The sequence below is a fragment of the Anabrus simplex genome, chromosome 1 (assembly GCF_040414725.1).
Source record: "Anabrus simplex isolate iqAnaSimp1 chromosome 1, ASM4041472v1, whole genome shotgun sequence".
NCBI lineage: Eukaryota > Metazoa > Arthropoda > Insecta > Orthoptera > Tettigoniidae > Anabrus > Anabrus simplex.
Window position 1 is genome coordinate 856,361,839 of NC_090265.1, and position 144,179 is coordinate 856,506,017.

Sequence of the window (144,179 nt, forward strand, 5' to 3'; positions counted from 1 at the left end):
GTATGTATGTATGTATGTATGTATGTATGTATGTATGTATGTATGTATGTATGTATGTATGTATGTATGTATGTATGTATGTATGTATGTATGTATGTATGTATGTATGTATGTATGTATGTTCCAGCATAGCTCTTAACTAAACAGGATACACGCATGACTTACTATCTGCAGCAAAATACTTTGGAGGTAAGACACCCACAGCACCCCTACGATTGGGGTTTGGTAGGGAGTGAGATGTACATATCATCGAAAACGACCAATATTAGTGCCCAGTCAATAATTCTCGGAGTCACTGAGACTGACTGTAACACACTGGATGCCGTTTAATTTCAAGTTCAGCCTCCATCGGCAGGCGGGTCAGAAGGTGTGAGAAAGAAAATGTCCAAAATGACCGAGATTAGTGTTGAATCCCCAGTTTTCGGTTTGGCTAGGTTGATTGTTGACAGTCCTAATGACGGTTGGAATCGTGTACATCATATCTATAGCGCGACGCGTAAATACATACAGTCATCACTCATTTTTATTATTTACTAGCTGATGTACCCATGCTTCGCTACGGGATTCTCAAAAAGACTGTCTTTGTGGTTTTCCTACCTGAAGTCGTCAGGAATGTAGTGATTAAAACCAATATTGTATAAAATACTCGATCAAATTAATAAACCGCACATTTTCTCACTTTTAACGAACAGTACTACGGTGCCGATCTAACAGTCCCAAGTTCCAGTGCTGCAATGACCAGACAGCAGACAGCCGTAAACACTTCTCTGCCATTATTCCGTTAAATATGCACACTGCTCATTCCAATCAGTGCCTCAAAGTAGGAATTGAATGGCTCGAATGCTATGATGAACAAGTTTGTTACGTATCAGTAGTATCAGAAATTTATCTAACTCCCCAGCTACTTCCCGCCAATTTTCAGGCAGGCTGTTATACTCGGCACGACCGGGTGAGTTGGCTGTGCGGTTAGGGGCGCATAGCTGTGAGCTTGGATCCAGGAGATAGTGGGTTCGAACTCCACTGTCGACAGCCCTGAAAATGGTTTTCCGTGGTCTCCAATTTTCACACCAGGAAAATGCTGGGGCTATAACGTAATTAACGTAGGGGCTGCTTCCTTCCCACTCCTAGCCCTTTCGTATCCCATCGTCGCCATGAGTCATATCTGTGTCGGCGCGACGTAGAGCAAATATTTAAAAAAAACTCGGTATACAGCAGTAATCTCATCTATCGGAGATGAATGGCAACAGAGACACAAAGCAAATCACAACAAACAATGATCAATGTAATGTTATTGTTGATCAATGTTATGAGCTTTCTGTATTATAGGTCATCACATTCAGTTTTCTTTCGACTCTGTAATATAAGGCCGTCTTATAAAATTAATTATAGCGTAGATTGTAGCTCCTTATTCCCCGACTTTACATACCGATTTTCATTAAATTCTGTTTACCCATTTTCTCGTGACGGCGCTGATATGATCTTAGCAACAAAAATCCATTTTCATGAATACCTCCGTTATCATAACCGGTACGGTCAAAATGTACAAGACATAAATGATCGGAAATTTAATACTATGTAACTTTATTTATATAGTAATTGTCAATAAGACCACTAATAACACAAATATTCGAGAATTAAATTTTGGGCCTTCCCCTAAACTACCATTTCGCTCAGCGTGAATAAGATTATGTATGGCCTAGATTGCAGCGACTTATTCCCTGACTTTGTATACCGATTTTATTTACAATGGGGCAACCAATAACAAATATTTGAGAATTAAATTTTAGGCCTTCCCCTAAACTACCATTTCTCTCAGCGTGAATAAGATTATTTATGGCGAAAATAGTAGCGACTTATTCGCCAACTTTTCATACCTATTTTAATTAAGATGGGACTACTAATAACATAAATATTTGTGAATAAAATTTTACTACCATTTCTTTCAGAGTGAATAAGATTATTTATAGTTTATATTGTAGCGACTTATTTCAGAACTTTACATACCGGTTTTCATTAAGATAGAACCACTAATAACATAAACATTTGAGAATTACATTTTAGGCCTTCCCATAAACTACCATTTTTCTCAGAGTGAAAAAGATTATTCATGGCCTAGATTGTAGCGACTTATTCCCGGACTTTACATACCGATTTTCATTAAATTCTCTTCAGCCGTTTCCTCGTGATGCGTGTACATACATGCATGCATACAGACAGACAGATAGACAGACAGACAGAAATTACGGAAAATTAAAAAATGCATTTCCTTGTTACTATGGACATGACTGATACAGAAATACAAATACTTTTTAAATTTTGAGCAATGTGCAGACAAATCTCTTATTTTATATACATAGATTGTCAATAAATATTCGAGAATTAAATTTTGGGCCTTCCCCTAAACTACCATTTCGCTTAGCGTGAATAAAGTTATTTATGGCCTAGATTGTAGCGACTTATTCCCCGACTTTGTATACCGATTTTATTTACGATGGGACAACTAATAACAAATATTTGAGAATTAAATTTTAGGCCTTCCCCTAAGCTACCATTTTTCTCAGCGTGAATAAGATTATTTATGGCGTAGATTGTAGCGACTTATTCGCCGACTTTGCATACCTATTTTGATTAAGGTGGGACTACTAATAACATAAATATTTGTGAATAAAATTTTACTACCATTTCTTTCAGAGTGAATAAGATTATTTATAGTTTATATTGTAGCGACTTATTTTAGAACTTTACATACCGGTTTTTATTAAGATAGAGCCACTAATAATATAAATATTTGAGAATTACATTTTAAGCCTTCCCATAAACTACCATTTTTCTCAGCGTGAAAAAGATTATTTATGGCCTAGATTGTAGCGACTTATTCCCGGACTTTACATACCGATTTTCATTAAATTCTCTTCACCTGTTTTCTCGTGATACGTGTACAGACAGAAAGACAGAAATTACGGAAAATTAAAAAATGCATTTCCTTGTTACTATGGATATGACTGATACAGAAATACGATCCTTTTTAAATTTTGAGCAATGTAGAGACAAAACTCTTATTTTATATATATATAGATGTAAGGAAATTTTGCCTGATTTCATTGTCATACAGAATCACATTTAGGCAATTTACAGTGTCTCCTGAAAATATCATATTTTTGACATTGCTTGTTTTTGCCAGAAACGCTTCAATTATACAGGCATTTCCATTATCTCGGTAACATACAAAATTATCTCTAAGATACTACTCACGAAACTAGAATCACAGCTAGATAAAGAAATTGAAGAATACCAAGCAGGTTTCCGGAAGGACATAGCATGTATCGAACAAATACACAACCTTAAATCTATCATTATGCAGACTAAAAAACAGTATAAAAATTTCTTAATCGCATTTATTGACTTTAGAAAGCTTACGATGCTGTCGATAGAGCGGTTCTATACAATATCCCGCAAGAAATCGGGCTTGATCATAAGACATTAAACATCGTCAAGTGCACCCTAACAAACACCGTATCTAAAGTCAAGTTCAGAGGAAAATCAGTGACCCTTTTGAGATTAAAACAGGAGTAAGGCAGGGAGATGGAATCTCGCCCATATTGTTTAATTGTCTATTAGAAAAAATAATCCGAGAATGGAAGAAAACACTCCCTGAAACAGGTCTAAAAGTAATAAACATGAAGGAGATATGGGCTAGGAAGAAGGCTCTTAAGAACGTGAAACCAGTCCCTTGTTAGCTGAAAACCATTTTGGTTAACCTTCGTAGTCCATAGTTGGCTCATTCGAAGTAATAATAATAATAATAATAATAATAATAATAATAATAATAATAATAATAATACAGTAGTTTCCCATTTACACACCAGACAAATGTTGGGGCTGTACCTTAATTAAGGCCACGGCCGCTTCCTTTCCACGCTTAGGCTATTCCTAGCCCATCGTCGCCATAAGAACTATCCGTGTCGGTGCGACGTGAAGCAAATTGTTAATATTAATAATACCATTTACAAATCGCACAAATATCGATGTTGTTTCGATTCGCAAAAGGACAAATTTTTAAAAAAGTCATTTTCTGTTTCTTCATCATTTTTAAAATACAAAACAGGTAGTTCTGCTTAATTCCTTCGGGGGAACGGCATTCGCCGCAATCCTCCTCCACTACACTCTTGTACTCAACGTATGAGCGTATTATTGTTACTCTGGTGGTGGTAGCGGTAGATGATTCTTAATCCGTTTACCGTCCAGGTTTGGTTTTTTCCTCGAACTCAGCGAGGGTTCCCAACTCTACCACCCCAAGGCCGGAGCGTGAGATTTTTGGGTCGGGGGATACAACTTGGAAGGAGGATCAGTACCTCGCCTAGACGGCCTCACCTGCTATGCTGAACAGGGGCCTTGTAGGGGTATGGGAATATTGGAAGGGATTGACAAGGAAGACGGAAAGAAGCTGCCGTGGCCTTAAGTTAGGCACCATCTCGGCATTTGCCTGGAAAAGAAGTGGGAAACCACGGAATACCACTTCGAGGATGGCTGATGTGGAAATCGAACCCCCCTCTACTCATTTGACCTCCCGAGGCCGCGTGGACTCTATTCCAGCCCCTATACCACTTTTCAAATTTCGTGACAGAGCCGGAAATCGAACCTGGGCCTCCTGGGGTGGCAGGTAATCACACTAACTACTACACCACAGAAAGTTTGATTAAAGGAGAAATTAATCACATTTCTCACAGAATGACAATGTCAACTAAAGAAAGGGAAGGCCTTAGAGGTATTATTATTATTATTATTATTATTATTATTATTATTATTATTATTATTATTATTATTATTATTATTATTATTATTATTATCCTCTATGGATCAGTGGTGGAGGCTAGGCATCTGGATCTCAATATTTTGGGTTCAAATCCCGCAGAGGTAAAATAGTCGGATTTTTTAAGGGTGGAATAAAAGTCTATTCGGCATTCCATGTCGAAAGATATAAAAGACCTCTTGAAGACACATTATAGGTGTTTACCCGACAAGATTAATTAATAATCAGCCATAGATAACCTAACAGAGATCTGGTTTACAGGTGGAGTAAATCGGAACATCGAAACTGACGCACAAACAGCCTAGATGTTTTCAGATTTAAGATGCCTTGAGATGGTAGATGAGGTCATAACATTTTATCAGTATTATTAAACAATAATAATAACCCGCCTCCGTGGGGTAGTGGTTAGTGTGATTAACTCCCACCCCCGGAGACCCGGGTTCGATTCCCAGCTCTGCCACGAAATTTGAAAAGTGGTACGAGGGCTGGAACAGGGTCCATTCAGCCTAGGGAGGTTAACTGAGTAGAGGTGGGTTTGATTCCCACCTCAGCAATCCTCGAAGTGGTTTTCCGTGGTCTCCCACTTCTCCTCCAGACAAATGCCGGGATGGCACCTATCTTAAGGCCACAGCCGCTCCCTTCCCTCTTCCTTATCTATTTTTTCCAAACTTCCCATTCCCTACACCCCACCCCCAGCAGCCCCTGTTCAGCACAGCAGGTGAGGCCGACTGGGTGAGATACTATTCCTCCTTCCCAGTTGTATCCCCGACGCAAAGTCTCACGCTGCAGGACACTGGCCTTGAGGCGGCAGGAGTGTGACTCCTCGCTGAGTCCGAGGGAAAAACCAACAGATTTAGAAAGAAATGAATTAATAATGATAATAATAATAATAAATAATAATAATAGTTGTTGTTGTTATTTTACCTCAGCTAACGTACTGCAGATTTTCTGAAGTGGTTCCCAGTGACGGTGTTAGAAGGGGGCGAAGGAGGGCACTCGTCCCTGCACTTAGTGGGGAGAAAATTACATTTTTGTTCCATTATAGCCGCTTAAAACTAGGGATTATAAGAAACATGCAAACCCTCATTTGGTCCTCTAATTATTGCCTTTAAATTATTTAACCAATTTTTTGGTGAATTCCGCAATTTGTTTTCACATACGGTTAACATTTGCGCGCCCCGTCTACGGCTGTTTTAGAAGCCTCTGCTTGTTCACTCGGCAGGATAAGCCCGGGTACGATTCCCGACTCTGCCACGAAATTTGAAAAGTGGTACGAGAGCCCGGCCTCGGGAGGTCAACAGAGTAGAGGGGGGTTCGATTCCCACCTCTGCCACCCTCGAAGTGGTTTTCCGTGGTTTTCCCACTTCTCCTCCAGGCAAATGCCGGGATGGCACCTAACTTAAAGCCACGGCCGCTTCCTTCCATCTTCCTTGTCTATCCCTTCCAATCTTCCCATCCCCCCGCAAGGTCCTTGTTCAGCATAGCAGGTGAGGCCGCCTGGTCGAAGTACTGGTCACCCTCCCCAGTTGTTTCCCCTGACCCAGAGTCTGAGGCTCCAGGTCACTCCCTTGCGGCGGAAGAGGAGGGAAGCCTCGCTGAGTCCGAGAGAAAAACTGACCCTGGAGGGTAAACAGATAAAGAAGAAGAAGAAGAAGAAGAGGGTGAACAGCTTAAGAAATAAAGAAAGATAATAATAATAATAATAGTAATAATAATAATAATAATAATAATAATAATAATAATAATAATAATAATAATTGTACCGGGCGGTACACCTCCGCTCCGCTAATTCAAACTTTGCGCCAGTTGAAACTCCTCTACTGGAGGAAGCCTGAACTCTAACAACCATGTTAATTCTAAAGTTTATCAGAAGATGTCATTACTATAAATTTTGAAGTGTTCTGAACTGTGTCAGTTTCGATTCATTTTTGTTTTCTCTGTAGCAAGAAGTGTGAACATTCTCTTCTAGATGACACTACTTAAGATCTACTATTGTGCACCCTAGTGCGAGGTGAAGGAACCTTTTTCTTTTTTTGAAGAAATTTAGTATTTATAAGTTTATTCTTTATTAAATTTCTTTCAGCCATTGTTTAACTTGGCAATGTTAATCCGTTCTTTCCGCCAGTTTTGAAATTGGCCAATCGTAAATTTCTGTAATTAATTTTCCACCAATCCTGGTTTGCTTCTCCAGTTTTGACATGTAATCTTTTGGCCGTCCAATAAAAGCTTGTGGGCGGGTGTTATCATTCATGAAAGGTCTCGAATGTTCCGCGAGGGTATATAAACTGCTGATTTTCGGGTCTCCGGGCCACTTCAGTAACATCTATCATTGTGTAAATTATGTAGCAGGGGGCGGGAAGCGCCTCTTTCTTCGGGCAGCAGTTCAACCATCAGGTAATGGCCTTTTAATAACTTCTTTTCTTGCTAGCTCAGCAGTTTAACTCTCAGGGCAGGTTCGATACTTTTTACCATGTGACCTTCCTCTAAAATGTAAAACACTCTTGGTATAAATTCTGTCTCTTTAAACTACAAATTGGGATAGAGAGTGCCTAACCCTCTCGAGCTCACATTCATTTTGTTTTGAGGTGACTACGTTTTCATAACAGTTTCCCTTCTACTCGTAATGTCATAAAGTTTTCTATCGTGTCACCTCCGTAGAATGGGATTAGCCCTTGCATAAGCGGCCTAGGGCCAAATTAGGTTTTAATAAAGTGTATTAGGAGTGCAAGTACGCCTCCTCTCAAGTTGGTATTTTGGAGGCCATGTAATTGTCCTGTTTCTTTATTGAGTAGGCCTCAGTAGGTTGGGTATTTTTACCCCTGTTTTCATGTGCTTGGAGGACAGCTTGAATGTGGAGTTTGGTGTGGCCTTTGATGGGCTTGAACTTTGAGAGCGGGTTACTCTTTCTTAATGTTGGTTTATGTGTGCCTCGAGCAGGCTTTACTGAGTAATAGGGAGCAAGTGCTCCTGAGCATGATTGGGGTTTTCTGCCCCTTTGTCAAACCTGGTATTTGGCTAAAGTTGGGCTAATTGCTCAAGAATTGTGTGTCTGGGTCTCGGAGCCCAAATTCTGTAACAACTGTAATTGTACATTCTCGATATGTTGCTAGGCTACTAAGTACCTGTTATATTTGTTATTTCTTGATCTTGAAAAGAAAATATAACCTTGTTAAATTTTAAATTACCTTTAATTTCGTATATTGAGACCTATTCATCCCAGCACCTTCTTTCACCTCTGCTGATCCACCAAACCACGGTAACAATAATAATAATAATAATAATAATAATAATAATAATAATAATAATAATAATAATAATCATATGGCCTGAGCTATCGTGTGATCGTATGAAAGCAATTTAACTTGACATTATCTGGCTGCTTGCTCGTCAATTCCGACGTTCCGTTTTACTTTAAGCCTACTAGATGGCAGAGTGAACAAAATCTCTCTGGTTCGTCTATGGCTGAGTTTTAATTAAATTTGTCGGGTAAACACCAGTTGTGTCACCAGAGTTCTTTTACATGGCGACATCGTAAAGCATGAAGTGTCGAATGGGCATTTTCTTACTCCCTTCAAAAATTCGTTTACCTCTGCCGGGTTTGAACCCGCTATTTCGGAATCCAGAGGCCGACACTCTACCACTAATCCGCAGATGTAACTGTTCCACCCAGCCTGGCCATAGCTCCCCTGTGGGTGTGGGCTGTAGAATAACAACACCCACGGTTTCCCTGCCTGTCGTAAGAGGCGTCTAAATGAGGCCTCAAGGGCTCTGAACTTTGGAGCGTGGGTTGGTGATCATGTGGGCCTTAGCTGAGTCCTGGCATTGCTTCCACTTACTTGTGCCACGCTCCTCACTTTCGTCTATCCTATCCGACCTTCTTTGGCCAACTTTTGTTCTTTTCAAACCCTGACGCTATTAGGTTTCCGAGGACTAGGGCGTCTTTAATTTTCACGCCCTTCGTGGCCCCTGTCTTCCTTTCGCCGATATTTTCATTTTTCGAAGTGTCGGATCCCTTTTAATTTTTCCCTTTGATTAGTGTTATATAAAGGATGGTTGCCTAGTTATACTTCCTCTTTAAACAATAATCACCACCACCACTGGCCATACCTCCCTTACGCTGTAAGCCAAGTAAACCGAATAACTAGCAATATCCTTCCCGATCTTATTTAATAACTACCAGGAAAATAAGTGGTTTCTTAGTAACAGGGAATTCAGTGAACCATAGAACCACGCCTGATCTCTTGCATGATTACAAGTGTTAACCGACTGCATCGGAATTCGATCGCGGAATCATAAGTATATAGGCGAGCGCTGACTGCACGACACCACAGCCGGTCGATTAAAATTCCTCATTTATACCTTACCATCAGGATTATATTATATTATATTATATTATATTAAGGGATTCTTGGTATATCTGTACACTGTAAGTTTGAAAACCGCTAGTTGCTTTATGCCGCACCGACACAGATAGGTCTTATGGCGACGATGGGACAGGGAAGGGCTAGGAGTGGGAAGGAAGCGGCCGTGGCCTTAATTAAGGTACAGCCCCAGTATTTGCCTGGTGTGAAAATGTGAAAGCACGGAAAACCATCTTCAGGGCTGCCGACAGTGGGGTTCGAACCTACGATCTCCCGAATACTGGACACTGGCCGCACTTAAGCGACTGTAGCTATCGAGCTCGGTAGTTTGAAATCCACAGTGCAAGACAATGTCTGTATATATGTCTACAGGGTCAGAAAAAAGTGAAAAGGCGTGCCGGGAGTGTCCGAGGACAAGTTCGGCTCGCCAGGTGCAGGTCTTTTGATTTGACACCCGTAGGCGACCTGCGCGTCGTGATGAGAATTAAATGATGATGAAGACGACACATACACCCAGCCCCCGTGCCAGTGAAATTAACCAATGATGGTTAAAATTCAGGACCCTGCCGAGAATCGAACCTGGGACCCCCGTGACCAAACGCCAGCACGCTAACCATTTAGCCAAGGAGCCGGACACAAGGTCGGGGATGAGGTGGGATGAAACTAAATGGCGTTTCTTTTTACGGCAGGATCCCCATTCCGACGCCAACCTCAGTTGAGGCACTAATGAGGATGAAATTATTTACTTGGGAGAGAAAATGGGAAATCACAGATAACCCTTCTCAGGACAGTCGACGGTAGGGTTCGAACCCATGCGCCTCCTGAATGCAGAACTTGGCTCCATAGCCATAGCGCGTTAACCCGTGCCACCACTCCGCTCAGTGACAATAGGCTATATACTGTAGTCACAGTAAAATAATAATCTTACGCAGTACGAAATGCAGCAATAATCTAGTTTAGTTAATAGTCTAACTCATATAACAAAGAATTTATATATATTCCGCTTCCTCCAACTGGAGGCTGCTGTGTAGAAAGCATACCGAGAAAACAAGAATAAAGAAATGGAATGTTAAAATAAATTATAAATGACAAGAAAAAAATAGTTTTTCTAAACATAAAATTCCCAGGTCTGCCCTCTGTGGTGTCGTAGTTAGTATGATTAGCTGCTATCATCGGAAGCCCGGATTCGATTCCCGGCTTGGTCACGAAATTTGAAAAGTGGTACGTGGGCTAGAACGGGACCCATTCAGCTTCGGGAGGTCAACTGAGTGAAGGAGAGTTCGATTCCCACCTCAGCAATCCATGAAGTAGTTTTCCGTGGTTTCACGTTTCTCCTCCAGGCAAACGCCGGGATGATACAAGGCCAACTAGATATACAGGCCATAAGGCTCCCCCTCCACTTCCGGCGCTACGTCACACGAATAGCCATCCGCTTCATTTTTCGCCAGTGACTTGTAGGCTGATATGAACCTCGCAGCAGTAAGGCTATCAATAGTGTTGAATGACTTAAACTTGTGTGAACATTGTGAATTATGCCCACGTCGTGTTGTGTACCTGGTTGTAGAAGCAACTATAGGTTATAAGGTAGTATGCATAATTTCTGATAATAACAGTGTTAGAAAAATGTTTGAAAAGCTGTGCAAAAGCAATTTACAAACCACTTTTCAAAATCCATTTGATGAAACACAAAAGATTTTTGTAATGTTCGATACTGTTCATTTATTTAAAAGCTTAAGAAATAACTGGCTTAATCAAGCCGATAACTTACAAACTTTCGTGTTTCCTGACTTTGATAACCCTGAGTCAGACAAAAAGTGTTTTGCTAGTGTGGGTCACCTTAAACAGCTCCACAGAGGAGAAGAGAATGATGTAGTTAAGCTTGCTCCTGCCCTGAACCAAAAAGTGTTGTACCCAACTTCATTAGAGCGACAAAATGTAAACCTTTGTTCTAAACTCTTCGATGAGAAAAATGTCGCCGCTTTAAAACACTTTGATAAAATAAAAAATGGAGATGGTTTTAAAAGCACAGCTGTATTCTTAGAAATAATTCTTCAGTGGTGGAAGATTGTTAATGTTAAGCATGCTTTCAAAGGCGACAGATTTAACGACCCTCATTATAACGCAATATTTTCAATTCATGACGACAATGTTTTATTTCTGCGCAAGTTTTTAACGTGGTTAATTAGATGGGATAATCTGTCTGTTCGAGGGGAGATTACACAAAAAACAGAGAGTCGTCATGGAAAACTTAATAATGAAACTCAAACAGCCTTAGTTCACACTACAAAAACTATTTTAGAGTTAATAAATTTCTTGAAAACAAGTTTAGGATTCAAGTATGTATTGTTAGGGAAATTTCAAACTGACAGTCTAGCTTAAGCCAGTAAGGGCCATTTTCTCCAAATCGAGCTAAACCTGGTATAAATTAAACCTGTTTAACTTTAGTACCTAGTTTAAACTTGCGTCCATTTTCTCCACCAATTTCTGACACTCGTTTAGTTTAAACGGGTGAGCTGTCGTTGGCGCTAACGTTGGCTGCACTGAAGGAATAGTCGAAGGCAATGTCGATTGGAATTGGCCAATCAGAGCCAAGTAATTCAATGACCGACATTTTTGTAATATCAGCTGTTTGTGGCGAATTAATGCTATCGTACGTAGTGAATAAAGAACAAATTCGGAGGGATATTAGCTTTACTGATAAATAAATTGTTTACATTTGTGCGAAGTGTTGTGCCATATAATTTTACCTATTGCTGTCTACAATTTCTTGGAACGCACTTTTATACCGGTATCTTATTTTTCTCCGTCATGCTTTACCATAAACAAGTACCGTGGGCCTAATACGTGTCTTTTGATGTCTGAATTGTCTTACGGAATACACGGGAACATTGAAATATTAAAGTCCTGGTCTTTCAGCAATTTGCCTACCGTATTCCTTTCTTCAGAAAATCAACATTTATGTGAATTTCAAGTAAACAAATTCCAAGCATGCTCGGGATCTATCTCCTATTAAAATCCATTGCCCTCGGCCGGGATCAATCCCACAAACCTTGGATCCAGCAGACAGACCACTGAGGATATATTATTTGGAGATGTATTACTTGATTCCATATTCGTTTATAACATAACCAAGTTTGCGATATGTCGTACTGTATGCATAATACTCTTCTCCCTATAGCATTAATATTTCTATTGCTGGTATGCTGGCAATAGTTACGATGAAACATTCTTAACTATAATTTATTCTATTACAAGTTTACTAGCAAGCATGAAACACTTTATTGTTTTTCTGATCCTATAAGTATATAATCTACCGGCAGCGATTAGAAATTGTATACCACCGCCTCTCCTACCGTGCCGATCAACATTCTGATGGTAAAAATGTTTTCGACAAACTGGATTCGAACCGTCTAGTCACGGATTCGGATGATGCTGACCTAACGATTTAGCGACCACAGCCACCAGCTACCTCATGAAGAGCGGACGTATTACACGACTTATGTAGGAATATTTTTATGCTTCACATTACAGTATTCATACCACCAACAGTATTTTATAGTATATAATATTATAAGGAGACTGCAATTTAAGGTCTGTGGTCCCTCTTGTTAATAAGAAAAATGCCTGCTGCATCATATCTTAAAGCAACCAGAATCATTGCTTCTAGCGAAATAGCATTATTTCGTGCAGTTGACGTTTTAAATGAATCCTTCTTCGATACTAGACAATCCTTGCTTTTCGCTTATGAATTATAAGTCCATTAAAAAAAACTCCGTTACATCCGATTTTCCAAGATTGTAAACTTTTGTTGGAATGTGGCTTCTTAACCTCACTTCTTATCTTAATCTGTTTACCCTCCAGAGTTGGCTTTTCCCTCGGACTCGGCGAGGGATCCCACCTCTACCGCCTCAAGGGCAGTGTCCTGGAGTTTCAGACTTTGGGTCGGGGGTACAACTGGGGAGAATGACCAGTACCTCGCCCAGGCGGCCTCACCTGCTATGCTGAACAGGGGCCTTGTGGAGGGATAGGAAGATTGGAAGGGATAGGCAAGGAAGAGGGAAGGAAGCGGCCGTGGCCTTAAGTTAGGTACCATCCCGGCATTCGCCTGGAGGAGAAGTGGGAAACCACGGAAAACCACTTCCAGGATGGCTGAGGTGGGAATCGAACCCACCTCTACTCAGTTGACCTCCCGAGGCTGAGTGGACCCCGTTCCAGCCCTCGTACCACTTTTCAAATTTCGTGGCAGAGCCGGGAATCGAACCCGGACCTCCGGGGGTGGCAGCTAATCACGCTAACCACTACACCACAGAGGCGGCTTAACCTCACTTGCACATCAAAATTATTTCCTATTTAACCATTTTTCCCATTTTTCTAATGCTAATAATAGGTTATAATTTTAGTATGTTTTCTAGTAAAGTGCTGCAGTACCGGTAGTCAAAACTAACCCTTCTACTAGGAAAATCACAGATACGTTAATAAAATGTCAAGAAGGTTGAATATAAATAGCAGTTTAAACCAACAATCTAGAAGGTTTAACTTTGAACCAAGTTTAAACTTGATACAAAGTTTAAACCAATATGGAGAAAATGAATGTTAGTTTAAACTCAGACTTAAACCAGATTAAAATAAACCTAGTTTAAACTCATTTGGGGAAAACGGCCCTAAGTAGGACGGACGTATCGTGTGGCGTGCGCCTGCTGAGTGGAGTGGAGTAGGAGTGGGGAAGCGGTAGGGTCAAGCGGTCGGCAAGGAGATAGATAAGATGAGTTGGGTAGACGTAGAGGCTATGAGGAAAGTAGTAAAAGAAGTAATACAGGAGGTATGTCCGTTTGAGCAATTAAAGAAGATGCTTCAAGAACAAGTCCAGGAGCAAGAAAAGACGAGACAGTGGATCCAGGATTATATGAAAAATACGAAGGCGATGATAGAAGGCAGCGAGAAAGAACTGGTGTCACTAAGAGAGAAAATAAAAAATATGGAAGAAGAGATGGTAAACCTGAAGAAAGAAATTGAAGTCTGCAGACAGGAGCGTAAGAAGAAATCCATATTTATTTATGGGGTGGAGGAAGAAATGGCAGAATCTAAAGTAGACATTATTTACAAAGTGGTAGATGTCATACAAAAGAAAATGAAAATAAATTTCAATGAGGTAGATATAGACAATGTGCAGAGAGTTGGCAAGGTGGGAGGGCACAGGCCCATAAAAGTGTCGCTGCTATCTTCATTGATGGCAGATATAGTGACAAGGAACGCTGGTAATCTACAGTGTGAGAACATTAGAGTTAAGAGAGATTTCGGAAGAGAAGAGAGTAGGAATTTTAAAATTCTCAAGAAACATTTTGTGAAAGCAAAAATTCAGGGATTGAAAGCGTATATTAGTGGTCAGATACTTGTGGTGAGCGACAGGAATTGGACCCGAAAGTGGACAATATCGAAACTGAAATTAATGGATAAGAGTTTGAGGCAAGAAGAAACTAGCAGGGCTGAGAGTTCGAGGCAAAAGAGTTTGAGGCAAGAAGAAAAAAGCAGGGCTGAGAGCTCGAGGCAAGAAGAAACTACCAGGGATGATGTGAGGCAAGAAGAAAAAAGCAGGGCTGAGAGTTCGAGGCAAGAAGAAACTACCAGGGCTGATGTACATACTGTAAAGGGAGGAACACTGAGTAGATGGGGTTCCTGGGAAGAGATCGTAAAAAGAGCTGAAGAAAAAGGAAATGCAAGGAGGATGGAAGTAGCCAGGAAATTAATGGACGAACTAGTGTCGGAGGTCTGCGCGAGGGAAGAAAGCAGAATGCAGGAAGAGATGATGGTAAAAGAATCACAGGGGAAGACAAGTGGACAGAATCGGAGCGAGAATAATGGTTTGAGGGAGGAAGCAGAAGTAAGAAGTGCCGTGATTACAGGGAGAAGCTTGAGTTTGAAGGAGCTATGGGACAAAAAGGGAAACATGGAAGGAGTAATTACGAGAAGTAAAAAGTCAAGTAACAGTAGTAAGTAACATGGTTTGCCTATGGATGGATGATAAGAGAGGTAGCGTAGTTTATGGTGGTGTCTGTATGTGTATTGTAATTGTTGAAGTAAATGTGGCCTAGAAGGAGAGAGGTAGCGAAGTTTAGATGGTATTTACTCAAGTAATGGTGCCTGTATATGTAGTATAATTGTTATTGAAGTGATGGTGTCTTTAGGTAAAAGATGGATGGATTAATTGTATGGTATTTATTCAAGTGATGATATGACGACTGGATTTGAAGTGTTAAGAATGGAAGGTGATGATGAATGTGTATTGTAATTGTTGAAGTAAATATGGCCTAGAAGGAGAGAGGTAGCGAAGTTCAGATGGTATTTACTCAAGTAATGGTGCCTGTATGTGTAGTATAATTGTTATTGAAGTGATGGTGTCTTTAGGTAAAAGATGGATGGATTAATTGTATGGTATTTATTCAAGTGATGATATGACGACTGGATTGGAAGTGTTAAGAATGGAAGGTGATGATGAGGGATGGGTGATAAGAGAGGTAGCGAAGTTTAAATGGTATCGATGATAAGAGAGGTAGCGAAGTTTAGATGGTATTTATTCAAATGATGGTGTCTGTATATATGGATGAAGGATAAGAGAGGTAACGAGGTGATAAGGTGTTTTTAAGTGTATTGTAATTGTATGGTATTTATTCAAGTGTCTTTATGTATAAGATGGATGAATTGTGGGGTTCGATAGATGGATGATAAGAGAGGTAGTGAAGTTTAGATGATAGATGGAAATGAGGAGAGGTAACGAAGTTTAGATGGTATTTATTCAAGCGATGGCGTCTGTATGTGTATTCTAATTGTTGAAGTAAATGTGGCCTGGAATAAGATGGATGGTTTGTGGAGTTCGATAGATGGATGATGAGAAAGGTAGTGAAGTTTAGATGGAGGACTGGAATTGAAGTGTTAAGTATGAAAGGTGATGATGGATGGATGATAAGAGAGACAGCACAGTTTAAATGGTATTGGTAAGTAATTAATTAATTAATGGTAGATCGGTAAGCAAAGTTGGTTGTATATGATTATTTAAATTAGATTAAGAATGGTTGAATAAGACGAGCAGGAACAGATAAGTAGTGCAGTGATAAATTTGCAACGTGTGCAGAGTGCGTTGTAGCAGAATGTGTGTGCAGCGGAAGTATGGAATCAGCAACTCAGAGGGAGTCAAGTAGAGGAAATGTAGGAGGAATGGAATGTGCAAAGGTTCGCGTGTTTACTCAGCAGGGGCGCGAAGGTCTGTGACATTCATAATACAGCTTAAATTGCATATTCTGGGAAAACAATAGAAATATTCAGGAGAGAAGTTGGACGTGACATGAAGAGGCCGGGGATGACTACCGTGGTGACCTTCATTTGGGGCGTCACGTTTCCGGAGTATCCTGGGGGATTCATGCCATGTCCAAGAAGTATCATTATTTTACTAAATTGTTCTATTCATTTTCTGTTCATTCCATACATTATTTTCTTTTCTTTTTCTGTACAGCACATAGAGTGTGAAATGTATTATTTTCTTTCTTTTTTCTTTTTTTCTGTACAGTGCATAGAATGTGAATTTTGGCTTAGGCTGGACATTGTTATTTTTCTCTTTAACGGATCAAATAGGTATTCTTACTGTAGATCTGGAGAAAAATAATAAATCAATTTACAATTACAATTTCAAACTGACGAATTGGAAGCAAAATTTGGGCAGTACAGGGAAATGAGTGGTGCCTGCTACCATATTTCAGTGAAGCAAATCCTTGAGTCAGAACGAAAATTGAAAGCCCTGACGGTAATAAATGCATACTCTGCTAAACACGCAGCCATCCCTATTAGTGATATTTCATTAAGTAAGTATGTGGATTGCAAGAGCTCAGATAGTAAAAGCTACAAACCAACAGACATTTCACATTTTGAAAATGTGGTAATTGAGTTAAATGATGTTATTATATCTGAGAAAATTTTGTTAGGTCTAGTATATATTGGTGGATATATTTGTAAAATAATTATGAAAAATTGTACATGTATAAATTGTCAAGATGTTTTATTGTTAAATAATGATAATGTAACGTCAGATGTGTTAAAGCCGGAGGACAATTTTTATTTCAATATAATTGACAGGGGAGCTTTGAAATATCCATCAGATTTTATTGTTAACATTTTGATCATACAGTTTAAATAATTTAGTGTACTTATAAGAGATAAATTTGAATCGAGGTTTTTACATGGTGATTCTCAAAGAAACATTCTGATTTTGCTTATCAACAAAGTTCTGGAAAATGAAAACGTCATGTTTGAAACATGCAGTGATTGTAGAAGTAGTTTTAAAGATTACGTTGACAAATGTATATACATCTTTTGTAATATATAATTGAATAACTATAGAAAAGTTATCGCAGACAAACTCGTGGCTAAGAAGAAGAAATCCTCACGTAAGGATAGCCATAAATCGGCAAAGAAAAGAAAAATTGATAAACTGAAACCTTAAGAATTGTTAGATAAGTTTTAAGTTGAAGCCTAATTTCTAAGAAAGGTTCCAGACTATTGTTGTAAACTGGTATCATGTATTTGCATAGTGACATTAAAACTATTTTTATACGTATTATGGGTTTTAATATTTTGCATGAAACCGTGTTCCGTTAAAAATGACAGATGTCAGCTTAATTTTACGTAAATAAATGTACATAAAATGTTCCGCTAGTTTTCCCCAGCATAAAACTCGTGTAGTGCACAAGCCTAAATAAAACCACAATTGAAGACGTGTTCAGTTATATCGTTAAGGTTCAATAAATTAATAATAGCATGGAGACAGTGAGAGCGTGCCGTATACTACCATGCTGAACGCCAGCCACTCGCGTGACGTCACGGTCCGAGCCTTGTGGCCTGTCTATCTAGTGCGGCCTTGGATGATACCTAACTTAAGGCCACGGCCGCTTCCTTCCCTCTTCCTTGTCTATGTCTTCCGATCTTCCCATCCCCCACAAAGACCCTGTTCAGCATAGCAAGTGAGGCCGCTTGCGCGAGGTTCTGGTCCTCCTTCCCATGTGTATCCCTCGACCCAAAGTCTCTCGCTCCAGGACACTGCCCTTGAGGCGGTAGAGGTAGGATCCCTCGCTGAGTCCGAGAGAAAACGGATTAAGAAAGAAAGAAAGAAAGAAAGAAAGAAAGAAAGAAAGAAAAAGAAATATTTAGGTAAAATTACAAATGACAAGTCCGACTCGTTGGCTGAATGGTCAGCGTACTGGCCTTCGGTTCAGAAGGTCCCGGGTTCGATTCCCGGCCGGGTCGGGGATTTTAACCTTAATTGGTTAATTCCAGTGGCCCGGGGGCTGGGTGTTTGTGCTGTCCCCAACATCCCTGCAACTCACACACCACACATAACACTATCCTCCACCACAATAACACGCAGTTACCTACACATGGCAGATGCCGCCCACCCTCGTCGAAGGGTCTGCCTTACAAGGGCTGCACTCGGCTAGTAATAGCCACACGAAATTATTATTATTACAAATGACAAAGAAATATTTGCTAAACATAACATTCGCAGACAATGTTTGTTATCCATAGGACACGATAATACTGTAGATCTCGCGGTGGTGAACCTGCTTCTTACCCGGCGGTCCAGGTTTTGATTCTCGGCCAGGTCAGGAAATTTTACCTGGATCTGAGGGCTGGTTTGAAGCCGACATAACATACATGAGAACGATTGAAAAGCTATCTGTCGGCGGGAAGCCAAGAATAATGGCCGAAAGGATTTGTTACGCTGACCACGCACCCCTCGTAATCTGCAGGCCTTCGAATTGAGCTGCTGTCACTTGGTAGGCCGAGGCCCATCAGGGTTGTAGCGCCATGGGGTGTCTAGTAAATGCAGCACGGGTGATTTTTCAGAAAGCGAAGTGATCTGAAAGTACATAGCGCCAGTCGCTTGATGAACGAATTTTCTAATTTGTACTCCCTAGAGATTTTACCAACAAACTAGGAATTGTTCCTCGGTATCCGATCATAAGTTCAAATACCTTGATGTCTTACAAACTATATCTCTCTCCATAATAGGAAACAGTCAGTTCTTAAATGCTGAACTTTACGTTGTGAACTTCTATCAGCTGTCCCTCACTAGTTTCCTAGCATCTCCGAAAACCGCAAAAGTGGGACGTAAAGCCATTAACATTATAATGTACTAGTTTCCTATCTGATGGTTGCTTCTATAACGGTAGCAGACATTGAGCCAGGTTATATTGCCATTCTACTTACTCTTCTCTGCAATCCATTAACAGACGTGAACTTGCATCCGAGAGATAGTGGGTTCGAACCCCACTGTCGGCAGCCCTGAAGATGGTTTTACGTGGTTTCCCATTTTCACACCAGTGAATACTAGGGCTGTACCTTAATTAAGGCCTCGGCCGCTTCCTTCCCATTCCTCGACCTTTTCTATCCCATCGTCGTCATAAGACCTAACAGAACAAAAATGGTCTACCGGACACCAGTGGGATCCCAACCCACAACCTCCCGATTTCGCGTATTTTTGTTCTGCACTTAACATTTCTTCGTCCGCCTCTGTGGTGTAGTGGTTAGTGTGATTAGCTGCCACCCCCCGGAGGCCCGGGTTCGATTCCCGGCTCTGCCACGAAATTTGAAAAGTGGTACGAGGGCTGGAACGGGGTCCACTCAGCCTCGGGAGGACAACTGAGTAGAGGGGGGGATCGATTCCCTCCTCAGCCATCCTGGAAGTGGTTTTCCGTGGTTTCCCACTTCTCCTCCAGGCAAATGCCGGGATGGTACCTAACGTAAGGCCCCTGTTCAGCATAGCAGGTGAGGCCGCCTGGGCGAGGTACTGGTCATCCTCCCCAGTTGTATCCCCAGACCCAGAGTCTGAAGCTCCAGGACACTGCCCTTGAGGCGGTAGAGGTGGGATCCCTCGCTGAGTCCGAGGGAAAAACCGACCCTGGAGGGTAAACAGATTACGAACGAACTTAACATCTCTTCAACGTGTACTAAATGTACGTAACACGACCTAATAGATTGAAAGTTGGTTTCAATTACAAAGCGGTCGTGAAAATTCAATATTCATAAAACAATTTGTTTAATAAAAAGGATAAGAGAAACACCGTGTGCCTCCTCGTGAACTCAACATCGTCTTTCCCTGGGAGCTTCAGCTCATGGAACTACCTGTATGATGTCTACTGTGTTTCAGGTTATGGTCAAGCGGACAGGCCCAAAGGACATGAGCAAATGTACTTACCTAGCAAGTTGAGAAGAAGTGCTATCTTAATACACATATTGAAATTGTCTACAGTCTGAAGAAGTCGATACTGCACCCAGTGAACTTTTTCTTGTTGATACACACGGGCTGTCAAACACAAACGACACAGCACAATCCTGTGTCGTTAGTCAAGGCCATTAGAAGAAACTGAGGGCAGGCTTATATCCGTTCAACCTCCAGGCATAAGTAATGTTGTCTTTCTTATCTCAGTAAATTTTCCATGATTTCTTAAACACGCTACCTGTGATCCCTCATAATGTGACAGTGCAATTTCTGAGTATTCTGAATATTATCAGTCTGTCGAAACACAAAGAAACACTATAACATACCGTACCTGTTTAAATGAACAATTATAATATATATTTCGACAGAGAAGTATTTCTGTTATCACTGAGACGTAATTCCCAACCAAACGCTATGTTACTACCAGGAAAAGTTATTTCTGGTTACGTACTAGAAGCGACCGTTCGGAGTCCCATGTATAGCGACCCCCTTTGGGTGGGGGCTGAAGAATAACACCCACGGTATCCCTGCCTGTAGTACGAGGCGAGTGAACCTGGGAGCCTGGGTTGGCAACCACGGTGCCCTTAGCTGAGTCCTGGCATTAGGTCTACTTCTACTTACTTGTGCCAAGCTCCTCACTGTCATCTGTCCTATCCGACCTTCCTGGTCAACTCTTGTTCTTTACCAGCCCCAAAGCTATTAGAGCATTCGAGGGCTAGGATTGTTTTCATTTTACGCCCTTCATGGCACTTGTCTTTCTTTGGCCGATATCTTCATTTTTCGAAGTGTCGGACCACTTCCATTTTTTCTCTCTGATTAGTGTTATATTCTATAGCCTAGAGGATGGTTGGCTAGTTGTACTTCCTCTTGAAAATAATAAAACAATAATCACCACCACCACCACCTTGCATAGCGTAATTAGATTCTGAAACAATATTAAGATATGATCTGCGAGAGTTCCTCTATATTTCCCTAATGAGTTCTCTAGTTTCCAGCTTCTACCGCGAGGAGGTTTGAGGTTCAGCTTTGAATTAGCCACTGTTCTTTTATTCATTTTCAGCAAAACTGCTTTTTTAATAAATATTTACAATAGCTATAGAAAAATCTGTCGAGAGGATCTCTCGGCAAGAATTCTCGCTACCTGCGACGCTGTTCAAACGACACCGGGAATATTAAAACGGGTACCGTACGACAGAACTTTGTGCGACGATGCCATACCTGCATTGACGCAGGGAGACGCCATTTTGTACATTTGTTGTAAATGGAGCAGCTTGTCAAACTTGTGCAGGTAAACAAACTTAAATGAGTAGAATTTTGTTTAACTTTTGACTCGATCACTTCCGGAATTTGGTTCCTTATCTCAAATTGATCCATTTGCTGTCCTCCATCATGCCTGAAAGTTTGTAACATCATCATGGATACACCTGTATATATTTTTCTCCGATTTTCTCGCAAAGAAAATAGATGTAGCCTATGTACAAACAGGTTATGGCAACACTGCTCTCATTTGCACCTGGATTTATAGGCAGGGAAAAAAAGCATATATATTGTTTCGATGTACTTTCCCACTATGCTTACCAACCCTCTGCCACATTGTCAACTCTGGCGATGTCCAGCAGAGACCAATCTAAAGCAAGGGTGATGGCTTCTCTTGTGTCGTAGTGCTTCCTAGGAAGGGGTTCCTTCAGTTATGCGAAAAGAATATACTCGCACGGAGTCATACCGGGTTAATACGGCCAAAGAAATAGCGCTTTGTACAAGGTGACGGTGTGAAGGTGATGTTTATTGTGACGTATGGCATCCATGGGGTCACAGTGCACCATGCTGTATCAAGGCAGACGATCAATGCAATTTATTACAGTAGGTACTGGTATTTTCAGAACACCATCTTCGTCAACATTTGCCGTCAAGGACTCCCACCATCCTTTAAGAAACTGCACCGTATCCCACTGCTAACGTCGTGATGGATCTCGTGAGTAGCTGGGGTTAGGAGGTATTGGAACATACGTCATATTTACCCGATATGATCCAAAGAAATGGCAGAAATGGCAGAATCCATTACGATAAAAAAAGAAGCCATCACCCGTGTTATAGAGTGGGCAATTGGATGCAATGTCAGAAAAGGACACAGTGGCGTTGTGCGACGCCTTTCAAGTGTAGCAGAAGATGGGAGGAGCGGGGAAGGGGGGAGTGCACTGAAGAATTTTAAACTAGTAGTATTTCTTGTAATATTTTCTTTCCATAGAATGTTGTTGTTGTTGTTGTTGTTGTTGTTGTTGTTGTTGTTGTTGTTGTTGTTGTTGTTGTTGTTGTTGTTGTTGTTGTTGTTGTTGTTGTTGTTGTTGTTGTTGTTGTTGTTGTTGTTGTTGTTGTTGTTGTTGTTGTTGTTGTTGTTGTTGTTGTTGTTGTTGTTGTTGTTGTTGTTGTTGTTGTTGTTGTTGTTGTTGTTGTTGTTGTTGTTGTTGTTGTTGTTGTTGTTGTTGTTGTTGTTGTTGTTGTTGTTGTTGTTGTTGTTGTTGTTGTTGTTGTTGTTGTTGTTGTTGTTGTTGTTGTTGTTGTTGTTGTTGTTGTTGTTGTTGTTGTTGTTGTTGTTGTTGTTGTTGTTGTTGTTGTTGAGTTTTAAGTTTACAAGTGATAATAATGTTAAGCTAGTAGTAAGCTCAACCTACAGTAATGTAAGCCGTAGTGTTAAGCACTGGAAATACTGAAGTTGTATGCGAATTTGTATATGATGATGGATTTAGAATGTTAAACTAGCACTATTTCTTGTAATATTTTCTTTCCATGGAATTGCTTGTTGTACTCTTGTTGTACCGGTAGTAATTTTGTTTTTCTTGTAGTTGTTGGGTAATTATGTTTTAACTTTATTATCACACCACTGTAAGTGACCATTGCCACCGGGATATTTCCCAATTGCGATGTATCTATATATATAAAAGCAAATCGGTCTATAGCGATCTATATATAAAGGTATGAAATGAAAATACAGTAGACGTGAATTAATGAGGAACTTCCAGAAATCTCAGAAATTTGAAACTTGGTACGGTACCGGAGAAGCTGATGACCCCAGGATCCCTAGAAAAGTCGAAAATTCTCAAAATTCCATGAAGGGCGCACGCTGGGGGCTTCAAATGTTGGGCTCAGCATAAGAACACAGTCGTATAATTTATCCAAAGCGACAACCTATAGGTTTCCTGGGCTTAAACAATTTGCAGGAATCTCCTAATTGTTATCTCCCTTCCCCCAAATCAAGATGGCGGCACAATCTGCCAGACGAGCTAGAAAATGAAAATTTGGCGAAATTGTAGCTTTTAGCCTGTAACCGACGGAAAAAATTCAAGATGTTCAAATTTTTTCACTATTTACCCCCGAAAAATATCGAAATATGGAGGCAATTTTAATGACTGTGCAGACATTCCTTTTGAGGTATTTGTTGGCTAAACGGTGAGTCGTATCATAAAACGGATGGCACAATCTCAGTTCAATTTGGAGTGATCTACAACTTTTGTCCTATGACATTTGGTCGTCTCTCTCTCTCCCTTATACGTTAGATTTGGCTGTATTTCTGGGTTGTTCATAAATTTGGTGATACTTCATTGTTTGACACACTTATAGGAATGATAGAGTCATCAAGTTTGTTGCGCTTGTTGCGCATATTGACATGACTGAAGGTCATATGTGAACCAAATTTCATGATTCTAGCTTATACATAAGTATGCAAAAGAATAATGTAAAGCATTAAAAATGTACCCAAATTTCACCCTATTCAAATTTTTGAACTCAATCTAACCCATAAATATGGAAGATACAAGAAAATGTTTTAGAACCAAACACGTAGAAGGATAAAAGGGGCAGACTTAGGTCGAGTTTAATAATTTGGGTGAAAGGAGGAATATGGGAAAGGGCCTTTTGTGGGGCCAGCGAGTGAAAATTTGGTGATTTAATAATGAGGTATCCATCGGCTAAGATCATGAATGATCCTAGCCGCGCCGTTTGGTTTGGCTGCCAGAAAAAGGGGATGTGCATGGGTGATGTCCTGTTGCACGATGATCTTCTTTGCCCGTAAATCGGCGATGACCTCATCCATCAAAGGAGATGGGCTGGTTGGAATAAAGACAGCCGGTGCTGAAGTAGGTTTAGGGAGGCTAGCCCCATTACATATGATGTCCTCTGCAAATCGTCCGATGTCCGTCTGCTTTGGCTGGAAAGATGCCGTCTGTGCTGAAGAGGAAGATGTCGGTCCGAAGCAGATGGACGATGAGACGAACCACTTTAACTCTGTATTGCAGGATCAGAATTTAGGACAGGTGTCTGTGAGAAAATGGTACGAGTCACTGCAGGTAGAACAACAGAGGGAAGATGGGGAACAGGAAACTGTTGCTGAGAAATGTGGAAGTAGGAAGAAAAGAAAATCGGAAAGGGAAATGTACAGTAGAGGATAGGAAAAGACAGGTGGAACAGGGTCATGGGAGGGAAAAAAAGGAGGATGAAGTAGCTTCTGCAGCCATCAAGAAAGATGATCAGGGGGGTAGGGGATCAAATGAGGTGGGTAGGGTCGAGGCTCTGGTCATGGGGGATTCTATTGTTAGACATGTGGGGAAAGTGTGTGGAGGAAAGGGAACTGGGGTAGAGTGTTATCCAGGAATTAGATTAAGGCAGATGTTGAGGAAAGTAGAAGAGAAAAGGAGGAAAAGGAGAAGGTGGTAGTGTTTCATGTTGACACCAACAACGTAAAACAAGCAAGTATAAGTACCAACATAGTTGGGGATGTGTGGGATGTGGTAAATTCAGCACGGGTGAATTTTAAGGAAGTTGAAATTGTTATCAGCGAAATACTGTGCAGGAGGGATACTGGCTGGAAGGTAATTGGGGACTTAAATGAGACTATGAAGTGGGTATGTGGGAAACTGGGAGTGAGATTTCTAGATCCTAAGGGTGGGTAGGAGATAGGGATCTGCATATATATGGGCCTTCAAATATACCACAGTAGTACGTATAAGTTAGGAAATTTGTTTAGAAAGGTTATAGGGAGATACGTTCAGGGAAACAGGGTGATCTAAAGAGCAGTGATAAGTGTGCAGGGGTCTGGAAGTCAAATAGGGATGACATGAAAATGTTAGTGTTGAATTGCAGAATTATTGCAAAGAAAGGAATAGAATTAAGTAATTGAATAGATATATACTTACTAGATATTGTAATAGGAGTTGAATCATGGCTCAGAAATGATATAGTGGATGCAGAAATTTTATCACAGAACTGGAGTGTGTATGAGATAGGATAGGAATGGTAGGAGGGGTAGTATTCATTCTGGTGAAAGAAGAATTTGTGAGCTACGAAAAAGTTAAAGATAACAAACATGAAATTCGAGGTGTAAAGCTCATCTCTAAAGATAATAGCAACTTGATCTCTTTGCAGTGTACAGACCAGGAAAGGGTAGCACTGACACTAATATGGAATTATTTTATAAGATAATCCACTATGTGGGAAACAATATGCAAAGGAACAGTACTGTAGCGGGTGATCTCAATTTACCAAAGGTCAATTGGGAGGGTAATGCGAACAATAGGAAACATGAGCAACAAATTAAATAAAATTTAATATGGGAAGGACAGCTGATTTGGAAAGTGATGGGACCAACTAGAGGGAAGAATATTCTGGTAAAACCAGATGAGCTCTATAGAGAAACTGAAGTAATAGATAGTATTTGTAATCACAAAGCTATTTTTGTCAAGGTTAAAAGTAAATGTGATAGAAAGGAAGGTCTTAAGAGTAGGACTATTATGTATTACATTATGGCTGATAAAACAGGTATGAAGAAGTTTTTAAAAAGTAATATGATCGGTGGAAAATGGTAAATAAAAGTGCAAACTTACTCTGGGATGGGTTTTAAGCAATTGTTGAGGAATGTGAAAACAGGTTTGTATCTTTAAAGGTGGTAAGGACAGATAAAGAGCCACTATATTATAGCAGAGAAGTAAAGAGAATAAGAAGGAAGTGCAGGTTGGAAAGAAATAGAATTAGAAATGACTGTGGAAATAAGGAGAAATTGAAGGAACTTACTAGGAAACTGAATCTAACAAAGAAGTCAGCTAAGGATAACATGATGGCAAGCAAAATTGGCAGTCATACAAATTTTAGTGAAAAATGGAAGAGTATGTTTAGGTACTAAGGAAGAAATAGGTTCCAAGAAGGAAATTCCAGGAATCATTAATGAACAAGGGGAGTGTGTATGCAAGGATCTTCAAAAGGCAGAAGTATTTAGTCAGCAGTATGTAAAGATTGTTGGTTACAAGGATAATGTCCAGAAAGAGGAAGTGACTAATGCTAAAGAAGTATTAAAATTTACCTATGACAACAATGACATTTACAGTAAGATACAAAAGTTGAAAACTACAAAAGCACCTGGAATTGATAAGGTTTCGGGAGATATACTTAAGACAATGGGTTGGGATATAGTACAATATCTGAAGTAACTCATTTATTATTGTTTGCATGAAGGAACTATGCCAAATCAATGAAGAGTTGCTATAGTAGCCTCTGTGTATACAGGAAAGGGTGATAGACATAAAGCTCAAAATTACAGGTCAGTCAGTTTGACATGCATCACATGGAAGCTTTGGGAAAGCATTCTTTCTGCTTATATTAGACATGTTTACAAAATTAGTAACTGGTTTAACAGAAGGCAGTTCGTGTTTACGAAAGGTTATTCCACTGAAACTCAACTTGTAGGATTCCAGCAAGATATAGCAGATATCCAGGATTCAATTTCTTTGCAATCATTTAAGACAAATCTAGGAGAACACCGGGTGGGGAATCTGCCACTTGGGCGACTGCCCTAAATGAAGATCAAGATTGATTGATTGATTGATTGATTGATTGATTGATTGATTGATTGATTGATTGTATTAGAAATTATTCTAAATCACCTCTTAAAATTTAACACTGAAAATAATTCATTCTGTACATTACAAAAATATTTGAGTTTGTAGGCCTCTTTATTGTACCCGGTCAAAATAAATAAACTGCAGTGAACGTAAATAACATATTTCTTACAACATAAATTTAAAATGACGTGGATTTCTGCCCTCTTTGTTTCAGTAATTACTGCCTCCATTTCAAACTCGTGTATCACCGCTGTGATCAAGAGTGACAGGGAGAACTTTGCCTAACCCTCACAGCTTGTGGCGTGACCACGTCACTGTGACTCATCGCCAGCCAGCCCGCCCGCTTTCAGTGCTAGGCACCCGGGGGATGAAATGGCCAGCGTGAGCATGTCTGGTGCAGTCTATGTATGGATCTTCAATCTTGATGAACAGTTAATATGAAAATATAGGGACCATTATAGTGATAGTGTTTGTTTTCAAATTAATTATTATTTATCAAGATTGAAGATCCACACATAGACTACACAAGATCAGATTCCTTGGAGGTATCTTAGGGAAGATAAGATAGAATCAGAAATGAAGATAACAGAAAGAGGATTGGAGTTTCAGAACTACAGGACAGGATAGTACAAGCAAGCTGAAGTGGTATGGACATATAATGTGAATGGGAGAAGTCAGAGTTCCAGAGAAAGTATTTACAAAGAAATCAGCAGAAAAAAGACCACAAGGAAAGCTCAAAAGAGGTGGCTGGATACAGTAATGAAATGTCGTATGGCTTTTAGTGCCGGGATATCCCAGGATGGGTTCGGCTTGCCAGGTGTAGGTCTTTCTATTTGACTCCCGTAGGTGACCTGCGCGTCGAGATGAGGATGAAATGATGATGAAGACAACACATACACCCAGCCCCCGTTCTGTAGGAATTAACCAATTAAGGTTAAAATCCCCGACCCGGCCGGGAATCGAACCCGGGACCCTCTGAACCGAAGGCCAGTACGCTGACCGTTCAGCCAACAAGTTGGACGCTGGATACAATGAAGAGCATAGAGAAGAAAAGGAGGGAAAATAGAGGAAATATTGGAAGCAGGAAGAGAGTGAGGAGAGACAGGCAATGATGGAGGTCCTTGATTCATAACCTGAACAAGTAGAAAACTGGAAACTGAAACCCAAGAACAAGAAGAAGGAGAAGAGATAACTTTTATAAATCAGATATATTTTATTGCCACAAACCATACATAATTAATTCTGCGCAAAGAATTAAAACAAGATAAATATAACTCTCATGATCCTGCTCTCTTCTTGGCATGCCAATTGAAAATGTGGGGTAACATGAATAGGAACTTATAATAGGAAAAACACTGGTCACTTGTTCATTCCCTTGCATAGTTTCTTACTTCTCAATTCACTACCTCTTTCCCATAGATAAGTTTCTTCAGTATTTCACGGATTGGCATCTCTATTGAGAGTACTGTAACGAATGCAGTGAGGTAGGCAATAAAGATGTCTGCGATTACAGCCCTACACTGAAACAGACAAGTATTGATGGATGCTTAAATTAATGTTTTAATCATTTAATCTTCACAAATACAGTTAACTATGTACTAAAAGAAAAGCAATAGATTTATAAATTACCACAATGAAATTTCACTTTCATGTTTGCTAGAACCTAGATATTTTGAATCTTAAATTACATTTATTAAGAAGAAAGCCATACTTTCCAGTGTCAACTTAGTCAAATAGGACATAACTTTCCAGTCTGTCAAACACACATACCGGTAACTCATTCTGTGCAAGGAATTAAGATGACAGACTGGAAAGCTTTTATGTCCTATCTTAAATGACAAGTCATGATATTGACATACACCATTCATAACACTCCTGTAAAGACATGTTTTGTTTACTAGACTGTTAATTATGTTAAAAATCAGTTCAAGATATTGGGATTCAACGAGACTCCTGCATGAGTATTATCTTGAATTTTCTATTTTCATATCTTTTTCTAGGTATACCCCTATGTTCTTTTGAGTACTACAGTGCATGTTTCAGAGACAACCAGTTCAGTAAGTTGGGTGGGCTAAAGTAACAGGGACTTAAGAGAAGTGCATTTTTAAGCTGAACTCCTGACAGATCGGCAACTCTCTGCTTTACCTGTGCAGTGAACAGTATGCTCTGAAGGTGAAAACCTCGAGCAATAGAATGAAAAATCCAGTGAGTTGGCCATGCAGTTAGGATCGCATAGCTGCGTGTGTTTGCATTCAGGAGATGGTGAGTTTGAATTTCACCGTTGCAGCCCCGAAGAGTGTTTTCCATTTTCACACTAGGCTGGGGCTGTATTTTAATTAGGGCCACAGCAACTTTCTTCCCAATCTGAACCCTTTCCCATCCTTGCATCGTTGGAAACCTTCAATGTGTTAGTGCAATTTTAAACCACTCGCAAAAAAAATTCAAATAAATAGCATAATTTCTTTATTATGTATTATCGTAGCCTCCGTGGCTCAGACGGCAGCGCGTCAGCCTCTCACCACTGGATACCGTGGTTCAAATCCCGGTCACTCCCTGTGAGATTTGTGCTGGACAAAGCGGAGGCAGTACAGGTTTTTCTCCGGGTACTCTGGTTTTCCCTGTCATCTCTCATTCCAGCAACACTCTCCATTCTCATTTCATAGCATCTATCAGTCATTAATAAATCACTTTGGGAGTGGCGACCCCATCGTACTAATAGCCTATATCTGCTTCATTCATTCCATCCCTGACCCGGTGAATGACTGGAAAACAGGTTGTAGGTTTTCATTTTCATGTATTACCATACCATTTTATTTACAAGATAAGTTCAAAATATCCACTGTACGCACTCTCTTGTTGCACACGCAGCACTCTACACCTCTTGGGAGCCCATTAACTAGAGTTTAGGCCCCTTTAAACAAGAGGCATCATCATCATCATCATCACTGTACACTTCATAACACTTTATTGCACCCTCGACAGCACATAAGGTGTGACACTTCCACTTTCGATCCTAATCCTGATCTCAGGATCATCCCTGTAATCAGATAGTGTTGCATAAATTATGACATGCATGTAGCCCCAGAAAAGGGAATCCATTTCTTCGACTTCACTCATAGAGTAACAGCATATCCACCAGCTTGTCATTACTATAACAACCCTATTTCATTTGTAACAAATAATATTCATCTGAAACATTTACTAATGCTCTACTGTGAGCGAAGTCATAATGTCAACAAATACCCTCACGCACAATGATTTAACCTTCATTTAATGAGTCATAGAAAGACTCTTTCGCTTCTAAGATGAACCTGCAGCATTCGAGAGTTTGCCGACATATTGGAAGTCTGGAGTGAAGATCTACTTCTCCAAAGCACCTGTTACTTTAGGCCACCCAGGTTATCAAATAGCATATCTGAAGTAAGAGGTACATTTCAATGTTTGTTAAATACCTGATCTATTTCTTTTATTAAACCAAATATATTCATTAATCTATTTGTTTGTTAAATCCTCAATCTAAAGGCTGATTGGAATCAGGTATAGCTCAGGGGCAGTTTTTGGGCGGAGGCATGGGAGTCCTGGCCTCCTTTACTTGTATTTCGGAAACATTTGGATTTTCTAGTGAACCAACGGGGAACCTAATTTATTTCCTACCAGAAGTTCACGGCCAAATTTCACACCTTTTGTTTGGATTCCTCCTGCATACTTAATAATAAAGTAATATATTTTTATATGCACAATGTGAGGCATACAGCAATGATTCATCATGTTCATTTTATCATTTGATGTAATTTAGCATAGCATGTAGGCTGGTACGTACAGCCTATAAAGGTGAGAGCAATTGATGGTGTAAACATTTAGCCAGACATAGCCAGGCCGCTCGACTATGCTTGTGATGCCATCGTTGCCATGGTAACCAGTGAACCTTCTATGCTAGCAGTTAAATTTGCAGAGGCCTCATAGGACATGTGATGCATATGTGCCGAGAGCTGGCTGTATGGCTCCTTCAAAGTATAAGTGTGGAAATTTGTGCGGTAAATAGCGGCTTTATTATTAGCTGTTAGCATGCACTTAAACTCTAATTTGGTACAACTAATACATATGTGCATTTAATTTTACTATTCCTGGCCTCCCCATCACATGAACCAATGAGCCGCTGTTGGTATGGCTGAAAGAATATTCTAGGGAAATGAAGAGTGAAGTAGTTTCCTCTGTTGCTTTCCTCACTGAGCCACACATTGCTATTATATATGTCTGCCAAGTCCATTGAAATGTATGTACCAACCATTCCTGAAAGTTATACTTTCACATCATTTAATACAGGAACTGGCTGCATTAGGAATGGTGTTATTAGCATTACTCATACCTCAATTACTTTAGAGAACAGTTGCCCAATTGTACTTCCTCTTTCATATTATCAACAATCAGACTGAGACAGAGTGATGAAAGTAACAAACTTGTTTTATCTCATTAGAGATAGATCTATGCTAATTTACTAAAATGAAAACTCATTGTCTTGGAAATAACAGATAAAATAATACGGATATCAATAAATTAACTTTTCAGACTTCTATAATTTGTTAAAATTATGACAATACCATTATTATTGCCTTATATAACTGCAATGCTTATAACATATTCCTGTGGATGGGGGTGGTAGAATGCATCCCTGCTTGCCGTAAGGGGCGACTGAAATGAACGAAGGGCTCTGAACTTTGGAGCATGGGTTGGCAAACATGGTTCCCTTAGCTGAGTCTGGCATTGCTTCCACTTCCTTGTGTAAAGCTCCTTGCATTCATCTTTCCTATCTGACCTCCCTTGGTCAACTCCTGGTCTTTTCCAACCCCAATAGTACTAGGTTTATAAGGCCTAGAAGGTCTTATATTTTCACCCCTTTCTTGTCCTTCACTTTCTTTGTCTGATACCTTCATTCTTCAAAGTATCAGATCTCTTCCATTTTTCCACTGAAACCTGGTAGTTAGGTATAAAATTCCTTTGGGTGTGGTGAGCTCTTTGTAATAATAGCCTATATGAAATGTCAAAGTGTATTGGAACAAAGATCTAAGGAGTACCCCAGAAGCAAAGCATATCTCCTATGTCTCCAGGAAGATACGAGAAGTGAATGGAGGTCAATGACTCATAGCCTGAGCCAGGAGCTCTTTGGATAATGGTGATGAAAGGAGAAGAACGCTTTCACTAAACTAAGTTTCAAAAGGAAATATGTCAGATTTCCCTGCACCTGAAGTGTACATTGTTTATTCAGGAGTAAAACTGAGGGAAAATACTGTTGAGACCACAAAATCCACCACTGCAACATGAAAGTGAAAGATTTTATATATAGTACACTAAATAAAGAATTCTGGATAGAAATAGTGCTCCAAGGAAGTTATAACTCCCTCATGGAACAATAAAGCACTTGTTCACTCAGTCTAATAATGCTCTGCTTACCTGATTCCAAATAAGTGTCATGTCAGATAATTATATTACATTACATTACAGGAATGAAAGAGGTGTCAAGAAAAACTAGCCACCAGGTTAATTGGCTGTACGGTTAAGGGTACGCAGCTGTGAGCTTACACCCATGAGATAGTGGGTTCAAACCCCACTGCCAGTAGCCATGAAGATGGTTTTCCGTGGTTTACCATTTTCACACAACGGCCACGACCTACCCACTTCTAGGCCTTTCTTATCCTATCATTGCCATAAGACCTATCTATGTCAGTGCAACATACAGCAAATCATAAAACAAAAAAGTATTCCAGTATCCAGCTAAATTCACCAACAATCATTCATCACTTATTTTTAAGAATAGTTTTTGTTGGTAATACTGGTAACACTTTCATAAAATATATGTTACCACAGCCATATTTATGGAATCATGGTAGATTACTGCTGGCAATTTAAATTATCTTCTACTCAGAAGTAAATTTATAAACGATTGTTTTGATACTTGAACAGCAAATTCAGTTATTATTTTAATCTTCATTTACTTTTCACTCATAAACCTTATTAAATACTAAATGGTATTCTTTATACCAGTAGTGAAAAATATTATGTGGCTGGAAAAGTCAGCACTTTTTTTTAAATTCAGAGGTGATTTATCACAAAAACATACATACTGGAATTTTAAAAAACTTTTCAGCAAGCAACTCAGTAGAGTTAATGGCCACAAAAGAGATTCTCCCTCATGTCATTCACTGAGTTGAAAATTCTTGGATCTCTTTGGATTCAAACTCAAGACCACAGGGTATCTAATCAAGTATGGTATACCTGTAGCAGTGATGGGTATTTACTTAGCTGACCTGGTCTGTGCTACTTTGTGGCAAGTCTAACTTTATTGAGGTAGCATGCCTGACTAGTTCCTGGATTGTCTTGAAGGGTAGCCTCAGGTGAATTTTTCAGCTCTGTGAATTTGTAAAGTAGGTCTAATAAATAATTCCTTCAAGAATTATAGATGTATATTTCAGCTCTGTGAATTTGTAAAGTAGGTCTAATAAATAATTCCTTCAAGAATTATAGATGTGTATATTGTATTGAATTCTGAATAATAATAATAAGAAGAAGAATATTTAACTTACCGTGGTAAAAAATGATAGATAGCGTGGCACTCGCATTGCTCCCAGGTCATACAGTAGTATCATGTAGTGTAGTAAATAAGCATTGTATGTTAGACGACCAAGAATAACAGACACAGTTGAACAGGAGATGTTGGTGTATATACCTGTAATCAGATTAATAAGGAATTATGAACTGACTTTGTTAATAAATGCTTCAGTGAATAAGTAGGGGATAGATTTGTATGATGCATTAACAGAAATAGATTTAGTAAGCCTTCCAATGATTTTTGCAGGGTACTTAACAGTATATATGGCCACTCAGCCCGACATTTATTAGTTTAATGAATTTTAGTATCATAACTTGGTTGACATTCGACAATTAATTCAACTCAGCTCTCTAGCCTAACGAGTCATGCTCATGACTACTCAAGATGTCCGCCTCTGTAGCGTAACGGTCAGTGTGATTAGCTGCCGTCCTCGGGGGCCCGGGTTCGATTCCCGGTACTGCCAGAAATTTAAGAATGGCAGGAGAGCTGGTATGTGATTGAAATGGTACATGCAGCTCACCTCCAATAGGGGTGTGCCTGAAAAGAGCTGCACCATCTTGGGATGAGGACACGAGTTTTCTTTACTACTCAAAATTATCTTGGACCGAGCTCGATAGCTGCAGTTGCTTAAGTGCAGCCAGTATCCAGTATTCGGGAGATAGTAGGTTCGAACCCCACTGTCGGCACCCCTGAAAATGGTTTTCCGTGGTTTCCCATTTTCACACCAGGCAAATGCTGGGGCTGTACCTTAATTAAGGCCACGGCCGCTTCCTTCCCACTCCTAGCCCTTTCCTGTCCCATCGTCGCCATAAGACCTATCTGTGTCGGTGCAACGTAAAGCAACTAGCAAAAAAAAAAAAAAAAAATTATCTTGGGAAGAACCGCTCAGTATTCTCTCAGTTTGTATGTCACATCATTGTACAAGATTTCAGTCATCGAATCACAAGTAAGCCAACTTATGCAATAACTTAACTAAAAAGATGTTGAATCAGAAAATTGTGAATACTGTGAAGTTTACAACTTCTTTGAAATCAGTTAAGAAAAGTCTAGACAACAGCTGATAGGGAATTTGCCACCAGGGCGACAGTCCTAAATGCAGATCATTGATGATTATGTACAGATATTTTTTCCATCTAATTCTATATACTTATTTAATGGAGTTGTAACTATGGGGGAAAGGCTTTGTAGCATCAAAACTTGATGTAAAGAGGTGGTTGCAGGAGGAACCTGAATCTGAATGCTGGATGATGCATAGGAAAGCAGTTCATGACCAGATGGCAGAAGCGAGCATTTGAGGAACGGTGACTGTAATGTGCCGTGAATCGGATTACTGTATCAGTTCAGTAGCATGAATGAAATCAAACAAATCTATTCAGTAACAAGAATCAAATGTTCCAATGCTACTGTGTATGCAATGTTTGGTGGCACTTTTAACAGTAATTATTCCAACATTGTTGGAATGTTGTTGAATATTAGCTTGATCCATCACACATCTGTGTCAGTTTGCTTAGAGAATTTAACCCAATCTGCCTTCTGCTTTCATAAATTCCATCTTGATTTAGGGTATAACTGGATGATGTGTTCATACATTCCCACCTGGAGAACTATAGGCCTACATTTGCTACACAGAGAGCTGCTAGCTACTTGTCCATGGTACGAGTTCTATTCTCTTCAGTATTTACACAACTTACCAGAAAGGTGGTCATTCTTCTTATATCCCAAAAAGGTATGATGGCTATTAAAGTTCCAACAGTAATGGTTGGCTGCTGTTGAGTTGGAAATGACGGACTTGGCCAGCTGATACCAGGAGGTTTGTGAAGACTGATTATTGTAATTATTGTTATGTCACTGATTTTGATTGTGATGGAAAAGATATCGTTATTGAGACCTGAAGCTATCAATTGACAGTAGCAGATGTTATTCCTCACATACGTAGGTGCTTTGAAAAGTTCTCGGAATGTACTAGAATTAAGTATCTTACCTCGGTGGAACTGCTTTTATTTTTCAACATAGTCTTCCTGTAGACTAATGCATTTGGTCCAGCGATGTTCCAATGCCTTGATCCCATCTCGAAAATGAGATTCCTCCAGGCCTGCAAAATACCTCTCCAATTCGGCTGTCAGTTCTTCCCTTGTAGAAAATCTTTGTCCACCGAGGAAAATTTTCAGCTTGGGGAATAGATGAAAGTCTGATGGTGCCAAATCAGGTGAATAAGGTGGATGTGGCAACAATTTGTACCCCAGTTCATGAAGTTTTGCCATGGCAATAAACACTTGTGTGCGGCGGAGCATTGTCCTGATGAAAGATGACCTTTTTCCTTGCCAAACCAGGCCTTGTTTTGCGTATCTTTTCCTGTAGTTGGTCTAGGAGGTTTGCATAGTATTGCCCCATAATTGTTTGGCCAGTAGAAGATAATCTATCAGCAGAATGCCTTTTGCATTCCAGAAAACTGAGGCCATGACCTTTCCAGCCGAACGCACTGCCTTTTCTTTCTTTGGTGGTGGTGAATCAGCATGTTTCCACTGCTTTGACTGCTGTTTTGACTCTGGGGTATAGTAGTGGACCTAAGTTTTATCTGCAGTCACAAACCGGCGCAAAAAATCTTGTTGGTTGCACTGAAAACGGGCCAGACTTTGTTCGGACATTTCCAATCTGGTGCGTTTATTGTTCATTCTTCAGTTAAAATATAATATACCCATTTAGAAGACATCCCTACAGCTTCAGCAATCTCCCGCACTTTCAGTCGACGATCCTCCATGACCATTTTATACACTTTTGCGATAAATTCTGGGGACGTAACACTTTTTGGCTGTCCACTACGCGGATCATCATCCAAGCTCTCCCGACCAAATTTAAACTTGCTGGTCCACTTGGCAACAGTTGAAAATGAAGAGCAGAGTCTCCCAGTGTGTTCTGAAAGTCGGCATGAATTTCCTTTGCTTTCATACCTTTCTTTACAAAGTATTTAATCACTGCTCGAATCTCAGTTTTTTCCACTGTCACAAATCACTACGCGGGAACAACAACAACAAAGAGTCGTCACTACCACACTCCTGCAGCTAGAGCACTGATGTGCCACGTGTTCACTCACAAAGGATGTGTGATTATTGCGCGGGAACCTCGTTGCTCTAGCACTGACATCTAGCAACGATTCCGAGAACTTTTCAAACCGTCCTCGTAATTATTCTGGGCGATTAAGAACAGCTGAATCCCAGGATTTTCCTACTAGATTGCAACTGGAGATCATTTCAAACTTGTGGGCTCTGAGAAGTGGCTTCTGATTATGAATTAAAGTTTCAAATGGCTCTCCTGAAAAATCAACTTTTTTGACTTATACTCTTCATACTTTTCATGAATGAACTATTAAATAAAATGGGGTTTGTAAACCCTGACCTAAAAGTATAAATATACTTTGTGAAACACTTTAGTCCATATTAAAATTCTTTAATTTTCACTTGACAATAGTCTCCTGAAATAATGAGAATGGACTGATTTATAAATTTATCAGTAATAGGAATGTTCCCTTTGTGTACATTGGCCAATGTTCAGGTTGTTTGCCTATAATTTGGACATCATCGAAACATTCCTATCAAGTTTTTAAATTAGTCCATTCATTATTTTAGAAGACTAGTTTGTTTAATAATTGTGTCCTTATTTTAGTTTCACTTGTGTAAATGAATAGCTGAAGATGACCGAGTAATACGGTCGAAACTAGTCCTATTCATAAAAAAATATATGTATTGATTAGATGAAATTGAACAAAGTTACAAATCAAGATTGTAAAAAGTGAGTTAAATCCATCAATACAAAAAAAAATGAAAATTATTGCTTACACCTGAGAAACCCTGTGTTTCAGGAGGGGCATCTATCCTTCAAAACCCTACCAAAATCAAAATGGCCAAGTGAACTGTCTGCGCTATTCAGGTTACATAGATGTGAGCTTGCATTCAGGAGGTGGTGGGTTCAGAACCCACTGTTGGTAGCCCTGAAGATGGTTTTCCATTATTTCTCGTTTTCACACCAGGCTAATGCTGGGCCTATACCTTAATCAAGACCAAGGGTGCTTCCTTCCCAGTCCTAGCCCTGTCCAATTCCATCATCACTGTAAGATCTGTCTGAGTCAATGCCCAGTAAACCCAATAGCAAAAAAAGAAGACCAAAATAAGCCAGAGTGGATCGAGAAAATGGATCTTGCACCTCCAGAACTTTGTTAAGAAGAATGAGAAGAAGAAGAACACTTTGTTTCATAAGTGGGGTATAAGAATGTATTTGACTGAGCAGACAAACAAACACACAAACAAACTGACAGACTGATTGACTACCAGTAACTAAGGACACAGAGGGCAAGTTAATGTTGGATTAATTTATTTGTAATCCATTGCCAGTTATGTTGTCATTGTCCATTCTTTGGAGAATTCCATTTTCTAGTTTTCAGATTATTTTAAGGGTTCCTTAAGCAGAAAACAATTTTACAAATATATGTGGGACACCTCTTGACTTTCAGTTTCCTTTTATCCATTGAATTGTAACTTTCATCAAATTGACAACATTCAGTCTACTTCTACTGAAAGATCCTCGAGGATGTGATCAACACAAATTACAGATCAACACTGCCTTAGTTTACTTACAGAATTTTTTTTTTTTTTTTTTTTTTTTAATCATCAATAGCATAAAGATTAACCTTTGTGAGACTCTATAAAGTCTATATAGTATATTTTATTAAAATGTGCTGATTTAGACTTTGTGCGTGTCCAACCCTTGTCCATTTCTCTATGGGGCCCAGTAATAAGTGAGATGAAACTTCACAGCTCAGATGTTCCTGACGTCATCCCCATCAGAGGAGTTAATGAAGTGAAATGAATGACGTGATATATGATAACAGGATGGAAGAGGATGAAACCTGGTGCAGTTCGTAGCCTACTCCTGTCGAATAGTGCTAACTCATGGCTTAATGTCGCCATCAACAGCATCATATGCCTTCAGTATGGGGAGGTTTGGAACTGAATGCAGACTTTTGGCATGCAATCTAGTGATCAGAAATTGTATACCACCAATTTTCCTACCCTGCCAGGCATGGGCGCCCGCAGGATCTTTTCCAGGGGGGGGGGGCACATTAACAGTTTTCTTGAATATAAAAATCGATATAACGTCAGCAACATTAAATTGTTTACAGAAACTTCCAGTTATAACATATGCTAGATGACTGTCAGTAATTTCAGTTTATGAAATAATCTGGTATCATTTTAAACAATTGAACAACAGCATCTTTAGAATTCCAGGGGGGGGGCAAGTGCCCCCCCTTGCCTCCCCCTTGAGGGCGCCCATGCAGTGCCAGCTAACATTCAGATGATGAATAATTTCTTGACCAATAGGACTCAAACCAGCTAACCATGGTGTCAGACCACCTTAATGGTCATGGCCACCAGGCGGGCACTGATATAGATTGTATAGTATTCAATAAATTGTACTAAACCATCTGTACTGTGAAAAATGGCTTTTATTTATTATGATAATTTTAGCTCATATTTGGACCAACATCTCACCACAGTGTAGACCAGCATTTTTACTCTCTTTTAATCCACAATCCATCATACCCTTCAAAAAATACTCATCTCACTCTGCAGACTTCTATGGAATATGAAGATTCCATGCTAATCTATTTACCTCCATTGATTTCTGTCTTGGACAAGTACTTACCACTACTTTAAAAGAATATTTCATTAGCTTGGTGATCTCACTTTGCCAGATGCTCCACTATCTACTAAGAGGTTCGTCCTGAATGACGATTCCTTATGAGCCTGAAGGGCCATGTTGTTGCCCTTGGAAAGAGTCCAGCCCACTGAAGTCTTCTGGAGTTTAAAATATAATATAATATAAGGAATAAAATGATAAATTCTTTCCACAAATATCAATCCAAGTAACTGTGCATGATGCAATGAACACAATCCTGACACATTGAGTGCCTCAGGCAATTATCATGCCACAGTGGCAACTCTATAGGGTACTACGAAACCACCATGCCTCCTTATAGATATAAATCAAGAGTTTGCACTTTCTCTTCATTTCCCTATGGTGGTTTAGTGTAAGAGGAGGCCTAATGGTCTTAAGTATGCCAACAAAGACATTTATCTATCTACTGTGTCAGTTCCAATACATATGGTACTGGTATGATGGTTTCTACTGTGTATTCAATATACACTGATGCATAATCATGCTTACCTAGGTCTCCAAAGGTTGTTACGAAGATGATACTAAAACAGATGGCAATACACAAGTGATGTAGTGAACCATAAAGTCCAGCTTCTATGGCTTTGTTAGGCCCATCTCGTCGGTAAAATGTGTAACAAGATGCCGTTATGAAGAGCATCAATATCCAAGCACCAAGGAAGATGGTATGTGATTGAATCTGTAGGGAAATCAATACACAGATGTTAGAAAATTAAAATCAGGGAAGTTCATTATGTCACTCTACTGTAGTTTATTTATTATTCCGTCCTCCCATCTCATCTCTCACTCATTTCTCTATGGGTTCCAAAATCTGAGAATCTGAGATATTCAAGAGTTTGCACTTTCTCTTCATCTCCCTATGATGGTTTAGTGTAAGATCATGTTTATAAAGAAGTACCATAAAAAAAGGTGACAATGGAGATACATGAAAATTTCGGTCATTTTGTATTTTATTTTATGCTTGATGATGCCAAAATATAAATATTATATGCCATAAAACTGAATCTTAATGAGGCTCTTTCATTACTGTATTATACAACTGTTTGACCAATTAGGTAAGCATAGCAACGCACTAGCTTTGTACTTGTTTCCAAAATCAAACATATCAGACACACACATTAACATCAATGCACCTTCTACTTCCAATATTCCACAACCACAAGGCACATTCCCGTATTTCTATTAATAATAATAATCCCGTTTTGAACATATAAATATATCAAAGAAAAGCATCATAATCAAATTTTCACAGTTTTCTACAAAACATTGCCGCCCCTACGGCAAACAATAAGTCTTTTTTGGAACATGAAAATGGGCAAAAAAAGGCACTCACATATGTTCGACAATCTGTTCTTCACCACAAATTCACTTGATATCTTCCATCTTGAAACTCCACTGTTTGAGACACCAGTTCTTAAATGGTTAAGTGACTTACACATCCTCCAGTACTTGTTGTGGCCAGCCAGAAGTTGTTCACATGGATCCATCCAGTCTGGAAAGTTGGATTTCTACAGGGGAAGTGTTGCTTTACCAATAGGTTCTTCCAAGGACTTTGATGTAAGGATAAAACATTTCTTGAATTTTAGCCTCAAACGGGGCAGTTGGTAGCCAAACAGTGGAAATTGGCCACCACAAGAAAGAGTACTTGCCCCAATACTTTGTAACATCTATATTAATGACCAGCCTCTTCCCCAAAACACAAGATGCTTTATTTATACCGATAACCTCACCCTGGTCTCCCAGAATGCATGAGGAAGGAGAGTTATGTTATGCTCTGCAAGAAATTCACTCATTGGGAGCAACTGGTGTACAGAGGCATTGGTGTAGTAGAGAATTTAATTCTTTCCTTGCCACAAATGAGGTCTCTTTTAACATATTGCATCAGGAAGTTGCTGAAGAATAGCAAAATATATCTCCTTAGAGACAGTTTGACCTTCAGGAATAAATTTGAAATTCACTGATATGCCAAAGAATCCTTTGTTTTAAAGAGAGAAGGAATAGTAAACTCTGATCTTCCAAACCTCATGCATTTTTATCACAGTAGAAATTTTACCGCTGTCTCTGCGATGTAGTGATTAGTGTGATTAGCTGCAACCCCCAGAGGCCCGGGTTCGATTCCCGGCTCTGCCACGAAATTTGAAAAGTGGTACGATGGTTGGAATGGGGTCCACTCAGCCTCAGGAGGTCAACCGAGTAGAGGGGGTTCGATTCCCACTTTAGCCATCCTCAAAGTGGTTTTCCATGGTTTCGCACTTCTTCTCCAGGCAAATGCTGGGATGGTACCTAACTTAAAGCCACGGCTGCTTCCTTCCCTCTTCCTTGACTATCCCTTCCAATTTTCCCATTCCCCCACAAAGCCCCTGTTCAGCATACCTGGACAGGGTGCTGTTCCTTCTCCCCAGTTGTATCCCTCGACCCGAGTCTCATGCTCCAGGACACTGCCCTTGATGCTGTAGAGGTGCGATCCCTCACTGTGTCTGAAGAAAAATCCAACCCTGGAGGCTAAATGGATTAAGAAAGAAAGAAAGAAAGAAAGAAAGAAAGAAAGAAAGAAAGAAAGAAAGGAAGAAAGAAAGGAAGGAAGTTTACCCATCCCAATACATGAATGTATTGTATGTCTGAAAGCAGGCCGTGGGTGCAACACATGATCTAGGGGAATTCTTCACCGAGTTGAATAACCTCTCTTTGAATACTGCCAGAAGAGAACAGGGGAGTTAGATAACTTTGTACTCTATATCTGCATTCCTCTGGATCATACATATTCTGATAACTGTTGATACTTAACATACCGGTCTATCATAATATTCATTATTCAAGCTATTCCATTCATACTATGGAGATGTTGATAGGAATTGTGAATCAGATTGATTTTTCTCTATTTAGGTGGATCACCTACAGTAAATGGCTGGCCTGGTATGATAGTAAGTAATAAAATAAATGATTAAATAATGTTAACAAAACTTTTAATTACGGTACCTTTGTTAGGTGGAATGTTGATTTACGAGTTTTAAAAAGTAGAATTCCTGTCATAGTTCCAATCAAGGCAGGTGCTGCTCTGTTATGTATTTTGACATACATCATATAAAATTCCTTATTATTCAGTAGACCTGGGCCATAACTAAAAAGGAAATAAGAACACAGACCTTCATTTAACTCTGTTAGTTTCCTCTAAAACCTAAGTTAACGTAACAAAAATGTACATTTCATTTATACATTATACACAGTGTAAAAAAAATGAAAAGTTCTGCAAGAAACCTAAGGACATCAGTCAATTAAGCAATAAAGAGAATGTATGACATTAATCAAAATCTGAATTATTGCAGTACTCCACTTTATTTTATGAATCTTGCTTGTTCTTTAGGATTTTCAGATTAAGAAGAGAAGTAAGCAGTAAGGAGATTGTGTGACATTCATATAAATCTGAATTATTGTAATACCTCACAAATGTGTATTAACACTTCAAAGAGATAGTGCAGTAATTGTCACATTTTGTGATGGAATTGACATCACCCAGTCTTTGAGCATTTCTCCAGTCTTCCAAATGTTATTATCTATATCCCATAACCATTGTACATTGCAGCTTCCCAGATCTTATCATAGGTTGTTGAATATGCCTCCTTCCTAGGTGTTTTGTAGGTTCGAAGTACAAGGTCTCCCATACAAACTAAGACCACCCAAGCAGTATTTTTACCCTCCTAATGTATTGGAGGCACGCGCATAGTTCTTAACCTTGCAAGGAGCGTGCACGTGTTTGACCTCGCAAGCATTAGTCGCCAGTCTGAATCTCAGCTGTTAACATGGTAAGACAGTTATCATTGCAACACCGTATTTTTGTGTGTAAAAGTTATTTTAAGTACGAGTCGGCTCGATGGGTATGTGATGCATTTGTTCAACAATTTCCTGGTGAAGTGCCACCTTCACAAGCATAGATTGTAAATAAATGTTAAACTACTGACTCAGTGCTCAACAACAACAACAACAACAAAAATGTGTGCACCCAACAGTTTTAACAAAGGAAAAGCTAGATGACATTAGTGCGAATCTTGAATGTTTGCCAAATAAATCACCCACAAAATTAGCACAACAAGTAGAGGGTTCCAGTTTCTTCTGCACACAGAGCTAAAAAGCTGTTACACATCAAACCATACAAGTTTATACAGGCCCATTGTTTAAATCCTGCTGATCCAGCCAAAAGAGTAAGATATTTTGTGAGTGGTATCTTGCATCAATGAATGATCGTTTATTCGCCCCACACCTTGTGTTCTTTTTGGATGGGACCTGGTTTCATCTTAATGGTCATGTGAACAGTCATAACTAGGGCCCGGATTTTTAGGTTCTTAAAAACCATGTTTTAGTTTTTTTAATAGCTCAAAATAGTTTTTTTTGGTTTTTATCTTCCTGAAATAGTTTTTAATGATCATTTCCATCATTACTGAAGTTATACTATTCATTCAAATTTTTTGTACTTTATTGTAACCTTCACGCCTCTCTAGTACAAAACTATACCACTCATTTCAAAATATGGGACAGAATGGCTTAATGAAAGCATTTCAAACACATCATACCAACTGAAATTAAAAATAACATAAAATATTTATGCGCAAATACAATAAATGGTTCAATGTAGGTTAAATTTTTGTCACTTCCAATGCATCAAGAAACATTTTCAGAAGCACAGAACACAGTTTTCATTTGCTGTTACATTGTACAAATACATTTCCAGATTTTTCAGAGTAAAACTTTTTCTGTTATCTCTCAAAATATTCTTATAGCAGGAAAATGTACGCTCCACACAACAAGAAGTCCTTGGAGCAAGCTTCATTGAAGCAATAGCTATCGGTCCCCATGGTACCTCGCCAGCAATTTCTTCTCCCTGAAGTATTGCAGACACACTGTTCACTGCTGAAAATCGAGGATTCCGCTGTAGAATTTTGGTGAGCTTGAGTGAATAGGCTTCACCCACCGGTCCTGGTATTTCCTTCTTCGAAATGGAGTTCACAACTTCTATTGAATCTTTTAATGGCAACGATGCCGACTCAACACGCTCAATAGCTGCAGGAAGATCAGCAAAGTGTGCCCTAATGAAGGCAAGTGAAACAGCGTTCTTTGTTCGTGAGAGCTGTTTTAGCCTACACTATGCAGAGTGCATCATCGACATCAAAAGAATTTATAACATTTTTAATGTCTTCAAAGTGATTGGCATAGTATAGGGCTGCATTGAGCCCTGTCTCCCAATGAGTGATTATGGGTTTGGGAGGAAGAGGAGTTTGAGGCAACATTTCCTTGAATGTGAGAATGCAGCTAGGAGCTTTAAGAAACACCTTTCTCACAGAATAAACACTACTGTTTACTCATGGACAATTATTTCTAACCTCTTCAGCCAATCTGTGTAAGCCATGGCCTATGCAAGTTACACGCAGCATGTTAGGGCAGAAACTCTTCAATACTTCACCAGCTTTGATCATATATGCCGCACTATCACTCAAAAGAAGTAAAAACTTGCCATCCTGTTTTTCTCTTGGCCAAAGAATGTGAAGATCATCTCGGACGGTGCAAGCTATGGTGAGCGTATTCCACGGCACTTTTGCCGAAACCAGCGCTTCACATAAACGGATATTACCGAGCTCTATAGCTGCAGACACTTAAGTGCAGCCAGTATCCAGTAATGGAGGGATAGTGGGTTCGAACCCCACTGTCGGCAGCCCTGAAGATGGTTTTCCGTGGTTTCCCATTTTCACACCAGGCAAATGCCGGGGCTTACCTTAATTAAGGCCACGGCCGCTTCCTTCCAGTTCCTAGGCCTTTCCTATCCCATCGTCGCAGTAAGACATATCTGTGTCGGTGCGACGTAAAACAAATAGAAAAAAAAACTTACTTTTCATTATAGTAATGGGGACTTTTTTTATTGGAGGTATGCTAAATAATTCCTTACCTGCTTTTGGCAGACTTGACAAAATATAATTTTGCCATCTGTAGTAAAGTCCGGATCATTACCAATCCACTGGCGAATCAACCAACTTCGAGATGACTTGCCTTTAGGCATCGCGACTTCTGAGATGCGTAAGCTTCTTAAACTGCCTTCAATAATAAATTGATTTATAGGGAAAATTAATTTTAGTCTGTCACATAATAATGTGTACAGAGCTAAACAGTGAACAGCGCCGTAGCTGGCAGTAGTCGTCCGTACACAATGAGAGATGCACTGAAGCTGGCAAGTTAGGCGGGCTTGTACCTGATAGATACAGGTCAGGGGGTTGTCTCTTGATTTGTGCTGTACCCTAGTGGAATAGTACCGTATCACGTTGTTTCGCTCGCACTAGTTATACTTACAAACCACTTCCAGTTCCAAACCATGAAGTCATTTCAAAAAGTCTTGAACAATGTTTATTTTTAAAAAATCATTCAATTTCATTAATATTTGATACTTCTATTCCAAAATAACGCAATACTGTCTTGAATAGCCCATTTTATTTTTTTTTAGGTTTTAACGTCTTATTTAGTTATTTTTAGGTTTTATAAGATTCGAGTAATTTACTCCATTGGTAATAAAATGGATAAGTAAGTTAAAATACTGCAGTTAACTAGCAAGGAATAAAATAGTTTAAAACCTAAAAATCCGGGCCCTAGTCATAACTCTTGCTATTGGTGTGCAAAAAAACCTAATGGTGTTTATGAAGTGCCTCATTATGATAGAAGATTGGTGTTTGGTGTGCTGTTGGTGCAAGACAAATAATTAGGCCTAATTTTTTCAAGATGACAGTAAATGCAGAGAGGTACTAAGATGACATTTTGACTCTGTTCTTCCACCAGTTGATGGGAGAAGAAAAATTGCATGGGTGGTTTCAACAAGATTCAACCCCTGCTCATACAGCAGAAGATTCCCTTCTTACAACCACGGAAGTGTTTGCAGACAGAGTGATCAGTGCTGGTCTATTTCCCGCTTGTTCCTCAGATTTAACAGTATGTTATTTTTACTTGTGGGGTTAATTAAAAGAAAAAATGTATCGAACAAATCCTCACACCTTGGAGGAACTGAAGGAAAATATTACCAATGAAATAAGAAACATTACAGTGGCAGAACTCACTTGCATCAGCCAGAATATGGTTACCAGATACAATGCCTGTATTACCCAGGAAGGACGACACTTTCAGCATCTTTCATAAGGCAAGTTTCCATATAAGGTTGTATACACGCTTAAAGCAGGGTGGCCACATGCGACGTAAGTTTGGCTGAGGCAGCTGCCATAGCACAGAGTACAAACACCATACGTTCAGGCTTAGTTTATATGGGAGACCCTGTATATTTAGGTACTGTCTACTTCTGATGTCAAAATGTCTTGTTCTCTGTTAATGATACTCCAGTTAGCATTGCTGGGAGGAATGCTGTATAAATTATAACAGAAAGACTTCAATCTTTCTAAGATATATTAGCATCTTTCTAAAGTCTGGTCTGAGTCATATGTTAGCACGCTGTGTTCATCTTCAATTAACGAATTCCTTGGTTTAAACTTCTTAACAAGCAGCTTGACTTTTTCTTACAGAACTTCAGATGCATTGCAATTTCTGCATTTCCAGATTTCTTGGCAAATGACTGATATACACTCACTGGCAAAAAACATGAAACACTACATATTTCAGACAATATTTAATGTTAGTCTATTTGAAACCCTGTATAAATTTAATGTTATGACATTTCAATAATATTTCAATGTATCATAAGTAAATTAGCCCACTTGAGAATTTTCAGTGCAATAATTGATAATCATTATTGATCATGACAATCACAATACCAATATTGCCATTTCCCACCTTTGGACAAGAATAACCACAAAGCATTAAGGTTTATTGCTGTGAATTCTCGTGCCACATATTTTTCTGGATATTACAACACTTAGCCTTCCTTCTAAGTCAGTTCATAATGGCGCTTTGACCTGAAAACACAGTAGGGACTGTGGCATTAGTGGAGGATAGGCGCAGTACATGCTATGTAACAGACGTTATAGGCATGTCCTGTTCTAACATGTACAGAGCTGTTAAAAGGTACAGAGCAACATCTACACCAGGAGGCCTGGTTCTGGTCATAGGAGAAGCACTACTGAGCACGATGATCGCTTTCTTGTAATGCAAGTTCTTCATGATCAACACACAACAGCTGTGGAGGCCAGAAATCATTTGCAGCAAGTATGAGACACGAACAGCAAAAGCGCAGTAAGAAAGAAGTTGTATGAAGTGAAGTCCAAAAGGGCCATCACAGGACTTCTGCTTACACGTGAGCACCGTGCCTCTCAGATGCAATTCGCCAATACCCATCGAAACTGGACTATGGAGCAGTGGAGCTAAATGCTGTTTACGGATAAATCCAGATTCTGTTTGAGGGCAGCAAATGGAATGGAGAGAGTATGGAGAAGGTCCACAGAACGTTATTCATCCTGAACTTTCTCTGCAAGGACACTGTTCAACGGAGGCTCCGTGATGGTGTGGGCTGGGATCACCACTGATGCATACACTGATTTTGTGTTCGTCGAGAATGGAAGTCTGACAGCCCACCAATACATCAAGGAGATTTATGATATTATATTACATGTAACATCAAGGAGATTTTTTTTTTTTTTTTTTTTTTTTTTTTTTTTTTTTTTTTTTTTTTTTTTGCTAGTTGCTTTACGTCGCACCGACTCAGATAGGTCTTATGGCGACGATGGGACAGGATAGGGCTAGGAGTGGGAAAGAATCGATCGTGGCCTTAATTAAGGTACAGCCCCAGCATTTGCCTGGTGTGAAAATGGGAAACCACGGAAAACCATTTTCAGGGCTGCCGATAGTGGGGTTCGAACCTACTATCTCCCGAATACTGGATACTGGCCGCAATTAAGCGACTGCAGCTATCGAGCTCGGTCAAGGAGATTTTAATGAATCACATGGTGCCTTTTGCACCTGTCATTGGTGAGAATTTTATCCTGATGCATGACAATGCTCACCCACACGTTGCCGTTTGTGTATGTGAGTACCTGAATGAAGTCAGAATTGAGCATATGGTGTGAACTGCTTGTAGTCCTGACCCAAACCTGATAGAGCATGTCTAGTATATGCTTGGGAGACGTGCTAGGAGTCATGCCCCTGACACACTAGCTCAACTTTGATCTGCGTTCCAGACAGAATGGGAGCTCATACCACTAGAGAACATTCGAGATTGCATTCTGAGCATGCCTGATCGAATCACAGCTGTAATTGCGGCTAGAGGTGGTAATTCCTGTTGTTGAAGTGCTGGAAATGTGTTGCAAACATGTGGACAAACTGATTGCATACAAAATGGTGCAGACTCCAGGTTTTGATATCTCCAAATTCATGCTGGTGGACTGTTGTGTTGTCCTGATCTATAGTATTTCTCAATTATTGAGCTGAAACTTTTCAAATAAGCTATTTAATTTAAAATACATTGCCATATTGTTGTAATGTCATAATATTTGATTTTTACAAGGTTTCAAATGGACTAACATTAAATTTTGTCTGAAATAGTACTGTTATTTTTTTGTCAGTGAGTGTATATTTACTTCTATCAAAACAACAGAGTAATTTAATTTGTCTTGATATACAGAAGAATTATCTTGATTGATTGCTTCTTCTGCTTGTATTTGTTCCCCCCCCCCCCCCTTTTTTTTTAGTTAAATGGGATGTACTTTATAACATCCACTACTTTTCCACTTTTAATTTTGTTTCTTATCCATCAATTATATCTTGAATATTCCTTTTTAATTTTGTCCAGGTAGTTTTACCATTGTCATCTGGATGGAGCTACTCATTTGTTGGCTTCCCACCAACTGTGTTTATGAAATCTTTGAGGGATGATGGTTTAATAGATTCACCCCCTGAACAGAAGAATATTTTGAAACATAATCTAAAGTCTGTAATTAGCAGCCAATGAACACATCAGCAGTTTGTTCTAAGAAATATACTTGTGCTATTTCCGAATCATTTCCCTCGAGAGCACTGTGTGTATAATCATCATATGTGGCGACTGTGAATTGGTGTTCTATGCAGAACTTTACAAGACACTCTCCTCAGGAATCTTTCCCCAATTCTGTAAAGACATACAGTTTTCCCGAGCTGATGATAATTTTTGGCCTCCATACCCCAGCATAGCAGGTTCAAACCCAGCAGAGATAGTCAGGTTTTAGAAAAAACTATTCAGCATTCCATGTCATACAATGTTGGTATGTAAAAGGTCTCTGGTGACACTTTTGGTCCCCCTGTGAGTGGGAATGATAGAATAACACCCATGGCATCCCCTGCCTGTCATAAGAGGTGACTTAAAGGGACCACGGGCTCTTAACTTAGGAGCGTGGGTTGGCAAACACGGGGCTCTTAGCTAAGCCCTGGCATTGTTTCCACTTACTTGTGCCAGGTTCCTCACTTTCATTTATCATACCGAACCTCTCTTCATCAACTCTTGCTCTTTTCCGACCCCAATGGTATTAAGTACGGAGGCCTAGGAAGTCTTTCATTTTCATGGCCTTCATGGCCCTTGTCTTTCTTTGGCCGATATCTCTGTTTTTTGAAGTGTCGGATCCCTTTCAATTTTCTCTCTGATTAGTGTTATATAGAGGATGGTTGCCTAGTTGTACTTCCTCTTAAAACAATAACCACCACCACCTGACACTTTAGGTGTTTACCCAGCAATATTAATTCAAACTAAGGCATAGATCAGCCAAGAGAGATCCATTTCTCTATCTTCTGGTAGAGCAAAATGAAATGTCAAAATTGACACACAGACAGTTGGTGAGCCCAAATGATTTATTATCAGAAGCTTTTTTTTCAACTTGTCTATTTTTAATCGTAATTTGACAAAAAATTCTTTCTTTGTAAATGTCTTAGCATCTGATGGTAATATTGTTGATGTCTCCCAATTGTAAACACTCCTTGATGTCCTAACTCCTGTTAACTGTAACTATTAGCTGTAACTGACCACTTTTGTTTACAGAAAGAAATGTGATTTCACCAAGAACGATTTGATATGAGAGATGTAAGAGAGGAACTTGACACAAGTAAGTGAACAACACTTTACACTTCTGCAATTTCCACATACACGCAGGTACCTGACATATGGTGCAAGTAGTGGCAAAAGATCTTTCTAGGTCGACGCCCTGAACAAATAGCTCTTTGTTTTTTGTTGTTTTTTTTTTAACTGGGAGAAACTGAGTCTTGGCTCCAGGACTGAATTTACAAATTAAAATGCAAAATAGTTACAGTACATGTTTACTTACCCTGGAAATAATTTGACAATGGGATCCAGCTTATACCACCAAATGCTGAAGAATGGTATAATGACTGAGAACACAATACTGAACAGAAATAGTGCCCAACCCAAAGAAGGTAAGTACCACAAGAGAGATATTAACAGCAGACAGATGACAAACATGTGAAAGTGGGTTGCCAGGAACCATGACGGAAGCATGCACTGAAACAGAAACATACAAATGGTTTACTCTCATCCTAATAAATACGAGTTACAGCCTACAACTTTGAAATTTGTACCACCATCATCATCATCATCATCATCACTAGGGGAAACAACAGAACTAAGAGCACAAGAAAGTTTACTATGCTGTGCAGAGATAAATTTGGTAATCACATTACGGTATTTGTCAACTACTCCATGAATGACAAAGTGATGAGAGCCTAAAACAACTTAGACATTGACTTTTATAACCATGAAATGCCCCATCTAAAGAGAAATTTAAATAAATCACAAATACTTTCAACCAAAGCCTGCCCTAGATTAAGAAAGACTTCACCCTCAATAGTGTCTATGGTACACATTATCACGCATTTGCCAGCCATCAAGTTTCTGTCCTTTAAAATTTTTATAGACTGTGGTAAGTTTTGTTCAAATTTGCAAACATGTCATAACTTACTGTACTTGAGGCTCATGATGCATATTTAGTGGCTTTTTACAAAAATTCCATTGTGAGATACCTATTGGCTTATATTGGCTCTGGTTAAGACGCAGCAGGTCGTTATGCTACTTAGGTTCCAGAATGGGTTTAAAAAAAAAAAAAAAAAATGCAATGTAAATTTTAATCTTATACCAGTTGTACAGTATCATTTGAAGTAATTCCACATACTGTATATGAGTTGACTATATTTGTAAGTAGTACAGGAGATATTATAAGTAGAAACAATATAAATTTATTAAGGTTGAGCTGTGTGTTTAATAGAAAAAATTGTTAGCGTAAAGTGTATAATATTGTATTATAGGAAAATTTTCTTCTCTTGTTAATTTAATAATTAGTGCTTGACAATAATGTATTTTAGTGTACCATTTGCCACCGAGGTAGACACCTCATTTGCAAATAAAGAGATTTTGATTTTGATTTGACACCTGGTCATAAACACATGAAATTTTTCATATATTGGACTTCAACACTCATTAGTAGTATAAATCTACCACTTCTTAACTATTCCTCAATTTTCTTCTGCTGCTTGGACCACTAACAAATACTGAGCTGCATTGAACGAAATGTGTAGTAACATTAACATATAGTACCACACTGATGCACATTCTTGTTAAGCCCGGCAATCCAATTGGGTCCTGCAAAACTTGCCGGGCTTAAAGAAACCCATGTTTGGTCGCTATATGACTTGTACGCTCAGTACACGTGCACTCTTGCTTTTATGACGCACAAGCTAAGCTGCTCTGCTTGTTGCAGTGTCGCTTGGGGCAAGCAAGAGTGAAGCACAATTTGTACACATTTGGTTCAAACTTGGCAGAGGCTGTTGGACTTTTGATGGGTGGAAAAATGTCCTTTCAGCACTCCGTGTTGTACAAAGTTGGTAAGTAAAAGATCTCTGGTGGCACATTTAGTGTTCACCTGACAAATTTATTTAAAAACTAGCCCAAGAGAGTTGCACTTCCTCTGCCATATGGAAGGCCTATAGTGAAATGGAACATTGAAATTAATATACAGGCTGCCTAATAGGCATCAAATCAAAATTTCTGCACACAGTAACTGAGGCCATAGATTGCTTTTTAATGTACAGATATGCTGGTATATGTCTGGATAGATACAAGGACTGTTAAGTTAAGAGCCAGATGATATGCTTTCATTCACAATGGACAGATTCACACAGGTTTTTATCTTACCATATTTTTTGGGTCCCAGTAGTTATGAATGAAGAGAAAATTAGCCCACCATGTATCAGCACAATGGCACTGTTCTGTATTTACTATTGCTTTCCAATAGGGTCCAGAGCCCATGTGTCCAAGTAAAGAAGAATGAAACCACACTATCATCATATACACTGGCATGATCCTGAAAAACATACACATTCATAAGCATACACAGATAAAGCTTCCTGCAACAGCCTTTTATAGAGTAAGTTTTGTTATTTCAAAATGGATACCGGTATACTTTCTAGGAGAACTGGATATATTTGTGTGTTTGAATTACTACTTTTATTTTCAAAGTTAATTAATTGAGCTTTCTCGTCAGCAAAAGAAAACAAAAATGAAACTTGCTACAAATAACAGTTACACATGTCTCCTGAACCAGAGATCATTGTACAACAAGCGTGATGCATTGTTCCAATAGAGTACATGTCCACCACTGCTTGCAACAACACTTGTACTGCAGTACTGTTAAGAGGGGCATTGTAGTATGCAAGTGAAATGGCATGTCAACTGGAAAGGTACTCTAAAGTTGAACTAAACAGAACAATATGCCTTTTGTGGGCAAAACGCTGCAATTGCACTGAGATTCATCGTGAAATTGTGGTGTTATATAGACCAAAGGCAACAAATGCAATATCATGTCCAGCTGTTGTGAAATGGTGCCAACAATTCTAATAAGGCTGCACAGACCTGGGTGATGCTGATTGGACAGGAAGGCCATTAACATTGACTATAGAAAACAATGTTTGCAAATCAATGCAGTAGTTCACAGTAATAGCTGACTGCATGGGCGCCCGCAAGGGAGGGCAAGGGGGGGCGCTTGCCCCCCCCCCCTGGAATTCTAAAAAGTTGATGTTCAATTGTTTAATATCATACCAGATTATTTCATAAACTGAACTTACTGACAGTCATCTAGCATCTGTTATATTCGCAAATTTCTGTAAACAATTTAATGTTGCTGACGTTATATTGGTATTTATATTCAAGAAAATTGTTAATGTGCCCCCCCTTGGAAAAGATCCTGCAGGCGCCCATGGCTGACTGTACAACACAGACATTGCAAAGGAGGTGGGCAGCTTAACAGGTAGTGCACATGCCATCGTTTGACACCAGTTGGATTGATATAGATGTTGATTCCCATTGGGAATCTGAAATATTTATCCCGAATGAGTAAATTTATAATACCAATATAAATGGTCCATTATTGGACATTATAAATTTTCCAGCGAACTCATTCCTAAAAACAATTCTAGAAATTCAGGAATGAGTTAGCTGGAAAATTTATAATGTCCAATAATGGACCATTTATATTGGTATTACCAGTTGGATTATCAGAAATATTGCATCATTGACACCCGAGCACAAAGTAGCCAAGTTTATGGTTTCTCTGGACTTCCTTCAGTGTCACAGGCAATGGGTTTCTAAGCCACATCATTATAAAGAATGGGATATTAGTCCCGTCGGTTCATTTACCACAGCTTTAAAAAATCTCCTGCTGAGTAGCTGCTTCTATAGTACAGAAGAATACATGATGAAGTACTGGTAATGATGCTACTACTTATTAACTTGTAAACTTTCTTAATATCTAGTATATAGCCTTAAAAATATGTTAATGTCACATTGTCTATGTTCATATTATTAACACCACACCAATATATTTTTATTTTGTCTTGTAAATATTGGTTATTAATATTATTTTAAAAAATTAAGATGTACTGACCTAACATTGAGGTATTTGGTGTTTCTGTTTTTTCTTCTTTTTCAAAATGTTCATTGTTGTGCATATATTATTGTTAGTATTAGGAAATCACTTGACAACTCCTATACTGTTGGCATATTTCAAAATATGTAAATTGTACAGTCTATGGAAGCTAAATAAATGAATTAATGAATGAATGAATGAATGAATATGGGTGTATCATTTCACATCAGAAACATATTTTCTTCAATTGTGAAGAAGCTGTTTAGACAAAGTTTATGCAACAGGGTGCAACCAATGAGGTCAATGTGCATGGCCATAAAGAGCAAGAGGCAGTGAAAGTTACATAAAGGTACTGTTCTCAGTCACGACAATGTAACACCATACAACATTAGCATAACACAAGTTTTGCTTCAACTGTTTTGATGTGAGGTATGGCAGCATCTAGAACACAGTCTGGATCATGCACCATGCAATCTGGTTGGAACAAGAGTTGACAAGGATGAACGCATTCAAATAGTGGTTCTCTGAAAGTTCTAGAACCAACGACCAGATTTCTATTGTCAGGGAATCTACTGACTGGTAAAACGGTCTGCCAGGTGTTTACAGGGTCTAAGTGATTATGCCAAGAAATAGTGTGGTGTATCATGTCCCTTTGCATTGTACTGCATAAGACATCTCCAAAAACCGTAAAAGTAGTTAGTGAGACATAAAACCATTATCATCATCATTATTATTATTATTATTATTATTATTATTATTATTATTATTATTATTATTATTATTATTATTATATATGGATCAGAAAGTGTGAAGTTTGAAGAATACCGGCGAAGGATAGCCGCAGTACAGAGGAGATCAGCTTTGAGAATTACAAGCGCATATCGTACGGTATCCAAAACTGCAATTCTTACGGTACCAGCAGTACCGCCGATTGACTTACTGGACTTAGAGAGACAGGACGTGTGGCATACTCAAAGAGAGTTAGGAAAGAAACGTGCCAAGAAGCTGGCTTACAGCCTAAGAATAGAACGATGGCAGCAAAGATGGGAGGAAGATCCAGAAGGAAAATGGACTAAGCTGCTGATACCATGTTTGGCGAACTGGGTAGCTTTTCTTTATATGTTAGCATTGGTCTACACAAAGAAGGTGTTTAGAAGTTGAGCAAGGAGAACTGCCACCAGAATCTATTGTTCTAGTGATGTTATGGAACCAAGGATATTGGGATCAGATAGCTGTATATACCACCAGGATTTTCATGAATGCCAGTAAAGGAGAAATGAAGGAAGAAGCCTGAGAGTGTACAAGCACAATGTCACCATGAAGTAATGCGAGAACAGTTCTGAGGCAGAGATATAGTGATAGGAAAAGGATGTGTGGTTTTTAGTCTGTAAGAATCCCACACGCTTGTGGAGTGCAGACACTTTACAAGTGTCTCATGCAAGATTTTCCACACTCCCTCATAAAAAGAAATATATATATATATATATATATACACAATTATTATTATACTGTATAACTCATTAAACGTTCATTGACCTCCCGTCATGATGTGTAACTTAGTCTTTGAGGGTGCCTCATAGACTGCTCCTTAAACACAGTGATGTCTCAGTCACAACAGCGTTCAAGTTCTTTGAAGCAGCTCTGGAGTTTCACTTCCTTAATGGAGTTATGTGAGCATAGCCTATCTAATGTCCACCAATTTTCTCTCCTAGATCTGAAGATACAATTTTTAACTACTTGCTTTATGTCACACCGACTACCTTATGGCAATGATGGGATAGTTAAGGTTTAGGAGTGGGAAGGAAGTAGCTGTGGCCTTAATTAGGGTATAGTCCCAGCATTTACCTGGTGTGAAAATGGGGAAACCATGGAATACCATCTTCAGGGCTGCTGACAGTGGGGCTCAAACCCACTATCTCCCAGATGCAAGCTCAAAGCTGTGCACCTATAACCGCACGGCCAACTCACCTGGTCTCACAGATTGCAAGACATGTAGACTTAAGGGTCTAGCTGAGTTTATCTTATCTTCTTTCTGGCTTTCCAAGATGACTATGGCCCAGTCAGATAGCCTGAAGATGGTGGTGTGTTACATGGTAAATATGATGGCATGCCTAGTTGTACCACTCAACTTTCATGAATAAATCCAATTCCTCTCAAATCAGTCAGCTCCCCAGCTGATCTCTTGTTCTCACTCTGGAATATAAAATCCTTGGACTGACAGGAAATCTAATCTGGAACCTCTGGGTAACTGGTAGGCATACCACCCGAACAACGCAGGGCTGGCCATATAGCTCTGTATTCTAGTTAGTATTTTTTTAAATTCAGCACAAAGATGTCAAAAATGACTAGGTACTAATCACTAACTTCACCATGCAACATAAATCTACTAAAATCATTCTTACCTAATGAGATAGCTCAGAAATACAAGAAATAAGTTTATTTTTCCATCATTTTCAAATTTCTCAAAGCTCATGTAGGCCAACAGAACTCCACTCATAAAAAAGAAGAAATCCACCACAACTGCTCCATTACCCATGAAACCAGCATTATCTGTTATCTGAAAAAGAATAAAAATACCCTGTAGTCATTGAAGAAGTAATACTATGCAACTTCTGGCACATGTACCACTTACTACTGGTGAAACTTCTAATTCCCTGCTTCATAGAAAAACGAAAACTTTACCCATACACCAAATTATGAGATGTTTCAAGGAAAATCCATGACCAAAATGGAAGTGAATGGGAAGTTTTGGGAGAAAGGCGTGATCAAAACTGAACTGAATACTACAAAATTCAAAAATAGAGTAAGAAAACATCAAAAAATGGTATTTTCTAAAATAATTCTTCACATAGGCATGCATGCATAGATACATACATACATACATACATACATACATACTGTGCCAGTAAAATGGCCTGACTTTATGAATTAATATTAAAGTTAGCAGGGCAATTGTGGGTGGTTTCTAGCTAGGGCTTGGTACAGGAGGCAGGGTCATTTCTACAAGAAATGTTTTTAAATAGATTGAATAATAGATTTTATTCAGAAAATGCATTTCAAAGTGCACATCACCTTACTGTTGATAGTCGCTGTCTTCAACATCGCCTTTTGATGACCCGTGCTCCCAGTTCACCAGGCTCAACGGGGTTGGAACACGTTCTGGAAGTTGCCAATATTACGTTGAGTTGGTTGGTTTGATATGGATTTGAGCGTTGCCTACGAGATATACAAGGCCGGGAAGTGTGCGCTAGTTCTGAGCATAAAAACCGTCCCCAACCAGGTTCGTAGTACCGCCACCAGTGTATTAACATATGGAGAAAAGTGTTTTTAAATACGTTTACTTATAGATTTCACTTACTGTTAGTGTTCAAATGAACTCAAAGTAAATTTCATATACTCTATAAAATATGGTATATCGTACTGTAAGTCCAATTCGTCAAAAATGGAGAACAATTGGAGTTTTCAATCATTTCCAGCCGATCCAGTTTTAAAGGAGAAGTGGATAATTGCTACATCCGGACTGCAGGGGGGGATTAGGTTCACTTTGGTCGCCTGGGACGTCATCCAGAGTCTGTAATTTACATTTTAAATATTGAGACTTCAGATTATGGGTTAAAGATTCATTAGATCACTTCACTGCCTCCGACTACCGCATCAAAAGACACGAATTAGGCCTATGGTGGCTTTTTGAATCGAAAAAACTTGAATAACAACCCTCATTAATGATCCACCTGTGGGTGAGGGCGGTAAAATAACACCGACGGTAAACCCAGCCCATCGTAAGAGGCGACTAAAAGGGGCCCCGAACTTTGGAGCGTGGGTTAGCGACCACTGGACCCTTAGCTGAGTCCTGGCATTGCTTCCACTTACTTGTGCTAGGCTCCTCACTTTCATCTATCCTATCCGACTCTTCTTGGCCAACTCTTGTTTTTCCGACCCCCACGGTATTAGGTTCCCCAGGCCTAGGGATTCTTTCATTTTCACGTGGTCCTTGTCTTCCTTTGGCCGATATCTTCATTTTCGAAGTGTCGGATCCGATCATTTTTCCCCTCAGATTAGTGTTATATAGAGGATGGTTGCCTAGTTGTAGTTACCCTTAAAACAATAGTCACCACCACCACCACCTCATTAAAGAAAACCTCCATTACGAAGTAATGAAATTGACATGCTTGAAGGAAACGTTAGGATCCCTTATCATAGATTAAATGGCTATCAAGCCCAGAGTACACTATAATCGTAATCCTGATCAGCAACAGTTCTGGAAATAGGCCTACTCGATGAGACGTTCGAAGGTAAGCTAACTAATCAATCCGCGATTTTTCTATTTTCTTTCAGATGTAGGCCTACTATTTTTAATAGGCCTAAAATATCTGGAAGTTTTTTTGCTATTGGTTTTAGGTCGCACCGATACAGATAAGTCTTATGGCGACGATGAGATAGGAAAGGGCTAGGAGTGGGACGGAATCGGCCGTGGCCTTAATTAAGGCACAGCCCCAGCGTTTGCCTGGTGTGAAAATCGAAAACCACGGAAAACCATCTTCAGGGCTGCCGACAGTAGGATTCGAACCCACTATCTCCCGGATGCAAGCTCTCAGCTGCGCGCTCCTAACCGCACGGCCATCTCGCCTGGTAGTTTTATATTATCTTAGATGCTATTGATATTAAGAATGACACCATGCCTTTTCAGAAAAACCTGTCACTCTGGAGTTGTCTTCCTTGGCCATGATATGTGGTTATCGTGTTCGAGTTGAGGAAGAAAATTCCAACTGTGATTCATGCTTGGGGCAGATATCCTCGGCCACTACTGACAGTCCATTGATGTGCCTCATTAGGATGAAAGATCGTGGAGCATTACGCTACCCTCAAAATAATTTGTTTACTTCCTGCAAAATATGTTGAATTTTACGCGTCAGCCATTACGTTATCTGAGCAATACGAATTTAGTTTAAAAACTTCACGTTTTTGTTGTTCCAAAGTTCATTGAGGCATTCAAATGTGACGAGTGTGATCAGAGAGTACTGACTGCAACTCTCATTACAAAATGTAAGTGATACGAGCAGTGATCATGGGAAGTAATTTTTAATGTATTACTTTTATTAATTATCGCACTTGACTTCGCCTAAACTAATTCCAAATACCACTTAAATGTGCTTTACATTACATCCAATCACTCGAAATTACATTTAGGTGGTCCTAACTTCATTATTTGTAGATTTTTACGTCTTTAGAAACCAACTTGTACTATTAATTGAATGTATTTCGCGCGAGCAGCATAGCAAGATGTCGAGACCTCTAGCGGACGTTCGTAAAACTACTTGCGACCCGCATTTCTATCGGTCCACTTCCCGGCCTTGTATATCTCGTAGGCAACGGTTTGAGTCTCGAACTTTCGACGTTTTGGACGATCTGCGATGTTCTCCGACGATCTCCGACGATGTTGCGGGGTAATTACTCCTCACATAAATTACACGAGTGTCCAAATTTACACAGTCCCCCGATACTTCAGTTTAACAGCACTGTTTCATTTAATATGGTTGGGATATGCAGTCGAATTCACTCTTAACCTTGTAGATAGAATAAGTTCACTAAAGATGAAGATGCGAGTAGCATTGAGATTGGAAGAATATAAAGCACAGTTCATGAAAAGAAATAACTAAACTGAAAATTGTTCACGCATTTGGCACAGTTCGTGGTGATTTTCCACTAAATAAAGTAGCACTTGACGTTGAAAGAAATGTATGACTGCTTTAGAGTTCATCAAATATACTGCTGTCAGTCATGCAATAATACTAAACACTTTGACGAAGAAATAAAGTTGAAATGAAAAGCACAGTTCGTGGTTAGGCGCACTTGACATTAAATAAAATAGGTGACTGTTCGAAAGTTTATCAAAGACACTGCTGTCAGTCACACACAAATAATTTACACACAATTCAGAAGAAATAATAGGTACACAGTTTGAATTGAAAAAAAAAACACAGTTTGAATTCGGAGTGAGACACTCGTGTCGTAGCACACGATTATATATGTATCATAGTAGTCACTTGTATTAACATTCATGAGAAAGTTAGAGCACTTTCATAAACACTCTTGTCTATTAAGGAGAGTATGCTGACTGAGATTTTATAAAATGTTACAATTAACAGTATATTTATAAAATTTCACAATTAACAGTATATCGCAGTAGTGTCACATTTAAATTAGTAATGTTTGTTCAGAGGCTAAGTTTCACACAGGTAACGTGGTAATAAACTCAGTTCCACAAGAACGAAAGTAAGTTTTATCGAGAAATTTCTATATGCGCACAGAATATAAGTTCGACTTGACTGTTGCCACCTAAGTCCAATACACGAACTGTCATAAATAGAGTTCCAATACGCGCACAGATTATAAGTTCAACTTGATTGATAGACTCAATGTCCATTGTAAAGACTTTGTCATACATTAGAGTTCACACGCGCACAATTTATAAGTTCAACACGACTGTCAGAGTTTAAGTCCCGCATAAAGACTTTGAATAATCGAAAATAGCCTCTGTCAGCAGTTCAACGAATACTGCAGCGTAGAGAGTCAGGCCCGACACTCAGCTATGACTGTTCAGGTCTAGTGAGCTCAGCTTACATTCAGTTTGGGGCTCCTACGTCATCAAATAACGTGATCTCTTCGAACTGATTATCTCGCGAATCCCTTGACGGATTTACTTGAGATTCATAATTTGAGACGTTTATGTTATCCTCTTCAAAATGACGTATCCCTCAAGTCACTGCGATTACTATTAGAGAAGTTTTGAAATTTTTCAATCGAATGTTCGCGAAGGCGTGACGTTCATATCCAGAACATACCAGGCCATGCAGGCTACACGTGGCGTCAGGCGGGCAGTCTATCCTGTCTCTGCAGCTGCGTCACACACACAGCTGTCGCTGGCTCGCCTGCTCGCTCCTCCGAACGTAAACAAATCAAGTTCGCTGTGAAGGTCTTGCGTGATGATGAAGTACAATTAACAGTCAAAAAATAGGGCATGAACAAGTCGTAACCGGTACAATACATACATACATACTTACATATACTGCAGCTACAGCTTCATTTTAAAGTTAATATACCAATTACTTTGGTGTACTTTTGCCTGTCTTCTGGGCACTCTTTTTCAATTCAGTAAATTTCTGCTACTTAAAGTGCAACATTTCTTTTACAGAGGCATTGATTTTAAAAATTTAACAGACAGTGGTCATTGTTGGTATTTTCTTTCCAAATTTATGTGAATAAAATCTGTGTCTGTTTGTGATGGATAATTGACAGGTGGGTATGTAAAGTGCAATATGTCACAATTTACTAGTTTTGAGAAAATCAATTTTTAAAGTTCAATTCAAAACCCAAAATTGAGTTTTGGAATATAAGTAATTTGAATTATATCTTCAGGAACCTAATACTGTTCACAACAATGGGGTAACTCATCATAATAAATACCACATAATTAGGGAGCCAAACAACATGACTTGTCAAATAAATTATGACTTACCACACATTGCACAGCCACATTTAGTAATATAATGCAATGCTGCACAGTAATATGGGTGTGAATTAGCTTTATTATTAATGAACGATATCACATCCAGTACAGACATTATGAACACAACCTTCTCGTAATTTGTTCTTAAGTGACAGTTTACCTCACAAAATGTCACATTTCATTGGGAGAAACATTATGTTCACATGACACTGTGCTGTTCATCATGGGCATCATTCAGGAAGTCAGAGGCAAGTCTCTTACTGTGCTCGGCAAGGGAATCTCCTTGTAAAAGTTGTCAGAAACTGGCCAGATAAATTGGAGGAGATCCATTAAGTCTTTCTTCTTTTTGTCAGAGATGGGAACTGGACCATTGTAAGCTGCAGATGGTTTCAGGATGGCATGCTTACCCCACCTCAAAAACGAGACCTCCTCAAATTCATTGGCATCAAGTTTTGTTTTATAATGAATGATGCCCATGTCAGTTTTGTAAAAATGCAACCATTTCACTTCCCTCTAGTTGAGACGACCTCCATTTTTGTTTACTTCTCTGTGTTGCAGAGAACCTCACAAAAGTGCTGAGAAATCCAAAAGTTCTTCCCGGTTTGTTTCCTTTACGATAAAAGGCTTACTCTTGGTGGACTGCTTAATCTGTTGGGCCCAGTCATGAGGATGATCAATGTTTCCATTCAACCTCTTCTTTGCTTTCTTTATCATATTGTGATCACAATCACATTCCATATGGGTATGGCCAGGGACTAGGAATTTATGATCGATGATCTACAGTGTTTCAGAATCTTGCAAAGTCATACACATCGCTGAGACATAACTGTTTTTGTTTTGCCCACTGATGCTTTTCTACTTGTGTTATGGACAGATCCATTTTCTTAAAAATCAAGAGAAGATTCATGCACTGACACTTGAACTGTGTGGAATTTTTTAATGAATGCATTATCACTGACTTTTCTCTCAGTACTAGGTTCACCCTCTGAACGATTAAAAACAAGAACTACTCGCACCTTCCTTGTGTGCCATCCTCTTCAGTTTTCTGGGGTGTACCTTCAATAACATCAGAACGAGATGAATCAGACGAGAAGTCAATAATACTGAAGTCTGGGTCCTCCAGGGAATCGTTGAAGTTCAAAATGTACTGAAATTCTTCAGGAATATAAGGTGCAGAACTTGAATCTATAAATTAGAGGAAACTACATTACCATCAGTTTTACAGCATGCTATAAGAATCACTACATCTATTCCCCAATTATAATTTTTGATAGTTTTAAGTTTTAAAATAATGAATTTAGCACATTCTAATTTTGTTCTTCTTGTCTTTAGTTCCAAGACAGATTCATCAGAACTGATCATGATTAACCTAACTCATGAGAGCATTCTCTGATAGTAACACAACTTGTAATAATTCTGACTTAAGTAATAAGAATGAGAATTGAAACACTTTTACTTACTGCATTCTCCTCCATTGCTTCCTTGTCTTGCTTTAATGCTAATAAAAATATTTTCCGGTCTGGAAGACATTGTATCGTATCGTAATCTGTTTACCCTCCAGAGTCGGTTTTTCCCTCGGACTCAGCGAGGGATCCCACCTCTACTGCCTCAAGGGCAGTGTCCTGGAGCTTCAGACTCTGGGTCAGGGGATACAACTGGTGAGGATGACCAGTACCTCGCCCAGGCGGCCTCACCTGCTATGCTGAACAGGGGCCTTGTGGGGGGTGGGAAGATTGGAAGGGATAAACAAGGAAGTGGGAAGGAAGCGGCCGTGGCCTTAAGTTAGGTACCATCCTGGCATTTGCCTGGAGGAGAAGTGGGGAAACCACGGAAAACCACTTCCAGGATGGCTGAGGTGGGAATCGAACCCACCTCTAGTCAGTTGACCTCCCGAGGCTGAGTGGACCCCGTTCCAGCCCTCGTACCACTTTTCAAATTTCGTGGCAGAGCCGGGAATCGAACCCAGACCTCCGGGGGTGGCAGCTAATCACACTAACCACTACACCACAGAGGCGGCACCTGGAAGACATAATGCTCTTTAATTAAGCTTACATAACATACACTGTAAAAATTTAGCTTCTGTGGGCAAAGCAATAGGTACCGCAACAAGGCCTGTGACTAGCCAATAAGGAGAACAGCTGAGAAAGGACGATTGACAATGGACTACGTGACCATCCAGTTGGCTGAATTTATTTTAGTACTCACTCAGTGATAAATGAGTGGTGCTTAATGTAAGAAGTCATTCTATATTGTTGGGCAACTTCATGAACAGCACGAATAAAATGCGCTTAGTCACTACCAAACTGACATAAAGTACTTTGCACGCACAGAATAAAGTGTGGTAAGTCAAGAAGGGGAGGACATAATGCATTTTGCACACCCGAAGTCTAACCAAAGTCAATTTAACACACAATACACAACACAATAACTTCGTAGCCGTCCACAATATGACATAACGCAGTATACACGCGCAAGCAGCTTGCTCTCCTCTCTTTGATGCCACCATTAAGTCATTTCACACCATTTCTTGACTTAACGCACTTCACACACCCACCTGCCAATTTTGATTGCAATTGTGGATACACTGAAGTGAAAAATATGCTTCCATGCCATAGTAAAATCAGCTGAAGAATAAACCAAGAAATTTACTGGCAGCATTGGAATATCACAAAATGTGTATGATATGTCTTCAAACACACCACCTGCACAATAAATGCAACACTTCCAGCCTTAAAAATACTGAGATTTATTTTATTTTAAATTCCAGTCACTTTATGGTGCTAATATAATATTTTGTAATAAAATATTGTGGTAGAGACTCCTTTAGGTGCCTGACAATGAAAAAAATTATGATTTCTTATAAACAATTTGATCAAATTAAGCCAGAGATATGGAAGTAATATGTGTGGATTTACACTCTTCAGTCAAATTTTGAAGAAGCTCATAAAGTTAATTCACCTTTGTTTTGGTTTTCTACACTTCACACTTCACTTTATGGAATTCTTTTCTCATTCTTAGAAGATGTATTACCTCCTCTTTCACCAATCATGGCATCAAACCTTCCAGGCAAGCTCCTGATTAATGCTGCGATGTACACTCTTGAGGAATCATCACCCTTTTCTTCCAGGAGAGCCTTCTGTAGGTCCTGTAGAGTGATGTGGATAGTGTTGATGGATCCTTCTCCCCAGCTGGTCCAATAGATGCTCAATAGGATTCAAATTGGGACTTCGATCAGGCCAAACCAAAACACGAATTTCTGCTCCATACAAGAACTGTTGACCACCCTGAAAAAGCATCCTGGGTGAGAATGTGCAAGATGAATATCTTTCTCCAGGCCTTCTTCAGATCATTTCTCAACCATGAGGTGATCACAGGCCAAATTGAAACTCGCCAGTGAATAACGCTTGCTCCCATTGTTGTACTGTCCGGCCACATGTTCCCTTGCAAAACATAGGTAAGCTGTTCAATGCTAATTGATGAGTTGTAGGCCTTTGGCAGGTGTTCTGGATTAAAAATTGACTTCTTCCAGTATTCTTCAGACAGTTATCTCATTGACATTGCCTGTCTGAACTTGGTGGAGTCGATTTCATGCTTCAACATTGGACAAAATTACATGACTGGATACCTTTTGCATTAATCTCATTGTTCCTTACCCACTAGTAGGCCATGCTTCTATAATTAATTAGGCCTACCATTACCATTTCTATTAACAAAACTGTGTGTCATAGATTTCTTTTAGATGTTAACATGACCAACATATGGTATGGATTTTCCTGTATTCAAAAATCCACTGACTATGGCTGGATTGTACCTCTTGTGCCCGGGCACAAGAAGCTAATCTACTAACCACTCAGCCATTAGTGCCAGTTTTGAAGACTGCTGAACTGAAGACTATTATCAACTGTCATTATCAGTGTTTCATACAGAGAGCAAATCAAGCTGCTTCTTGAGTGGTGGGTAACATCCTTGGGCACTGGAATTTCAGATTTAAACAGTTACTCAGTTACAAAGAAAAAAACCATACTATGCTCAAACTTTATCAGGCTCATAATGAATTTATCTTTTAAAGATACATTTTTGAAATTATGAAAAATCAAAGAGAAAAATATACAATTAAGAATAATTTTCTTGCATAAGATGATGTTCTTGAAGTTCTTTGTTTCTAAGGTATCTCTGTAGCACAGTGATAGCCACCCTTTTCCCAGTCAGTTGCAAACTGTTTTAATTCAAAATCATCTAATAATCTTCTGATATAAACATCAGCTGTGAGAGTGCCTGAAAATACATTCTGTTCCTTAGCTTGGTCAGTCTACTGTTCATCATACTGAACCCTCTTTCACATTCTGATGAAGACACATGCACTTCTTTCTGTTGGATTGCCCCTTTTAATTTCATTAATTTCTTTCTTACTTTCTTACTTTCCCAAAGGACTCCTTGAGTATAATTTGACTGTAGTGTTCCTGGGAAGAGATCTACAGGAAGACCTCATAATGTTTGGGAGAAGCAGATTTTCAAGGACCTTGAAATTAGAGATCTAAACTGATGTTGCATATGTGAACAACATCTGTGGATAGACAAGACAAACTGGAGGAGGCTCTTACACTACTGCACCCAGCTTGCTGTAGTGAAGAAATGGTGATGATGATCATAATTATGATGATGGTGATGATGAAACAAACAGAATTCCTGGCAAGAGAGAGGAAAATCATTTTCCTTCACAGAGGAAAGATATTGCTATCATCAGCCACAAAAACAATTTTATCACCCAGGGAATTTTCTCCCTGCCTTTCCTCTCTGTTAATTTTCAGTCTGGTGTCATATGATGTAAAATCTTACGAAAAATGGACAAACAGGACTTGAAAATAATTATTTTTAATCCCCTTATTTCCATCTGTGGACCACTTCTAAAGAATCCTTACCCTAGATCAGTCCCAGATATGAATAAAATGCTTTTATTGCTCATAATATATGTAATAATGAGTGATTTTTCTCCAGTCATATTATCAATTCAGGGCCAACTACAGCAATCAAATTGCCTTATTTTATACAGTATGAGAATTTACCATTTCATAAGCTTCAACATTGAACACAGGGAAATCCACAAAAAGTAACATGCGATGTCCAGTTATCACACAGATCATGAAAAAGAAGCGCAGCCCATGGGAGAATTCAAAGGCAGGTTGCCTACAAGTTACTGTGGTCAGTTTTGATAAGTTTCTTCTAGCTGAAAATGCCAGTAAGTAATCCTGTAGAGGAATTCTTCTGCGTCCCCCTCTTTCCATGCCTAAGAAAATAAAATAAAACATGAATAAGTTTATAAATAAAGAAAGAAGAAAGCTAGCATCAAACATCAAAATTAGTTTCTTTATAATGGGATAATTCTATGAAAAACATCCACAGAAAAGAAAAAGTGATTTGTTGATCTTTTTAGAACATTCTACCATATTCCCAACAAGTATACCTACATCAAATCAAATCAAAATCTCTTTATCTGAAAATGAGGTGTCTACCTCGGTGGTAAATGGTACACTAAAATACATTATTGTCAAGCACTATATATTAAATTAACAAGAGAAGAAAATTTTCCTATAATACAATATTATACAATTTACGGAATGCTAACAATTTTTTCTATTAAACACACAGCTCATCCTTAATAAATTTATATTGTTTATAAAATTCTACTTATAATATCTCCTGTACTACTTACAAATATAGTCAAATTTTTAAGGACACAGTTTTTCTGTCAACTATTGTGCTACAATTGTAAATTGTGTTAATACTATTGCCCTTCATGGCCTCATTTGACAGTTTAACATTCAACAAGACCTTGTCTCCGAAGACATTAATGAATGATATTCTTCTATTATTGTGATATAGTTGTAATTAGACAAAGCATCAGATTGTGGTACATCATTTTAATTTAGTGTATATTTTTGTGCTTCTGGAGTGGCGCATATTTAATAAGTGACTGAAGATGTCCCGGAGAAAGGGATGAAACTGAGCAAACCATATTTTAATTGGATTGTAACAATTTTTTTTTTTTTTTGTTATTTGCTTTACGTCGCACCGACACGGATAGGTCTTATGGCGACGATGAAGCAGGAAGTGGTTAGGAGTGGGAAGGAAGCGGCCGTGGCCTTAATTAAGGTACAACCCCAGCATTTGCCTGGTGTGAAAATGGGAAACCACGGAAAACCATCTTCAGGGCTGCCGACACTGGGGTTCGAACCCACGATCTCCCGAATACTGGATACTGGCCGCACTTAAGCGACTGCAGCTATCGAGCTCGGTGATAGTAACAATCAAATACATGATTCATAATATTGAAATGATGGAATTTCTCTCAAGTATTTGTATACTTAAGTACTGTCAATATGGGCCTTTAACCCAGAAATTTATTTCATGTAATGTAATGACAAAGCTGGTAGGTATATTGAATAATGTAACAGACTGAAAAACTCTGAGTGAGTTGGCTAAGTAGTTTGGGTCATGTTATTTTAAGCTTGCATTCAGGAGATGACAGGCTCCAATCCCACTATCAGCACCCTTGAAAATGAATTTCCACATTTTCTTATTTACACATCAGGCTGTATCTTAACCCTCGAGTACTCGCAATGGCGCACTGAGTGCACTACGCGTAAATATAACCTGATGTACATTGTTGTGCCAGTAATCTACTGACCTGTGTTGATAGCTCTTCCTTCAGTACAGTTCTAGCTATCTATGTGAGAAGGCAAATAAATATTTATCCAACAGAAGTGAATTAAACAGCGTTTTTAAGTTCACAGTGTCACAACTGGCACACTCAGTGCACCGCGCGCATCATCATGTAAGTATATTTTTATTTACAAATCATTTTATTTTTCATTAGAATTGTCTTCCATTAGTCTTTTGTGTGCTTTTTGTTGCTTTCTATGGGAAGTCTCCTATAATCATTCTATTTATTTCGGGCTGGAAGAAATCTGTCAAGTCCACAGCTGTGCTGGTTACAGAATAAAGATCCAGATTTTGACATAGCAAATGACTATGAAAATAGAAATGACAATTCTGAAACTGAAAATGAGCAAATAATTTAAAGTATATAAATAAATAAATAAATAAATAAATAAATAAATAAATAAATAAATAAATAAATAAATAAATAAATAAATAAATAAATAAATAAATAAATAAATAAATAAATAAATAAATAAATAAATAAATAAATAAATAAATAAATAAATAAATAAATAAATAAATAAATAAATAAATAAATAAATAAATAAATAAATAAATAAATAAATAAATAAATAAATAAATAAATAAATAAATAAATAAATAAATAAATAAATAAATAAACAAATAAATAAATCAGAAAGAGTGCAGCTGCCAGTGATGTGGAATAAATGGGACAAAACTGCACTGAAGCCAGATTTAAATTTATGCATTTTAATATGTTGTTATAATTATATTTCTGATAGTTGACACACAAAAATAAACTACACTGACATTAGATTTGAATGCACTTATCGCCTTAATAAATACACTTCTTAATGTTAGTTCTGGAGGTAAGATTAGTGAATTTCCATTACCTAATATTATATTTTTATGTAATAAAGTGAGGTAAAATAAAGTTAATAGAATGTAAAATATTTAAAGAATTAATTGATCAATGATATAACATAGAATTTAGGCATATATTTTAATTAACTTCGAAGGAGACATTAAAATACGTAATGGAGCACACAGTGCACCACGCGAGTGCTTGAGTGATGAAAATGAACGCAAGTGATCAAGGGTTAATTAAGACCAGGACCACTACCTTCTCTGACCTAGTCCCTATGTTGAAGATGAGCTGTGAGCCTTCCTTCCCACTATTCTGGCAGTCTCCTATATGAATAATCCCATTATTTTTTCTTAAAAAATAGCCTTTAGGTTTTTGGCCATTAATCATCTTTAGTTTACAACAAATAAGATGTAATGGTAAAAAATTGAAGGTGATTTGTTTGAAATGTGAATGGTATAACTCTAAGATATGAATTTCCCAAACAGTTAACTCTTAGAGTGTCGGGGAGTGTGATAGCGCTCCTCTGTAGCTCCACTGCGCTCCATGTTACAGCTGTCTATGTAAGTAGTAATAGTTTGCACATATCTGACAGACAGCAGCTCCAGTCGGCCACACTCTGTAGTAGATACTACATAGTTTCCAAATCTACCACCAGAATCTCTGTGTGACATGTTGTGTTGATGTTATGATTTTTTTTCTATTTCAGCTGTTTGGAGCATACCTGTAGACTATGTATTCGTAATAATGGTGACTAGTTCTTGTATTGTGTTTGAAATTGATGACGATTTGATACAGTATGTTAATTAATTGAGTGATGATTTTGATTATATCAAGTCAGGCTATGATTCAGATGATACTGAGAGTGATAATAATGCCGGTAATGTTTCAAACAATGACGATAGTGGTGATCACAGTCTAATACACAGTTGCGAAGCTTGGCTCATTTTTTTCATCTATGTGACTCCAGCGCTCCACGTGGCAAGCAAGCTTCTGGTCTACTGAGATGTGTAAGTTGTGTATAATTTGCAAGGTTAGTGTGAGGTAGTTCCATTACAAGTGATTCATTTTCTGTTAAATTAAGATGGTAATCACAAAACGAGATGTATGTAGTGCAGTTAACTGCTCCAATAACAGGAAGAAGACACCAGAGCTATCATTTTTTAGGTTTCCTAAAGATGCTGAAAGGTAAGGCAAGGCTTATTGGCTATGGTTTACATTTTTGCACAATAGACCAATATTGTGAAGATGTATAAATAGAAGTTCAAATAAGTAGGTTTTTAGTTTGTCAGTTATCCAGAAGTATAACTCAGTGGGGGGAAATCCACCCAATTATGAAATTAAATAACGTTTTAACCCAATCTTTTCCTCTAACATGTAGCGATATTTTAATTTTCAGGTGTAGAAAATGGCTTGCAAATAGTAGGAGGGCTGATTTAATGAAGAAAGATGTGAATTATTTGTACAATAACATAAAGTTGTGCTAGAATCATTTTGAAGACAACCAGTTTATGTCAGTCGAGAAGAAGAAATTAGTTGGAATCAGTTCCAACTGTATTCGACATTCCAAATAAACCTCCACGATTTCCTTAAAGCGAACGTTATTGATTAGAGATGATGGACCCCTGTCAAAGAAGAAGAAATTATCTTGTAGGCAGTCAAGAGGTGTTGAGAGAACAGGAGCTGCTGTTAGGACAGAAACTGCTTCAGACATCGCACCATCTGTATCGAGTAATCCAGTGGAAGTGTCAGCGGCAGAAGAAATGCATAAATTGAATGAAACTATTGATAGCCTGATGAAGAAGAAGTGCAAATATAAGTCAGCTGAAGTGGTTCGTTTGCGGCAGAAGTGTAGGGAGCTAAAGAGGTGTACATGCACATGCAAATGTCAAGGTAGAAAGCATAAAGTAGCTAGGAAAAGTGTTCTCTTGGACAGAGAAAAACTGAAATGTATAGGTTCTAAATATCTGACGAAGGAGGCACTTAATGTATTGTTACACCAAATTAGGAAACCACTAAAAAATAAGTGTGGAGTTAGATGGAATGAGGAAATTAAGTTATTCGCTCTAAACTTATTGTACTGTAGTCAGCAAGGATACCGATTTCTGTGTCAGTACTTTGATCTCCCCTTAGTATGAACACTGCAGAAATGCATGGAGGGTGATTGGCTGAAATGTGGATTAAATGAAGGCATTTTTGAATTACTGAAAGAAAAAGTAAAATCTTTTTCCAAAACATGAAAGATTAGTGAATATTTCAATGGATGAAATGTCATTAATGTGCAACATGGCATATGATCCTTCTAGTGACAGTATCATACGGTTTGAAGATTTAGGTGATGAACGTACACCAAAAGTTGCAAATAGTGCATTTGTTATGATGATAAATGGGGTTTTTAGCAAGCTCAGGCAGCCGTTATTACATCGTCTTACTCAGGATGGAATAAGTGCCAAGCATTTGAAAAACTTATTTTTTACTGTTGCAAACAAACTGAAAGAAATAGGATTAACTATTAAGACTTGTGTATGTGATCAGGGCCCTAATTTTATGGAGTGGAGAAAGTCTTTGGGCATTACTGAATCAAAGCCATACATAACAGTTGGTGTTAACAATATTTATTTCTTTTATGACACACCTCATTTAATAAAAAGTGTTAGGAACAATTTATTTAAATATACTGTGGTGTACAGCTTAGAAAGTGGTGAAGTATGAACTGCATCTTGGAAATATGTCAAAGACTTGTATGAACGTAACACTAAAAGAAAATACAAACTTGCACCAAAACTTACAAAAAAAAATCTGTAGAGCTGCCACCTTTTTCAAAAATGAAAGTTAGTACTGCTTGTTGTGTGCTAAGCCACTCTGCGGCAACCGCTATTGAAACACTTGTGGCAGGTGGCAGTATGCGTCCAGCAGCCTTGCCTACTGCAGAGTTTTGCCAGAAGTTGAATGATTTATTTGATATTTTTAATTGTTATAGTCTTAAAGGTTTAGTTAAATTGAGAAATGCCATCACATGTCATTCTGAGCATTTTGAAGTGCTTCCTGGTCTTAGAGAATTTGTAGAATCTTGGAGATTTGTGGATGTGTACAATAAAGATGTAACAAATAGGATAAAGTGTATAAAGGGGTTGAGAATGAATATTTTTGCATTAGGGGTGTTGAAAAATGAATTGCTGGATAATGATAATAGATAACTATTAATGCAAAAAATAAACCAGGATCGCTTGGAACATTTCTTCTCTATAAAAAGGCAGAAAGGAGGGTTTTGCTCCAATCCATCTCCAAAGCAGTTCATTTCTGCATTCAACAGTGCTACATTCAGTCAAGCTCAATAGCTCCAGTCGCTTAAGTGTGGCCAGTATCCAGTATTAGGGAGATAGTGGGTTCAAACCCCACTGTCGGCAGCCCTGAAGATGGTTTTCCGTGGTTTCCCATTTTCACACCAGGCAAATGCTGGGGCTGTAACTTAATTAAGGCCACAGCTGCTTCCTTCCTATTCCTAGGCCATTCCTATCCCATCGTTGCCATAAGACCTATCTGTGTCGGTGCGACGTCAAACAAATAGAAAGAAGAAAAAACATTCAGTCAACTGTTTAATAACACTTCAAAAGAGAGTAGCAACTGCGAGATATTCAGTTGGGACCAATTAATGTTGGACATAAAAAGTACTCATAAACTTAAATTGTCAACATTATTAAATAGTGTTAATGTTGAGTCAGTTATTGATGTTCCGAATGTCGAACTGTCAAAAGATTTTGGTGAGTTAAATAGCATGAAACATGTGTTCGGTTACTTGTTAAAACAGTTTCTTTCTGTTCACGATTGTAATACGGCTTGCTGGCCGCTACGAGTGCTGGTGTCGTTCTGCTTGTCAACAGGATGCCATTTCATCACTAAGGAGCTTCGCAACTGTGTGTATTAGACTGTGGTGGTGATGTTATCTGACTCGTGTGACAGTGACGCATGAAATTTCCGATTCAGACGGTAATGATAGTGACGGGAATAATGATGGAGTTGACAGAGACAGTAATGACGATTATGATCAGATTCCCAATTTCCGTGTAATTCAGTCCAATCACGATGTACAATTTCAACCCTCTCCTGCATTCCTTGAGAAGCATGGCCCTAAACGTGCACCTCCTCCTGATGCTAGATCAAGTCAGTATTTTAATCTATTTTTAGAAGAACTATTATTCTTAAAACATTGATATTTTAAAAACTAGTAAACAATGCATCAATGTGCACAGGAATACCAAATTTAGGTGAGTAGAATCAAAATACTAGGATGTACTGAGATTCAAATTTGAATTTTAAAATTTTTCACAAATTGCATGAACAAATTTAATTTTTTTACTCAGCAGTATGAATTATTTTCATGATGTTAATATAATGAATGAAGAGAGGGATCACTTAGCTACATGAAATGTAAACTACAATAAGATATCTTGAAAAGTGAAGATAGGATAGGCTTTTATCTTCGGTGCTGCATAATAGACATTTTCTCTCCGGCAATCTTAGCAACCACAGCAGTAAGGGAGCCGGCACTAAGAGGGTTAATACTTTAATTAACTGTGAACTTTTTAGCAATCAGCTTAGATTTTGTCTATGTGCTTACATAGATATAATAATGATATGGAAGAAATGATAATTTGTTATTAGTGATTTATTGCATATGCTCTTGACTGAAACTTTGTGATGTACAGTACATAGTGTGATACCTCAGATTAAACCTTAAAAGTCCTCTGTTGACTTTAGATATGGTATTTACATACCATTATTTAAAGAGACATACATTTCTTATTAGCAAATTAGCTAATAATATCATCAACAGACATCTTCTTTAAAATGTCACTTTCTAAGCTCATTACAGCTAGACAGTTGAGTCTGTCTTCATTCATGATGGTTCAAAACCCATGTTTAATTAATTTTAATTTAGAAAATCACCTTTCATGATTGCTTAACATCAACCCATAGAGTAACAGTTACCGATATTAGCAGCCATCCTTGGGTACCTGGGTTGAATTCCTAGTAGAACCAGAAATGTAAGATTGGCAGGAGGGCTGGAATGTGGTTAAGAAAGGTACATGTTGCTTACCTGCATTTGGAGATGTGCCTGAAAAAAGCTGCACGACCTACAAACAAGGACATTAATTTACTACAACTTAGTGTACAATAATCTTGAAGTGCTATTAGGGTGAGAACGTGAAATGCACCAACGAAGGAATTTGTGTATTCAATATTATTTTTATTAATACTTAATGTTGTTTACTTTGAACACACTTTGCATTACTGCTTAGAGTCAACCTCCATAGTGCAACAGCGCTGTTAGCTCCCGTCTTTGGGTGCCTGGGTTTAGTTCCTGGTACAGCCAGAAAGTTTTTAAAATTTGTATATGTTTATTTATTTGTTGTGGTGTAGGCTCCATTATAATATGGGCCCCTAAGCAAGCACCCTAGCATCCCAAAATCCAGCACTGATTATTGTCCATTCCTAACCCATTATCACCAGGAGCCCATATCACTTTGTGTGATGTTTATCAAAAACAGAGAAAGAGAGAGGGGAAAACATCACAAACACTTGATTCAGACTGTATAAACAGTGAATCTATGTAGAATCTCATCATTTGGATTATGTACTATTTAACAACTGATGGCAGTGTATAAATATATGGAGAATGTCCTTTTCCTTCCTTACTGTCCAAAGAAAAAGACCAAGGTGAAGGCCAAGGAAATGCTGGATAGACACAGTGAAATCTTATGTGAAGGAGAGAGGTCTCATATGGGAAGATGTCCTGGAACAGAGAAACTGGAGTTGGAAAATTATGATAATGGTGACAACTATGCTGATCAATCACTGTCTATATCAGTAGAGACACTGTATCTATCATCAGAAAAAATTTCCAATACACTTTTCTACGTAAATATGTATATCATTTTAAATGAACAGTTGTTGTTATGCCTAGAATGTTATTCTCAAATTGACCGATATCAGTGCTCCTACATTTGATAGGATCTAAAACAGTACCTTGGTTCACCATATGACCAGATATACTGTTAATCTTCCTTGAATCATCACTGCAGCAGACATAATCAAATACTGTACAAGCCAGGAACAGTGATATTATCACAACCAGCACACATCTGAAACATAACACAATATGGTACAATTCAAGAAATACCAGGCGTGTTGGCCATGAGGTTAGGGGTGCGCAGCTGTGAGCTTGCATCCAGGATATAGTGGGTTCAAACCCTGCTGTTGGCAGCCCTGAAGATGGTTTTCCATGGTTTCCCATTTTCACACCAAGCAAATGCTGGGGCTGTACCTTAATTAAGACCATAGCCACTTCTTCCCCACTCCTAGGCCTTTCCTATCCCATCGTCGTCATAAGACCTATCTGTGTTGGTACGACGTAAAGAAAACTAAAATAAAAATCAAGAAATGCCATTTCATTCATTAGTTGTGTGATCACTGGAATATTTTAGTTTGTAAAGTGTGATAAATGGAAGCCTCAATTAGCATTCATCCTGGATTATAGGAAGAACAATTGATGTAGCCAAGGACATAGCAGGAATACATAACAAGATGTAAACAGGTAAAAAGTCTTCACCGGTCTTCATTGGTGTGAACTAAGGAAGAATCTGATGTGGGCAAATGACAATGAAATTTTTTTTTGTATCATTTTGTACCATTCTCCTATAAAATGTCTCTTAACACATTAACATTCTCTCATCCTTTCTATTTTCCATTTCCCTTTTGGTAATACTGTATTGGCTTGATTTTACCTTTGAAAATTTTCTTTATTACAGTGTTCCATCTTGTGGGTGTATTGCCTGATTCTACACTGAGATTTGGTATATTGGCATAATTTGGAGAAGGAAAAATTGGAGCATGTACATTAGGAGCTTAGATAGAAAACCACTTCTAAGTAGTGGAGACATGGTAGAAAGATGGCAAGAATAGACTGAATAATTTAATCAGGAGAGAAAAGTACTGTAGATAGTTGATAACAAACAAGAAAGCAAAGTTGTTGGTACTGAAGAATGGGAGATCCAACTTTGAAACCAGAATTTGACATAGCATTGAGGGACCTAACATGGAACAAGATAACTGAAATTGGTCATTTATTCACAGAACGACTGGCTGCCTTGGAAGAACCACATATGGCAAAGCTACTTCATTTAGAGTGAAAGATGTATGAAGCAGAAAACGTATTGTTCAGTCTTGAAAAGGATAGTGGTTTTAATTGTTTCATGCACTGTATGTCCATATATTAGTAATTCTGTTTGCTACCCTCAGTGGAATCTTAAAAACTTCTGGATATGCCTTCCCCACTTGTACCTGTTCCCCCCATAGACAAATATATATATGATCCCTTAAATATATGTCAAACATTTCCATTGGTTACTGCAGAAACCCTTTATCACCAGTTGACCATATTTCAAGAAAACCTAAAAACTGGCTAGACCTACCAGTACCCCAAAAACAATTCCTTAATCTATAACAAAAATCACTCGTTTAGAACAACACATTTCAAATACAGTGGAACCTTGATTCTCCGTTTTTAGAAGGACCACAGGAAAAAAACGTACTGGGGTACAACATGGGAAAACGGAAAGTCCGGGGATGAATGAACAATCAACAATTTGGCTAAACATCACAAAAATGAAATATGTATACCGGTACTTATAATCTTACAAACACCCCTAAACCAAACTAAACCAGAGCCCCAATGGGCCTTCCGCCTACCAAGCGACCGCTGCTCGGTCCGAAGGCCTACAGATTACGAGGAGATGCATGGTCAGTGCGACGAATCGTCTTGGCCGTTATTCCTGGCTCTCTAGATGGGGATCACCATCTCATCATCTCACCATTAAATAGCTCCTCAATTAAAGGTAATCGTGTAATGAGTGAACCTGAAACAAGCCCTCATATCCAGGTAAAAATGCCTGACCTGGCCGGGAATCGAACCCGGGCCCTCCGGGTGAGAGGCAGGCAAGTTAGACCGCAGGGCCGGCTTCAAACATTAACTACCGGTATGCGACTTAAAAATCTCGAAACTTTACATTCAGTTTTACCAGGAAAACTTCGTCAGTTTCCTCTGAAAACTTCTTTCAGTTCAGCAACTTTTATCAGCCGAATTCTTCGAAAAATCTAATAAGTTACCCGTAACGCCAAGCCAAACAACAATCGACCACAAGAAGTTTTTAATTCTCTAATAAAGTAGGCTTAAAGCACATTAGACTGCAGTTTTTATAACACTTTAACACAAAACGTGAAATTGCCAGTCTTATATTAGAACCAAAACAGTAATAAGCAATTCCAAAACCTCCCATGACTTTATGTACAGTATGTAAGGTGCAACATCTGTTCTTGTCTCGATAACATAATGTACCAGGAAAGCCTAGGTCCTGGTCCATATCAATCGAAAGAAACGTTATTCCAGCATAAAAGATCCGACCGACGTACGAACATCTATGTAAAGAATGTTCCAGTATGTGCCAGACCCCACGAGTGCACTAGGCGGAGTCAAGTGACGTCACCTGTCGCTCGAAGCTCACTTCCCCTAGAGATATTTCTCGAAAAGAATTTTTCTTTTGCCAGCTTTTCAACGCCTTAACCAATTTCAACGGGACAAACGCTGAATCGTAGCGGACGTCATAAAAGTTAATCCCTGTGAATTTCGAATTAATTCATCCCATGGTTGTTAAGTTATAATAATTTAAAGTCTAAACGAAATTACGCACTCACGGTCACATGGCCAAGAGATGCTACCCCTCCCAGCGCTGGTATCTATATATGTCAAGGCTAGCCAGCAAGCAGGCCAGTACAAGGACGAGTATACAGACGTGTGTGAGTGAGACAGAGGAGAGACCGACCCGCGTACAGTATGTTCGCGCAGTCACTTGCCGTCGCATTTCCGGAACACGAAGTTATATCGCCGACAGAATTATAAAAGACGTCGCACTGTATTTAGTACATCGCGTCGCGACTACAGCCTAATTCTAAAAGTCATTTAAGAATATAATACGAGTGAACTTTTTGAAGTGCAAATATCAAATATTTAACGTTCACAGAATATGTCATTACGTGTAGACTTAGGTTACTTCAAATGATATTAAACTTCTACAGAAACTAATGTGTAGAGTCACTAGAACTCATTTCTTTTCGAGTATTGAACTGTATTTCTTTATTCACGCCACATCAGTATGCGACTTACAGTAGTAATTTGAGTGAAAACTAAGAACTTTTCTGAGGTAATAATAATCCTTAGTGACTTAATGACTGTGTTCAAAGACTGTGATTATCGACTATGATTTGCCTTTTCAAGTGTGAACTGTGTAATTATGAACGTTTCAGTAACGACTTTACATAGTATTTCATACAGGAAGGACTGTGATTCTTTATTTAACGTCTTGAAATTCAATTACGCCATAAATAGTGTTCAACAGTAAATGACAGTGTCAGTGATAACTACTCGCACTAAGTGAATTTTTCGTGTGCGAAAAATCACCCTAACAAGCTGCAATTCTACATGATCCAGTTCCAGCCGTCATCACCTCATCGGGAACGTCAACATGGTGTGTTAAGGGAACATCGCCGATCCTGATTCTCCACGGAACATTCCAGATGTCCATCCTTCGACATTTTGTAGCAACATTTCTTTCCGTAAGTGAGTAGTAACAAACTGACTAAAATTTTTCATTAATTTTGAACAGTGGAAACTTCAATGTCGCGTGTGAACAAATATTTCAGAGTTCTCATAATTTCTCAGAAGTGATTAATTTAATTTCAAATTTCATTTTTATATCTCACAGAAAGACTTTAGGCTTTTCAAGTGTGCTATATATCAAGGTTTACAAACTGAAAACTGAAAACTTTTAACAGAAATTTAATTTCTCATATCAACTTACAATTACAAGTGTGTGCTTAGGTTTAGAAAGACTTTAGGTGGAAATTCAATACCTCATAATTCTCACATATGAAAGACTTTGGAATCAGTGATATTTATTCCATTTTCATGAACAGAATTCAGGAAGATTACGTTCAAACTTTTAATTTCAATGCCAGATTTGAGTCCAATAATCATATCGCAGGGTGAAGAATTAATAAATTGTTTTGAAAAAAAAATGTTAACCATCTATTATTCGCTCTGCGAGTCTATCCTACTCTGTATCGGCTCCAAAACCAAGTTCCACTCCCTGAGGTCCTACTCATGCCCTTTACCCAAAAACTTTTCCTGGTACAATAATCGTACCGGTACCGGTACACGATAATATTAAAATACTAAATTTGTGTTACTGAAGAAGGAGCAGTTTCGATTCCTGCCTGAAAGCCCAGTGACTATACAGTGCCCTGTGGGAAGTGCCGAAAACCTGTTCGGCGATACACTCGAAAAAGTAAAAAAAAAATAATAATAATAATAATAATAATAATAATAATAAACATGTAACTTACCGGTAACCCTGGATATAATGTAGATGTTTTGCAAGTACGAACATTTGACGAAACTCGTTCCGTCTTCAAGTAGAGCTGCCGAAATGCGCTCTGTCTCCTTCCAATTGTTGTGGACACACTCTGCTTTATGATTTCCGAGGATTCTCTACACAATACCACCAGAACGCGATGCTGAGATGGTCCCTTATGCAAGTTCACCGCCGAATGCTTTTCCAGTACGGTACAGTACTTCTTCAAATTACGGCAATGACGGGACGTTAACACCAAGATCCGCAAGTATGCCGTAGCCGTCCTTTCGTGATACACAGTTTCTTGACAAACGCGTAATCGAGGACTTAGCGTTGATGGGACTGAAATTTTTTGGATGGTTGATCCGGGAAATCGTTTCTTCGAGGAACGGGTAATGCGGGATTTTTACAACGTGATTTAATTAGGATGCTCGCGGGACCACGTAATTTGAACGAATAATACGGGAAAACGTAGTTTTCGGGAACGTATAATCGAGGTTCTACTATACTGCTATAATATTATGAAGGCGAGTATGAAATTTTCATAATCTACAAAAATGTTTGTTTTTAGAGTTTGCGCATAGAGGGTTTCTGCAATAAACTGTTTTTCCATGCTATATTTTTGTATTCATTACCAAAGTTAGACTATTAAATCTTTAACATATTTGTGCCAAAATAAGAAAATAATTACTGAAACAAATTAAATGTTTATTTTGCAGCTGTACATGTATAAACTTTCTTGTACAAAGAACACACATATACCTACAAACAAAAGTAACCAAATGCAAACTGGAACTTACAAAATTTAATACAGAGAACTACTTTAGGTAGAAGGCTTATTCATGTCCTATGATGTACTGTATAATTTCTTTTTACAATTTGCTTTACGTCGTACCAACAGAGATAGGCCTAGGTCTTGTGGCAATGATGGGACAGGAAACTGGCTTGGAGAGAAAATGGGGAACAACAGAAAACCATCTTCAGGGCTGCTGACAGTGGAGTTCAATCCCACGCCGGTAAACAGGATGAAAAGTCAGCTTGTAAATTTCAACAAGAGGAAAAATCCTCTCACTTTTAATTACTGTGTTGATGGGGTGAAAGTAGAGTACGGTACTTTACGAGGACACTGTAAGTACCTAGGTATTAGGTGTTAGTATAAGGAAAGACCTTCATTGGTATAATCACATTAAAAAGGTTGTAAATAGAGGATACAGATCTCTTCATTTAGTTATGAGAGTTTTTAGGGTTTGTGTAAGGATGGATAAGACACCAGTTAGAGTATAATTCCATTGTACGGGACCAACACCAGAATTACTTGAATAAAGGAATGGAAAAGATCCAAAGTAAAGCAGCATGATTTGTTCTGGGTGATTTCCGACAAAAGAGTACTGTTATGAAAATGTTGCATACCTTGAGCTGGGGAGACTTGGGAATGAGGAGACAAGATCGATCTTCAAAAACATTTACAATCTATTACCAGACTACGTCTCATGTTTGTAAAAACAATATTTACGTTTAATGCACTGGTAACAATCAATAAAAACAGCAGTTTTTCATACCCTAAAGAAATTGCTGAAGCTCCAAGCTGAGTTTCTTCATCAAGAATGGAACATTGTTCTGGTGGAACTGATACGTTGAAGACAACTCCCATGGAAGTCTCTAAGCCAGCCAGAGCTTGTGATAAGCCACTGTGAACATCCTGTGGAGTGCACGAGGCTGGAACACACAGAGCCCAGTGAACCAGGTCTCGACGTACTTTGGATGGATCTCCACACCACTGAAACATACAGCATTAATAAAGAACAACAGGAATTCGAATTGAAAAGTTTAGTGAGCAATTATCTATTTAGTATTGTTGAAGTTGATATCCCTTATCAGAATAATTTTATTTCATTTACAAGCATTAAGTGTGAAATCTTCGTCTGGAACCTTGGCTGAATGGTCAGCATTGGGGCCTTGGGTTTTGAGGGTTCTGGATTTGATTCCCAACCAGGTCAGGGATTTCTATTCCTCTAATTGTTTTATGTTGATCAACACAGATAGGTCTTTTAGTGACCAAGTGGCTAAGACTGGGAAGGAAGCGACTGTGTCAAGTATGAAAATGTGCAACCACAAAGAAACCATCTTCAGGGCTGCTGACAGTGGGATTTGAATCCACTATCTCCCGAATGCAAGTTCACAGCTACATGACCCGAACCGTGTAGCCTACTGTAGGCTGCTGACAGTGGGATTTGAATCCACTATCTTCCAAATGCAAGTTCACAGCTACGTGATCCAAACCGTGTAGCCTACTTGCTTGGTGGGTCAGGAATTTTAACTGCATCTGGTTAATTCGTCTAGCTTGGGACTGAGTGTTTGTGTTAGTCTTAATAGATACAGTATATCTTCATTCACATACAAAAAATTACCAACCACCACAGAAATACTCAAGAGTGAATACATCCATCTACATAGTGTTGGCATCAGGACGCTGTTAAATTGGACCAGATCCACATATGCAACACAGAGACCACCCGTAATCCTGGAAGATGTGAGAAAAGTGGTAGAAATGGATTTCTGCACCATGGAAGGGCACTTCATGTACGAAGTCAGATTTAACAGCACTCCAGTAATGCTTGTTTTGAGTAAACACATAGCCATGAGTTGGAAGCAGGCCTAATCTAGTTCTATTTGGTCGTTGTATACATTTTCCAGACTCCACTTACAAAATGTATGCCTAGGTACAAGGTCACCTAGTTGAAGAGCATGTGATACAGTTATTTTATATGGCTTAGATGAAATACTTTAGTAGCCTTTAGCACAGATCCATATGAAATTGTTGTGAAAGATGAAGTGATTTTTAGGAGAATTTTCCATACGATGACCAATGTCATCTCATTTTTCTTTGGTATAAATTATAAATTTTGTGTGGCTATTTCTAGCCGAGTGCAGCCCTTGTAAGGCAGACCCTCCGATGAGGGTGGGCGGCATCCGCCATGTGTAGGTAACTGCGTGTTATTGCGGTGGAGAATAGTGTTATGTGTGGTGTGTGAGTTGCAGGAATGTTGGGGACAGCACAAACACCCAGCCACCGGGCCATTGGAATTAACCAATGAAGGTTAAAATTCCCGACCCGGCCGGGAGTCGAACCCGGGACCCTCTGTACCGAAGGCCAGTACGCTGACCATTCAGCCAACGAGTCGGATATTTTTCTTTGGTGAGAACTCTATACTGTTTTTTTTGGTTTCTTATGCTGGATACTTCCAGTTTCCTAAAATAACATAGATTATACTATTTTACAACTTGGAACACCTACACCTGGGAATCTTTCTTGAACTTGACTTTGAAGTGAGTGAACACATATGAATCATACATAAAAACACACTTTGCTGTTGCAAACGAATGAGCCATAATACCTTTCATAAGTAATTATAAAATTGAGAAACTGACACTCGGGAACAGTTGAAATACGACTGTGACATCCGACACGTACAAGGGCAGCTAGCAGGGAACAAAACATTATGGCACACCGTGTCATATCTGATCACTTTGTATACAGCGTGGTATATAAGTTAAGAATGTACCAAAACGTACCGTATACCAAATATGTATAGATCAAACAGCCAAAGAATTGTGTAGCCGCAAAAAAGTACCTATGGCATAACTAAAGCCAATGTTCGGCGTTGGCGTGAAGACAAAGATAGTCTAAATATGCGTACTGTACAACAAAGGCATTCATATGGTTTTACGAAGTACTTTTTAAGCCTGATTTAAATTGTTTGAAGGAAAAAGTGGGTGTCGTCTTGCATTCAGCGTCGTATTGTATTCGGAGAAATATGGTACCTCTCTCCCCTCATCTTACACATGCTGTCTACACACCACCAGCCATACAAGTAATGTTTAAACTTACCAATACAACAATTGCCTCCAATCAGACAAATATCAAACCTGAGCTGGGTTTGTGTCTTGGACATTGGCCTACTGTGCATACTGCAAACATGTTTGAGGAAGGCTACTGTGGTATATACCATGTGAAATAATAAAATTCAAAACATTTTTCGAGCACTGTACTATACTACATATCGTCGCTCCAGAAGAACAATGGCATAACTGTCAAAACTGCAATTGTACAGGAGACGCAAAAAACCGATTTATCTTTCGTTAAGATTCAATTAGGCCAAAAATTAATTTTGTAGGAAATTGTAACCAAATCAAATCAAAATCTCTTTATTTGCAAATGAGGTGTCTACCTCGGTGGCAAATGGTACACTAAAATACATTATTGTCAAGCACTAAATTTTAAATTAACAAGAGACGAAGAAAATTTTCCTAGAATACAATATTATACAATTTGCGCTAATAATTTGTTCTATTAAACACACACATCATCCTTAATAAATTTATATTGTTTACAAAATTCTACTTATAATATCTTACAAACATAGTCAACTCATATACAGTATGTGAAATTACTTCTAATAATAATATACAACTGGTATAAGATTAAAATTAACATTGAATTTATTTACATATTTATATTTTACCCATTTTGGAACCTAAGTAGCATAACGACCTGCTGCGTCTTAACCAGAGCCCCTTTTGCCACCACTTTTCAGAGTTCCTGAAGGGCCTTCACAGCTACCGTAACGGTCCCAGGGCCCTCGAAGTCCCCACTGTACTTCACCCCTACAGGCAGTCCCCTACTTGGGCTGTCCAGACTCCATAGACCAGGGGATGGAATTAATTTAATCACACACATTTTTTATTTACAATATCCTGCACTGGTCGAATGCCCTCTAACATTTCATTTATTTTCTCTGTTGTTGTTTATTCTCTTCTTGAATATCTGTACAGATTTTGGAAAAGGATCAAACACTACCCCTGGTAAACTGTTCCACTCCTTAACGCCCTTCCCATTGAATGAAAATTTACTCCAATCGCTTCTGCTAAAATTCCTTCTAATTTTATATTTGTGGTCAGTTCTACCAATATAATTATTTTCCAACTGAAGCCTCTCACGGATATCTCTCCATGCTTCTTCTCCTGTATAGGCTCTATATAATCCTATAAGTCTAGTTTTCTCCCTTCTCTTACTTAAAGTTTCCCAACCAAGTTCCTTTAACATTTCTGATACACTACTCTTTCTCCTGAAATCCCCTGTTACAAACCTTGCTGCTTTCCTCTGCACACCATCTAGTTCTTTTATTAGGTATTCTTGGTGAGGATCCTAAACACTGTTTGCATATTCCAATAATGGACGAACCATACTTAAGTAACTTTTTTCTTTTAATTCTTTGTTGCATCCTTTAAGTAGCCTCATTATGACATGTAACGATCTGTATGCTTTCCCAACAATGTCATCAACATGACCCTTCCAGTGCAAATTACTTTCAAATCTCACACCTAAGTATTTGCACTTGCCATCTTTAGGGATAACTACCTCATCCAAAGTATATTCAAATTCAATTTTAAAGCTCCTGTTTGTAAATGTTGTAACAGTTGATTTGCCTCCATTAATCTTCATATTATTTTCTTCAACCCATTCTTGGATACTCTCAAGGTCCCTTTGTAATTCTGAGCAATCCGCAATGTTATTTATTTCCCTATAAACAATTATGTCATCTGCATACAATCTTATTTTCGATGTTATATTCTTCCCTAAATCATTTGTGTATATTAAGAAAAGTAACGGACCGATTATACTACCCTGTGCAATTCCCTTCCAAACTTTCTCTTCCTGTGATATATTATTTCCTACTTTGACTTTCTGAACCCTTGAATTTAGAAATGTTCTTATCCAACGTAATAACCCTTACGTCCAATCCCATTCCCTCCAATTTCTTTAATAATATTCCATGTTCCACTCTATCAAAGGCTTTGGAAAGATCTATGGCTATGCAATCTAACTGGCCTCCTGAATCCAACTGATCTGATATGTCCTGCTGAAATACCACCAGTTGTGCCTCGCAAGAAAATTTCTTTCTAAATCCATACTGGCTCCTCATGAATCAATTTTCATCATCACATAGCCCTCTGATGTACTTTGCTATTAAACTCTCCAGTATTTTACAAACTATACTGGTCAGGCTGATTGGTCTGTAGTTCTCTGGTTTCCTTTTATCACCCTTTCCTTTATAAATTGGTATTATTATAGATTCCTTCCATTCCTTTGGTATTACACTATTATTTATGACATAGTCAAAGAGAAATTTTAAATAAGGCACTATATACCACCCCATTGTCTTTAATACCTCCCCAGTAATTTGATCACTTCCTGCTGCTTTTCCTTGCTGAAGCAGTTGGATTTCTCTGAAAATATCTTCATTTGTGAATGAGAAGCTTCTTGTTTCCCTATGTGTCTCTCTCTCTCTATCTTCTGTTATGGTTTCCAAGTCCTGACAATCTTCTACTGAATCTCGGAATTCCCTACTAAAGAGGTTTGCTTTCTCAGTATCTGTTAAATAGTGTTCACCCCCTTCTCCCACCATTGTAGGAATTTGGATTCCTTTTCCTTTTTGATTCCTAATATATGAATACAGCTTTTTCCATTTCCCTTTGTGGTCATTACCCTCTTGAAGAATGCCATTCATATAATTCTCTTTTGCTTCCTTTTTCACTCTATTCAGTTCCCTCATTAGCTGTTTTCTAGTTTCTCTATTCTCCCTACCCTCTTTGATTTTCCTGTTTACTATTCTACATTTTCTTTTTAATTTTCTTATTTCCCTTGTATAATAAACAGGGTCTGAAGTCATTTTACCCTTCTTAACAGGTACAAATCTCTTCTCTCCTTCCCATATGATTCCTTTAAATTTAACCCAAAGTATATCCACATTACTCCCTTCACTTATCCAACAACTGAATTGTGATTTAAGGTAAGTCCCAAAATCATCAACTTTAGTTTTTCTGTACAATTTCTTGTCTTGTGTGACCCTCTTATTAAGCCTTTTTGGTACCAGTCCTACATCCATTATTACAGCCTTATGGTCACCTATTCCTTCAATTACCTCAGTTTTATCAACAATTTCCCATGGTTTAACCAAGAATACATCTAGTAAGTTATTGAGACGAGTCAGTTCTTGTACTACTTGTGTAAATCCTCCCTCCCAAATTAACTTATTTGCCAGTTTCTGTTCATGGGCTTCACTTGCAGCTCCATTCCATTCAACTTCAGGCAAGTTTAGATCTCCCCCAATTATTACCATATCATTATTATTGTTTTTATGAGTATAATCTATTATTTTCTCAAATATTTCCATGTCTCTTTCCTCTCTTCCAGGCCTGTATGTTCCTATAATTCCCACCTCCTTCATATTATCACAAACTAATTTTATCCCTAATATTTCATCCCTTTCATCGGTAAACCATTCATGTGAACCATAAGTATCCTTCACCAGAATAAACACCCCCCCTCCCTTTTTATCTCCTCGGTCTCTACAATAGACAGTGTACCGTTCTGGAAATACTTCTCTATTACCCACCCCTTCTCTCAACCATGATTCTACTCCTATCACCACATCAGTCTCATAAGTCTCATAAGTCTCATAAGATTCCATCAATGTACCGAATTTTAATTGTAACAAATACAAGCACACTACAAGGTACAGAAATGTTTTCAAAATAATTACTTTATTGTCGCCCAAAAGACCCCTTTTCTGCAAATACGTCATTGTTCTCCTGAAACTGTGAACAATATGTAACGAAGTTTGTCAGTAGTATCAGGAAGAAAAAGACCCTACGTCTCGGTACCATTCTGCTAACGAAATAGGATGAATGAAATACAAACTTTAAACACTGAAAGTAATTTTTTTTTAAAAACTGTCATGTGTAATGAGCTTCTCAACCAATGAAGTTTCGACCAGGAATCACACTTACGTCATTGTTCCAACGGACACGAAGGATCACGCGCGAAGTTAAAGACAGAACTGAGACATACGGCGATATTGCTCTACAATTACGCAATTGCCCTCTAGCGGCCTAGAGCATAACTACAGTTCGAACAATATGCACACGTGCGTGCTACTTGTTTCTGAACCCAGACGACCACGTAACTCCATTTGATCAAATTGTGCAGTTGCGATATACAGTAAAATTCCGCACATGACTTTACCAAACCCTCCCAACACCCCTTCTTCCTCTGCATATGATTCTATATCAACTTCAGTTTTATAATTCTCATTGAAAATACCACATTATACCACGAGTGAAACGACTGGCATAGCAAATAAAAAGGCGCAGTCTAGATTTGTAAAACATTAGATAACAAACATATTTGGTTCATGATTACATTTGTAAGTGGTAATCTTACTACAAACAACTTTAACAATTTGATGACAGAATTCAAAGTAGGCTAATATCAACATTTTTGATCTGGGGAGGCAATTAGGAGAGGGTGAAGGAGGGCAGCCAACACCCCCACTTCGTGGTTAAAACATTAAATATTTATTCCATTTTAGCCACCTGAAACTAGTAACTATAATAAAAGGTAATTTGTACAAACCCTGTTGCCATTTCAGCTAATTCCTTCCTTTAATTTATTTATTTATTAAGAGAAATACTACTGGGAGAGTTGGCCGTGCGGTTAGGAGCGTGCAGCTGTGAGCTTGCATCCGGGAGATAGTGGGTTTGAACCCCACTATCGGCAGCCCTGAAGATGGTTTTCCGTGGTTTCCCATTTTCACGCCGGGCAAATGCTGGGGCTATACCTTAATTAAGGCCACGGCCGCTTCCTTCCCACTCCTAGGCCTTTCCTGTCCCATCGTCGCCATAAGACCTAGCTGTGTCGGTGCGACGTAAAGCAAAATAGCAACAACAACAACAACAACAACAACAACAAAAAGAGAAAGTACTTAGCGGAAATACGCACAAAGTGCTGTTCGTCGTGGCTAACCTAACTGTACAGCGCCATAGCAAATAGTGGAGACCTGCGGAGCAATGTGTAGCATCTGCTACGACGGAGGGTAGCAAAGGAATATTTTTGGCAAGGACACCCGCTTGTTGCTCATTCATCAGTCTGCCAGTTTTACTCAGTCAGCGTGTCTGTTCAGTTCCATCTAGTGTCTGTTACTTTGTTACTGTGTATTCAAATATTTTTAATTGTATAATCACGCTGTACTTCTATTGTAATAAATGAGTAATTATTGTTCCTTTGGTGAAAGTGTTATTGAATAGAACCGCACTTAATTTGGTAAACTGTCAGCCTTTATGTCTCTATCGAAGAGAGCATCAGAGAATTACTATTTTATAGCTATTTATTTTGATTTTGATCTCCCCCCTCCCCGCAACCCGAACGCTATACCTAACTTTCAATACTTAATTAATATGAAGGTGGAGACTTCTTTCAAACCGAAGTTGAGTCAACGCCAATACAGTATTCTACAATGATATTTATCAATTGTGATATCCCTCAGATCCGGCTACTTTTTGTTGTCTAAAAATTTGTGTGCCTCCCCCTCACACTTCTAAGGCCCAGTCGCCACTACTGTTTTAGATCTCTCACATTAAACAACTGTATTCAATAATATCTCAGTGTGACACTGACAACTGTATGGTACGATACATTGTGAATGCTAAAAACAAAGTGAAGAGCAATTATTATGAACAATACATTATGTAGATTCTGAACATTCAAATCTAGCATGTGCCATGAATTATTATTGCTGCCGAGAGATCATCTGTAAATCATTCGCTTGTAATGTAAACTGTTCAGAAATTCGTTGTTAATATGCATGGTACCATGATCGGTGAAACTACTAAATCAGGCATTGACTTGTTTTCTAACATATATATGCATAAACTCGAAAGGGCTGGTACCTACTCACATTGTTCTATCTCTTTAAAACAGTAATCAACTTCGCCATCACTACAATAATAAATCATGCTATATACATAAAGATAGGAACAGAAAAAAGGAATGCATAATAGGATAGACACAGTGACAACCATTGTAACCATTATTTACCTCTATCTTCTGCCATGCTGATCCATCAGGGCGAAGCTCTTGATCACACGGCTGTCTAGATCTTCTGTGCTGAATACCAATGTCAGCAATGCAGTACTGTCCTTTAACTTGTCGTTCTCCAAAATTAATGGCTATTCCCAGGCACTGGTCGAAGTGACCAAGATGATAGGTACTTCCTGCTAACAAGCCTTCTGGAATCTTGGTAGAAGCATCGAACACTACACAAATAAAGTAACTAATATCATTTAAGAGAGAGAGGATGAAGAAATAGAAATGTTGTCTTCTATTTCTATTGTATAGTTTTAATTTGGTCGTAGTAGATTTTTTAAAAAACCCATGACACTACAGCCCTGAGAGGCCTTGGCCTACTAAGCGACTGCTACGCACCTTGAAGGCCTGCAGAGTATGTGATGACGTATGGTCAGCACGACAAATCTTCTCAGCCATTATTCTTGGCTTTCCAGACTGGGGCGGCCAATTCGCTGTCAGATAGCTCCTCAATTTTTCTCACAGAGGCCGAGTTACCGGGCGAGTTGGCCGTGCGGTTAGAGGCACGCGGCTGTGATCTTGCATCCGGGAGATAGTGGGTTCGAATTCCACTGTCGGCAGCCCTGAAGATTGTTTTCCGTGGTTTCCCATTTTCGCACCGATAAAATGCTGGGGCTATACCTTAATTAAGGCCACGGCCGCTTCCTTCCAACTCCTAGGCCTTTCCTCTCCCATCGTCGCCATAAGACCTATCTGTGTCGGTGTGACGTAAAGCCACTAGCAAAAAAAAAGAGGCCGAGTTGACCTCGAATCAGCCCTCAGATGCAGGTAAAAAATTCCTTGATTTGGCTGGGAATCAAAACCTGGGCCTCCCAGTAAGAGGCTAGCCTGCTAACCGTAGACCACAGGGCCATCTAGAATTGTTCAAAATTCTACCTATTTTTTTCTTGCTAGTGGGCTTAGCAGACTGGTATAAAATAAGGGGTGGTTCACCAGCCCCTTGCGATCCAGTTTTATGCATCCCTTCACATTTCCTACAATCGGTCCCTCTTCCTACACCGGGGTAACACAACGAGAGTGTGTTTACAGGCTAGAAGAGAGCAGGAATCGTGAGTGCCACTGTTAATTCATTATGGGTACCTCGAAGGAACCCGTAAAACGAGTACAGATACGCAGAACACGCACTTTAAAACAGGAGGTGGACGCACAGACCGGGATCACGATACTGTATAGGCTGGGAAGTGGGCGCCATATGTCAAGTGTCGCAGTAGCTCACATGACAAGCGGGCGGGGAGATATGTGATAGTGGACAGTGCTGGAGGTAGGAGGTTCGAATCACACATAAGAACTCTTTTCACAGGCAGTTGCCTGGGATGTGGTAAGGTTGCATACTTGATAGCTCCCAAGGACTGATTTGTTCATTTGACCCTGAAGAGGGCTGTTGGTATGGAGCTGGGTTGATAGAGGCTAGGAAACATGTGACAGGATTTCAGTTATCGAACGTCGTTTAACGCAGCACCTGCTCGAATTGACGACATCCGTGGTCAATACAGAACTGCGCGCGATGTTGTAAGGACCGTCTGGCCCGTTGTAACATCTATGGCGAAACGGAGCGACATGCCTCGGTGACGAGCTGTCTAAGGTGACAAGGACTGGCCGGCTCCTGTGCATACACCAGTTATTTTACATGGCCCCACAGAAAATAATCCAGGGGCGTAAGATCGAGCGATCTGGCGCGCTAGGAGACAGGTCCTCCCCTTCCTATCCATTTATCAGGATACGTCGTATGGAGATGGTTCCGGACGACCACCGCCGCGTGCGGTGGAGCTCCGTCATGTTGAAACCACATCCTGCAGCGGCCAAGGAGTGGCACATGTTCCGAAAACGGCGGTAGTTCATCTTGGAGAAACCGCAGATAGCGTTGGCTGGTCAGATGGCCCTCAAAGGTATGGGGATCGATGAGGTGATCACCCATGATTCTACACCATACATTCACGCCCCGCTGTACCTGGAAAGCTGTCTGTCGCACCCAGTGGGTATTATTCACACTCCAGCAATGCATATTATGACGACTAACTGTTCCATTGTTGTGGAATCGTGCTTCGTCCGTAAATAAGAGAGTCGCTAAAAAAGCAAGATCAGTGTCCACATGCTGTAGGATCCATTCACAGAACGCCACCCGGGCATCTAAATCAATGGAGCTTCTGGTGTAAATGTATATGGTACGGGCGAAACCGGTGGGTGTGCAATATCCGCATAACAGACGCTCGGCTGATGTTCGTCTCCTGTGCAATGGCCCGTGTGCTAGTATGAGGGTTACACCAGATAGCGTCGAACACGACCTCTTCATTGTCAGAAGACGTCACGGGATGGTCTCGAACAGGCCGTGTCCTTCCCAGGGATGCAGTATCCCGCAGGCGTCTTTCCACCCTCCGAAATGTCATGCCCGTCGGTTGTCGTCTATCCGGATAGCGTTCTTGGTACAGGCGTTGTGCCTGGTATGCATTCTGCCTAGCTTCTCCATAGATAAGTAACATATCCACATACTCGTCGCTGGAATACAACTCGAGGCAGTGAATAAACTTTGTGTTGTAAATTTCTTCGAAGGATGGAAGTTCGCGCAGCTACATACCTGCCATTGCATGTTGTTATCGTTCTAATGGGGCATACTTTGCCCTACCTGTGGTCTACGAAGCTTGAAACCTGAACGACGTAGCTAACTGGCACAGACCCTCACCTCCCCATTCTTGTCCAACCCAGCACCATACCCAATACAACGATACATACGGTATTTTACAGGGTCAAATAGACAAATCGGTCCTTGGAAGTTATCAAGTATGCAACCTTACCACAACCCAGGCAACTGGCTGTTAAAATAAATTCCATGAAAGCAGACAAGCTATCCAAATCCTATAACAATTGCAATGTATTACATAGCGTATGTACTGTTTTGAGAACATGCCAAAACAGAGTTATCAACGAGGTTTTCTAAAGGAGTTGTGGTTATCGGACCCAAAGTTTAAGTAATGGTTGTTGGAGATACCTGGTGAATTTTTCTATGTTGTATATTTTCTAATTTATAAGTCTGCTTTAATAACCATACTAGTTTCAAATTTTAAGAGACATTTGTGCTCCCATGTAAAGAGGCTGAGGAGTTAATATAATTATTATACTCCAATGGCATATTGGTAAGTTTATACCGTATAGTTCAAATGTCTATAATTTTTCTTCTCCTTTGTTGTCTAATTTAGAAATTGAATGTAAATTGTGACATATCATTCATCTCATTCGCTACCGGTATGTACAGTTTGTATTAAACTGCCCTCCCTCATTTCAAATAAATATACAGTAATAGCATAATAGCTTGAAATTCTAGCGGGATTTGGAGAAAATTTGCGAGTTGTTAAGAGCCATCTAGTGGGACTGTGCCAAACGCAGTTGGCAATTCTGTCACTTAGTTGAGATCCTCTTTGGTCGAGAAGAAGCTATTCAGCACAATGCTACTGTCTCTTTGTAGCTCTCCCTATACAGTATTTATTAGCGTGAAGTGATGTTGGAGAAATGTAAAAGTATTTTTCTCTATATCGTATGAAATTCTTCCACCCCGGTAGTTAGGAAAGTGAGTCGATCCTCCGTGTCATAATTTACTGTCATGGAAACCAGAAGGATTGTATCTTTACGATGAGTAAACTGCTAATGTGGCAATTTAAAATTCTGGTTTGGCCGACATTGTGTCCATAGCATCATCTAACTCCATCAGATAAAACACCTCCATTTTGTTTTAAGTGGCTCCAATTTCCAATTCGTTTGGTATTTTGTATCACGATCAATAAGGCTCAAGGGGAAACAGTGAAACGTGCAGGTTTCAGTATTTACCTCAGCCAGTTTTCAGCCATGGTATAGCCTATGTTGCAATGACCAGAGTGGAACTTCTGACGTCCTTAAAGTTGCAATACTGCCGAAAAGTAATTGTACAAATAATTATCATTTAGACTTTCACGGCCCGTGTAACTATTCATGAGTTCTATTTTTGGGCTTATGCCGTGTAAATAATTATAAAACACACTCAACGTTTCAAAAGGAACCTTGCCTTTCTTCATCAGGAGACAAAAGAGAAGAGAAACGACGTATTGATGGTTGCTAGGAGAAAGCAACAAGGAAGCTACAAATGGTGCCCAAGATGTAAAGGGGACGCCATTTTAGCCCCATGCTAGAGACAATGAATAGTGGCAGCAAAGCATTACTCTCTAATGGTTCTGATTATAGGTAGCCATGATTCACTGAGGTTGTAACCTGTATCGCGGTTGAAATTATCTGGATGTTTACGTATTTCAACCGCCTCCCTGATAATTCTTGGGCGATATTGCTTTATACGGGCAAGAACATCCACTTCTTGGAACAAGACATCATGACCAGGTGTTAGGGCATGGTCAGCAACAGCTGATTTATCAGGTTGGTTGAGTCTGATACATCTGGTATGTTCTTTGATGCGAGTACACACCGTTCTCGAAGTCTGCCCAATATAAACCTTGCCACAAGTACAGGGAACTCTGTAGATACCAGGTTGTTGTAATTTAGGCAAACTATTCTTAGTTGGTCGCAGGAGTTGCCTAATCTTAACTGATGTTCCAAAAACAGTTCGTACATGGTACCTACGTAAGATTTTAGCAATACGATCCGTCGTGTTATGTATGTAAGGTAGGTAAGCAGTTCCTTTTACATCTTTTTTCTTAACAGACGTCCGATTATGTGCCGATTTCAGAACCCTTGAGATCAAAGCTCTGCTGTAACCGTTGCTCTTAAAGGTGGTTCTCAAGGTGTTAATTTCCTCTTGTAGATCTGACGCTTCACAAATCCTCCTGGCCCTGGTAGTCAGAGTTGTAAGGATACCATGTTTTTGGGCAGGGTGATGGTGAGAATCTGCGTGGAGATATCTATTGGTGTGTGTGGGCTTACGATACACGCTGTGTCCTAGAGATCCATCCTCTTTCTTGGTGACGAGAACATCCAAAAAAGGTATCTTGCCGTCAGATTCCATTTCCAAGGTGAAACAAATGGAAGGGTGCTGGCGATTAAGGTGATCCAGAAAGTGACCAAGATTGTCTTCACCTTCCGTCCATACGATGAACGTATCATCCATAAATCGCCACCAGATCTTCGGTTTGCAAGGTGCCGACGACAGAGCTTTCTCTTCGAAGTTTTCCATGAAGAAATTGGCCACAACAGGAGAGAGAGGACTTCCCATGGCCACACCATCTGTCTGTTCATAATATTTCCCATTCCATAGAAAGTAGGAGGAGGTCATGCAGTGATAGAAAAGCCTTGCGATCTCTTCAGTAAAAATATCATTAATGAGAGACATAACACCATCAACAGGTACTCTCGTAAACAGAGACACCACGTCGAGACTCACCAAGATATCGCCTGGCTGAAGTGATATAGTTTTTAACTTCTCACACACTTCATTGAGAAGTTAAAAACTATATCACTTCATCCAGGCGATATCTTGGTGAGTCTCGACGTGGTGTCTCTGTTTACGAGAGTACCTGTTGATGGTGTTATGTCTCTCATTAATGATATTTTTACTGAAGAGATCGCAAGGCTTTTCTATCACTGCATGACCTCCTCCTACTTTCTATGGAATGGGAAATATTATGAACAGACAGATGGTGTGGCCATGGGAAGTCCTCTCTCTCCTGTTGTGGCCAATTTCTTCATGGAAAACTTCGAAGAGAAAGCTCTGTCGTCGGCACCTTGCAAACCGAAGATCTGGTGGCGATTTATGGATGATACGTTCATCGTATGGACGGAAGGTGAAGACAATCTTGGTCACTTTCTGGATCACCTTAATCGCCAGCACCCTTCCATTTGTTTCACCTTGGAAATGGAATCTGACGGCAAGATACCTTTTTTGGATGTTCTCGTCACCAAGAAAGAGGATGGATCTCTAGGACACAGCGTGTATCATAAGCCCACACACACCAATAGATATCTCCACGCAGATTCTCACCATCACCCTGCCCAAAAACATGGTATCCTTACAACTCTGACTACCAGGGCCAGGAGGATTTGTGAAGCGTCAGATCTACAAGAGGAAATTAACACCTTGAGAACCACCTTTAAGAGCAACGGTTACAGCAGAGCTTTGATCTCAAGGGTTCTGAAATCGGCACATAATCGGACGTCTGTTAAGAAAAAAGATGTAAAAGGAACTGCTTACCTACCTTACATACATAACACGACGGATCGTATTGCTAAAATCTTACGTAGGTACCATGTACGAACTGTTTTTGGAACATCAGTTAAGATTAGGCAACTCCTGCGACCAACTAAGGATAGTTTGCCTAAATTACAACAACCTGGTATCTACAGAGTTCCCTGTACTTGTGGCAAGGTTTATATTGGGCAGACTTCGAGAACGGTGTGTACTCGCATCAAAGAACATACCAGATGTATCAGACTCAACCAACCTGATAAATCAGCTGTTGCTGACCATGCCCTAACACCTGGTCATGATGTCTTGTTCCAAGAAGTGGATGTTCTTGCCCGTATAAAGCAATATCGCCCAAGAATTATCAGGGAGGCGGTTGAAATACGTAAACATCCAGATAATTTCAACCGCGATACAGGTTACAACCTCAGTGAATCATGGCTACCTATAATCAGAACCATTAGAGAGTAATGCTTTGCTGCCACTATTCATTGTCTCTAGCATGGGGCTAAAATGGCGTCCCCTTTACATCTTGGGCACCATTTGTAGCTTCCTTGTTGCTTTCTCCTAGCAACCATCAATACGTCGTTTCTCTTCTCTTTTGTCTCCTGATGAAGAAAGGCAAGGTTCCTTTTGAAACGTTGAGTGTGTTTTATAATTATTTACACGGCATAAGCCCAAAAATAGAACTCATGAATATGTACAAATAATGTCTCATATATGGAAATCCTTCACTAAATATTTACCCATTTATTGTCATTCTTTGAGGGGTTTCGGCTAGTATTCCTTAATATCCCAAGCTCTTCCTTTCCCATGGTCAAGGTTTCTGAAGCATATTATCCTCCAGGCTTGGCAAATATGTTGTAGTGTCTGAACTGGCTGTCCTGAGAATGGTTTACCATTTTTACTTCTAGGCAAATTCTGGGGCAGTTCCTATTCATAGGCCACAGCTGATTCCTTCTACCTCCTTACCGAATTTCGTCCACCATCATTCATTTAGTCATTAGCTCCTCAACCGAGATTGGCATCAGGAGGGGCATCTGGCCGTAAAAACATATATAATTCCATAACAACATAGCAACCTCACAACCTAACTAATGACAACATGATCATCACTCTTTATATACATTTTTGACCAAGTTTCCAGATAATTCCGGTTTCTTACAATATCTTTTTAGTGAAAGATGCCTGGAAAGTTCTACAATTAATATCCAGTTGTCCTTATTAAGTCCATGTTCCAGAATTATCCTAAAACAGCGCCAATATATCTAGAAGTTTTATCATTATGGCATATTATTTATTTATTTATTTATTTATTTATTTATTTATTTATTTATTTATTTATTTATTTATTTATTTATTTATTTATTTATTTATTTATTTATTTATTTATTTATTTATTTATTTATTTATTTATTTATTTATTTATTTATTTATTTATCCAAGTATCATAAACAGTACCATGATACCAATAAATGTTGGATTTCCAAATACAGGATATTACAAATAACTTTTACACTAATTACAGATTATATTTACATACTTACACATCCAATTATTTAGTTAACATTATACTTTTAAAGTTGCTTTTTCATACAAGATATTTTGAAGACATAATTTTAAATACAAAAATATTCATCTATTGTGTAGAAACAGTGGGTTCCATCGGATAATTCTTCACAGCAGTCTTATAATGAGCATATCTCTGAATCTGTGCTATTTCATTAGCTAATTTACTGAATAATTTAATACCGGTACCAGGGTTAGGGGGTCTTAGCTGAACATATTAGTGCTTATAGATTTCATATGGAAATTGGGTTTATTCCTTGTGTTGTATCTGTTTGTATCATTATTTCTTTTCAATTTTTTAGTATTTTGAACTAAATTCTTTAAAAATAACAAGGTTTCTAGTGAATATAGACAAGGAATTGGAAGTGTATCCATACGAAATATGTCCATACTTTGGAATAGTGGTCTACAAGATTGTAATCTATGAGCTCCTTTTATGATTGTTATTAGACTACAGTACTATTTTCTGTATCTTAAATGCACTGTCAAAGCCAGGAAAATTGGCCCAGACAATTATTCCATATTTTAGAATAGAATGGAAGTAGGAAAAGTATGCACTATGGAACATTTCTGTAATAGTATTTGTTTTTAATATGCTTATTAAATAACACCTTTTACGGTACTACATTTACAGTTACTTTGATTGATATGTGATCCGTTTCACATCGTTCCGCTGCTATAATCCTACAAATTTAGTTTACAATACTAAATTAAGTTTCTTATATCTAGAATTCACGGAAATCTGAATTGTTACTGTGTCGCGTCTGGTGAGTAGTTCGACCAAGAGGGGAAGAGCATGCAAAATCGCCAATCATTCCACACTTCCAGACGCTTTGACATTCTAGATAGCGACATACAGTCATCCCTCGTTATACGCGTTCTTACTTTACCTGTTTTCGTTATAACGCGATTTATAAAATAAAATACACTTAATTATATATAATATTAAATAATATACAAGTTAGGTTGCGGATTCAGGAGTATCGCGGATGCCGATGAGAACGGTGTTTTGTTTCTGTCACCGAAAACAACATCTCTGATTCAACCCATGGATAAGTGTGTTACTGCTACCTTCAAAAGCTACTATCTCCGCAGGACATTCATGCAATTATGATGATGATGGTGTTTGTTGTTTAAAGAGTCTAACATCGAAGGTCATCGAGACGAAACTAGTGTTACACAATTTCGCAAGAACTTCACCATAAAGAACGCAGTTGAAAACATTGGATATGCTCGGGCAGTAGTTAAAGAATCTTGTATAAAGAGAGTTTGGAAGAAGATTTGGTCTTATAGTGCTAATTCTTTCGATTTTGATCCTGAACCCAATCTTACCAGTTTAACGCATGCAGTCGTTGACATGGCTACATCTATTGGATTTGAGGACGTAGACGAGGAAATCGCGAACTCCTCCAGTCCCAGTCAGCAGAACTCACCACCAAAGACCTGCTTGAATTGGAGAAAGAAATGAATGGTGAAGTGGAAGAGCCTCAAATTTGTGAACCTATTAAAGAGCTTACAACAAGACAAATGGCTGACTTTTTAAATCACATTCATAATGCTATCAAGATTATTGAAGAGAAGCACCCTAACGAGGATAGAACTGCTAAGGTTGGCAGAGAGATTCAGAATCCTGTAGATTGCAACAAAGAACTCAAGAGAGAGAAGAAAAATTCTAGCCGCCAGCTGAGTCTCGATCACTTTGTCAAAAAAAAGTAACAAACCTCAATTTGCTATCCCAGGACATTCAAAAGAACCAGAGATGGATAATTCAGACTCACCAGGCCCAGTCATTTCACCACAGACTGTAGACTCTCAAAGTTATATACGTACATAGAGTTTCACACTGTACTAATGGCATGAATTAAAAATTTGCACTTTCACCGCTGAATTGGCAACACTGCCAATCGACTCTGTGCAACTCAATACAGACTGGAACAGCTGAACAGTAAGACATCCGACTACACGTGTGTTTGCCCCACTGATCTCTATACATGGATCGCTGATGGCAGCTCTCCGCTGCAGGAGAAAGTACGCCAAGTTGAGCGCGCGGTTCGCCATGTTGGCGTACCCATCCTAGAGCTCTCCTTATGGGGAAGCAATGATAATATAGTCAATTTTAAATAGCAATTAATGGCGCGTTGGAATAATTAAAAATATAGCGACATGTTCACTCAAAGCATAAGGACATTGGGATCACTGACACGTCGTTCCGAGGTCAGTAAATCTCCGGGATAGCAATAAAAATGAGTGTATAATAACGGCCGACTAATATTAACTTAGGTGCTGAATACATGCAATTAGCGATCGGTAACACAATACGAGTGAAAATCAGTTTCTGGAAACATTGCTGTAAATTGTATACATATATGTCACGAAATTATGCATTCTTAAAATGATGTACCTATAAACGTAGCTCACTATACAGGCCTAGATTCGACATACCATAATCGGTGCTTGATAATGAATTCCTGTTTCCTGTTTCTATGAAATAACGCGCAGTGTATCAAATTAAAATATAATTGAAGCAAATGTACACATTCATAAAACCAGCAAATATTCAAAACTTGTCAATATATCACATTACCTGCAGCTTAATTTACTATTACAGACCTCTTTAATTAAATTCAGCTACCAAAGCAATATTGATGGTAATCATCAGAAACATGTAAAACCCGTTAAATGAGCCCCAAATACCACAACTAGTATAATGGGATAGCCTAAAACACCCACCACACTTTGCCTTCTCCCACCACTCCAGTGTCTGAAACCTATAATTATTACTGATGTAAATAAGGTCTAGAATTCCTCCAGACTTCATTTTCTAAGATTGTTATAAGGTCACGTCAATTATTTCATCAAAACCGTCAGTTTAATTATGACAAATAAATAAAAATATAAGTAAATCTTTACTTGCAGTTAATGTTCAGTAAAATTGAAAACAGTTGGCTATACATCGCTTCTAAGGCGTGCAGTTTGTCCATTTTTATCTAAACAGTCTTCCTCAACGTGATGGGAGCAGAGAACAGGTGTTTTAGAAGGCTCCCAAATCTCCCGCCTGATACTCCTAATCCATGATCTTAGATGTTCGGGTTTCGAGAAAGGAAACCTAGAAAAATTGCCATTTTGCTCCCAGAATATGCGAAATAAGATATAATAAACCTAAAACTCAAAACACTACCCTAGGAAGATTATTATGTACAGTATAAAACTCACCGATGAAATGTTTTCTCCTTCTGCTGATCGTTTCTGTTTGTACATCCATAAGCTGAACACTGCGGTATGTTAATACCCGGTAGGATGTTTCTTCATTCGGATTTCACATAAATACATGCACATTTAAATTTAATTTTGTAATTTACAAGCAGTGTCCGCCTCTGTGGTGTAGTGGTTAGTGTGATTAGCTGCCACCCCCAGAGGCCGGGGTTCGATTCCCGGCTCTGCCATGAAATTTGAAAAGTGGTATGAGGGCTAGAACGGGGTCCACTCAACCTCGGGAGTTCAACTGAGTAGAGGGGAGTTCGATTCCCTCCTCAGCCATCCTGGAAGTGGTTTTCCGTGCTTTCCCACTTCTCCTCCAGGCAAATGACGGGATGGTACCTAACTTAAGGCCAAGGCCGCTTCCTTCCCTCTTCCTTGTCTCTATCCCTTCCAAACTTCCCATCCCCAACAAAGCCCCTGTTCAGCATAGCAGGTGAAGCCGCCTGTGCGAGGTACTGGCCATACTCCCCAGTTGTATCCCCGACCGAAAGTCTGAATCTCCAGGACACTGCCCTTGAGGCGGTAGAGGTGGGATCCCTCGCTGAGTCCGAGGGAAAAACCAACCCTGGAGGATAAACAGATTACGAACAAACGAATTTACAAGCATACTAGAAGGCAACAAACCTAAATTCATAAAATACACTATACTTCTTTTGAAATAACACAGCACAGAACACCCGTAGAACTACAATCAAGGGGGTTGGCGTCACTGAACTAAGCATAAACAAAGCAAGCCCGCTCCTCGTGGTCTATTCAATGGGTCTACTGCACCGTGCGCTCGCTGCCATCTTACTACGCCAATCATCTTCTATTCGGCTTACTGCTACCTAAGCCACCAGCCATCCATGTATAGAGATCAGTGGTTTGCCCCCGTTCCACCTTGCCCTCTCGTACGCCTCAGCGCTCCCATTGTCCAGGTGGCCTTGAAGTACTGGTGAGTGCTTTGACCGATCAGAATACTAAATTTTCTTTAATAATCCAGAAATATACGGCAATAAATGTTTATGCCCTTAAAGACACTCTGAAAATGTACAGGCCAGAATGCTTTACGATGTCAATCGGTTCAGCCGTTCTCTCAAACTCGCGGTCACAAGAATCAGCCTATATATATATGGATATAGATGATGATGATAATAATAATAATAATAATAATAATAATAATAATAATAATAATAATAATAATAATAATGTGATAAAGAGAGTACCGGTAAGTCTGTAAGTTTATGGAGGGTAATCTTGAAAACCATTGTACTTCTTCTTAAAACAACAATCACCACCACCACCACTCTTGGAAACCACTCGACTAAATTACCGTATTTCACCATTAGAAAAATTATTACATATTATTATAGGTTATACAATTATGCTAGTTTATCAGGGGTGCAAGCCGTTTAAATAAAATTGGAGCAAGTTAACAAATTTGCATATCCAGAACCCTTTTTCTAGGGTGATGGATTTTGTCTTCCAGACACTTTTTACTGAACTAGAAGCTTACAAGTTACATTTGATTTTCTATTGTAAAACTAGTAGTGATCATAAAACTTACTTTGAACAGCCCAGAGAGAAAAGTTTCTCAGATGTTCCAGGAAGAGACTGTTATCCTGACGACATTCCTCTCCAGAGATGTTGTGAGAACTGGCTAATAGCACAGGGAACAGAGGTGCCTGAGTCCACAACTCAGTTCCGGCAGCTGCCAGAACCTGCTGTACTAGTAAGAATAGTAATTCTTGTAATCTGTAGAGTTGCATCACTACAAAAGACAAACAGGAAAACGCAGAGTATAAGAAATAATCCTCTCAAGGCAAGAAATCATAGAACGCACAGCATGTCAACAGACTCATACAAGATTTCATTAAATTCTTTGTTGAAACATTAAATGTATCCATAAACTGGCTTCCGCCTCATGTGATCTGTCACGCAAAGAATGGGAGGAAAATACATTGTTAACTAGTTACCGGTGGGATACGATATCTGACCATACGAGGCGGGGCTGGAAGTGGTGTCTCGGGTTGGACGGGCAGTTTTCCTTACCAGGGGAGATACCACGACCAGCCAGTTCTTTTAATTTAGTTTTAGGCAGTAGAATGCCTAGTTAGGATGTTAGTGTTGATTGTAGTTAATGTAGCATCTTGCATGTGGTGCTGGATATCCGCGCATGTGTGGGATGCTACATAATAGATTTAATAGATTGTAAATTTAGACATAGAAGATTCAGATTAAATTAGTTATAGATTTAGTTGTAGTTAGTCCAGTCAAGTACTATTTTCTTTATTTCCTTATACAGATGGTTTGTAACTATGGTGGGGAAATAAAGATGTAATGTAAAATGTATCCATAGAAAATCAGACAAAATTAAAATATATACCGGTATCTACATAAAATAAGTCGACTTTCTAACTCATCCCAAAGCTCTTCCATTGAGTTCATATCGGGACTCTGGGCAGGCTAGTCTATTTCAGGAATGTATTTGTCCCTAACCATCGCCTCACAGATGCAGCTTTATAACAGGGTGCATTATCATGTCGATACAAACAACCATCGTCTCCGACCTGGTCCTATATTGTACGCAGTACACAATGGTTTAAAATCTGTTCATGTCCTTCCGCATTTAGAGTTGTCCTAGGAGTAATAAAGGAACCATACCCCACCAACAAAATACACCCCACTATCATACCACCATCTCCTCCTCCTCCTCCTCCTCCTCCTCCTCCTCCTCCTCCTCCTCCTCCGTACTTCACTGTTGGCACTACATATGATTGCAGGTAACGTTCTCCAGGCATTTGCCAAACCCAAAACCTTCCTCCGAATTGCCACTCCAAATCACTCGTTTCCAGTCATCCACTGCCCAGTAGCGTCGCTCTTTTCACCACCTCAAATGTCGCTTAGCATTAACTACAGAAATGTTTGGCTTATGAGGAGCAGCTCCACATTGTACCCCATTAATTTTACTCCAGACCCACAGTCATTGTGCTGGCTGGACTGCTGCTAGCACTTTGGAACTCACAAGAGATTCCTTGCGCTGATTTCTTGCGACTTTTTACAACCTCCCTCCGCAATGCTCAACGGCCCATGCCCATCATTAAATGAGGTCTTCCTCGTTTTGATTTAGCTGCTATTGTTCCTTCAAGTTTCCACTTCACAATCGCATCACCAACAATCGACTTGGGCAGCTTTAGAAGGGTTGAAATGTCCTTGATGGATTTGTTACTCAGGTGACATTCAGTGACTAGTCCACATTCGAAGTCACTGAGCTCTCCTGACCAACCCATTCTGCTGTTACTGCTTCTCTACTGACAACACAATACTCCCCGCCTCCTTTTATGCTGGCGGGTCGGCATCTCGAGACATCTAGGGTTCAATTCCTCATTACACAGAGGTGCTCGGATATTTTTGATAAGGTAGTGTATGTCTGTCTTAAACACATATCCCCCTATAAATGTTGTATGTTACAGTATCGATGTAAGTGAGGCAATTCGAAGAAAAAAACGGCCGTTCGTGCACTTTCTTAGCTTACACTGGCTAAACCATATTTTGCAGTTTTAAAAAACGGCAAATTAAAAAAACTTTTTAATTAGGTAATTCTTCTCAAAATAAATTGTTTATATGCCTCAAATGTAATTTACAGAATGTTATTTTCATCTATACTTTCGGAGATATCGTCGTTTTCATTTTTTCACGTAATCTCCATTCTGAATTATGGAAATGTAAATGAAGAGCTTCAAAGCAACGAGCTGTCAAGGGAAAGAGAAAGAATGACTTTACAAAAAGGGAGTCATCTTTCTCCAAATACGCTGTCCAGGTTCAAGTATATTACTCAGTATACACAGCAGTGGATAGTAAAGCTGTTCATTACCCTACATAATTTCTAAATTATTTACATCCTTCCCTCTCACCACCACACATAGAGGCGGCGATTAGGGAAGCGAGGGGGGCATGCGATCCCCACCTCTCCACTTTGTAGAGAAAACATTATTTTTTTATTCCGTTTTAGCCGCCTGAAACTAGGAATTATAGAACTTGTTTAAAAAGGCAATTTGTGCAAGCCCTGTTGTCTTACCAGCTAATTCGTTCCGTTATTTTCTTTAATTATTAACAAACCCAACAGCCCCGTAGTGTAGAGGTAGCTTGCCTGCCTCTTACCCGAAGACCCCGGGTTCGATTTCCGGCCAGGTCAGGGATTTTTACCTGGACCTGAGGGCTGGTTCGAGGTCCACTCAGCCTACGTTATTAGAATTGAGGAGCTATTGATGGTGAGATGGCGGCCCCGGTCTAGAAAGCCAAGAATAACGGCCGAGAGGATTCGTCGTGCTGACCACACGACACCTCGTAATCTGCAGGCCTTCGGGCTGAGCGGCGGTCTCTTAGTAGGCCAAGGCCCTTCAAGGGGTGTAGTGCCATGGGGTTTGGTTTGGTTTGGTTTGGTTTGGTATTAACAAATCCGGGTACTTTTGTTGTCTGTAATTCTAATTCTAATTCCCAATCGCCACTACTAACCACACACGCTGATTCTGAAAGTGGAGAGTGCCTGTTATATTGTTACGTAATCTAAAGCCGCCAAAATTATGTAATGGGACGCGATTGGTACCGGTAGTGGAAATGTTGGAAAACTGCTTGCTTGAAGCTACTAATTTAACAGGCTGTGGTACAGAAGATGCGGTCTTAATACCGACAATCCCTATAACTCCTTCAGGTTTACCTTTTGATTTCAAACGAGTCCAGTTCCCCGTAAGAGTCTGCTTTGGCATGACAATGAAATGGAAATGGCGTGTGGCTTTTAGTGCCGGGAGTGTCTGAAGACATTTTCGGCTCGCCAGGTGCAGGTCTTTCGATTTGACTCGTAGGTGACCTGCGTGTCGTGATGAAGATGAAATTATGATGAAGGCAACACATACACCCAGCCCCCGTGCCAGCGAAATTAACCAATGATGGTTAAAATTCCCGACCCTGCCGGGAATGGAACCCGGGACCCCTGTGACCAGCACGCCGGACGGCATGACAATAAACAAAGCAAACGGTCAGACACTCAGCGTGAGTGGTGTTGATCTCGGTGGAGAAGTTTTGCACATGGACAGCTTTATGTGTCCCTTTCGTGAGTTACATCAAAACAAAATCTGTTCGCGTTCATTACTGGAAGAAAAACGACTAATATCGTATCCAAGGAAATCGTATGCTGTAAGTCGTCGGTTAAAAGTAACGTATTGCCTTAAAATAATAACTGTTCCCGTGCGGTAGCTAGTTTAAAATGTTGCACTATGCCATACCATTATAGTGAACGCTTTGAAATGGTCAAGATTAGCTTTGCGTGTTTCAGTCATATTGTGTAAAAGTTACTAAATGTGGGAAAATGTGAGGATGTTTCCTCGACTGCACCAGACGAGTACAATGCTCAAGACTAGCATTTCAAAAGAAAGTGTAAAAAACGCTCGAGCGATCACCCAAGCGTAAGACACTGCTTCCGCTATTCGATGTGACCTAGGTAGCTCCTGCTGATTATGATCATTGTTGTTGTGAGCTACTTTAGTACATAATTAGGCTATATTTGCGTGAAACCGACACGCTGGATTTATTTATAATAATAATAATAATAATAATAATAATAATAATAATAATAATAATAATAATAATAATAATATCATTCAGAATAAATGCAGGTGTAAGGCGTCCTGGAGAAAATAGTAAGAATTTGGAATATAAAACTGAAAGCACACAAGCTGTTACCAATAACACTGGGAAGGAAACAGGGGTGTTGAAATATACTATCTAGTATTTTTAGATTCAGTCAATCAATCAATCAATCAATCAATCAATCAATCAATCAATCAATCAATCAATCAATCAAAAAATCAATCAACTAATCACCGCTGTTCTGCAGTTAGGGCAGTCATCCAAGTGGCAGATTCCCTATCTGTTGTTTATCTAGACTTTTCTTAAATAATTGCAAAGAATTTCGAAATGTAATGAACATACCCCTCGTTAAATTATGCCAATCCCAAACTTCCCTTCCTATAAATGAATATTTTCCCCAATTTGTCCTCTTGAATTCCAACTCTATCTTCATATTGTGTTCTTTCCTACTTTTCAAAACACCACTCAAACTTATTCATCTACTAATGTCATTCCACGCCATCTCTCCACTGACAGATCGGCACATACCATTTAGTCGAGCAGCTCGTCTCCTTTCTCCCAAGACTTCCCAGCCCAAACTTTGCAACATTTTTGTAACGCTAATTTTTTTTTTTTTTCGGAAATTGCCCAGATTCGTCATACTTTCACAAAACCTGACAATGCAGCAATACAAGACAATTTCTTGAAAGAGGTAGCCAACAGAACAGGTTTAAGATTTTCTGTAGAAAAACAAATTTAGACCTATGACAAATATAAAAAATGCTCCGGAATTTCTAATAGCAGAAACTGGTCGAATAAGGAAGGTAAAGAAATTCAAATATTTGGAAGAAACAATTCAAGAAAACCGAGCTCGATAGCTACAGTGGCTTAAGTGTGGCCAGTATCCAGTATTCGGGAGATAGTGAGTTCGAACCCCAATGTCGGCAGCCCTGACGATGGTTTTCCGTGCTTTCCTATCTTCACATCAGGTAAATGCTGGGGCTGTACCTTAATTGAGGCCACGGCCGCTTCCTTCCCACTTCTAGCCATTTACTGTCCCATCGTCACAATAAGACCTATCTGTGTCGGTGCAACGTAAAAACAAATAGTAAAAATACAATTCAAGAAAATTGTTTAGAAAAATCTGCTGTAGAAGAAAGGATGTACAAGATGGAAAGAGCATTCGGCATAACTAGGAATATGTACAACAAAAAGTGTTTATCTAAACACCTCAAAATACAATACTGCAACACACTAGTCAAACCGAAATGCTTATATGCGAGTGAATGTCTAGTACTGAATTACAAGCTGAATAAATAATTACTGGAAAGAAGAATTATACGGAAAATAGTCCGTTCGCTAAGAACTACGTAATTCTGGAAATCAAGAAGTAATGATGAAATAAATCGAAACATAGAAAACATAACAGAAACAATACGGAAGAGGCGATTGATAATTGTTGGACATTTATACAGAATGGATGATAAAAATTTAATCAAACAGATCTTCAAATATCTTTGGAACAAGTAGTCAACAACAACCTGGATTCACGAAGTCGAGAAAGATTTGGAAAAAATATATATACGAGAAGAAGAAGCAACAAAAGAGAGATATTTTTAGAAAGAACATGTTAAAAATGGAAGGATTCCAAGGTCAGAAGAGAAGGAAAACAGGCTCAAAATGGTCCGAGGAGATGAAAAGGAGACAAAGTGAGAAGATGGGGTACTGGAAGAAGAAAAAGGAACAACAAAGGATGAAACATTGAAATTGAAGACCCTAACGGAAAAAGAAATAAATAAATAAATAATAATAATAATATTAATAATAATAATAAGATGAGACAGAAATTCTTAATTTCGAGCCCAGTGTTTGGGACTTACCGGTATCAAAGGAATCGAAACAATATGAAGGTTTGAGCATGCTCCGCGAATGTATTCAGTCATATGATTCAGTTGTATGTTTCATAGAAAACTTCTACTACTACTAAATGTTTCCATTCGGGCCTCTTAGACGGTTACGCCGTCTCTCAGGCCGGGAGATGTGTTACGGTGAAGGAGATGTGCGGAGAAGGTGAGGGAGTGGGCGGCCGTGGCCTATACTACGAACTGTCCCGGCATTCGCCTTAGTGCAGGAGAATGGAAAACCACGGAAAACCATTCTCAGGACAGCCGACGGTTGGAGCCAGCCATGAGATCCAGCCCTGTCCCATCTCCCGAATGCAGAGGCGTAGAGCCATGGTAGAGCCGTGGGCACCTCTCCTCTGCTCGGTTGGCCGGTCAGAGTACAGAGCTGTTGGACCACGGACCAGCCGTGGCCACTTAAGGGACGAAACCCAAGGGCCGAAACCCACTCTGCATCTACCGATCAGAAAACTTGCGGGTCGAAGTACGCCTCATTCTTTCCTGAGCGTGTTTTGAATACCGGTACTTAAATTAACTTCGTAACTGTGTGTCACCATTTTGAAAGTGCTATTTTTCCTTCATAGCACCTCTCAACATTCGGGATGTCTCTCTTATCCCCACTGTGTTTAATGTCGTTAGTTTTTATGCGTAGAACCGCGCTAAACCCAATAAGATGGGTTTCATTTAAAGAGATTTTTCTCGCAATTTCTGCTTCCTGATAAGTAAAGTTGCGGTTTGCAGATCAGTGGAGGGTCGTGAAGATTGAAGATACTAAATTTTTTAAATGTCTAACAATAATATAGCATATTCCCATGGATATTAACTCGCTCTGAGATAAAATAAACATCAAATCAGACCGTGTTGTTGTTTGAGTCATCACTCCATAGATTGGTTTGATGCAGCCCTTCCATGTCACCCTATCGTGTGCTAAATTTTTAATTTCTACGTAACTACCACATCCTACATCTGCTGTAATCTGCTTGTCATATTAATACCTTGGTCTATCCCTGCCATTCTTATAACCTGTACCTTTGTTGGCGGGACCTAGTGTTTACAGTGCACTATGTCTTCTGGAATTGGCTAGATCAATTTTGTTACTTTCATTGATCTGTCTCAGCTTTATCCTTGGCTTTGACAAAATGAAGTGACTAAGGTATGAGTGATGCTAGTAATGCCATTCCATCTGCAGCCAATCTCTGCTAGGAATGGTGTGAAAATATTGCTCATAGGGTCGGTTGGTGCATGCATTTCAGTGGACTTGGCAGACTGATATGTAATAGCAACTTTTGACTCGGTGAAAAAAGCAACGGGAAACTACCTCGCTCCTCATTTCCCTAGTACGCCTATTCAGTGACGCCTAGGCCATCTATGCCAGTTGATGGCGAAGCTGTTGAGGATCCAACCAGCCTTCGGGCTGAAGACTAAACATACTTATAACCTACACTTCCCTCAAAAACCAACTGAACAAGTCCTGGGTGCCGTAAGATCTGACCTGCCATTCTCTCTCTTTTACTTGCCAAATTTAGCCAAATCGATCTCCTCTTACCAATTCGATTTAGTATCCCTTCATTCGCAATTCGATTTATCCATCTCACCTTCAGCATTCTTCTGCAACACCACATTTCAAAAGCTTATATTCTCTTTCTTTCTGATGTAGTTATCGTCCATGTTTCACTTCCATATAATGCGATGCTCCATACGAAAATCTTCAAAAACATCTTTCTAATTCATATATCAATGTTCAAAGTGAGCAAATTTAGTTTCTTAAGAAAGGCCTTAATTGCTTGTGCTAGTCTGCATTTTGTGTCCTCCTTACATCTGTCATCGTTAGTTATTTTACTACACAAGTGTGTGCCACCTCTACCGCCTCAAGGGTAATGTCCTGGAGCGTGGGACATTTGGTTGGGCATACAACTGGGAAAGAGGACCAGTATCTCTCCCAGGTGGCCTGGCCTGTTATGCTGAACAGCAGCTTTGTTTGGGATAGGAAGATTAGGAGGCGTAGGCAAGGCCGTGGCCTTAAGTTAGGTACCGTACCATCCCAGCATTTTCCTGGAGAAGAAGTGGGAGACCACGGAATACCACTTCGAGGATGGCTGAGGTGGGAATCGAACTCCCTCTACTCAGTTGACCTCCCGAGGCTGAGTAAACCCCGTTCCAGTCCTCGTACCACTTTTCAAAATTTCATGGCAGAGCCAGGAATCGAAACTGGACCTCCGGGGGTGGCAGCTAATCACACTAACCACTACACCACAGAGATAGACGATTATAACATATACAGTATTATAAATAGTGACATCTATAGATATCATATTTTACCGTCTTTAGTTATTTATCACCATTTTCGTATAATTTGTATAACCTGTAACAGCGATGTACATCCCACTGCCCCCCTTACTTTTCTTCACATTCTGATTCCAATTTGACGGGTTTACTTTTCTTTTTCTGCCTTTGTTTAACAGCTTTTGGAGTTAAACTGATATCTCAGCGCACCATGTTTGCTTGATACACAACGTTATTTCAGTGTAACCAATCTTACAACTGCAAATGTACTAACTTTTAATTAGAAAATGTCCAATCTGTTGCCACAGAAACATGCTGACATAATGTGCAACCTTATTCCACCAGAAACTGAACTTTGTCAACCATGTGATAGTCAACCTCCTTTGAGGGAGGTCTTAAAAATTTTAAAAAAGTGCTTTCAGAAGCTGCCGCCATGCTTCCTAATTCCACTAACCATGAGTCACGGCGTGCTGCCTAATTTCAGTAACATTGAATTGCTAATTATTAAATTACATACATGTATATCTATCACTGTAACTATTGACTTGGGTTGCATTGTATACGGTATCAGTAAAATAGCCCGACTTTATGAATTAACTTTAAAGTTAGCACGAAGTAGTACTCAGGGCAATTCTGGGTGATTTCTAGCTAGGGTTTGGTACAGGAGGTAGGGTCCTATCTACAAGAATAATTTTGATTAGATTGAATAATAGTTTTTTATTCAGAAAATGCATTCTAAAGTGCACATCACCTTACTGTTGACAGTCGCTGTCTTCAACATCGCCTTTCGATGGCCCGTGCTCCCAGTTCACCAGGCTGAACGGGGCTGGAACACGTTCTGGAAGTTGCCAATATTACGTTGAGATCAGGCCGGAACACCCACGTTGGTATGATATGGGTTTGAGTTTCGAACTTTCGACGATCTGGACGATCTCCGACGTTCTCCGACGATGCTGCGGGGTAATCACTCGTCACATAACTTACTCGAGTGTCCAAAATTACACAGTCCCCCGACACTTTGGTTTAACAGCACTGTTTCATTTAATATGGTTGGGATATGCCGTCGAATTCACTCTTAATCTTGTAGATAGAATTTATAAGTTCACTAAAGATGAAGATGTGGGTAGCATCGAGATTGAAATTAAAGCACAGTACATGAATAGAAATAATGAAATCGAAAATTGTTCACGCACTTAGCACAGTTCGTGGTGATTTTCCACTAAATAGAGTAGCACTTGACATCGAAAGAAATGTATGACTGCTCTAGAGTCTATCAAAGACACTGCTGTCAGTCATGAAACAATACTAAACACTTTGACGAAAAAATAAAGTTGAAATGAAAAACACAGTTTGTGGTTAGGCGCACTTGACATTAAATAAAATAGGTGACTGTTCGAGAGTTTATCAAAGACACTGCTGTCAGTCACGCACAAATAATTTACACACTACTCAGAAGAAATAATGCACAAATTTGTTTGAATTGGATAAAGAACACAGTTTGTGTTCGGGGTGAAACCTTGGTGTCGTAGCACACGATTATGGTAATCACTTGCATTAACATTCATGTGAAAGTTCGAACACTTTCATACACTCCCTAGTTTATAATTGAAATTATGCTGACTGAGATGTAACAAAATGTCACAGTTAATAGTATAACGTATTAGTGCCACACTGAAATCCTCCCGCAGGTACTGCCACCTTGACGAAGGCAATATGGTATTGCCGGGTGTTTTTGGAGGCTTGCGTGCCAAATGACTCCTGGTAGGGCCACCCAAGCTGGACAGATCTTTTTTTTTTTTTTTTTTTTTTTTTTTTTGCTAGTTGCTGTACGTCGCACCGACACAGATAGGTCTTATGGCGACGATGGGACAAGGAAGGGCTAGGAGTGGGAAGGAAGCGGCCGTGGCCTTAATTAAGGTACAGCCCTAGCATTTGCCTGGTGTGAAAATGGGAAACCACGAAAAACCATTTTCAGGGCTGCCGACAGTGGGGTTCGAACCTACTATCTCCCGAATACTGGATACTGGCCGCACTTAAGCGACTGCAGCTATCGAGCTCGGTATGGACAGATCTAAGGCGATGGGCCAGACTAAGAGCAGTACCCTGGTCCTCCAGGTTGGGGGTTGGGCGTGGGGTCAACAACCCTACCCTGGAAAAAAATCTCGTTACGGAACCAATGGACAAAGGAACACGGACGGATGTAATGGATAAACGACCCTGGCAACGGAAACGGCATATTAATTGGTATTGCGCGACATGGAATGTGATAACACTGAATAAACCTGGAGGATTACTGAACCTGAAAAACGAAATAAAGAAATATAATATGATGATGGTAGCATTACAACAGGTAAAATGGAATGGAAGTGGAGTACTTGCATCTGGGACACACACCTTGTTCTATAGCTGTGGAAACAGAGGATACGGAGGTACAGGGTTCCTTGTTGATAATTCATATAAGAGTGTAATATTGAACTTTAAGCCCGTTAATGACAGAATTTGTCTTCTACGAGTAAAAGCCCGCTTCTTCAATATATCTTCCGTATGTGTATAAGCACCAACAGAAGTTGCAGAGTCAGCAGAGAAGGATATATTTTATGAACAACTGGAACAAGAATTATCACTAGTGGCAAAGCATGATGTTAAAGTGATTATGGGGGACTTTAACGCCCAAGTGGGAAGAGAAATTGCTTATAGGAAAACAGCTGGTAAGGAGAGTTTGCATGAGGTTTCAAACGATAATGGTGTAAGGTTGACTGACTTTGCTACGGGTAATAACATGCTTATTAAAAGCACATGGATGCAAAGGAAGAATATAAGAAAAGTAACATGGTGCTCTCCTGATGGGATCACAAACAGCCAAATTGATCATGTGCTTATAGATAGAAGGCATGCTTCAGATATCTTGGAAGTGGATAGCTGTCGAGGTGCAGATGGAGATAGTGATCATTATCTGGTAAGAGTCAAATACAGACAAAGGATAGCCAACTACAGAGAGATTGTACCCAGGTTTGATGATGCTAAGTTAAGAAAGGATGAAAATATAGCACACCAATATTCAATGCTTTTGACAACTAGCCTTAATGAAATGGAAGATTGGACAGAAGAGAGTATTGAAGAAAGATGGCAAATGGTTAAAGGTATAATATACAAAACGGCCGAAACTGTTTTGGGCAGAAAGAAACAATCGAGGATTCCGCACTGGTTTGATGAAGATTGTAGGAAGAAGATTGAAGAAAGGAACGAGACAAGAAGGAGAATGTTACAGAGAAGAACAAGAACTGCTGTAGAAGAATACAGAGAGAAGAGAAAGGAAGGAGATAAGGTATGTAGGAAGAAAAAGAGAATTTGAGAAACAGTGCATTGAAGAATTAGAAGAGAGAAAGACTACTCGGGAAACTAGACAGTTTTATATAAGGGTAAAAGATATAAAGAAAGGATTTCAACCCAGAACAGTTTTCTGTAAAGATAAGGAGGGAAATCTGATTGAAGGTAAAGATCAGATATTAGACAGATGGGTGGAGTATGTTAGTGAACTCGTGAATAAGGAGTCAGGATTTGAAGGTGAGGACGAAGAGGTGCAGACAGAAGAGAGCGGGAAGGAACAAAGTAGAGAAGAGGTGGGCCTGGAATCAATCAAGGAACCTACATTGCAAGAAGTTAAAGATGGAATCAATGCTCTTAAAAGCAGTAAGGCGCCAGGAGAAGACAACATTACTGCAGAAATGATAAAATATGGAGGAGAGAAACTAACAAGGTGGTGCGTGAAATTATGGTAGCGATATGGCAAAAGGAGAAAATGCCAGAGCAATGGAATATAGCAATACTCTGCCCTATACATAAGAAACATGATAGAGCAGACTGTGGGAATTATAGAGGAATAGCATTGCTATGTATTGCTTATAAAATCTTAGCAAAAATCATAGCTGGAAGGCTGAGACCATACGTTGAAGAATATCTAGGAGATTACCAGTGCGGCTTCAGAATTAACAGATCTACTACGGACCAGATTTTTACTATCAGACAGATCCTTGAAAAATGTTATGAGTATAACATTGATGTTCATCAGCTGTTTATAGATTTTAAACAGGCATATGATAGTATCAGAAGGGATCAGTTATGGAAGGCAATGAAAGAGGCAGGAATACCCAACAAACTTATAAAATTGGTCCAAATGACTCTGGCGACAACAGTATGTAAAGTACAGGTTGAGAGTACTTTATCTAAAGCTTTTGAAGTTAACCAAGGATTACGACAGGGTGATGTACTCTCCACGCTTCTGTTTGGAGAGGGTAATGCGAATAATACAAGGGAGCAACCCTGGTGGAACATTGTTTAATCGAGTGACACAAGACCTTGCATATGCAGATGATCTTGATTTGCTATCCAGGAGGAAACTGGATCTGGAAGAGAAGTTGAGAAAACTAGAAAAATATGGAGCTGAGATGGGACTGATGATTAATCAGTCAAAAACTAAGTACATGCTAATGTCTAGGAAAATATAATGAAGCAGAAAAGTTTGTGAATTTAAATGGGAAAGAATATGAACGCTGCAAAAGCTTTAAATATCTAGGGTCAATGGTAGCTTAAAACAATGATATGAAGGAAGAAATACATGCTCGGATAGCAGCTGGTAATAGGAGTTACTTTGCCTTAGGCAAGGTATTTAAAGCAAGGAGTCTTAGTAGGAATCTGAAGTTGACTGTTTATCGCACGGTAGTGAGACCTGTGGTGATGTATGGTGCGGAAACTTGGACTATGACACAAGGTGATGAGGAGTTGCTACGGAGGTGGGAAAGGAAGATACTTAGGAAAGTCTATGGACCAATAAAGGATGGTGGACTCTGGCGAATCATAAATAATAAGGAAATCAGAGAGCTGTATAATAAACCAGATATAGTAGTGGAAATAAAGAGTACTAGACTGCGATGGCTGGGACATGTATAAAGAATGACAGAGAACAGAACGGTAAAGAAAGTCTTTGAATGGAAACCAGAAGGACGTCGTATGAGGGGAAGACCGAGGATCAGATGGTTGGACAGCGTGGAGGAAGATTTGAGACGGATGGGAGTTAAAAGATGGAGAACCAGAGCAGTCAACAGAGAAGAGTGGGTGGAGATTGTCCAGGAGGCCAAGGCTCTACAGGGCCCTACAGGGCCCTACAGTTCTGCTGACTGATATTTAAAAAGAAATATCACAGTTCCTACTATATCGCAGTAGTGCCACACTGAAATTAATATTGATTCTGAGACCATGTTTCACACAGGTAACGTGGTAATAAACTCAGATCTACAAGCACGGAAGTAAGTTATATCGAGAAGTTTCTACATGCGCACAGAATATAAATTCGACTTGACTATTGTCAACACTGTAATGTGGAGAGTCAAGCTGGCCTCCCAGCTACGACTGTGTGATCGGGTTTAGTGAACTTAGCTTATATTCAGTTTGGGGCTCCTGCGTCATCGGATAACGTGATCCCTTAGAAGCGGATTATCTCGTGAATCCCTCGACGGATTTTCTTGAGATTCATAATTTGAGACGTTTATGTTATCCTCTTCAAAATGACGTATCGCTCAAGTCGCTGCGATTATTATTACAGAACTTTTAATTTTTTTCAATCGAATGTTCGCGAAGGCGTGACGTTCATATTCAGAACATACCAGGCCATGTAGGCTACACGTGGCGTCAGGCGGATAGTCTATACTGTCCCTGCAGCTACGTCACACACACAGCTGTCGCTGGCTCGCCTGCTCGCTCCTCCGAACGTAAACAAACCAAGTTCGCTCTGAACGTCTTGCGTGATAATGAAGTACAATTAATAGCAAAAAATACGGCATGTACAGGTCGTAACGGTACAATACCCTCCCCCGAAGCGAAGTGTACTAACTCATAATGAGGAGGTGGTCATAATTGTTTGAAGGGGAAGTGCAATTGGGCAGCCAATCACAGGAAAAATATGGAAGAGGTCCGACCCTTCGAAGAATGAGAGTACTGGCAAAGATTTTTTTCCTGCGCCGTACCGACACAGACAGGTCTTTTGATGACGAAAGGCAGGGGCGTAACGAATGCAATACGGTCCCCCACTGTCAAAATAAAAATTCGGGCCCCCACAAATAAAATGTAAAAACCTATCAATATCTAATATAAATTTAATTACAGCAGGTAATGGAATTTAGGGTCAAGGTATATTAAGAAAAGAATTATTCGTTATTGTAAGATCATTAAAAATAATGTTTAATATCGATGGCTTACTTCTAAAACCTCGTATCTCCCAAAGCGCTTCCTATCCATTATTTACTTTTAGATTGGTCAAGCCTCCCAGACACATACGGATATGCAGCCCATGAGAACAATATTTTCGTTATGTTCATTTTCCTATGCCTATATATAAAGTAAAATGCCTACAGTACGGTATGATAAGGTCCATTTCCCTTTACTCACGCACATAGGAAAATGAGCACAATGAAAATTGTTGTGATGGACTGCATATAAATATGTTGCTGAGAGGCGTGACCATTCTTAAGGAATACAATTGGTAGGAAGAGCACTGCAACATACGAGGTTTATAGAAGTAAGCCATCGATATGTTTTATTTTGAATGACTCTGTGGTTTGACGGTTGGGCTGTTAAACTGCCAGCCATGCACCATTTAGCTCTTTGTGCTTAACTAATTAGCTTAATTTGTCAGTAACTACACAACTATACTCTGTAACCGAGGCCGAATTCTCTATTATATTAATTTATTCGATTACAACTCAAAAATATACGAACAAAATTAAATCAAAACTCTTCAAATTAACTTCGAAAAATATCACACCGCACAACTGGTAAGTCTAGTCTAATATTAAAACTTCAAACGGAGAGCTCGTTCGAAAGTGAGTTGACTGATCGCTACTACACCAACTTCTTATTGGCATTATATATTGTTGTCGAATAAATGTGTGACAAAAGTTAAATGTTCAACAAAATTTGTGTGTAATACGATCTCAGGTGTATTACACATCAACAAAGTATCATTTTCTAACTAAAATGCGATATTTTTGCATCATTTTTTCTTGCTGTTATTACCAAACCGAACCAAACCAAACCAAACCAAACCAAACTCCATCGCGCAACAACGTCGAAGCCGTTATTCTTGGCTTCCTAGACAGGGACCGCTATCTCACAGTCAGATAGCTCCTCAGTTGTAATTACGTAGGCTGAGTGGACCTCGATTCAGCCCTCAGATCCCGACAAAAAAGTCCCTGATCTGCCCACGAATCGAACCCGGGGCCTCCGCGTAAGAGCAGGGACACTACCCCTACACCGCGGGGCTGGCTTCTATATACAATGAACTTCACAAATAAAGAAAAACAATTTAAAATCTTGCCACGATGCAGAATATGCAGGAGATGGTTGCCATAAGGCTGCAGACTAGTAACAAAACAATAATCGCCTCAAGGGAGCAAATTACACTGAATGTCTGCTAATAGTGGCCGTGGAGTCTTGAATGTAATAGTCACCTGGCTATCTCTCCAGACTGGTAATCAATCCTTCACGTCAGTATCCAGTATTCGGGAGATAGTAGGTTCGAACCCCACTGTCGGCAGCCCTGAAAATGGTTTTCCGTGGTTTCCCATTTTCACACCAGGCAAATGCTGGGGCTGTACCTTAATTAAGGCCACGGCCACTTCCTTCCCATTCCTAGCCCTTTGCTGTACCATCGTCGCCATACGACCTATCTGTGTCGGAGCGACGTAAAGCAACTAGCAAAAAAAAAAAAAAAAAAAAAAAAATCCTTCACGTACATAGGGCACTAATTTCCAGCATTCCATTCAGCAAACCCAGCAAGTCCAACATACAGAAATGCAATTATCGACGAACTGGACGAACGAAATACACGAAATAAGAACTGTGCTAACGATGTATCCTATCAACATACTAGTCTTCAGAGAACAACTTTTATTATTATTATTATTATTATTATTATTATTATTATTATTATTATTATTATTATGTCCGGCTCCATGCCTAAATGGTTAGCGTGCTGACCTTTGGTCACAGGAGTCCCGGGTTCGATTCCCGGGGGTTCGGGAATTTTAACCATAATTGGTTAATTTCGCTGACACGGGGACTGGGTGTATGTGTCGTCTTCAACATCATTTTATCATCATCATCACGATGCGTAGGTCGTCTACGGGAGTCATATCAAAAGACCTGCATCTGGCGAACCGAACTTGTCCTGACACTCCCGGCACTAAAAGGCATACGCTATTTTCTTTCATTATTATTATTATTATTATTATTATTATTATTATTATTATTATTATTTTATAAGCGTACGGTATTGAATTGTGTTGTGTGGGGCGTTCGGGTGGCCACCGTCACTGCCATCGACATAACCGACGTCGGCTTCTAGACAGTTTCCTCACAAACTGAAATTAATACATTGATTATTTATTTAGCGTATAGCTTTTGTGCCGGGAGTGTCCGAGGACATGCTCGGCTCGTCACGTGCAGGTTTTTCTATTTGACACAAATTAAAGACCTGCGCGTTTGAGTGTGATATGATGATGATGATGATGATGATGATGATGATGATGATGTAGGGAGGAGGCGAAACCCGACACTGGCACATAGCCTACTCCTGTAGAATAATACCAAGGGATCCGCTCAAACCTTTACGTCCCCAATCGATGGACGAATCATTAACAACAGCGTCATATCGTCGTTGCGCATAGAAAAACCGCTATATGATATTTCAGCTTAGAATTCTGACCAGAAAGGTTCTGTCAGTTAAGGTTCTGTATTGCATGAACGCTATCAAGGAATTTTCGTTCAAGTGATACATGAGCTGCGGGTCAGTATTTCTTCCCTCAATATTGTCACAAATAGCGGTGTTTCGAGATGCAACGCCGTTATGTTCTCTCATTCCATTAATACTTCACCTGGTTCATCCTCTAATGTAATCTGCCGATCACATGCCTGTAACTAAGTTATCTAACCAATCGGTACTCAGGGGAATGAATGCATATCTAGCCTATCAGCGCTCTGGATTCCAATTTAATCTAGAACTTTCCACTGCGGAGCTATTTAAGGAGAACGCTTTCGGGCCGTCTTGTCTGATTTGCTCCGGTGATTGAGAGTGCGACTTGACGGAGGTTAGAGGGGGGCAGGAAGCAGAGGGTGGGTGGTTTGAAGAAGATCCAGCGCTGACAGGTAATGACAGAATTTACCTAAATATGTGATTGTACCGGCGTATGTTTCGAGGGGTACATTTCATTAGTTTTCCTTAAAATCTAATATGTAATCTTTTCTTTTTAGTGAAATGTAGAACCTTCTGCGCAGTCTTCGGACTCTATTTATATTCCCTACTGGGAAAATATTTAATGTAAGGTAGCCGAGTGGTGACCCGAGGAACTCTCCCCTTCTACTTTTGAGCTGGACGACTGAATTTTTTTTTGTGAAATATTGTAATTGATAAACCTACCATGGGGCAACCTGTGTATGAACACTATGAAGTGGGGTCACTAAATTGGTTACTAGTGTAATTGAGAATGTAAAAAGTGACACATCGCTTTATTTAGGTTAGCCACTATGTATTTAGAGCTCAGACTCTATAGTGTTGCACCTGTTAAGAGCAATGATGCTCTTTCATATGTAGGTTAATGACTGGGAGTTTCTTCCAATTAAACTTGTCCCTGATTAAGTCCAAGGTGTTGTTGGAGCAAATGTGAATATTCTGAAGTAATTTTTTTGTTAGTTGCTTTACGTCGCACCGACACAGACAGGTCTTATGGCGACGATAGGACAGGAAAGGGCTAGGAGTGGGAAGGAAACGGCCGTAGCCTTAATTAAGGTACAGCCCCAGCATTTGCCTGGTGTAAAAATGGGAAACCACGGAAAACCATTTTCAGGGCTGCCGACAGTGGGGTTCGAACCTACTATCTCCCGACTACTGGATACTGGCCGCACTTAAACGACTGCAGCTATCGAGCTCGGTACTGAAGTTTTTCAACCTCTACATTTTGGAAATTTGTCTCGGCCTTTGAACGTTCCCCTTTATTCACCCTTTGTAGCATAGAATTTGCCCCTGTATCCTTGGGTCTTAAGCCCGCTTAGGTTCTTGTCTTTTTCCGAATGTTTTTTAAGGAATTCTGGTGTTTCGCCTCCTTCCCTTTTGTTAATGGCTTGTGGTTATTGTAACCTTTTCTTTTCATTCTTAAGGCCTAGTAGGATGGGCAATATGCCCCTGTATACTCATTAGGATTTTGCGGGTAACCGTGTCTACATTTAGGTTCCCTTGCGGAATAGTACTTCTCCTGTTTGTGAAATATTGTAATTGATAAGCCTACCATGGGGCAACCTGTGTATGAACACTATAAAGTGGGGTCACTAAATTGGTTACTAGTGTAATTGAGAATGTAATAAGTGACACATCGCTTTATTGAGGTTAGCCTCTATGTATTTAGAGCTCAGACTCTATAGTGTTGCACCTGTTAAGAGCAATGATGCTCTTTCATATGTAGGTTAATGACTGGGAGTTTCTTCCAATTAAACTTGTCCCTGATTAAGTCCAAGGTGTTGTTGGAGCAAATGTGAATATTCTGAAGTAATTTTTCTACTGCTTCTTGTTAAATCATTAAATTACTCTATCTGGATTTTAAGAAAGGAAAGAAATAAAATTTCCAATTTTTGTTAAAGTAAATTTTTACTCCAAATAGCCCCCTGTCTAGCCATTCACCCCCACGCGCTTCCTTACCTCTGCGATCCACGACAAATCTGTGCCGGCCAACATTCGGATGGTGAAATATTTTTCGACTAACGAGACCATATATTCTTGACACCTGAACGATCATGGCCACAAGGTAGAGTATTGATGACCTAATAGTAGTAATAAGCAGGTGTCCTCCCGGAAGCCCTATGTGCGTCTGAAACCTTAACTTTAGGAGGTCATTCTAAAACTGCAGATACTGAAAAACAGGAACGTAAAATTCTGAGGAAAATCTTCGGCCCCACACACGAAAATGGAATTTGGAGCAAAAGAACTGCAGACCTCTACAGTCACGCAGATAGTTTCATCAATAATGCACTGGGGAGACGTTTAAAATTTTTGGACACATTTTTAGGATGGGCAACAATAGACTCACAAGAAGACCATTCAATGTAATAAATTCCCAAAATAGGAGAACTGGTTGGATAAAACAAGAGGGGACCTGAATGAACTGAACATCGGGGGAAACGTCATGAGACATCGCGAAATCTTTAGGACCTCAGTAAATAAACACACATTTATGGCACACCGTACTGTAGGAATATTTTTTGTATGACGTATATACGCACTCCTACAGAATTTTCCTTTGCACATAAGCATAAGAAAATGAACACATGCAAATTGTTCTGATGGACTGCATATCCATATGTGGCTGGGAGGCGTGACCAGTCTTAAGGATAACAGTAGATAGCAATACCTTTGTCATATATTTTGTGGTATTAGAACTAGGCCGTCAATATATTGCCTCATGGCAACACTATGCCTAAGGGTTAATAATTGGTTAATTCCGATGGCTCGGGGGCTAGGTGTGTGTGTGTGTCGTTTTCATCATTAGAATCATCATAGGTACGGCCCTCCTCAGAGACGCGCAGGTCGCCTACATGGAGTCAACTCGAAAGACCTGCAACAAGCCTCTTCGGAGGTCATACGCCACCGACTTGACGTATACGGTACCGTACAAACGATGTGATAACTCCCTCAATGCTCTTCACTTGGCAATAATCATACACGCACACTATTTCTACGCTGCTCACGCGTAGCTCCTAGAGCATCCTTCCAGGTTAATGAGTTCAAATTATAATTAATGGTTTTAGGTAGACTAATAATTTATTGTTATACCAAAAATTAAAAGAAAGCATATTTTAAACAATGCACTTCGTAATCTAGCAAATGCTGATTTTGTATAACAATAATCGACTTATGAAATAGGACTATCGAGTTTTGTTACTATCCTGTGGGCTTCACTTATAATATAACACAAGGAGGACCAATAATCACTGTGCCCAGGACGGCCTCTGATTAATAGAATACAAGAAGAAGAAGAAGAAGAAGAAGAAGAAGAATTTTGTTTCACTTGAACTTAGTCATACGTACAAATGAGTGTTTAATAGTTGACTACTTTCGTTCATTAAAGAGCCAGAAGTGAATCCCACTTACAAGCTACAGTACCTGAAGGAGAGCGGATAAGCATCCACCAAGAGGCGTCCAAAGTTCAGAAGACACTAGCGGATATGTGCTCTTCTTGTCGTGCTTGCGTTACACAATAGCGTATAACTTATTCTTGAATGTTGTTTCAAGGTCTAACCAATTCGTGTATTATTTTGTTATTATGGAACTTTTAGTTCAAGTACAGATATTTTACAAGCAATGTGTAGACATGGTTAGGTAATGGACTCATCGGAGCGTTCGTAACCATTAGAAAGTGGAGTCTAAATCTGGAAATATATCAACATCCTTACTTAAAGTTAAGAGAGGCCAAAGAACTGACAATGAATCCTTTAAAGTGCCAGTAAATCCATAAGCATTGATGTCTTGCAATTAATTGCTCGTAGAAACAAATGTCATGCGTCTGCACCGAGTTTCGATCCCATGATCAGCAGCCGCTGGTCCATATCAGGGGATTTCGATGTATTTGTTCATCATTCCGTGTACTTCATATGCATAGGAACTATTTAATAAGCTAACAAGAGAACTGTAAGCAAGCAAGCAAGCAAGCTTGTAGTTTTACGTGTCAAATGATCGTAGCCACGGGACCTCCATTGTTTTATGGAATCCGAGCCACAAGAACGTGACTCTTCATTTCAAACGTCCCGTATGTGCTGATCGCTTTATCCCATGTGGATGAGGATGGTAAAATACACCTACGGCGTATCCTACCTGTTGTAGGAAATGACTGAAACGGGGTAACTCTCCTAACTTAGGAGCGCGGGCTGGCGATCACAGGACCCCTGTAGGTGGGGGCGGAAGTACAACACCCGCGGTATCCCCTGCTTATCGTAAGAGGCGACTCTTGGAAGCGAAGGTTGGTGACCATGAGGCCCTTAGTTGAGTCCTGACATTGCTTCCACTTGCTTGTGCCAGGCTCCTCACTTTCATCTATCCTATCCGACTTCCCTTGGTCAACTCTTATTCTTTTCGACCCCGACGGTATAAGGTAGCGAAACCTAGGGAGTCTTTCATTTTCACGCCTTTCATGGCCCTTGTCTTCTTTTGACCGAGACCAGTGTCATACCCCTTCCATTTCTCCTTCTGATTAGTGTTAATAGAGAATGTTTACCTAGTTGTACTTCCTCTTAAAACAATAATCACTACCACCAATACTGGCGACCACGGGGCCTGGCATTGTTTCTACTTACATGGGCAAAGTTTGTCGCCTTCATCTTTCGTGTCCGGTCTCTCTTGGTCATCCCATGTTTTCTTCTTACCCGCTGGTATTAGGTTTGTGAGGCACAGGGAGTCTTCATTTTCATACACCTCGCGAACATTTATATTCTTCTGCTGATACCTTCATTCTTCGAAAGGTCAGAACTCTTCTATTTTTCCTATGATTAGTGTTAAGACAGAATGGTTTCCCACTTACACCTCTTCTTAAAAGGAAACTCACCAAAACCACCCACCTTTATTGACCAGGAATCGAATAGTGAGAAGCAAGTAACCATGTCACTTGACTATCACACCGAAATGAGTCATACAATAGATTAATGGTTTTATTATAATACTAGGTGATACCCGCGGCTTCACTCTCGTGGATTTCGTAATTTGATAAAAGTAATAGTTCCTCTGTACTGCACTAAGACATTATTTGAAAATCCCTAAAGAATAAAACCTCACCTAAAAATGTAGTGTCATTTACACCAGAACCTCTTTGTAAACCACGCTTGTGGTATAGCCTTTTGGGCTAAGATGACCAGGCTACTGACAGAGCTAATTCTGGAACATGCGACATAAAAACTGTACCTGTGAGGTACAGTTCTCTCAATTCGAAAACAAAAAAAACAAAAATTACGTGTTTATTTAAAAAAAAGATTCCAAATACCTGTATCTATGTCTGTAACAATTTCAGTTTTTTGAGATATAAGTATCCTCATAAAAAGAATTTAACTCTTTTTGTCACTTCTTTTCACTACCGTTAAGTGGCTTTTCCGAAAACAAAAAGGGAGATTCCAAGTACCAATGTTCACGTCTGTAATATATTCAGTTTCTGAGACATAAGTATCCTCATAAAAATAAGAATTCAACTCCTCCTTCACATCCTTTCACCCCCTCCGTCACCTTAAGTGGATTTTCCAAACAAAAAAAGGAAAGTGTCTTTATTTTTTAAAGGAGATTCCAAAAAACAACTTTTACGTCTGTAACATGTTTATATTTTTAGATATACTGTACTAATTTTAAAAATGTACACCTTTTCCGCTTTCTTTACCCCTTAAGTGAATTTTCCAAAAACAAAAAATACGTGTCTCTGTTTTTCACTTATTTTTACCCCCTTAAGCGGATTTTACCGGGCGAGATGGCCGTGTAGTTAGGGGCACGCAGCTGTTAGGTTGCATCCGGGAGATAGTGGGTTCGAGCCCCACTGTCTGCAGCCCTGAAGATGGTTTTCCGTGGTTTCCCACTTTTACAGCAGGCATATGTTGGGGCTGTACCTTAATTAAGGCCACAGCCGCTTCCTTCCCACTACTAGCCTTTTCCTATCCCATTGGCGTCATAAGATCTTTCTGTGTTGGTGCGACGTAAAGCAACTTGAAAACCTACAACCTGTTTTCCAGGCATTGACCGGGTCAGGGGTACCCGGAGAAAAACCTATCTCACCTCCGCTTTTTCCAGGACAAATCACAAATGGAGTGACCGGGATTTGAACCACGGAACCCAACGGTGAGAGGCCGATGCGTTGCCGCCTGACCCACGGAGGCTACGACGTAAAGCAACTTGTAAAAAAAAAGTGGATTTTCCAAACACAAAGAATGTTTCTTTATTTTCAAAGGAGATTCCAAATGTCAGTTTTCACGTCTTTAAACAGTTAAGTTTTTGAGATATAGATATACTCATTTTAAAAATGCCCCCTTTTGACCCCTTTTAGCGACGGAATATCCAAAAATCCTTCCTTATTGAGCACCTACATTGTAATATAAATGTATCAACAAAATTTCATTTCTTTATGTCCAGTAGTTTTGCCTCGGTAATGATGAATCAGTCAGTCAGAACATGTTATTTTTAGTTTTACGGTGGTGGTGGTGGTGATTATTGTTTTAAGAGGAAGTATAACTAGGCAACCATCCTCTATATAACACTAATCAGATGAAAAAATGAAGGGATCCGACACTTCGAAAAATGAAGATATCGGTCAAAGAAAGACAAGGGCCACGAAAGGCGTGAAAATGAAAGACTCCCTAGCCCTCGCAAACCTAATAGCGTCGGGGTCGGAAAAGGACAAGAGTTGACCAAGGGAGGTCGGATAGGATAGATTAAAGTGAGGAGCCTGGCACAAGTAAGTGGAAGCAATGCCAAGACTCAGCTAAGGGCCCCGTGGTCGCCAACCCACGCTCCAAACTTCAGAGCCCCTGGGGCCCCTTTTAGTCGCCTCTTACGACAGGTAGGGAATACCGTGGGTGTTATGCTACCGCCCCCACCCACAGGGGGATTTAGTTTTACGTCCCACTAACTACCTTTAACGATTTTCAGAGACGCCGAGGTGCCGTAATTTTATCATGCATATGGTAAATCTAACGATATGAACTGACGTATTTGAGCACCTTCAATTCCTTCAAGTACCACCGGACTGGGCTGGAATTGAACTCGTCAACTTGGCCTCAAGTGAGTTATGATTAAACTTGTGATTATATTGTCAAGTTTGGCCTAGAATCGGAATAGATATCCCACATACTGAAATAATATGCTATTCCAACAGCGATTGTAAACCACACTGGAGAGGCGCTTTGGGCCCAAGCGTTCGACCTGCGGATCTCCAGCCGGGTGAGCGCTGGCCGCATTACGCCAAAGTGTTTGGCGGGAGACGGGCTCGTAGCGCAGGCGACCGGGCGAGCGGCAATCCTCTGAATAAATAAATAAAATGTCCCTTTACTTTATGAAGGTATTATGTATACACACGTTCACATAATGAAAATGGCCTTGGAAGTGAACACTTGACTAAACTGAACCTTACGCTGATAAAGCTCTCAGGCATGTTGCAAATGAGGGAACTTGTGGCGCCGAAAAGCGCATTAGGGCGAAGTGCTTGGCGGGGGACAGGCTCGCAGCGCAGGCGACCGGGCGAGCGACAATCCCCTGAATAGGTACAAAAAAAAATAAGTCCCTGTATCTGCCCTCTCGTCAAGGGAGAGTAGAATGATTGACATAAAAAGATGATCTATTTGTGGGCAGCAAAGCAATTCTCAGCCATTTACAAAACGTTCCACTTCAGGCGATCCCAGTGATCTCATTAAATTCCCAGTGTACAGTAGGCATGATAGCTGAGATCCTTCACGACAGCCTACTACAATAAATTAACGTCCAGGCCTATTTGTAGGGTATATTTCGAGGTAGTCAAGTACCGAACTGCGAAGAGAGACGGGTGAACTTCATAAGGAATTTAATGGCGTTCATACCAGCTCTGTGACAAAATATTTATTAACAATGAAAGAATACTTGCAGGTATTTGACGAATTGGCAAGAAGTAATTCTTCAATCTTACCTGACCATAGACGTTCCTGATCGAATTAATCACCTTTAGTTCATGCTAAGATTTACACCCCTACGGTAAGTAGGGAAATAAGCTCAAAAACTCCAACAAATAGATCACCAAGAATGTCAGTGCAATTTTCGGAAGAAAGGACGTGGGACTGTGGCTTGGTCGGAAATTATTCTTATTCTTCTTCCTCCTCTGCTTCTTATCTTTTTGGAATTTGCAAAGTGCTACTTCCAGTCACTACGTTCTTCTTTCATTAATTGGTAAACTGAAGTATACTGTAATTGATCGATGTTGTAAGAGGGAAGTTATGTTAGTAGTATACACTATCCAGGGCCTCTCAGGGTGCATGCACCAGTGCATTGCACTGTGCACGGTGTAAAAGACGACTTTGCTTGGTTGACAAGAGTGCAGACCTCCATTCCTCGATTTGGAGCAATAGCGCTGTCTCTCTCTTTCCCCACGCCTGTCTCGTTCACTCCGCCTGTCTCCCTCTTCCTTACTTGCTCCGTAGCGCTCCAAATCCGAGCCGAGCTTAGCCGATTCGCCCCGAGACGACGCGCTGGTCCGAGCCGAGCCGAGTGGGACCGATGCACTGTGCACAGGAACTCTGCGCCTCAGTTTGCACGCGTGAGATTTTGGGCGTTTGAGAGGCCCTGCACTATACTAAGCTTATGAACTACTGCCATTTTCCTTGATGAACAAGTGTTAGCAGCATTTGATTTAGCATAGGGACACAGGGTTCTGGATCTTCACGCCGCGCCAGTGTGATCTATCACGGCGGCTTACTACACAATAAAGTAGGCCAGATCACGAAGAAGGGATTAAAGCTACCATTGATTAGGCCTACTGCTACTGTAGTTCATATTTTGATGTTACTTTCGGTGAAAATTTGGAGTTTCGCTATTCGAACTGTCGGGTGATATATCAAACAAGAAGCGTTTAGTTAATTGAAAACCGGTAGATAGAAATATTTTATTTATTTATTTATTTATTTATTTATTTATTTATTTATTTATTTATTTACTAGCTGATGTACCCGTGCTTCACTACGGGATTCTCAGAAAAACTGACTTTGTGGTTTTCCTAACTGAAATCAACATAGGTCATTACAAAAACGTAAGTATGAATGTAGCGATTAAAAGCAATGCTAACATATAAAATACTCGATCAAATGGAAAGCCGCACGTTTTATCACTTTTAACGAACAGTGCTTCGGTTAGATTGCGGTGCCAATCTAATAGTCCAAAGTTCCAGAGCTGGGATGACCAGGTCGCAGATTGCCATGAACTCTCATCTGCCATTATTCCGCTAAATATGCACACTGTTCATTCCAATCAGTGCCTCAGAGTAGGGATTGAATAGCCCGAATGCTATGATGATCCAGTGTGTTACGTACCAGTAGTATCAGAAAATTTATAAACCAGGGGAATGGCATGCTAAAGAAGAACGTTATCTAACTCCCCAGTTACTTCCCATCAATATTCAGGCAGGCTGTTACACTCTGTACGACTGGGCGAGTTGACCGTTTGGTTAGCGGTGCGCAGCTGTGAGCTTGCATCCGAGAGATAGTGGATTCGAACCCCATTGTCGGCAGCGCTGAAGATGGTATTTCGTGGTTTCCCACTTTCACACCAGTCAAATTTTGGGCCTGTGCCTTTATTAAGGCCTAAGGCACTCCTAGCCCTTTCCTATCCCACCGTCGCCATAAAACCTATCTATGTCGGTGCGACGTAAATCAAATAAAAAATACTCTGTACGCAGCAGTAATCCTATCTACCGGAGATGATGGGCAACAGAAGACACAAAGCACATCACGACAAACAACGGTCAGTGTAGTGTTATTGTTGATCAATGTTATGAGCTTTCTATATTGTAGGCCTACACATTTAGTTTTCTTTTCACTCTGTGATTTGTAAAATATTTTATACAGTAAACTGTAGTTTCTTATTCTCCGACTTTACATACCGATTTTCATTAAATACTGTTCACCCACATTCTCGTTACTCGGCGCTGATATGTACTTACTGTAGTATCAAAAATCCAAATTCATTAATATCTTTGTGATCATAGCCAGTACGGTAACAATGTATAAGACATAAATAATAGGCAATTTAATACTGTATAACCTTAGTTATGTAGCATTCATCGATTACACCTCTAATAAGAAATATTTGAGAATTACATTTTAGGCCTTCCCCTAAACTACCATTTTACTCAGCGTGAATAAAATAATTTACAGCCTAGACTATAGCGACTTATTTCCTGACTTTGGATACTGATTTTCATCACGATAGGACTACTAATAACAACAATATTTGAGAATTAAATTTTAGGTCTTCCCCTAAACTACCATTTTTCTCAGCGTGAATACAATCATTGACAGCCTAGATTGTAGCAATTTATTCCCCAACTTTGCATACCCATTTTCTTTAAAATACGACCACTAATAACATAAATAGTTGAGAATTCAATTTTAGACCTTCCCCTAAACTACCATTTCACTCAGCGTGAGTAAAATGTTTTATAGCCTAGATTGTAGAGGCTCATCCCCCGACTTCACATACCGATTTTCATTAGACCACTAATAACATAAATAGTTGAGAATTCAATTTTAGGCCTTCCCCTAAACTACCATTTCACTCAGCGTGAGTAAAATGATTTATAGCCTAGATTGTAGAGGCTCATCCCTTGACTTCACATACCGATTTTCATTAAATTATCTTCAACCGTTTTCTCGTGATGCGTGTACATACATACATACATACATACAGACAGACAGACAGACAGACATACAGACAGAAATTACGGAAAAGTAAAAAGTGCATTTTCTTGTTACTATGGACATGACCGATACAGAAATACCATTATTTTCAAATTCTGAGCAATGTACAGACAAAACTCTTATTTTATGTGTATATATTTATTTATTTATTTATTTATTTATTTATTTATTTATTTATTTATTTATTTATTTATTTATTTATTTATTTATTTATTTATTTATTAGTGGTTTAACGTCGCACGTGCACATGGAAGGTTTACGACGACACAAGGATGGCAGAGGGGCTGGGAAGGTAGTGGCCGTGGTCATAATTAAGGTGCCGCCCCAACATTTGCCTGGTGTGAAAATGGAAAATCACGAAAACACATCTTCTGGGCTGCCGACAGTGGGACTCGAACCCACCATCTCCCGAATGCGAACTCAAAACTATGGGACCCTAACCGCACGGCCATTTCGCTCGGTCTTGTGGGTGTATTAGGGGCAATGAAATGAAAACCGAACACCCGCCAGAACATTCATTCCGCGCGAAATATGGCAACACTGTTGTTACGTATATCGATACTGTCGTCGCTGTGGTAGAAGAACAGCACAGTGACAACTCACAGATGCACGCAGTTGCTGGGTTATGTCTTTGTTGGTGCGCGGACTGGTCTAGTGGGTTCATCCAGCTGTAGAAATAGAGGCAAGCAAAGAAGAGCAGAAAAGTGTGGTTCGTTTTCTGGCGGTGCAGCGCTATGAAGACGCTTGGCAGAAACTGCGACGCTCCATAAAGTTAAAATGCCCTGGCATGCTGACGGACGGAGTTATCCTGTTGCATGATAGTGTCCGCCCCCATACTTCCAATCTGGCGAAGGCTACACTTCAGCGATTTGGTTGGGAAACACTTCAACCTACTCCGTACAGCCTTGTGATTTTCACATTTTTGGAGACATTCGTGGACGTCGGTTTCGTTCGGACGAGGAAGTGCAAGAGTGGGTGCGGTTGTGGATCCGTCAGTGACCTACCTCGTTCTACAAATCTGGTACTGATCGTCTCGTCTCCCAGTAGGATAAAATGTATTAACGGTTTTGGTAATTACTTTTACGTTGTAGTGGGTGTTCGGTTTTCATTTGACTGTCCCTTATAATTGTACAGTAATTGTACAGTAATTAATTGCTATTTTCTTTCTTTCTTTCTTTCTTTCTTTCTTTCTTTCTTTCTTTCTCGAGTGATGTATATTTGCTTATTTATTTTTGTTGTTGGCTTATATATTTAATTTCCGTTTTCAGGTTTCTTATTTTACAAGAATGCTCTCTTTTTTTTTTTTTTTTTGCTAGGGGCTTTACGTCGCACCGACACAGATAGGTCTTATGGCGACGAAGAACAAGAAGAATGCTCTCTGGTGAATACAATAGGCCCCTATCATAATATAGCCTAACGTCCTTCTCAAGTGATTTCAGATTTACATTAATATGATTTACAATTTCTCTATATAACATATTGATGATTAATTATTAAAATGAGTTTGTTCCGTCTTCCTCGCTGTTTTCATGGAAAATAGCTTGAGAAAATATATTAATTTGAGTGCTTACAGACGTTTGAGAGTGGTCGTCCTCAGCAATTAGCTCCCGAAACAGGAACACTTCACGTCTCGTTCTACCAATATTGCAGAAATATTTGTGTTCTGTGGTCGTGCGCTATATTATTTCTGAATTGCGCCTCTCTCCGCGCGCGCGCGTGTGTGTATGTGTGTGTGTGTGTTGTAACAGGAAGCAGACAACATTCCTTGCCGGATGGGGCATTTCTTTCATGGAATCTGAAGAGGGACGATAGGCTGCATACCTACATACGCCATTACATGTTCACAGTAAAACGTGAAGTACAACGTCACCTCTCTATTGGAGTTATCATTTTAAATAGTCCGTGGAAAAGGAGCTCTTTTGACAATTTCAACCACGATACCACCAATTGAAAAACACAACACAAATACGGATTTCACCAGTCCTACCGACGGCAAGAGAAGGTAGGTCACATTAATAAATCAGTGACAGACAAATGCCTGAACCTTGGATGTGATGCTTTCCTTACCGGGATAGTGGACACGTTCCCACAGCAAAGAAAACCACTCACACTGGCCAGTAGTGGCGATTAGGGGAACGAGGGGAGGCAATCATCCCCTCCCCCACTTTGTGGAGAGAACATTACATTTTTATTCCATTTTAGCCCCTTGAAAGTAGAAATTATGGGATTTAAAAAAAGCAATTTGCACAAATCATGTTGTCTTATCGGCTAATTTCTTTCCTTAAATTTGTGTAAATATTAAGAAAAATACTTAGCAGAAAAAAACACGAAATGTTATTCGTCGCGGCTAACCGATTTGTACAGCGCCACAGCAAGTAGCAGAGACTCGCGCAGCAGCGTGTAGCATGTGCTGTGAGGACGGGTAGCAGGGGTATAAGCTTATTTTTTCGAAGGTCGTGTATAGTACGTGAACCTTTTCTTTGTTACTGTGCGGTCAAATACTAAGTTATTTTGAATTATTGTATAATCACGCCGTACTTCTATTTAATTGTAATAGAATAGAAGAATAGAATACAATAGAATACTCCCATCTCCCAGTTCAGGATCACCTGAAGCTGGTAGAGAGCATTCGTTTATTACAATTCATTAAATTTGATACATGCCCTACATTTCCCTCTCAAAATTATTGACTATTACTATACTGAATATAATTTATTTTGTCCTAGACGTTAACAATATTATATAGTCTAGGATAACATGTATCTTCCCCTACCTTATCTTACTTAATTAAACAATATGTTTATATTACTACATGCGCCGTTCGCGCGACCAGGTCGAGTCGAATGTGATCCGGGCTAGCTCGAATATATTTTAATTTCTCGTTTCTCATAATTTATGGGCTATGGGTTCCGCATTCGAGAAAAGATCGCCGGCTTATGCTTGCAGGGAAGACCTAATCTACGTAGTGGACTTCTCCTACCCGTAATTTGATTAGCTTCCACATTTGGCTCATGAAAATATAAAATAATCATTACTTACATCTAATACTTATTCTAAGAAGCCATTGACAGAGTGCTTAAGTTTTACAATACATTATTTATTTGAAAATGAAAATAAAACTTGAGGAGAATAATTAAATGTTGAATTCTTTTTCGAGAAAGTAGATAAGAAATAACTGACTTGATGTCATATAAATTAAACTATACATATATATATATATATATATATATATATATATATAATATCTCGTAAATGTATTTGGAATATTAGATTGAAAATATTAGATGCATCTAATTGAATGAAGGGAAAATATCAGATTACATTATTTACAACGTCGTCGATTGATAGTTATAAAATGCATTGGACGCAGATTTTTACGGCTGAATTATAAACAAAAATTAGAATCACTTCTTTCATCTTATTAACTCTTGTGCGAAATGTTCCTACAATCAATCTCGCCTTCATCAAACACTTGCTAATTCCATCACAGTGCAACGATTTCGCTTGATTGTAACTGTTCATGTTTAATTACGGACAACAGGTTATTCATGAGAAAATGTTCTCAGAAACCATAAAAATATTCAACATGTATTACACGTTTCCAACATTCTTTCAAGATTCTTAGCGCTTTCTTCTTGTAGAGAAAGATAATCCATTTAGTTATTATATCCTTCAGAAAAATATGATCAAATATAATGCCTAAAAATTACTCAAATTGTTATCTTAGTTGTAAGTCTTAATTAATTTAAGTGCTTATCTATGTCATAATGTGGTACTATTATCTATATCTGACAGTCATGCAACCAAGTCATGCTGTTTTCAGGTGATCTAGCTTGCACGAAGACTTTATCGATTATTAACAATCTTCAATTGTGAAGAAAAATTACCGGTGATATTGGGTAATGCAGTAAAATAAGCTTTCTAGCTTTGCTAACCTGAGTAAGAATTCTTGTGGTTAGGAGAAACACATGAAAATATGCTATTTCTATGTTATCCCTCTTATTAAGAATTATTCGATGATCTACCTACTGAATATCAACATAAGAACGTTACTGAGATCGTATTCTACGCTATATGTGGCTTATTCAAGTATCAATGGTCGATTGAAAACAAACTGTAATCATCCATCATCTCAAAAATAAGCAAATTGAAACAATATCATCGCTAAAATAAACTAAAACTTCACTTGCGATGAAACAATAAATATCACCAAAATTATTCATCATAATCTCTTACCATTACTCGCATATAAAACCATCACTTCACATTATTAATCTCATATAACATTCTATATTACCTTAAACACATCAATTCATTTCAACCTGACGTATATTATTATGCCATCATTGACCATTCACCTGATTATTCCGTTGTATTCTCAATCTTGAATAAATTCATAAATATCACCACATTTTACTATTAAGCCCTAAAAATCTTATATACGATCTCATTTCCACTCAATTTCATGTCACATGTTCTTCTACAAACCTAGCGACTACCACAACGTCGTAGGCCTAGGTATATCATTCACCTAAAGGAGAAACTTAACCTCTTTTCACTTAATATTGACAGCATTTCGAACGGAATACCTATTTATCACTGGTTAACTGCCTCCTATATATGGATTTGACGGCTATGTCAGATGATTACCTACCAACCTCTAACCTATTTATAAAAGTCGCCTTCTCATATGTTATTACTCCTACGATATTAATTAAGATAGGACTTTCCAAAAGAAATGAATTTAATTTACAATAATAACTCCAATGACTTATCTTTCTCTGTATTCCCTCGTTGTTATCACATGTGTCGGTGGTTAGACATGCAGGCTTAGCGGCATTTTCCTCATCTATTTGGGAACTCCTGGGACAGTCTCGGTCGGTTACCGGTCATCATGGGTTGGATCCGTCATCTCGTGTCGCCATAATCTAGGTAGCTGTGCCTCCTCTTCCTTAGTGCATGATGTTCTTGGTCTCTTGCGCAATCCAAACAGAACAATAATACGTAATGCGCCCTGGTGGGGGTGTGATAAGCGTCATGCAATTATGATGAATTATTGAGGAATATATATTTCATTTTCAGAATAAAGAATATCTTACTGTACATACAGTAAGAGCAGGCCAGGCCGAGATGGTATGGTGAAACATGCACAGACTATTGTCTCCGCTGAGATTAACAAACACAATGAACGGCAGAATTAGAATTCTCAGAAATTGTGACGAAGGGGGAAAGAGAAGGGCACGAGTTGTTGACAAGTTGCGGAAAGTTTTCATAGCCCCGAGCAGAATAGGTAGTGGCGACAGCGCAGAGAGCTGGGTGCAAATTTCTGAGAAATGACATAGGGCTATCTCCATGTACTAGCGGGAGTTGAACGCAGGGTTGGCACTGGAAGAAAAAAATATGAGCCTTCACGGTCACGTGGTTTAGGTGGACCAATGGAAAAATTCACTTGACCAAAGCAAGGCGACAACTTCGTACCGGTATTGTAAGAAGCACTAGCGAGGCTAACTCCGCGGATTAAACTGATAGAAGGAAGTGAGTTATCAATTCAGAATAAGGTGGAATTTAGGAGCCTTACTATATTATAAAACTTATAAAAAGTTAATAATTGCCGGAGATTGCATGGTGTAATTCTGAGAAATCATGAATGCTATCCGATGATTGGCTGGAGGCAAAGGACCCCGCAATAGAGCGCGAAATCCCAGGCCGGGATACGGCAGCTAAATTCGCAAATATATCCATTACCAGCGAACGATAATAGTTGAGAATTGGTATAGAGCATTTGAGAACATAATTACATCATTGGATATCATATTTAAGCCACTGGCAAAGGCGAAAATAGTCATATGAGGTTATCGGGACTGCGCGTCCTAAGATAACCTCCCTTGAACTCGGAAGAGAGGGGATACGAGTATAAATATGAGGTCGTGGACAAGGACTAAAAACTACTTTTGACAAAGCGTTCGAGCGGATACCACGCCTGGGGTGCGTGACAACTTCTGATATTTTGTTCGAGCCGTGATTACGCCAGGGGTGCGTGTGTGTACTTACTCGTGGAGTAGGGTTCGAAGTATTATATTGTTACATAGTACAGTGATTCATGACGTGATGTAGCTAATATTACGGTCTTGAGCAGTATACTAGTATGAAGTGTTTCAAATAGTTACAGGACTTAGTAAAGCATAACTTACGGAGTGTGAGATTCTACCAACAGATTAGGAAGTGCGTTACGTGAGAACGGTCACGAGTGTTTATGTCACCTAGTAAACAGTCGATTCTAAACTGATACCTGGTTCAGCTACACGAACGTGAGACGGGAAATTCAAGTGCGCGCACGGGCCGTTGTAAAGGGGATCCCGAGGTATCCCATGTTTCTAGTGTCCGGGAAAGGAATGAAGAATGTATATCTACATTAAGTGGGCTAGATACAAGGCCGAGAGTGTAAAATTTGTGAGTAGAATTTAGGGTGGAAATTATTCTAGAGTGCAACAGTTATTTTATTTGTTTTTATTCAAAATGTGTAAAGTTGAAAAGGGTCAAGGATTAATTCTTCAAGCTGGCATGAATACCAGTGGAATGCAGGGCTAAGACTGGACGGGGCCTGTGCTTCTCGTCCGGCTTAGCAGACTACAAAAAAGAGATGAGTAACCTTTTCAAATATTTGTAGATTGCTATCGTTAGGGGGAGGAAATCATATTATTTTATCATGGTAACTTGATTGTGAAACGAGCCGTTTCCGGCTCGTATAAATTCAAAGATAGATAAACAAAGGGACAAATGAATATGTACATGATTAGATCGAGTACTCATCATAATTTTGATTATTAAATAGAGTATAGTAGGGTTGAGTTGTTCATTCAAGTGCTTGAGTTGTTTGATATGATATGGAGCACGTTTCACGTAAAGATAATGTTAATATTCATTTAGAAGTGCTTCCAAAGTGTTTTTCCAGTATCGGAACTTTTATAGATATTAAGGCATGTGGTTAAGATAATCCAGAGGTAGGGTTGCCAAGTGATATAAATTGTTGTGGGACGGAATGAAGTCCATTGATTTGTTTGTAAATATCGCGAAGTTCGCCAGTGGACAAAATAATAATAATCTGTAGAAGTGTCGGAGTAATAAGTTAATATTGGGTAATGTGTAAAGGCGTGTTTAATAATAATCTTTGAGAATAAAGGCACGGGCCTAGTTGGATAGAATGATTGCAAATTAAAGTAATTTCAATGTGGAGATATTATGTGGCATGAATAATTTGGGCATTGAATCCGATTTTAACACTAATTGTTGATTTAACGTTTTTGGACTCAATCATAAATAAATTTGGTAGAAACGAGATAGGCATTTTGATAATATGGTCACGCTATGTTTGAGGCCCAGAGTGATTTGAGCCAAAAGTTGAGACTTGGAGTTTTTTGGGACAGAAATCCGGCCCGAAATGAAAGTGAATTGTACTGATGTTGATGAAGAAATAGGTGGATCTTAAGGCCTACATAGAGGTTGTATTTCTATACCGGTGATATGAGTGGCAGAAGAGAGTCCACACACCGAGGGTTAATTAATGAAAATGTTTTGAAGAGTTCCGATGGATAAATGGACTTCAAAATGGAAAAGGAAGGAATAATTTAACGCTTGCAGAGATTGGAGGTATTTTCCCAACTGCGAGGTGTTATGGGATTTGAGAATTGTCTTAGGAGCATATGGTTTCCATGAATTAACGACAGTACGAAAATGAGGTTGCGGGTTCGAACATTATTATGTCCCGATCGATGTGAATTCGGATCTTGGTGATTTCTGTTTGGGAGAGAACGTATGTGACTAAATTATAAAGATGGGGAATAAAAATAACGATTCTCGAAAGCATAAAAATAATAATAATAATAATAATAATAATAATAATAATAATAATAATAATAATAATAATAATAATAATAATAATATTCCAAGTAAATCATGTCTGGATTGATTAGTGCCAAAATAAATCGGAATTGTAAAAGGGGTTATGCGTTAAACATTTAAAGAGTGGACTACCGTCTAACAAGCGAAATTAATTTTTTTAATTAATAATAATAATAAGAAGAAGAAGAAATATTTGAAGAAGAAGAAGAAGAAGAATTTACTTTTTTATATTTTGGACATAATGATGATGTTGGGAGTAGAAATGAAAAATTTGAGATTTTTAACTAATAATAATAATAATAATGAGAATATTTGAAGAAGGAGAAGAAGAATAAAATAGGAAGCTACTTTTTTGATGAGAATAATAAGAGCGAGAAGTTAAAGTATTATAGCGAGGATGATTATCGGTTACGATAATAGTTGTAAAATGAAGGCAAATCCCTGCATCTGGACCATTAGGTTAGAGTCTCTTTGTCGTTTCCTTCAACTAACGATTAGCATATCTTGGTTAGGAACCCGGGGAGAGTTTGTAGTTTCCCGGGTTGATCTCATCTCAATCAAAGTGGAGGCGATAACATAGTCCATGTGATCGCGCCCACTTAGCCAACAATTAGTCCACGACCAAATATGGTCATGGTGTTAACGAAGGTAAATCTGATACCTTCAGATATCAACGGTTCTACCACCCAAATGGAAGGGTGGTCAAAAGTGATGTAATCATTTTTCAGGAATAATTTGCCAAATTACCGGCAAATCAAGGGTCAACAGATTTTCATTGTGTGTAAAAATTAATTTGTTTACTTAAATAAAATGCTCCTTTAGCATTGGCAAGGAAACAGTTCCAGGTTCTTGTTCTTGTAGAATAGTAAACCCTTGGTGACCGTTTAAATATCCGTCCCCATTCCTAGGACGGAGCCTTCATAAGTTTCCTTTGATCTGAATATATATATATATATATATATATATATAATTTGTGTGTTTTATTATGAGCCCTAAAGTTAAAGATTAGAGTGTCCCGTTCAACCCTATAGTACTGATTGGATGGCGCCCTTACATTTAGTTTGAGATCTTATATCTCAAAATAGAAAATTTTTTTGTTTATTAGTTGCGATAGATTCGGACCATAACACTCCCTGAGATAAATGCTGGTTGGGACTCAGGCTTTGAGCGGGTACAGTAAGCATGGTTAATTTCGTCATCTTACACAAAAAAAAAATGAAATGGCGTATGGCTTTTAGTGCCGGCAGTGTCCGAGGACATGTTCGGCTCGCCAGGTGCAGGTCTTTTGATTTGACTCCTTTAGACGACCTGCGTGTCGTGATGAGGATGAAATGATGATGAAGACAACATATACACCCAGCCCCCGTGCCATTGGAATTAACCAATTAAGGTTAAAATCCCCGACCCGGCCGGGAATCGAACCCAGGACCCTCTGAACCGAAGGCCAGTACGCTGACCGTTCAGCCAGCGAGTCGGACGTCATCTTACACATATAGCCTCCTATAATCTATATATCATATGGGAATACCGCTTCTTAAAAATGATCTTTGGGTTATTCTAAGACTTGTAATGTATCTACGAGTATCTCAATTGAGCGTTGGTAGAAAACGTTTTTCTTTTCTCCTTCGCTATGCTGATATCACTGCTATGTGGCCTCTCAAAGTCAATTATACCGGCTAACACGTCGTTTTATAAAGATATCGTGACGTAGTAGTACGGAAGTCTTTTTACTCTGTAGGGACAGTTTCAATTTTCGAATGAAATATTATTTAACGCCGATATCTCGCAAAATAGTTTGTGGACAATAACCCTTATCTATCTAATGTCTTAAACTTCGTCTAGACGATATTGTTCTTCCTCTCGAGTAGTTCTGGATGAGGTTCTCCTTCTGTACCTTTACTGCGAATCGAATGTTATACAGTGTTGTTGTTTGTCCAACCCTTGTCCCGTTTCCCTACGGGGTCGGGTATGAGGTGAGATGAATTTGTCGTGGGGGTTTTTTTATGACCGGATGCCCTTCCTGACGTCAACCTCATCAGAGGAGTTAATGGGAGATGAAATGAATGACGTGATATATGATAGTAGGGAGAGGGTGAAACCCGGTGCCGGCACATAGCCTACTCCTGTCGAATAGCACCAAGGGGTCTGCTCAAGGCTTAACGTCCCCATCCGACGGACGAATCACCATCAACAGCGTCATATGCCCTCACTCCATATGAGCACTGCGGAGAGGTTTGGAATTTAATCCAGGCTTTTGGCACGCAATCTAGTGATTAGAAATTGTATACCACCACCTCCCCTACCCTGCCGGCCAACATTCAGATGGTGAAAATTTTTTCGACCAACGGGACTCGAACCGGCTAACCTCGGTGTTAGACCGTTTTAGACTTCAGCGCCTTAACGATCATGGCCACCAGGCGGGCTATCGAATGTTATACAGTATTCCAATAATAAATTTTAACAATCTTCTTGCGTCTTTCTTTACCACCGCCTCCTATGCTCCTTTCTCATCAAGTACCTGACGAAAACAGTACTCCCTTGACATGTAGGAATATTCTGACGCTTTACCAATGACGTTCTCGTGGATCAAACTCCATTTTTGTTCCAATTAGACCTGCTTGGGAACATTGAAATGGCACATACATTAAAATGAAAAGTTAAAATCAGAATGGCAAATTTAAAATGAATTACGGCATTACGGCACACTGGCACTTTGGCGCAAGGCCATCCATATGAAGGAAAGTATCCTCCCATATCTCACCTGACTGACACAGCAAGTCATAACATTCCACTTCTACCTCTCCTGACACGATCCTCTATCATTTGTTGTACAGTCATCATATCACCTCTCTGCTGAACTTGTGTTTTACATTGTCTTCATGTTTCTACTTAGTGCATTATTCTGTTTACATGTTACCTCTCATTACTCATAATACTACATATCATTCTAGTTTACTTGTCCGCGGCTGTGAGCTTGCATCCGGGAGATAGTAGGTTCGAATCCCACTATCGGCAGCCCTGAAAATGGTTTTCCGTAGTTTCCCATTTTCACACCAGGCAAATGCTGGGGCTGTACCTTAATTAAGGCCACGGCCGCTTCCTTCCAACTCCTAGGCCTTTCCTATCCCATCGTCGCCATAAGACCTATCTGTGTCGGTGCGACGTAAAGCCCCTAGCAAAAAAAAAAAAGTTTACTTGTCTATCATCACACTCATCAACATCACATTTCCTAACATATACTAGGGGGATCGGGACGGCGGTGTTCTAACAGCTAGAAGTGCTTGGTAAGCGTCAGTAGATGGCAGGTTAAGCTTATATCTGATATACTCTATGAAGAAGATTTTTTTTTTCTTTTTTTTTTTTTTTTTGCTAGTTGCTTTACGTCGCACCTACACAGATAGGTCTTATGGCGACGATGGAACAGGAAAGGGCTAGGAGTGGGAAGAAAGCGGCCGTGGCCTTAATTAAGGTACAGCCCCAGCATTTGCCTGGTGTGAAAATGGGAAACCACGGAAAACCATTTTCAGGGCTGCCGACAGTGGGGTTCAAACCTACTATCTCCCGAATGCTGGATACTGGCCGCACTTAAGCGACTGCAGCTATCGAGCTCGGTCTATGAAGAAGATCTCTCTTGCTAATTCATAGGCAAGTCTCGATGGTGCATACTTCCATATTCGCAGGCAGTGCTTTATGAACCTTGCTTTCACCTTTTCAATTCTCTCAAGGTTCTTCTACATTAGATTTTCCCATATTAGTTCTATGCCATATGTTATTATTGGTGTTATTACGGCGTCGAAAAGCGTCATAGCTATATGCAGCGATAAGCGGTAAAGGTTGTTGAGTACATATGTTTTTAATAGCTGTTGTTGTCCTTTCTTCTACATGGTAGCTAAATAATCGACCCGTTGTCTGCAGGGCGATGCTTAGGTATTTAAATGTATTAACCACTTCCATCTCTTCGTTGTTCAATTATAGCGTGTCCTTTTGTGATACTGTTACCCCTTTACTGAATGTCATCTGTGTTGATTTCTTCATGTTTATCTCGAAACCATTCTCTGGTGCCCAATTTGCCAGGGCCTTTAATGTCGTCTATAATTCCTCTTTGTTGGGGCCCGCTATGACCATATCGTCGGTGGTCGTCTCCATTTTTTGAAGGATATTGGTGATATTCGCTGTGGCTATATTAACCAGTGTTGGACTGATGGGGTCCCCTTGTAGTACAACATTTGCCTGCCTGATTTTGTTAGACGTTGATATTCCATCATCTACTACAATGTCGTTGTATGTCAATATGTCTTCTGTTATTTTACTAATGTAGTGTGTCTTTCCAACCATGTCTTCGATGTTTTGCAGTAGTTGTTTTCTGTCTATAAGATCAAAAGCCTTTTTGTAATCAATGAAGACTGCGTAGTAGGCCTATTTTCCCTTGGGCATTCTTAGTGCTGATTCTGTCTCGTCCAGAAGATATTTTTCAGCTTGTGTTGTGTTTCTACCCTTTCTGAACCCGAACTGGCAATCTGGTATTTTTGGGTCTACTTCCTGTTCAAATCTCTTCATTAGTATTTTAGGATAGATTTTGAAGATGTTACCGGTATTCTCCAGTGCTATTCCTCCGTATGAATTTGTGTCATTTGTTTCCCCTTTATCTTCACAGACATAGCACTCCCATTCGTCGGTGCTAGCAAATACAGTAATGACAATACGCAACACTTCCGGATTTAGCCTTGTTAAAATGGAAGACAATTCGCAAGTGGCGCTCCTAGAGGTGTGACCTAAAAATTCGCACTAAATTCAAATAACAATGGAAATATATTATACGGAAATCGATAAATAAATTACGCCTAGAAAGAAAGTGTTGCCAAAATATTAACTTCAAAGTTGCTAAAGCAATTCTGGATACCGGTACATGAATATATTAAGAATTATTTTAACAGGTTATTATTTAAAGACTGAAATTAGACATATAATCAAGATGTGAAATGGACTGCTGTGAAAGGGCTTGATCTTTCATTTATGCATTTTTTAGCTTTAGCATACCTGCCTGAACTTTCACGGCTAGATTTGTCTTTTTTTTTTTCATTTAAAAGCTTTGTACATCACATTAGGACACTTGTCAATAAAAATATCGCCACATTCCTTACACACATGATTCAATGAATTTACATTTAAGAGCTGGACAATTTTCCTTTTAGTTTGAAGCCTACTAACAGAAAGAAAATCTATAAATTTAGCCGCAAAAACATTCAAAATTTCCCTATAAGCAATACTTGCCATTACATTAGGTAAATCAAATTTGCATTATCATCACATTTCTTAAATAATCCATATTTTATTCAGTGCTTGACAACGCATTACGGCATTTCAAATGGGGTAACTTGGCACACAACCAGCCACACACATATGGATATGCATTTTCCCGAATTAAATCAAAACCCACAGATCACACCTACAACAACACATCGGTATTGAAGGTTAACTGCTGCACTAATACAATAAAATAAGATTATTTTTTTAAGCCAGCTAAAATATGGGTCGCGCAGGTCAGAAGTTTAGGAAGAAGGCCTTCTATAAAAATATCTTTGTAACTGGAAGAATATATATGCAAACACAGTACTTACTTACATTTTCTTGTCACGAGGGAAACGGAAGGAAGACCGCGAATCCTTCTGCACTTCATAGTTATTGCAGCCAAACGCAGCACATATCTTTCCATTCATATTGACAGGAGATATAAAATAATGACACACGCTACTATTTACTTATGTCAACTTAATGCAAACTCATAAATAACCCCAAAAACTTCACAAACAAATACACGTGTTCTTATGACAGAATCAGTAACTCTCAGGTCACTCCGCTAGACAGAGCTCTAATCACTGTCCCTCGATATTTGGCAGAGTGTCGCGTATTGTCTGTACTGTATTTGGTGCTACTCCTGGACCTCAAGAAAGAAACAAAAGACGACACGCGCAGCGGATGCAACATAAGGGAGTC

General features: G+C 39.3%; 1 protein-coding gene across 1 annotated transcript; it reads right to left on the bottom strand.

The window, feature by feature from the left end:
- Positions 1-28,542: 28,542 nt before the first annotated feature.
- On the bottom strand, positions 28,543-103,778 carry LOC136857274 (nose resistant to fluoxetine protein 6). Its single transcript, XM_068225016.1, has 13 exons — positions 103,673-103,778; positions 102,545-102,748; positions 89,963-90,190; positions 81,595-81,802; positions 75,597-75,712; positions 67,087-67,307; positions 56,919-57,073; positions 52,788-52,956; positions 50,908-51,101; positions 42,626-42,767; positions 40,142-40,328; positions 33,897-34,039; positions 28,543-28,838 (listed from the first exon to the last, which is right to left on the bottom strand). The coding sequence occupies exons 1-13, from the start codon at positions 103,776-103,778 to the stop codon at positions 28,713-28,715; spliced, it is 2,199 nt and encodes a 732-aa protein (XP_068081117.1). The 3' UTR covers positions 28,543-28,712.
- Positions 103,779-144,179: the final 40,401 nt, after the last annotated feature.

What these genes read in the sequence shown, in the direction of transcription:
- LOC136857274 (XM_068225016.1), bottom strand. Translation starts at nt 103,778, where the DNA reads ATGCCTGGAGAACGTTACCTGCAATCATATGTAGTGCCAACAGTGAAG. An exon ending in AGGAGGAGGAGGAGATGGTG is followed by an intron (nt 102,749 to 103,672) that starts GTATGATAGTGG and finishes TGTCTTTTGTAG; the next exon opens with TGATGCAACTCTACAGATTA. An exon ending in GAAGATAGAGGTAAATAATG is followed by an intron (nt 81,803 to 89,962) that starts GTTACAATGGTT and finishes AGTGGTGTGGAG; the next exon opens with ATCCATCCAAAGTACGTCGA.